Below are 144179 nucleotides of genomic sequence, written 5' to 3'. Positions count from 1 at the left end.
AAGAGCCATTTGAATTAAATATTTCTAAGAACTTCTAATTCTTTTTTTTTTTTTTTTTTTGTATCAGGGATTGAACTCAGGGGCATTCAACCACTGAGCCACATCCCCAGCCCTATTTTTATTTAGACATAGGGTCTCACTAAGTTGCTTAGTACCTCGCTGTTGCTGAGGTTGGCTTTGAACTCATGATCTTCCTGTCTCAGTCTCCCGAGCTGCTGGGATTACAGGCATGTGCCACCGCATCTGGCCAAGAACTTCTAATTCTTTAAGCACCAATTATGTCTTAGTCTTGTGCAAAGTCTGCTGCTGTCATATGAGATTCTGAACAGAGCACAGAGCTGCCCTCTTTCTGTCTCTTGCTCTGCCTTTTCTTTTCTCCTAGTATTACAAAGAAACCAAGGCTTGGGAAGTGTTAATAAAGTTAATCAAAGGACTGACAAATATGAGAAAGTGTAAGTAGCATTCCCACCTTGAGGTGGCTCTTTTTTCAGGTCTTACACCTCATTACACACAGGAGAGTTATGCTGTCCTTTGCCACAGACAGACTATTTAGAGACATCAGGGAGGAATATGATGAGTGCAGTTTCCACAGACCACGTGTTTGAGTTGCATTGAAGTAGGTGCAGGAAAACCTGTGACATAATCTCTTATTTTGTGTTTTCTTAAATAATTAAAAAAATGAACCAATTTTTAAATGTAAATTTAGAAATATAAAGGATAAGTTGTAAAGTGAGAGTCATGTTGGGAAGCTTCTCTAAACTGATTTAAACTGGTGTAAATCAAGCACTATTGTGGATATTAATAAAGATAAGCTAAGGATAAGTATCAAAGGTCTTTCTGGTCATTTGGCCCTAAAAACACCTGACACTGCATTCAACATTCTTATTTATACAATTTCACAGAAAATTGTATTTCAACTGACTTAAAATTTTGATTTTTTTTCCCAAAGAAGCCAAGATCTTCAATCTATTATCAAATCAAATGCCAAAACAGAGAAAACCAGCAAAAGGTGAGAACTGTGTCTCTGAGTCTTGGTTGTTTATTCCCAGATTCATTGGTAGTCTTCTCGGTGATGTTGAGAGTTATCTATTGCATCTCTGTGTTTGTCTTCTGTCTTCTGACTCATCTCTGATGCCCTGATCTTCACTTTGAAAAGTCTATAGGATATTCTATGTAAATTCACATTTACACAGAACTCATAAAATCCTAGGGATTAACTATACTATTGTTAAGCAATTTTTATACCAAAAAATCAATTTAATATCAATGTAATAATTTTCTCCCCAAACGTGAATAAACCATCAATAATATGGAATTCATATGTGCACCTATACTATGGGAATATTTGAAAGTGACCTAAATGTTTCTTTTTAAAGAGATGAAGATTTCGAGAATATAATCAAAGTCAATCCCAAAGGAAAGGAAAATGTATCTGGGTAAGACTTATTAATGTATTTTATTTTGATTTCTGTAAGAGATGATAAAATAATTTGATTTTTTAGCTTCATGATAAAGATGGGTCATGACCATCCATTCTTGACCTCCCCCCACATAAAACCGCTATTTTTGAAGAATGTTCCAGAGTGTTCCACAGTTCGATAGCAAGTTGCCTTTTCTCCCGGTTTTGGGTGTTGATTTATTTTTAGTGATGGAAAACCGAGTTGCATTTCTTTTTCTAAAGAATACAGTCTTGACGAAATTTTTGAAGTAGGTTTCCAAAATGACAAAGATAACCAGGAGAAAGTCTTGGTTAAAATGCTCACCATTCACCTTCTCTCAGGAGAAGGCAGCTAGGGAGAGGCTGGCAATCCTTACTTTGCACAGGGAGTAAGGGCTCACCACCACTGTCTGCTGTTTGGAGCTGTCAATGTGGCAGCCATACCCGTCACAATGCTCTTATTGTCCCCAGCATGTTAACAGTCTCACCACAGTGAAATCAGACAGAAAAAAATGGCATTTTAACAACTGGGGAATATGAAGGATCAGCTTTTATATTCTCTAATGATTTTCAGTCCTTGATGTATGAAGGTTTTTTTTTTTTTCATGTGCCAATTTGAACCCCTTTTGGTAGCACTTATTTTCATTTTTATTTTTTACTTTTTGGTACCACTTAATGCATTTTAATGGAGGGATGTGTGTTCCCTTGGAAGTGAATCATATTTTTTTGCTCTATGAGGTATTTTCTTTTTCTTTTCTTATTACTCACCACAATTTACTTTGAGGCAAATTATATTTTAAAAGGTTTAGACCGGGACAATGATTAAGTTTATATGAAGGCATGTTTTGTTATGATTATTATTTTTATATTGGTAAAATATTATTTATGTGAACATTTTACTATTATTGAAAAACAGAACAGGCAGTTATATCGAATTTGTTGAGTAAAAATTTAGGTTTGGTATGAATCAGTAAAGAATTTCATCAGTAAAGGTCTGAATCAGTAAAGAATTTTTAAGCTGGATGTGGTGGCGCACACCTGTAATCCCAGCTACTCTAGAGGCTGAGACAGAGAATTGTAAGTTGGAGGACAGCCCAGGAAACTTAGCAAGACCCTGCCTCAAAAAATAAAAAGGGATGGGGATGTAGCTCAGTGGTAGAACATCACTGAGTTTAATTGCCCCAATACCACAAGGAAAAAAAATAATCTAACTTACATTACTTCAGTGCTGTCTATTTTGAGAGTTCTCTGAAGATATATCTGACAGCAAAGTTGATTTTGTTCAATTACAAGTTTCATATACTTAGGAATTCTGGGAGCAAATATATATATTAACAAATAAATATTGTTTCTTACTGATAAATAACCTTATATGTTCTTCAGTAAGAGAATTTCCATTTGCTTTTAGAGCTTCAAATGTTTACATTGTCATAGAGAGCGTTTATATTTAGCACTTCTTAATTTTTCCAACCATTATTCATTTGATTGCTGTTTTATTTATGTCATTCATTAAAACTCATTTTCTTTTTCAAAGAAAACAAGACTTCAATGGGCTTATTAAAGTAAATCCTGAAACAAATAAAAACATCAAGAGGTAAGACATTTAGAATCCTCCCTTTTATGTGGCATTTATAAGCATTATGTTAGAATTCTGAGTGCTTGTATTCAGAACAGTATTTGAAGTTCATTTGTGTGTATAAGTATAAATGTGTGTAAGTAAAAGTGTATGAATGTGTATGTGCAAGTAATGTGTGTACCTGTATATGTGCATGTGTGTATATATCAGTAGTGTGTGTACATGTACATGTGTTGTAAGTTGCGTGTATGAATAAATGTATGTGTGTATAGGGTAAATAATGTATATGTGTGAACTATTGTGGTATATTTGTGTATAGTGTGTGTATGTGTATGCAGTGTGGTGTATATGTGAAGACTGCAAGCTTAGAGCATGCTTGACTAAAAGAGTTCTTCTATTCATGAAATATCAAGTAAGTCTACAGAGATGATGTCCTCTTATTATTCTTTTTAAAGCAGATGGAATATTTTTGAAACTGGGCTTGTTGGCATATTGTTGAAAACAGTGTGCTAAGTAATTCCATGTGGTTTCTCTTGAACTCTTTCCATTCAGTTAACAGTACATGATATTATTTGTTAATTCTAAAATGTGTCATCAATGCCCATAGGCTCCACTGGCAGAGCAAGGGCTCAGCTAGCTAAAAACTGGGGTGCACACTGTCAAGCTGTCCTGCTCTTGGCCATGTGGTGTAGCCAGAGGCACAATCTCACCATCAACAGGATGAGGACAAAACGTGGATTACCTAGGCGACATGGAAGGTTCAGGGTGATAATATGCTATAATTTGAGCAGGGAGCCAGAAAGAACTGGGTTCAAATTCTCTCTCTTGCTAACTGTGTTTCTGCACCTTAATTTACTCATCTACCAAAGATGGATCAGATCACAATACTCTCATGCCTGGCACATAAGAGATACAAGTTGTTACAATAATAAAGATTCAGGTGAATTGTATTGTCTTATTGATTTAGATGGTGTTCAAATATTTAGTTTACCTTGACTTTTGAGAAAAATCTGTTTTCCTTTCCAATTTTTTTAATCTTTCAAATGGTGACCTATATTTCTCAATATATTGGAGTGTGTATGTATATACATGCCTATATGTGCACATGTGTATATACACATACAAATGTTTGTGGGCATGTGTGCATTCACATACATGTATGTGTATGCCTGTGTACATATGGGAGCATGCATACACACAAATGTGTGTATGCTGTACACGTGTGTAATTGCATACCTGTAGACATGCTTTTGTGTTCATGAGTATAAGTAAGTTTAAGTGTGCTTTTGTGTGTATATGAGTGCATATGTACATGGATACATGTGTACTTGCATGTGTGAACTTATGTGCAGTGTGTGTATCTATACTTTTATGTATTTGCTTTCCTGGGCTATTAGGATAGTAGTTGTTAATTCCTTTTACTATACATAAAGAAATTCTGTAGATCTTTAAAAAAAATAAAGTCAGATCATGTTTCTTTCCCTTAAAAAAAAAAAAATGTTTCAACGTTCTCCCGTTTCAGATAGAATAGAATTCTAATGCTTAGCAATGGTCTTTTACTTTCTCGGTAAAGCCCTGCCAGATGGATCTCTCCTATTCCAGGCTCATTCCTGCCTTAAGGCTTGGCAGGTGCTGCTCCTGCTTGCTGAAATGTTCTATGCCCACACTGTCACCTTCTCAGGTCATTTCTGACCACTGAATATAATTAAAGTCACCTCCCTTCCCCCTGTCCCCAGTGCCACAGGCACCAGGCACTCTTTTATTTTTTTAATAGCACATATTGTTATCTGAAATTGCAGCATTCATTTATATACTCAATTGTGTATTTCCTGCCTCTCCCCAAGTTGGAACAGAAGCTTGGTGTGAGCTGGTCATGCGTCTGTTGTGCTCACATCCACCCTAACACTTGAGACAGGGCCTAGCCCATAGTCCACTGGGCTTTCCAACCTGTGTCCTGAAAGAATGCCAAACTACTGAAGATGTGTACACTGTGAGGCATTGCTTCACAGAGTTAAGTCCAAATATTATGTATACTATTACATCAATTAGGTTATACATTAATTAGTTCACTTTTTTGATTGATTTTGATTTTATGAACTAAGAAATTTAAACAACCTTTTACTGTTATATGCCTGATTGAGTGTTTAAAGACATCAAAGTCCAGGCAATATAATGAAAACAGATTCCATAAACAACAAAGGAAGGAATTATAATATTTAACTGCTTGCTTGCTTTTTTTTTTTTTTTTTGAATACTCAGATCTGGAAAGAGAAACATGGGGATTGTTTCTCAGTCCCTGACAATCAAATCCCATATACTTCATTTAGGCAAAAGTCAACAAGGAGTAATCTGGAGTTGAGTAGTTGTTTCTGTGAGGTTAATTGTTTCATTCTCTGCTTGAAAAGGTTCACGTTTTTTGTTCTTTTTTGATCCTCAGACATCTGTATACATGCAAAAAACTTGGATCAACATCTGGTTGCTTCCAAATATCCATATTCACATCTTTTTTTCAAATATTCATATCTTTGATGTTGTGTAGACAAAACTGTTTTGGAAGGGCTCTTAGTAGGGTCCAAAGTGTGGAGAAACGGTGTGAAATACCCTCCTGCTGATGTTCTTATCCCCACACGGTGCCCGCTGGAGGTCAGACAGGCATTTGTTGGCACTGTGTATGTGGAAAACACATGCAGAAGCAACAAGAAAAGCAGAATTCCATTAAGATCAAAAGTAGACATATATCAAAGGGTAACCATGAAATACCAAAGTGTTTTTAGTGATTTTGTACAGTCGATATGTCTTACACCTCAGAACTCTAAAGATTTTAATCTTATTGTCCGTAGCCAAAATGATAGGTCAAAATGGGTCATTGTAACACAGAGTTGTAAGTATCAGAAACACATACCAGTTTACGAATTGTGAATTTTAGCATATCAGTGTATTTGCTTAATACACTTTTGTGACAGACAGTCTGCCAGTGAATGTCAAATTCACAAAGCATGGACTCTTCAAAGCTGGTTTTAAAGTTCCATACATGTTGGAGGTTGATATTAAGAGATTATGCCTTCTGGAATATTCCCTAAGATAAGTACATAGACTGACATAAAACATGTGTACATGCCAAAGACGAACAGCAGAGTATTAAATACACTGAAATAGAGTCTGTTATTTTTCTGTGTTAAGCACTTTTTTTTTCTTGATGCAAAATTTGCTAAAGGCCAAATGTCTCCAAGACTGAAATACTGTCTTGCTGAATCCCAGTAAGTTGCAGAGAGGTAGAAACGCTCCATGCATGCATAGTCACTTTTAATCATTTTCAACTCTGACATGATCTCAGTGCGCACTTATACTGTTTCTGAGATTTAATGAATGACTTCATTCATTTGTGAAAAACTACCATTAAATCAACCTCATCATTTCTTCAATGTTTTAAAGGGGCCAGAGTCTTGAAAATCTGATCAAAGTGACCCCTGAAGCAAACAGAAGGAACCATAGGTGAGGATTATGTTTTATCTCTCTTCCTCTCCCTCCTCATCAATTTGTGTCAGAGGATGAGTTGAATATCCTTTGGATCAGAATCAGAAAGTCCAAACCTCATTACTTACTAGCTGGGTGTCTTTGAGCAAGTCCCTTGAATACCGAATTGTAGCTTCTACCTTCCTCTTTCTTTCTTTTCTTTTTTTGGTACTAGAGAAACTAGAGATGCTTTACTATTGAGCTTTATCCCCAGCCATTTTTATTTTATTTTGATTTAATTTTAGACAGCTCTCACTAAGTTGCTGAGGCTGGCCTCAAACTTGCCATCCTCCTGCCTCAGCCTCCCAAGTCACTAGGATTACAGATGTGCACTACAGTGCCCAGTTTGAGTTGTAGTTTCTTTTCCAGAAAGAGGTCCATAATATTCATTCTGCTTTTGGCACTGGATAGTTGTTAAGAATCAAGTGTAATAATAGATATAAAATACCTTTAAAACAAAAAGGTACTACAGGTGAATTTTACCAACAAAACAGTTTAGTTATAGTGATAACATTAGGTGAAATGCTTATAGAAACTGGGCAAGAGTTTTAGGCAAATTGTTATATTGTGCTCAAATCAATTATTTTTTAGAAAACTCAATCTTGTTCTGATTTTATTGTTTTATTTTGACGATAAATGCAAAACCAAACCAGTATATCAATGATTTGTATAAAGCTCAAAATATTTACTCTTTTAAAGGGAAAAACTAGTATTGATATCTGTTAAAACTGTTGTAAAATTTATCTTGAACACATATATTGCTTTAATCAAAAGAGTCAATGAACATAATTCCATTTTTGTTTATGGTGTGTGTGTTTGTCTGTTTAAAGTTCCAAAGACCTTAATAACCTCGTCAGAGTAAGTCCATCAGCAGGCAGAGGCATGCAAGGGTAAGATTTAATAAGCTCCTCTTTTTCATTTCATCATAACTAAAGCTTAAAAGTACAATTAAATCATCCTTTCAGCTGACTGATGCTGAACCCATGATTGTCAAGAAAACCCTGTGACACTGACTTCCTCAGATTTGAAAAGTTTAAGATCTTAGCCAATTGATTGCTGATTCAGCGAAGGTACATTTGGTCAACGAGGCCCACGGTTGTTTTCCCAGGATGGAGATGACATTTTTATTTGTTGGCTTGATTTCCCCAAGAGAAGGGAAGGCACAGTGGCTGGGAGAGAGAACTAGGCTGGAGTCCTCAGATGGGGGTCAGTCTTGGCTCTGGCCCTTGAACTTGTGTGGTCTGGAACTAGTCACTTCTGTGTGTGCTTCAGTTTTCTCATCCTCAAAGTAAGGAAATGGGGCTGGCTGCTCTCTAGATACTTCCATCACTCATTCAGGTACTCAGTTCCAATACGGTGGTTGGTGTCGTGGTAAAGTCCAAGCTTTCTGGAACTAGATCACCCAGCCATGTGAAAAGATGCCTGTGTCTCAAGTTCTTCTTCTACTGAACTATGATGTTAATACCTCCTGTGTCATAGGATTGGCGTGAGGGTTAAATTTCAGAAATCACAGCAATCATATGAAAAGTGAAAAAAAAAATCCTAAGATATTAGTTATTATCCATTATTCCTATGCAGATATTGATAGAGGATTAATAGATATCACTAAAAACTTCAACCCTTTGAGATGGTCTCTGTTTAAATAACTATTTTATAATAAAACGGATTTCTCAGTTTCAAAAAATATTTGTAACGATTTGATGAAAATCTACCACTGACCTGGTCATTTCTCCCATGTTCTAAAGGGGCCAAAGTCTTGACAACCTCATCAAAGTGGCTCCTGAAACAAACAGGATCAAACCAGGGTAAGGTTTATGAAAGTCTTCTATTTCACCCTGTTTTGTTTGTTGGTTTTTGTATCCAACTTTAAAAATAGGATGGAATGCGCTGCCTCACCATAGAGACAATCAATGATGGGACCCCCAAATAAGCATTTCCTCTGTCACCATCCCAAGGGCTGGTGTTCAAGGCCTTGCTTGGGGGATCCCTGGCTGTGGGTTTTTGCAGGAAAGATAATTCTTTGAAATACCAGAGTGACCCTTGCAGTGTGGGATTTGTATTCCATCTTGGGGTTTTCTAAAAAGAAATGGGGATTCCCCATGGAAAGAAACATCATCCCCAAACAATTTTATGGGCTGGGGCTATAGCTCAGTGTCAGGCACTGGGTTTGATCCTTAGCATCGCATAAAAATAAATAAATAAAATAAAGGTATGCTATCCATCTACAACTACAAAAAATAAGAGAATAATAACAATTTCCTAAAGCTAAGCAACCTAAAGAAAAGTCCTCAGATGATAAAAGTTTCTCCTTCCTTCTTCGTCCACGGTTTATTCCTTCTTCTTATTGTTTACCACCCCAAACTATCCTGAAGTTGAGAGATCATTTTTTAAAATTATATTCAGTTCATCGAAATAATAAAGAATATAAAGAATGACATTTGGTTTTCATATAAAGAGAAATTTCTCTAAGGCACAGCATGTTAAGAAAATAGAGAGACAACAAAACCATGAAGTTATATACATATATTGATATATGAGTTTGAATTTGAGTTAGACATGAAAGATACCGAGATCATACCTTCTTTCTGACAGATTTTCTCTTTTACTTTGCATATAGAAATGTTTTCTATTTTTCTAGTAGGTAGCCATCAAACAGAGCTTATTTTGACTAGATCAGATATCAGAAGCTTTATGTTAAAAGGTTAGGTAGCAAATAGTTCAGTCTCTCCTTTAACTAGTCAGCTCCACCAGTACTGTGAGAGCAGCCATAGAAAATATCTTGCAAATACGAGGACATGGCCATGTTCCAATAAAATGGCTGAGAAAACAAGGCAGAATTTAGCTCGAGGGCCATAATTTGCTGGCCCTTAGAGTAGCTATTGTTTTATTTAGAAGGGAGAGGAGGGTCAACTCTGAATGCATTTGAGGCCACTTGTAAAACACAGCTGGCTGTCCTACCCCACTATTGCATATATAGTTTCATTCATTTTATGATTAAACTGATGATCTCAGAATGGTTGGTGCTCAACCATCTTCAGGGTTTGTTCACCCAGTAGGAAATCAGCTTTATGGTCAGACACTGAATCTGAAGACCAAACAATACATTACAGATGAAGGGAGTAGCTATTGTCTTTTGTCCCTTTCCCAGGATGACTTAGTTTTTAAAGGTGAAGGTGGTCTTTCCTAGAAGCCACATGCTGACACTTATTGCATGATTGTGTATTCATTTCTTCCACTCGACAGTGAGATTTTTGAGTATAGTTGCTAGTTGTGTAGTCATGAACAAATTGCTTAATCTTTCAGCTTCAGTTTCTTTATCAGTAAAACTAGGAGTTAACCCTAGTTACTAGAAAGATTAAGTGTGATCATGCTTATAAAGTACTTTTTGCTCAAATACGTATTTATTAAATATTATCTATTAGTATTATTGGTGCTATTATTTTTCTTCATTTTTGAATCCCCATATCACCACTTGATTCTTAAAGAAGATACTGAAGAAATTATCCTGTTAAGTTAAACATTACAAAAATACTGACATTCAACAATTTCTAACCCACAAATGATAATATGATATAATTTAGCATAATAGAATATAATAACTTATATCAGAGGATAGATACATAATAAAATGAGTTCATAGGTTAGTCCCAAAGATTAGTTAAATGATAAAGTCTTTCTGTTCTCTTTTTTGCTTCATAATATTTAATGCATTGTCTAATAATAAAGTATATCAAATAAGACTTTTTGTTCAGGCTATTTGGTGTTAGGGTTGGTATGAGAGCCCAGTGTTATAACAGTATATCTTTAGAGCTATGATTACCTCAATATTCAAATAGTTTAAAATAAAAACATAAATTATATAGTCTGAAATCTTGCTTGTTATGCTTTGGATGCATGAAGTATGATTCTAAAATGATTTAATTAATATCTTAGAATAGCACAGAATTATATCATATGTGTATATACACACATATAAATAAATACATACATATTACTTACATAATTTAGAACCAGGAAATAATGTTTTAAAAGTCTCAGTTGTTATTATTTGTTTGTGTTTGGGAAGGGGGAGGAAGCAAGGAACATTGAGTAATGATATAGTTTCATATTTTTCTCTTTCTCATTATAACCTCCAAAACTATTCTAAATGCTAATTTGACTACACAAATATAATATGGAAAGTAAGAAGTTTAAAAGTAATTCTGCTTTGTGTTAGACTTGACAGAAACATGAGTAAAATTAAATTCTCACATAGTCAATGGTGCTCATGAAGTAAATTGATAGAAGCTGTGTTTTTGAGTGTTTTTCTACTCTTTTTAAAATATATTATTATTTTATTCTATTTTTTACACAAATGGAACACAACTTTTCATTTATTGTTGTACATGATGTTGAGTTACACCATTTGTTCACTCATACCCATACATAGAGCAATAATATTCGTCTCATTCCACCATCTTCTCTCCCAACATCCCCTCTCATTCCCTCCCTCCCCTCTGCCCAGTTCAAAGTTCCTCCATTTTTCCCTTGTCCCACCTCTCCCTTATCAGAGAAAACATTTGGCCTTTGTTTTGAGGGGATTGGCTTACTTCACTTAGCATCATGTTCTTCAATTTCATCCATTTGCCTGTAAATGCCACAATTTCATTCTTCTTTAAGGCTGAGTAATATTCCATTGTATCTATATAGCACAGTTTCTTTATCCATCCATTCTTCTATAGAAGGGTACCTAGGTTGGTTCCATAGTTTAGCTATTGTGAATTGTGATGCTAAAAACATTGAGGTTGCATCACTGTAGTATGCTGATTTTAAGTCCTTTGGGTAGACCAAGGAGTGAGATAGCTGGGTCAAATGGGGGTTCCATAAACTACATTTTTACAGGGGCTAAAAAGGGAATTCAAGAGATGATGGATTTTTAAGTTAACAGTAGTCACTGATTCAATACTAAGGTTAAAAAGTATAGAAATGATTGATTTTAGTTGACCTGAACTTATTTTTAGGAACCAAGATCTGGACAATCTTATCAAAGTGACCCCCTCAGCAAACAAAAGGTAAGCTTGTTAACATTAATTATTAAAGACTCCTGTACAATTTTTTCAATTTATATTAAAAAAAGGGAGAGAGAAAGAAAGATTATTGACTAAGGGCATTTTGAAAGGGTATATGAAAACAAAGAACACATTGATTATTTTTTTTGAGTGTGTGTTGAGGATTGAACCTAGGGGTGCTTAACCACTGAGCCACATCCCCAGCCCTTTTTGTTTTTTATTTAGAGATAGAGTCTCATTAAGTTTCTTACTTGCTGAGGTTGCCTTTGAACTCAAAATTCTTTTGCCTCCACTTCCAGAGCCACTGGGATTACAGATGGCTCCACTATGCCTGGTACATTGATTTCTTGATGTGTAATAATAGTAGACAAATTTTTCTTTCATTATTAATCATCTTATTCATTATAATATTGTTTAAAATGATAATACTGAAGCCCATTTAGTATAATTACTACTTGAGCAATTCTTTTGATACAGTAATCACACAAATAGATTATAAGTGTAAATTTAAACTAATATAAGTTCATAAAACAGAATAAACCAAAAAATTTGGGCTTTGTACCCTCTCATAGACCCAAGGAATTAATTTTTAATGCCTTTATTTTTATGTGGTGCTGAGGATAGAACCTGGGTCCGCCCGTGCTAGGGGAACACTCTACTGCTGAGCCACAATCCCAGCCCAGGAATTAATTTTTAAATGACTTGGTTGAAAAAAGTGGGAACATAATATTCTTACACTTGAAAAGAATATTTTTGCATGACATTGAATTTCTTCTGTTCTTGAGAAATTAAAACCTGTTACAGTCACATGATTGTAATCCTAGCTGCGCTGGAGGAGGCTGAGACAGGAGGATTAAGAGTTCAAAACCAGCCTCAGCAATTTAGCAAAACTCTGTCTCAAAAAAAAAAAAAAAAAAAAAAAGGCTGATGATTAAATGCCCCTGATTTCAATACCCAGAACAAAAAAAAAAAAAAAAAAAGAGGGAGAGAGAGAGAGAGAGAGATTAAGAAAGAAATTAAGACCTATTACACATTGGAGCAAAAGTTAATAAATGTATAACAGAGAAACTTCAAACCATTTTTTATAAAATTATTTTTAAGATAATGGTGAAAACATTGTGCAAATGGAAGGAATTGCCAGGAATATAAGAGAGGAAGCCTGTTAGGGTGCAGGAGTATGGAGTCTGAGTATGGAGTCTTTGTTACAATTTCAATTTTGGTCACCCTCAACCACTGCTTAGGTATATATATAGTTCCAGGAAGTGTCTTTGTGAAACTCAGTTTCTTCATAGAGTATGATAGTGTCTACCTCAGTGAGTTGCTCTGAGGATTAGAAAACAGCAACTGTGTATTGAAAGTAGAAACTCAATAAACTTATTACTTTTTAGATTTTAGATTCCATTGAATAATTTATAATTGTAAAAAAATTAAAATTAAAATTTTTTTTAAAAACCCACCAGTCATTATATTTGCTGATTTCTTATTGGCTCTGAACTTTATTTTATTTTGTTTTTTAGTGAACAAGGTCTTGATGAACTTATTAATGTAAACCCCAAAGCTGTCCAAAGCACCTCTGGGTAAGAGAAGAATATTATTTGCTTGCTTGGTTTTCCTTCTTTATAACTAAGCACAGTGTAAATATAAATGGCATAATCATTCTATGGGCAAATTAGATATAGATCTTGAAATATCATCACAGTTTTTATATGTCCCTGAAAACCTAGATAGTAACGACAGAATTTGCTAATTGCAAGAAAGAGGCTGCTGATGACAATAAATGGTGGCCCCATCTCTTTCCTCGGCCTCAAGTAGAGCAGTTGAAGGGAATGATTGGAGAAGGGGGTGCTAGGAACAGAGCCAGTCGGAGAGCTGTTTTGTTTTGTTTTTGTGTGGCATTGATATTAATACTTTTGTCTCTAGAATTTAAATTCTTAGTGATAATTAATTTAAAAAATAGACCTATAAACTTCATTAGACTCATTAGTAGTATCATTTACATCCTTTTGCAAGTGTTTTCTGGGTAATACTGGAACTTTGAGGTTCATTGATCTTTAGAGGGTTTGGTGGACCAAAAATTTGGTAATTCTGTAAGTAGTTTCTCTAAGATAATGAAATTTTCTTTTTGTTCCTGGTTATATGAAAATTTTCACATCATTACACCTTACTCTTAGAAATCTTAGAAATGTTTTCATGATTTTTAAGTTTTGCTGTTACCTTTAAAAAGAAGAAGAAAGAAACCTCAGAGAATCCTAGCCTAGTTAATTTGAACAATTTTGAAAACCACTGTTCCAGCTGCAATTGCTCATTTTGTCAAAGAGGAAATTAGGACATGGAAAGGTTAAGTGATTTGACCAGGGTCACAGAGAAAATCAGTGTAAGACTGATAGTAGTTCTGTGATCTCTTAAGCAGTGAATAATTACCGAACACCTACTGGGTTCACAATTTAAGACTAGGTATCATTAGTTGCACATTAGGTATAATTATAGGCTGTGGACACCAGAAAGAGAATTCAGTAGTCATACTCAATCTTATTAACAGCAGGCAATTAACATAGATTAAAGCTAATTATGTACCAGGGGCACAGAGATGTTACTCCAAGACAATAATAGGTTGTCAGTTTAATATATTACATTTCACAGCACTCATGTACTGCTTGCTGAATATAGAATATATTGTCAGTGAATTGCATTTAAAAAGAAAAAAAGAAGCATTAAAAGGGGATATAATAAACACTATAGGGAGTAAAATTCATATTCATGGAGTCCTGGAATAGAAGCCAGTGATGAGCAGAGCCTTAGAGATTATCCAATCCAAGCTCCTCATATAGAAATGAGAATACTGAGGCCAGAGAACAAAAATCCATAGTCTTCTAGGAGGTCTTCTAACTCTCAGCCCAACTCTGGTCTTTACAACCACAGCACAGAGTTTGATCTTGAAGTAAATGAAAGTTAATTAAACACCTCAGGAAATAGTGGAGACAGATAGGATTGCTGCTCTTATTGTGGGACAACCAGGATGTGTCCTCTACCATTTTCACAGTGTCATGTGAAGAATTACTTCATGAATGACAATGGCACAGTATGCAAATGACTGTAAAAACGTCTTACAGCATTTAAACCTTCAGAAGTCATAATACCAGTTCTAATCCATTAGAATGCATTCTTTGCCACACCCTGAAAGCAAAATTAATGAAAGCAGTAACTTGAGTAGGAAAGATGTTACATATTCCCTGGATAAAATTTAGATATTAGATTCCTTTTTTTTTTATCAGGACTCAGGTCAAGAAAAAAAGTCAATATTTTGTTGTTTTCAATTCATTGAGATAAATTGCCTATGCTGTCAACCAAGACAGTTCAGCACTATTACTAAGATCCTGATTTTATGAACACATGGCATTGCCTTTTATTGAAGTAGTAGTAGGACTTAACATCTGTTTTCTTTTTTTTTTTTTTTTTAGGAAGTATAAACTTTTTATTTTATTTTATTTTTTTTTAATTAATTTTTATTGTAGGTTGTTCAAAACATTACATAGTTCTTGATATATCATATTTCACACTTTGATTCAAGTGGGATATGAACTCCCATTTTTACCCCATATACAGATTGCAGAATCACTTCAGTTGCACAACCATTGATTTATATATTGCCATTCTGGAGTCTGTAGTATTCTGCTGCCTTTACTATCCTCTACTATCCCCCCTCCCCCTCCCCTCCCCTCTTCTCTCTCTACCCCCTCTACTGTAATTCATTTCTCCCCCTTATATTTTCCCTCCTTTCCCCTCACTTCCTCTTGTATGTAATTTTGTATACCCCTGAGGGTCTCCTTCCATTTACATGCAATTTCCCTTCTCTCTCCCTTTCCCTCCCACCTCTCATCCCTGTTTAATGTTAATCTTCTTCTCATGGTCTTCTTCCCTACTCTGTTCTTAGTTACTCTCCTTATATCAAAGAAGACATTTGGCATTTGTTTTTAAGGGATTGGCTAGCTTCACTTAGCATAATCTGCTCTAATGCCATCCATTTCCCTCCAAATTCTATGATTTTGTCATTTCTTAATGCAGAGTAATACTCCATTGTGTATAAATGCCACATTTTTTTTATCCATTCGTCTATTGAAGGGCATCTAGGTTGGTTCCACAGTCTTGCTATTGTGAATTGTGCTGCTATGAACATGGATGTAGCAGTGTCCCTATAGTGTGCTCTTTTTAGGTCTTTAGGGAATAGACCGAGTAGTGGAATAGCTGGATCAAATGGTGGTTCCATTCCGAGCTTTCCAAGAAATCTCCATACTGCTTTCCAAATTGGCCGCACCTATTTGCAGTCCCACCAGCAATGTACAAGAGTACCCTTTTCCCCACATCCTCGCCAGCACTTGTTGCTGTTTGACTTCCTAATGGCTGCCAATCTTACTGGAGTGAGATGGTATCTTAGGGTGGTTTTGATTTGCATTTCTCTGACTGCTAGAGATGGTGAGCATTTTTTCATATACTTGTTGATTGATTGTATGTCCTCTTCTGAGAAATTTCTGTTCAGGTCCTTGGCCCATTTGTTGATTGGGTTATTCGTTATCTCATTGTCTAATTTTTTTAGTTCTTTGTATATTCTGGATATTAGGGCTCTGTCTGAAGTGTGAGGAGTAAAGATTTGTTCCCAGGACGTAGGCTCCCTATTTACCTCTCTTATTGTTTCTTTTGCTGAGAAAAAACTTTTTAGTTTGAGTAAGTCCCATTTGTTGATTCTAGTTATTAACTGTTGTGCTATGGGTGTCCTATTGAGGAATTTGGAGCCCGACCCCACAGTATGTAGATCATAGCCAACTTTTTCTTCTATCAGACGCCATGTCTCTGATTTGATATCAAGTTCCTTGATCCACTTTGAGTTAACTTTTGTGCATGGCGAGAGAAAGGGATTCAGTTTCATTTTGTTGCATATGGATTTCCAGTTTTCCCAACACCATTTGTTGAAGATGCTATCCTTCTTCCATTTCATGCTTTTAGCCCCTTTATCAAATATAAGATAGTTGTAGTTTTGTGGATTGGTTTCTGTGTCCTCTATTCTGTACCATTGGTCCACCTGCCTGTTTTGGTACCAGTACCATGCTGTTTTTGTTACTATTGCTCTGTAGTATAGTTTGAAGTCTGGTATAGCTATACCGCCTGATTCACATTTCCTGCTTAGAATTGTTTTTGTTATTCTGGGTCTTTTATTTTTCCATATGAATTTCATGATTGCTTTCTCTATTTCTACAAGAAATGCCATTGGGATTTTGATTGGCATTGCATTAAACCTATAGAGAACTTTTGGTAATATCGCCATTTTGATGATGTTACTTCTACCTATCCATGAACAGGGTATATTTTTCCATCTTCTAAGATCTTCTTCTATTTCTCTCTTTAGGGTTCTGTAGTTTTCATTGTATAAGTCTTTCACCTCTTTTGTTAGGTTGATTCCCAAGTATTTTATTTTCTTTGAGGATATTGTGAATGGGGTGGTTGTCCTCATTTCCATTTCAGAGGATTTGTTGCTGATATACAGGAATGCCTTTGATTTATGCGTGTTGATTTTATAGCCTGCCACTTTGCTGAATTCATTTATTAGCTCTAATAGTTTCTTTGTAGACCCTTTTGGGTCTGCTAGGTATAGAATCATGTCATCTGCAAATAGTGATAATTTGAGTTCTTCTTTTCCTATTTTTATGCCTTTAATTTCTTTCGTCTGTCTAATTGCTCTGGCCAGTGATTCGAGAACTATGTTGAACAGAAGTGGTGAGAGAGGGCATCCCTGTCTTGTTCCAGATTTTAGAGGGAATGCCTTCAGTTTTTCTGCATTCAGAATGATGCTAGCCTGAGGCTTAGCATAGATTGCTTTTACAATGTTGAGGTATGTTCCTGTTATCCCTAGTTTTTCTAGAGTTTTGAACATAAAGGGATGCTGTACTTTGTCGAATGCTTTTTCCGCATCTATCGAGATGACCATATGGTTCTTATTTTTAAGCCTGTTGATGTGGTGAATAACATTTATTGATTTCCGTATATTGAACCAACCTTGCATCCCAGGGATAAATCCTACCTGATCATGGTGCACAATTTTTTTGATATGTTTTTGTATCCGGTTTGCCAGAAGTTTATTGAGGATTTTTGCATCTAGGTTCATTAGAGATATTGGTCTGTAGTTTTCTTTCTTTGAAGTGTCTTTGTCTGGTTTAGGAATCAGGGTGATGTTGGCCTCATAGAATGAATTTGGAAGTTCTCCCTCTTTTTCTATTTCCTGAAATAGCTTGAAAAGTATTGGTGTTAATTCCTCTTTAAAGGTTTTGAAAAACTCTGCTGTATACCCATCCGGTCCTGGGCTTTTCTTAGTTGGTAGTCTTTTGATGGTATCTTCTATTTCCTCAATTGATATTGGTCTGTTTAGGTTGTCAATATCCTCCTGACTCAATCTGGGCAAATCATATGACTTAAGAAATTTATCGATGCCTTCACTATCTTCTATTTTATTGGAGTATAAGGATTCAAAATAATTTCTGATAATCTTCTGTATTTCTGAAGTGTCTGTTGTGATATTGCCTTTTTCATCCCGTATGCTGGTAATTTGAGTTCTCTCTCTTCTTCTCTTTGTTAGTGTGGCTAAGGGTCTGTTGATTTTATTTATTTTTTCAAAGAACCAACTTTTAGTTTTGTCAATTTTTTCAATTGTTTCTTTCGTTTCGATTTCATTAATTTCAGCTCTGATTTTAATTATTTCTTGTCTTCTACTTCTTTTGCTGTTGTTTTGCTCTTCTTTTTCTAGGATTTTGAGTTGAAGTATTAGATCATTTATTTGTTGGTTTTTTCTTTTTTTAAGGAATGAACTCCAAGCAATAAATTTTCCTCTTAGAACTGCTTTCAATGTGTCCCATAGATTCCGATATGTTGTGTCTGTGTTTTCATTTATCTCTAAGAATTTTTTAATTTCCTCCTTGATGTCTTCTATAACCCATTGATCATTCAGTAACCTGTTGTTCATTCTCCAAGTGATGCATGATTTTTCCTTACTTCTTTTATCGTTGATTTTCAATTTCATTCCATTATGATCAGATAATATGCATGGTATTATCTCTACTCCTTTATATTGTCTAATAGTTGCCCTGTGACATAATATATGATCTATTTTTGAGAAGGATCCATGTGCTGCTGAGAAAAAAGTGTAACTGCTTGATGTTGGGTGGTATATTCTATATATGTCAATTAAGTCTAGGTTATTAATTGTGTTATTGAGCTCTATAGTTTCCTTATTCAACTTTTGTTTGGAAGATCTGTCCAGTGGTGAGAGAGGTGTGTTGAAGTCTCCCATGATTATTGTATGGTGGTCTATTAGACTCTTGAACTTGAGAAGAGTTTGTTTGATGAACATAGCTGCACCATTGTTTGGGGCATATATATTTATGATTGTTATGTCTTGTTGGTGTATGGTTCCCTTGAGAAGTATGTAGTGTCCCTCTTCATCCCTTTTGATTAACTTTGGCTTGAAATCTATTTTATTTGAAATGAGTATGGACACTCCTGCTTGTTTCCGAAGTCCATATGAGTGATATGATTTTTCCCAACCTTTCACCTTCAGTCTATGTATGTCTTTTCCTATCAAATGCGTCTCCTGAAGGCAGCATATTGTTGGGTCTTGTTTAGTGATCCATTCTGCTAGCCTGTGTCTCTTAATTGGTGAGTTTAAGCCATTAACATTTAGAGTTATTATTGAGATATGGGTTGTTCTTCCAGCCATATTTGTTTATTTATGTTACTAAACATGGTTTGTTTTCCTCTTTGATTATTCCCCCCCACCTTTACTGTACTACCTCCCGCTGTTGGTTTTCATTGATATTTTCCATTTCCTCTTCCTGTAATATTTTGCCGAGGATGTTTTGAAGAGCTGGTTTTCTAGCTGCAAATTCTTTTAACTTTTGTTTATCATGGAAGGTTTTAATTTCATCTTCCATCCTGAAGCTTAATTTCGCGGGATACACAATTCTTGGTTGGAACCCCTTTTCTTTCAGTGTTTGAAATATGTTATTCCAGGATCTTCTAGCTTTCAGAGTCTGTGTTGAAAGATCAGCTGTTATCCTGATTGGTTTACCCCTAAATGTAATCTGCTTCCTTTCTCTTGTAGCTTTTAAAATTCTCTCCTTATTCTGTATGTTGGGCATCTTCATTATAATGTGTCTAGGTGTGGATCTCTTATGATTTTGCACATTCGGCGTCCTGTAGGCTTCTAGGATTTGGGATTCTGTCTCATTCTTCAAGTCTGGGAAGTTTTCTCGTATTATTTCGTTGAATAGATTGCTCATTCCTTTGGTTTGGACCTCAATACCTTCCTGTATCCCCATGACCCTTAAGTTGGGTCTCTTTATGTTATCCCATATTTCTTGAATGTTCTGCTCATGGTTTCTTAACAGCTTTGCTGAGCTGTCTATGTTCTTCTCCAGTTGAAATACTTTGTCTTCATTGTCTGATGTTCTATCTTCTAAGTGTTCTACTCTGCTGGTAGTATTCTCAATTGAGTTTTTAAGTTGGTTTATTGTTTCCTGCATTTCCAGGATTTCTGTTTGTTTGTTTTTTATAACCTCTATCTCCCTGTATAATTGATCTTTTGCTTCTTGGATTTGTTTATGTAATTTATTGTCGAAGTGGTCGAAGTGGTCTTTCATTGTCTGATTTTGCTGTCTAATGTCTTCCTTGAGACTCCAGATCATCTGAAGCATGTATATCCTGAATTCTTTATCTGACATTCCATCTGCTGCAGATATTACCTCTTCTAAAGTTGAGTTGACCTGCATTGCTTGTGGTCCTTTCTTTCCTTGTCTTTTCATACTGATCGCGTTTCTTTCTGCTTGGTGAAACTGTTGTGTTATTGATTTTTCCCCCTATATATTTATATTGCTCTTGTATAGCTGCAAAGTCTCCCTCGCAGGCTTTGGCGGTGGCTCTGCCCCTCCTCTAATTGAGGCAATGTGCCTTCCACGCCAGGAGGCCGCTGTACCTGTACTTTCGATGGGCCTGTTCTTTCGGTGGTCACAGGTCCGCCTACCTTGCAGGCGTGAGCAGCTTCTTTGCCCCTCCGCTGGCCACTAGGCCTGTTCTGTCTGTTGGTTGCAGATCTGTCTACCTAAAAGGCGCTGGTGGCGGCTCTGCCCCTCCCCCGACCGGGGCGATGTATCTGGCGGGCCACTGGGCCTGTTTTGTGGGTGGTCACGGTTCCGCCTACCTTGCACACGCGTGGAGCAGCTGTTTCATTAGTGCCTGGGCACACTCTCCTTGTTTGCCTCCCTCAGGCCCTAAGTTTGTAGAGCTTGGGGCTGAGAACCCCCAGCAAATTTGCTTACCTTCTGGTAGCCACGCCCCCGTATCTGGTGCAAGAGACCTCAGTTGTCAGCACTGGTGGGAGCTGTAGCTGAGAGACCCGCGCCGCGCGGCTCCCGCCGGCTCCTGCGTCAGCGCCGCCTCAGCTCCCGCCAGTTCCCGTGCCGCTGCCGCGGTTCCCGCCAGCTCCGGCCGGCTCCCTCGCCGCTCCTGCTAATTTAGAATCCGCTGGGAAGGAATCTCTTTGGCCGATCTTTGGTGACTTCCCCTCTCTGCTATGGCGGGCCCCTGGCTCCTTGCAGGAGTGACCGAAGGGAGAGGTGGAACTGGCTTGTCTCTGGTCTGACACAATCTCTGGTTTTAGATCCCAGTTCGCTAATTCATAGAGGCTTGGTTAGATTTCCTTCCCATCCTCTCAAGGGGGGGAGCCCTTTCCCGGGTGGGCAGGGCCGTTCGCAGAGCCGGAAGGGCACGTGCCTTCTGTCGGGCCAGGCGGGGACCCTTCTGGCTGCGCTGGGCCGCCGGGGGCGCTCACAGAGCCAGGCAGATGGCGCCCGCGTGGCTAAGAGCCGGGCGGGGTGACCCTTCGCAGAGCGGGTGGGCCGCCAGGAGTGCCGGGATGGTGGGAGCTGTCTGCCGGCCGGCAGGGACCTTTCTCGATGAGCAGGGCCGCTGGGGGCGCTTGTAAAGCCGGGCGGCTGCAGCCTCGTGGCTAAGAACCAGGCGGGCGGGGTGGCTGTTTGCAGAGCAAGAGCGGAATGGCGGGAGCTGTCTGCCGGCAGGGCGGGGACCCTTCTCGCAGAGCAGGGCCGCCGGGGGCGCTTGTAAAGCCGGGTGGCTGCAGCCGCGTGGCTAAGACCCAGGCGGGCGGGGTGGCTGTTTGCAGGGCAAGAGCGGGACCGCCAGGGTAGCCGGGATGGCGGAAACTGTCTGTTGGCCGGGCAGGGACCCTTCTCACTGAGCAGGGCCGCCGGGGGCGCTTGTAAAGCCGGGCGGCTGCAGCCTCGTGGCTAAGAACCAGGCGGGCGGGGTGGCTGTTTGCAGAGCAAGAGCGGAATGGCGGGAGCTGTCTGCCGGCAGGGCGGGGACCCTTCTCGCCGAGCAGGGCCGCCGGGGGCGCTTGCAAAGCCAGGTGGCTGCAGCCACGTGGCTAAGACCCAGGCGGGCGGGGTGGCTGTTTGCAGGGCGAGAGCGGGGCCGCCAAGGTAGCCGGGATGGTGGAAACTGTCTGTCGGCCAGGCAGGGACTCTTCTCGACGAGCAGGGCCGCCGGGGCGCTTGTAAAGCCGGGCGGCTGTTGCCTCGTGGCTAAGAACCAGGCGGGCGGGGTGGCTGTTTGCAGAGCAAGAGCGGGATGGCTGGAGCTGTCTGCCGGCCTGGCGGGGACCCTTCTCGCCGAGCAGGGCCGCCGGGGGCGCTTGTAAAGCCGGGTGGCTGCAGCCGCGTGGCTAAGACCCAGGCGGGCGGGGTGGCTGTTTGCAGGGCAAGAGCGGGACCGCCAGGGTAGCCGGGATGGCGGAAGCTGTCTGTCGGCCGGGCAGGGACCCTTCTCGCCGAGCAGGGTCGCCGGGGGCGCTTGTAAAGCCGGGCGGCTGCAGCCTCGTGGCTAAGAACCAGGCAGGCGGGGTGGCTGTTTGCAGAACAAGAGCGGAATGGCGGGAGCTGTCTGCCGGCAGGGCGGGGACCCTTCTCGCCGAGCAGGGCCGCCGGGGGTGCTTGTAAAGCCGGGTGGCTGCAGCAGCGTGGCTAAGAACCAAGCGGGCGGGGTGGCTGTTTGCAGAACAAGAGTGGAATGGCGGGAGCTGTCTGCCGGCCGGGCGGGGACCCTTCTCGCCGAGCAGGGCCGCCGGGGGTGCTTGTAAAGCCGGGTGACTGCAGCCGCGTGGCTAAGAACCAGCCGGGTGGGGTGGCTGTTCGCCGAGCGAAAGCAGGGCCGCCAGGGTAGCCGGGATGGCGGGAGCTGTCTGCTGGCTGGGCGGGGACCCTTCTGCCGCGCTGCTCTGGGCCGCCTGCCGCTTGCAGAAGCGGCGGGTGGCCGCGGGATTGGACTCTGAGCCCGCGCTGCCGGTCAAGTTTCACTTGTCTGGGGCAAACTGTCACGTCTAATAAACTTACTAATTCTCGGCAGGTCTCCTTTCAACGGAATTTTGCTAGAAGATCCTCAGTAGGTAGAATGTAGCTGTTTTAATTGGTGTTTCTGATCCCGTTAATGTGGAGATATTGAAAGTGCAGCTTCCTCGCCGGCCGCCATGTTGGATCCCCTTTAACATCTGTTTTCTAAGCTAGAGTTTCTCAAATCATGGGTCACCATCCATTCAAGGATGTTGTAGTTATTTTAGTGAGTAATAATCAGCCTCACCTCTTCAATTGAATAAGCTTAATCAAATAGAAAATGTGAGAATTCTAATCGAGTAGGGTATTATTTTGTGTAATTCACATATTTTCCATATGTGATTCTGTTCATGTCTGTCTGGAAAAGAGAGAGTATTGGGCTGTAATATAAATACAGCCAATAAGGAAATAAGAAATAAGACCAATAAGAAAATGCATTTCTTATTGGTCTTTACAAAATATTAATCTATAAAACATTAATTGGTAATATTAATGTAAATATTATTCATATAAATATAAATACTATTTATATGCACATAAATATTAATATAAAATATTAATTAAATATTTCTTATCTAGAATGATAGATGATCAAATCTTCTGTGCTCAGCAGAACAAGTGTAAATGGAAGCCCCGGTGTCTGTTTTTGCATTTTCTGTGCTCCCTGTTCTTAATTATGCTAAAGAGTATTATATGTAGTTATACTAAAATATATTGGGATTAATTTTATATGTATAAAAAGGCTTTTGAACATACTATCCCCTTTAAAAAGTTTTATTCCTTGTTAGTTTTTTCTTTTACATTTTGAAGTTAACCGAATTTTAAGTGTTGTTTTTATGGCACAGTTTTGTTTTATGACACTTTTTTTTAACCTTTACTAGCTCACTTAATCCTCACGGTACTTTTTATAACATATTTTTCTATCAGTTTATATGAGGAAATTATGTTTGGGCTAGTTCTCATTTGGCAATCATTCTTTTAATGGTGTTTGCAGATACCAATAGATAATCTTTAATTTTGTATATTATATAGAGGCTAATTCAAAAGTGTGAAAGTCCAGATAGGGACTTTCCATCCACTGTGGAGATGTGAGAACCAGAAGAGATCCCCAGAATGAAGTCATGAGCTGAGAAGCACATTCCATGGAAAGATTGAGACTGGGGGAGGGGAATGTAGACCTAGGCCTTTTTAAGGATTCATCTCTAAATGACGCACTTTCAGTTTGTAACCTTGCACCAGTTTTTTTATACCTTTATTCATTTATTTATTTTTATTTAGTGCTGAGGATTGAACCCAGTGCCTTGCACGTGCTAGGGGAGCCCTCTACCATTGAGCCACAACACCAGCGCTGCTCCCCACCCCATCAATCTTTTTGTTGAGTAAAATGCATTTTGTTTTTACATAAGATAAAAGGATTGCAGGGTATGGGTACAGACTGGTTGCTGTCTCAGATGGAAGGGGATGCAGGAGTTATCAGCCTTGTGCAATCTGTTGCCAGGCATTTGCTGTGCATTTCTCTGAATATATATTTAAAAAGGGTTTAGAGGGACACTGAAAATAATCACCACTTTGTAGCCCTTAAAATTAGAGTTATATCAAGGCAGTGGCTGGGAACAGACCAAAGGGAGGACATGCTATTCTCTTGCTGAAAAAAAAAAAATTGGTAGGATGGGGAGTGGCCAACTTTCAGAGGATGTATCTAATTTAACTATGAATAATTAAGTTCAATTCAGGTTTTTAGTCATCACAGAGGAAAGAAAAGGGCTGGAAGCGTACTGTACTACGGTGGTAGAATACTTGCCTAGCATGCTAAAGATCCTCACTTCCATCCTCAGCACTAAATAATAATGATAATAGTAATAATAATAAAATAAAATAGAAGGAAAAAAGTTATGTTAAGAATAAGGAATAAAACCTGTTTTAGACCTTATTGTTTCAAAGAATTGATACCCTTAGTTACAATATAATTTAAGAAATGGCAAAGGCATTAGAATCAGTTCTTATCTTAATATTGTTGAACTCTTCTGGAGTGACAAATTGTCAACCACTGGGTGTTGGCTGTGGAGTACCTCACCTGCATGTCCTTGTAGATAGATGTGCTTCTGCAGCAAAGTGTGTGAAGTCAGAGTAAGTTTCCTTCTCATACAGCATAATTCTTCCTCCTCTGGATGGGTTAGAAAACGCATTGCATGGCGGTTCTACACCAAAAGACCATGTCTCACGCTGTCATCCTCTCCTCCATTCACAATGACCTGAAATCCTATTATCTCTAACCCAAGCTGCTTCATCTTTTTTTTCCCCTTAAAGAAATCAAGATCTTGATAAGCTCATCAAAGTGAATCCTGAAATTCTCACAAACAACCAAAGGTAATAGAACACATTTTTATTTTAAATGTACTTTGGTCAAGAGTATTTTGTTTTATTATAATTTCAAGCAGATTTATAACCTTAACAGTTTTACCAAAAAAAAACTCCATATCACTTTGATTTGTAACATTTTGTCATGTTTGATTTTAAATAATTTAATCTGAGTTGTTATGTATGATAGCATCTGCTTGTGTCCTTCTTGGTCAGTCATTTAATTGCTTAAAATGGTAAAGTAATAATAATAACACACAAAAAGTCATACTAAAAACTAACAATCACCGAATTTCACCTAATATTTAAGTTTCTAATTGCATGTATCATAACTATATTTTAAAGTTCACTTAAATACAAATAATTTTCACACATTGTTATTTTCTGATGTTTCTTTGATTTACTTATCTTTTAATATGATGAAGCACATTATTTACATTATTCTGTGTAATTAAAATGCACTAATAGGGGCTGAGGTTGTAGCTCAGTGGTAGAGTTCTTGCCTAGCATGTATGAGGCACTGGCTTTGATCCTCAGCACCATATAAAAATAAATAAACAAAGTAAAGGTATTGTATCCATCTACAAACTAAAAACAATTTTTTAAATGCACTAATAAAATATATTTTAATTGTTGGAAAAAATAACTTTATCACTAAATGCTCTCTTTACCTTTTTTTTCATTTAAAGAAACCAAGATCTGGATAACTTCATCAAAGTGAATCCTGTAGTAATCAGAAACAATCAGAGGTACTCAAATAAAAGCAGCTAATCCCATTTTGATCTCTCTGTTATCCCTGGATGATGTGGATTTGTATCATGGCTTTATTGATTTCAACCTGCAAAACATTTCACTAACCTGAATTTTTCTTTGTCTCTTTTAAATAGCCAAGACCTGGATCATCTTATTAATGTGAAACCTTCAGCTCTGGAGAACTCTAATCGGTAAATGGCCTTGCCTGATTATTTTGACATATTCCCAAGGTTCTATCTAGGGTAGGGATTTTCTTTCTTTTTTGAAGAAGACTTTTAGTTTTCTTTAGTGTTACAAATGAGGATGCATTTGTAGCCCACGTGCATCCTGTCTACAAGGAAATACTGCACTCTTCTGGAATCAATTGAACTACTTTAGAATCAGTTCCAGGCTTCTTCTTTACACTAACAACTTAATATTTGTTGTCTACAGGAAGCAGGGTTTCAAGACTGAAATGAAAAGTGAATAAAATTAAATAAAAGAAAAATATTTTTGAAGTTGAGCCAATTTGGAAAAGAAATTTAGGGTCTTTAGAAGCTTAGATCTACAATTTGTCTAGGCTTGCCAAACATCATAGCAGATTTTAATCTTGAACTTCCACCTTGAGTTTGCTATTTTTATATCATGTCTTCCACTCAAGGTGCTTTATTAGTATATAATAAAGAATAGATGATTCACCTGTGTATACTGTATTGAAAGTTCAAATCATTCTGCTGACTTGATATTTTATAATAATAAATAATAGCTGGGAATCATAGCCCAACATTCTGAGATGAAGACAATAAATTTTTTATGAAAAAGTACTTTGAATCCAGCCAGAGAAAAGGGCAATGTAACACACTAATTGGCCTCTTAAGCTTTTCTACGTCAGTGCTTCATTTTTCTCTTTCTGTTTCTGTGTTTTTATCACTGGGGTCTTGGGTCTTGGAAGGCAGAAGGCAGCTGAAGAGCAATTGCTACTTAGAGTGCTTGCTGAGCCCCTATGACTTGCGATTTATATACATTTAGTCCTTACAACAACACCCCATGAGAAATATTCTAGTATTTTGTGGAAGAGGATACTAGAACTCAAAGATACTTAGTAGCCCTCTCAAGAAAGAAAACACCTCCATCTAACTGTGTCTGATGTCACTACCTAGAGGGAGAACAGAAGATCGGTGTTTAAATGCCCACCGACTCTCTTCTTTCAACCTTTCATATTCTCTATTCCCCTGTTTTCCCTACATATAGTTAAAGGGCTTTTTAAATTTTTTAAATTTTATAATTTTTATGAATCTGGGGGTTTGAACCCAGGGCCTGAGCATGCTAGGTGAGCACTCTCTCACTCAGTTACATCCCTAGTCCTTGAATGGAAATGTTTTAATGGGTGAAATAACAAGAAACTTGTGATTTAGATCTTGCCACTGATAATTATATGGAAATAACTTATTTAAGTAGAACCATTTCTTCATAGTGCTATTTGTTAGGGTAGACTTTTCTTTACATTAGAAATAGTCCTAGAAGGTTTCCAATCATGTTGGAAATAGTTAGATTTAATAATCATATTGTACAATAATTAAAAATGGAAAATGTTTTTTTCCCTCTCTCTATTTCTCTCTGCCCCCCACTCCCACCCCCCTTTCTCTTTTCTCTGCTGCTCTCCTCTCCTCTGCCTCTGCCTCTCTGGCAAGTGTGCTACATTGACAATAGCAACATAGCATTTGCTTTTCGTTTACTTGCAAGAGACTAATTTTACAAAAAGTTGTATTTCAACAACTCCTAAACAAACATACATGGAAACAGGACGTTTCCCTCCCACAAGTATGATTACTACAAAAAGGAAATTGAAAAATTCATTATTATGATCTTTTAAGATGGCATCTTGGTCCACAAGAAGGACTTGTGCCTGATTATTCTTTGGTCGCACACCAGATTTGATGATGATCAGCCAGGAATTCCAAGAATTGTTACAGAGCAGATAAATGGGAAATACTGAACTCTTTGAAAAGAGTGACTTCATTCAGTCGATACAGCCACCTGTATCTATCTATATTGCAGCCATGCTACCCTCTTGATTTTAATGCAGGTAGAGAAAAAAGGGTATTTTAAAGCACCTCCTGGTAGGAAGAACAGCCACAAGGCACTTTTACATCAATTCAGTGAGACACAAGCACTGATTATTTAATAGTATAACAGCAGTGAATCAGAATCCTTTTATGTGACTTTGCTGACATCTCCTGCAGCTGTATATTTAATTCACAGTTAGGGGCTGAATAAACTTCAATCATCTATCAGAATGTAAGCAGGCATCCCTGAACTGCTTCTTAGAACACAACAACCAGAACAAATGCAGATGTGCACAGAATTTTTATTTATTCAGTGAGAAATTGCCTGACTTTTAGCAGCAACATGAACCAACATTTGAGAGATTTTTAGTTATCTGTAGCCTATATACTGTTAGACTAATTATTAAAACTGAATTTTTGCTCCCGAATGAATATAGAAAAGCACACCTGTTCATCTAAGGCTTCCCAGTGAGAAAAGGCATCACTCACGTAAAGCAGAAAATAAAAAATAAGTTCTATTTGTGATTTTATACTTTCATCCTTTTAAGGGCTATTTGTTAACATGTACCTTCTAGCAACAGAAAAGTTCCTTCCTGTCTTCCTACTGGTTATTTCTCCGATTTCAGTTCAAGACATAAACCTGGGGAAATCCTCGACTCTTGCTTCAGTTCCCATCATCAATCAATCAATCACTTTGGTGCTTCTCCTCATCATTTCAGGAAATGACCCCAGTACTGGTGTCATCCAGACTGCTGTTGGGTCTCCTAAGGGTTCCTCTGCTGCCAGTCTTACTTATGTCCTTCAATCACTGTAGGTGATCCTCTTAAAACCCAAATCTGATCCTGTTATTCTAATTAAAATCCTTCAGCGACTTCCCGTTGCCAATAGATCATGACCCTGCTACTTAACCTGGTTTTCAAAGCCCATCTTGATCTGACCTCTGCAGGCTTTCCCACCCCAACTCCTATTCCTTCCCACTTACAAGTAAACTCTGTCCACCAGCCTCTCACTGGACTACTCTTCACTCCTCCTTCCATGTTATTGCCTGGATAACTTCTACTTGCCCTTGAGGTACCAGTGTAGGTGTCTCTCACTCAGGTTCTGGAGAGCCCTACCCACCAGGTGTGCATCATCCTCTAGATGTTCTCAAGCTCTGTCCTTCCTGTCCCCTAACATTTGTCTCTTAGAGAGAATTATTATTTAATCCTCTCTCTCTGCCTATGAGCTCATTAGTGTCAAGGACTGGATCCATCCTGTTTATTCTTTATACTGCTTAGCACAGTGGCACAGTATCTGGCACATACGAGGTTAAATATTCTGTGCATTAATGACTAAACCTCAAATTAATCAGTGCTTTATGATAGTCCAACTAGATAAAACCTTTTGAGACAGGACCTCACTAAATTGCTGAGGTTGGCCTTGAATTTGAAATTCTCCCACCTTGTGCCCCTGCCCGCCCCGCCAGGTATCTGGGATTATAGTTGTGCACTAAAACGCCCAGTTGTTCACAATAATCTCAGTGAATGTTGGTGAACAAGAGCCACTGAATTTAGAAATTATATCTTATATTTAAAATACCTAAGTTGTCCAACTTCTCTATAGACCTCTTAATTTCTTTAATAAGACATCTTTGTTGAAAAAAAATGTAAAAACATGTGAAGCTGGGCTCATTTTACTATGTCAATAAATTGAGAATTATACTAGTTACTTCTTTGTATTCTATATTCCTTTCAGGGAGACAAAAATTCCTTTTAAACTATAATCCAATGCCTAAGATTTAGTTCCTGGCATAAAAGAAATACCATAGTAAAAGTTTTATATGGAGACTCTTAATTTTTTAAGTGTGTATGATACTCTGCAAAAGCAAATTAAGTTAGCTCTATAGAGAGAAGCATATTGCCACCTATTAATAAATACCTCCTACACTCACACGAGAGGAGAAGAACAGTTAGAAGTGAAGTAATAATTTTATCACATCAAAACTTATCCTAGGAAATGTCTATAGCAAGAGACATGATTTCTTGGTCCCCAGAATCTCCATTACCCCTGCTCAGTAACTATACTACTTAATGTGGCAGAGGAAAATAAATCACCTGAGGCTTTGCCCCATAGATAACTCTTATTTTCTCCCCAATGTTTGAAATCCACATTTAAAAAATTATTACTGGTTGCAATGATTAATAATTTGTTCTTTAGCAATTCTATGAATCTATAAAGAATCAATGATATCCTTGAAATTAATTTAACTGCTTGTAAACTATAAGGTCTTCCTTTTGCTACAATCACAACGGGAAGCGTTTGGAATCCCTTTGCCGCTCAAGCCTGCAGCATTTGGCTTGAACTTCTATAATATCTATTTTTCACGCTTTGACTCACAGTTCTTCATCTTTCACTGTATTAAGTTAGTAAAAGACGTCATGCAATAGATGTGGTGTTAATTAAAAAACCAAAAATTATTTTCACATCCTTTGACTTGGGAAGTGTATGGGTAATCTGAACTTTATTAGATCTTCTGATTTAGCTCATGATACCAAGAGAGTGAATAAGCAAGGCAAATCTACATTTTGTGCTTTGTGTGTATGTGTGGAGAGGACTGGGGATTTACCAACTGAGCTACACCTCCAGCCCTTTTTATTTGGAGACAGGGTCTTGCTAAGCCTTAAACATGTGATCCTCCCTCCCCTGCCTCCCAAGTTGCTGGGACTCAGGTGTGTGTTACCATGCTGGCTCATTTGGTGCTTTCCATCATCAGAAATAAATGTTTGCTTTAAATATTAGTATAGCTCATTCAGCTTAAAATTTTATAGCCCACTCAACCAAACTTGATATGTAGTATTTAATGAAACAAGAAAAAAGAAAAATTCTATGAAGCCACTAACCATGTGGTTTGTTGATTCACACCACTTTGGGAGTATGCTTCTTCGAAGGCTTACGTGGGCTCCAGTTTTTGTGTAGTTTAGTTGTTGGATTTGTAAGATTCTGGCTTCCCCTTCTTCCTGAAGTTCAAATTCATTTTTTTCTCCCTCTTAAAAGAAGCTATGGTCCGAAAGAGTTGAGTGAGAGGTGTACACAGAGCAAAGGTGCAGTATCTGCAGCAATCTTGAGTGGAAAGTGCCAGAAGAGCTGAGAAGCTAGAAGTAATCACCCTGTGAGGGAGAAGAAGTCTGAATTCATTTGTTAGGATGGCATTTACAAAGGACCACAGACTGGATGGCTGAAAGATAGAAATTTACTTTGTCTGGCTTTGGAGGCTAGAAGTCTGAGATGAAGCTGTCAGCAGGGTAGGTCCTGCTTAGGCCAAGAGGGAAGAATCTGTTCCAGGCCTCTCTCTTTGGCTTGTAGATGGCCATCTTTACCTTACGTCTTCACATATTTATGAAGCAGCTACTCTGTGTAAGATCATGTTAGACCTACCCTCAAGTTGTAATAAAAGTGATCAGCTGCCTTAAATGTAGTGCAAAGTTCTTCCAATGTTGGCAGTAGAGGGAGAATTTCTTTTCAGGACAAAATTCTGATTTTCCAAGATTCATGTGTCCTGGTGACTTTTCCTGTGTATTGCTGCCATTCATCCCAGTTTGTTGTTATAGGAAACTGGATTATGGATACTCCATTTAATTTTATTCCTTCATTCCCAAGTATTTAGTGAAGTATTATTCGAAACATTAAGGGAAGGATCACTTAATGTCTAAGACCATTAATGTGGTACAGCAGCCCCTGATACCAAGAAGGAAGCTCCAGAAATTGATGAAGACTATGGTGGGGGTAGGAAAACCCAAAGCCTTCTGTCTTCATTTCTAAATTTTCAGGAGGTGAGCTGGGAGATTACCTTACACAGGTTTAGCTGTCAAGTTGAGAAGTTCAACTTAGAATTTTTTTTTCATTTTTTAAATTTGTTCTTTTTAGATGACCATAGAATACATTTTGACATATTATTCATACAAGAAGTATAACTTCCCATTCTTGTGTTTGTACATGATGTAGAGTTATACTGATAGTGTATTCATATATGGACTTGGAAAGTTATATCTGATTCTTTCTATTGTCTTTCAACAGAAATTCAGTTTAGAATTTGATATCATTCAGATCAAAAAACCTAGTGATTTTGATACTGTCTGGGCTGCCTCTGAACTATTATACTTTTTACGTACACAAATTGGAATATTTCTACTGTAATTCACATTAAAAAGTAATTTACCCTAAATTTTTGCATTTTCAAAAGCATGCAGCTAGTATTTTAAAAGTAAGGTTTAAGTGTGGCTATTTAATAGTGCCTAATTTCCATCGTCTATCAATTACTGATGACTTGGATGTTATGTAAAAAGTATTAAATCTCACTGCACATAAAGATGAGAATGTTTATAGTCTTCTTTGTCCTTATCAATATTAATTTTGTGAGTACAAGTCTATGTATTTATTCCATATATTGCAACTTTAGTTAAACTCAGGGCATGGCAAGGACAATTTTAAGAACTGGAATTAATTCCAAAGATGTGAAAATTTAGGATACAAATAATAATAAAATGTAGTCCCTCAAAACTGAATCAGTAGTGCTCTTGCATATCTATACTTCCATTAGTTCTGATTTATGTAAGCCTATTCAATTCACCCACAAGTGTGCTCACTGTGCCCTAAGTTTTATTTTTTTTCATCATGACTTGAAAGATTGGATATTAGTAACTTCCTTTACAAAATGAAGCTTAAAAAGTTGACTAATTTGCCCAGGGAAGAAAGGGAAGAGATGCACCTTCTTGATCTGACTCCTTAACAATGCTCCTGCTCAGTAGAGTTCATGACAGACAAAGCCTTTTCCAAACTCATGAACACACACACATCCCAGGAATTTTCAATGTTATAAATATATAAATGGCTGGCATGCAACTAACATATCAGAGGACATCGTATCTCATGAAAACTTGTGAAATCATTAATGGAGCCCCAGGTTTAAGAATCCAATCATACCATTTATCCTTCTCATCATAAATTATTGACTAAAATTTTGGGTTAATGTCTTATGTTTTGATTATTCCAGAAGTCTGAATGAAGACTCCAATAAAAATTCAAGAGTCGATTTTAGGTGGGCAGATGATATGGCCTTAAATCTTGACTTTTCCATAAATTAGTTTATTGGTCTTGGAAAATTCAGTCTTTCTGAGTCCTAGATGCTTTCCTATATGGTTTTGTGAGATCTGAAAGAGATCATGTAAAAATACACAGTTAGAACTTTGTGATACAAACTTAGTGCTCATTAAATGTTAGCTGACTGTGAATATAAATCAATGGTGTCTTTTCCGACAAGACTTCCCAAACCTTCCAAAAAACATATATATATATATATATATATATATATATATATATATATATATATATATATATTTTTTTTTTTTTTTTTTACTTTTCTCTCACAATGTAATTCACACTTTCTTTTCTTTTTCCTTTCTTGCTTGCTTTCTCTTTCAGTCCTGGGGTTGAACCCAGATACTCTGCCTGCAAACAAGCACTCTACCATGGGGTTCCACCCAATCTGTGCTTTCATATTTGATCCACTAGTAGTTGGGCCAAATAGCTCAACATCCAATTTCTGATCTTCCATATACTTTATAGACCATAAATCACTGTGTCTAACATTATGTATTAAGGTTTAATTTTTTTAACTCTAATATGTGCTTATTTTCCAAAATTATGTTGTAACTAGAGACCAGGACAAAGAAAATTTAATTGAAGAAAATTCTCATGTGTCTGAAAAAAAGAATGGAAGGTAAGGTTCATTATAATTTACTTTTTTTATTATGAGTTTGCCCCTGTATAAAGTGTGTAATCTTAGAAGATTTTCTGGGGACTTGATTGTATTATTGTTTTTAAAAATAAAGACTATCTAAATAAAAAAAAATTATGGTACCAGTTGCTTAATAGCTGATACAAAAAAATTAATAAAATTCTAATTCTGTTAGACTTTCTGACGTAGGCCTGCTGTTCCATTGCTGAGTGTAAAAGGCGTCATGGAAATTCAAAGCTCTTTATGTGGTCTGTGAAGATTTATTTTTACTTACTGTTGCTTGGTAGGTCTTCAGAGATGCAGAGCACACTCTGAAAATCTTTTCCTTGGATACCTTGTGCTAAAAAATGCACAAATTGCTCACAGCCACAAAACAGGACCTAATTTTGAAATTTCTTTACACCACAAAGTATAAGGGCTTTAAAACTGTAATGCTTCATTTGCCACTATAAGAAAAATTAGGATAGAAGCAGTATTTCATTGTTATTATCAGTGTTTAAAATTGGAAAGGAATTAATAAATTTTCATGTTTAGCAGTTTTTTTCCCTAAATGTGAAAAAAGCCTAAAAATACAATATATTACTTTTTTTTAAAATTTACCTTCCTATGGCATTTTTTACTTTCTTGGTGTGGTGGTGGTGGTGGTGTGTGTGTGTGACAATTTAATAATTGTCATTCAAATATTAAGAAATAATATTTTCTGCAGACAGTGGAAAAGCTTGGGAAAAAGCTGACTCACTTTTTTCCCCCCATAATGTCTACAAAAGGCTCTTGAATCTAACAGACAGTTTCTTTCTCTTCCCTTAATTGTCCAAATCATCTTCTGCCATCTTTTATGATGATCCTAAGAAAGTCTTTGATAGAATGAGGCAGGATGATTTTTCAGTAGGATCTGCTTATTCTGGAAACCCATTCACTATTTTGGGAACAGGAGTGACTTACAATTAACCAAGCTCATTCAAATATTATTTGAAAGTGATTGTGGTTTGAAATAAAAAAAGTAAATAATTCTTAATAGCTGCCATTCTGACTGGAATGAGATGAAATCTTAGAGTAGTTTTGATTTTCATTTCTCTAATTGCTAGAGATGTTGAACATTTTTTCACATATTTGTTGATTGATTTTATATCTTCTTTTTTTTTAAAGAGAGAGAGAGAGAGAGAGAGAGAGAGAGAACTTTTTAATATTTATTTTTTTTAGTTATCGGCGGACACAACATCTTTTGTCTGTATGTGGTGCTGAGGATCGAACCCAGGCCGCACGCATGCCTGGCGAGCGCGCTACCGCTTGAGCCACATCCCCAGCCCTGATTTTATATCTTCTTTGGAGAAGTGTCTGTTCAGGTCCTTGGCCTATTTATTAATTGGGTTATTTATTTTTTTGGTGTTAAGATTTTTGAGTTTTTTATTCAAGAAATTAGTGCTCTATCTGACATGCGTATGGTAAGAATTTGTTTCCAATTAGTAGGCTCTCTATTCACCTCACTGATTGTTTCTTTTGCTGAGAAGAAGCTTTTTAGTTTGAATCCATCCCATTTATTGATTCTTGATATTAATTCTTGTGCTATAGGAGTCTTATTAAGGAAGTTGGGGACTAATCTGACAGGATAGAGATTTGGACCTACTTTTTCTTCTAATAGATGCAGTGTCTCTGGTCTAATTCCTAGGTCCTTGATCCACTTTGAGTTGAGTTTTGTGTATGGTGGGAGATAGAGGATGTAAGGGAAAAGGCACACTCATACATTACTGGTGGGACTGCAAATTGGTGCAGCCAAACTGGAAAGCAGTATGGAGAATTCTTGGAAAACTGGGAATGGAACCACCATTTGACCCAGCTATCCCACTCCTCAGTCTATACCCAAAGGACTTAAAAACAGCATACTACAGGGACACAGCCACATCAATGTTTTCAGCAGCACAATTCAAAATACCTAAATTATGGAACCAACCTAGATACCCTTCAGTAGATGAGTGGATAAAGAAAATGTGGTATATATACACAATGGAATATCATTCAGCATTAAAAGAGAATAAAAACTTGGCATTTGCAGGTAAATGGATGAAGCTGGAGAATATAATGCAATACCAAAAAACCAAATGCCAAATGATTTCTCTGATTTAAGAATGCTGATTCATAATATGCTGTGGGGGGGTAGGATGGAAGGATTAAATGAACTCTAGATAGGGCAAAGGGAAAAAGGGGAGGGAGGGAAAGTAAGGGAGGATAGGGGTAGGAAAGACAGTGGAATGCGATGGTCATCATGACCCTAAGTACATCTATGAAGATATGAAGGATGTGACTCTACCTTGTGTACAACCAAAGATAAGAAAACAATGTGCTCTATATTTGTAATAGGAATTGTAATACATAAAAATACCATTTATCACAATTGTTAACTCTATAAAACCTGCTTTCATGTGCCTTTAGAACAAAACAAAAAGCCAGCATCTTCTCCATGACTTCCACTTAGAAAAACACTGATGTTATGTAACAAGTGTCTTAACAATAAAAAATTCTACTCAGAAAAAAAAGTAAATAATTAAGTATAATTAGGGAACTTCCTATTTAATATGATTTGAAAGGTGTACCAATTTCATTTGGGCTTGTTTATGAAATGAGGTTTCATTAGAAAAATTAATGAAGAGCTAACACAGTCACATTGAGGGTTAGGGCTTCAATATATGAATTGGAGGGACTACAATAGTCCATAATAGTACTATTTTCAAAGCCTTTCCCTCTTCTGTTTGTGGATTTTGCAAACTGTTTATTTTTTTATTTTATGTTGCTGAGGACAACGCAGACATATTTCAATCTCACTGATAATCTTTGTTCTTTGAAGCTATCAATTTTTTGTAAGTGGGTTTTTTATTGTGTGTCATATGATTTGAATATTTTTAAACAGTTCCAAGTTAGGCTTACTATTCCTGGAGTGACATATTGTAATAATCATGTTAAAAACCTAATACTATTAATTCTACCTTTTCGCTACTTAGTATCATTTGAACTTAGTCATATGTTCATGAAACAGCTGCCTTAAAACCAGAGGTGATTTTCTGTATGTCAGAGATGATATGTGAACAAATGTTCTCCTCTTCTTTAAGAGCTTTCTGGAAATGGAAAGAACAGCCTGTTTGAGAATGATAAGGCTTGATTAAGATCTGAACTCTCCTGTAGGTTTTCAAGTCTCTCCTGTGTCAGAGTTTGCTAACATGGAGGTAGAGAAAGAGCTAAAATGTTCACTATTCTTGCATTAAGAATTTCTTCTGTTCCATAGGAAAAAGCAAATGTGTCTCCACTCTATGAAACGTGGTGACATTTTTAGATTAGCAGATATCTAGGTCAGAGTTCTTCTGCAATCTTCAAAGTGTTGCCTTTCATTAAAAGCAAAATGGAAACTGGAATGTCTCAGAGCAACCCCTGGATCATTTTCATTAAGTTGATAAATTCTCAGATATGTTGTACCATGGGAAGCTTTATAAAATGACACTGCTGGTGTGAAAATGTTGCAGGAATCTATTTCTGATGGTTTCAAGCCTTGATAAAAAGGCATTCTGTCCTAGCGGCAGACAATGTGGCATGTGCTTGTGGATATTCTTAAAAGTTAAAGGCTGGTTTCTGTGGAGGGAGAGAAATAATGAGTGTACTCTATGTATATCTGTGCAGACATCGGACAGTCATAGGTAAAGTAATGTTAATTGTAGGTAAAGTAATATTAATTGAACAGAAGTTTAATAAAGCAAAAAACTTTTTTAAGTGACTGATTTTAAGTGCCAATTGCACTCTGTTTACTCTCTCAGGCTAGGTGGCCAAGTCAATGGATCCACCAAAACTTTGCACAATGAGTCTACGAGAAGCACTTCCTATTCCTATGAAACCAAGGACAGCTTCAGGTATTTAATTGATTGTACAATAAGCAACAGGACTGTTCTTGTTTGTTTGTTTATTCTGGTACTGGAATTGAACCCAGGGGTGATTTGTCATTGAGCTACATCCCCAGCCCTTTTCACTGTTTATTTTGAGATGGGGTCTTGCTAAGTTACTGAGGTTAGAAGACATTTCTAATTTTATCTGGGGTTATATGTATATAACATTACATGGAAGTGTTATTAGCAACTTGGTTTTTTATTGGAACATCTGGATAGGAACTGTAAAATGCATTTTTTCCTTAAGAAGTCTATAATTACAAAAAGCATGAAATTGTGATATTAGTGGGTTTTGTTGTTTTGTTTTGTTTTACAGTATTGGGGATTGAACTCAAGGCTTTGGGGTGCTAAGCAAGCTCTCTGCCACTGAGCTACCTGTCCAGCCTTAATGTTGGTATTCTTTAGATAGATCTAGATACTTCATTAAATCAGATGCTGTTATGATAGTTAAATTATGATTCATTTTTATTTGAGGTTTATGGGGAGAATTGTGGGTAGGAAATATGAATGGGACATCAGGGAAAGAGACACTAAAACACATTACACAGATATTGAAAATAATCTTCACGCTCTGAGCAGATTTACTGAATGACTGATTTTCATGCTAATACTCTGAAAGTAGGTCAGCACAGTGGAAGTTAAGAACAAAATAGGAGAAATAATAAAATTTTGCAGAATTTAATTAATAGCACTTTAACATGATTTCTACAATTATAGTCTAGAAGAAAGACACACAACATTATTTTTTGCATTGAATTGGATAATAGCCTTGTTGTTTTTATTATTCTCATACATACACTTTCAACATGAAGTAAAATGGTTTGTATTGCAGTTCCAATGCTGAGACCAGGCACACAAGACCAAAGGACACTGTTGTGTACACAAGGACCTACGTGGAAAACAGGTATTAGAAATATAATTAAAATATCTTTCTTTGTTTTATAATTTTGAAATGGTCTATGTTTAGCAAAAGAAGACCACCTAGAAATGTATTAAGGTCTAGGCATATAGTACTGCATTTTCCGATATTAAGTACTTGATAAATAATCATAGTCACTGGATGAGCTAAGTGATAGTTTAATATAATACATGTGTACATAATAGGATTATCATTTGAAAGCTCTCACATAGACATATGTGACCATATGGTTTAACAAGATTTGTAAACTACACAAATATCCCAATACTAATTTGAAGTCCCACTTTAATTAAATGGCTTTGTCTATTGTTTATCTCCAATCTGAAATAAGGGGTATAACTTTGAGCAGATATATTTTGACCCAAATTACAAAGAATGGATGTCCCATGAAATCTGCTGATTGGCATGATGGATTTTGAGGAAAATGTCAAGTAAGGTCACAAATTCACAGCCCATTTGGTTTTCAAGGAGTATGAAAACAAGCATTGCTGTAATTGTTGTGTAATCTAATGGTTGGGCACACCCATGCAGATACATGTGACATGTAAGAGGCCTTAGAGCAGAAGTAGCCCTGGTGAATCTTCTAGGTGCAGGGTACCTTCAGGAGCTCCAACAAACTTCATATATGAGGGAAAGTGAGCAATTTTCCAAAAAAGGTTCTTCAAACCCACGCATAATTTATCCTTTAAAATATAACTTCCAATTTGATTTTTGTCTTAATCTACGTTGTACTCTATGGTATGTTGAGACAATGATTTCTGCCCTCTTTTAAATAACTTACATATAAAATATTTCAAAATAATTTTTTCACATATAATTTTATGTTGACATTTTCAAAGAAAACAGAAAATATCATAAAATAATACAAAACCAAAATTGGCTCCAATTTTATTAAATATGAGGCATGTGCTGCTGCCAGCCTGGAACACAGGAAGTAATGCTACCCCCACATCTGTGGTACCTTTCAACCTGCGTCACAGTAAATTTTAAAATAACAAGTAGTTGAAAAACATTGGTAAGTAGATAAATAGTATCAAAAAATATTACAATGAAGGCAAGACTCCAAATACTGTAAAATATAATTAGAAAATAACAGGCATTTCTTCCATATTTATATAATAATCTCTCTTACACATCATCAGCTCTAAGGGATATTACACCAATATGTTTTGATTTCTAAAGAAATGTCTTTCATGCCAATAACTGCAGTATTGATTTTCAGGAAATGATGATTTTTCTAGAATTATGTATATTCTATAAAACATCTAACTTTAGACATTTTGATATAGTGTGGACTCTGGGCTAGCATCACCGCAGAACTTGCTAGAGATGAAAATTCTTTGGCCTCCCTCTAGACCTGCCAGATCAAAAGTTTTGCAAGTGGAACCCAGAAATCTCATTTTAACAAACTTGTCATGTGTTTCTGATACACATTTAGGTTTGAGACAAATCACTATAAAAGATAATAGATAGCATTTTTGCATGCCAGGCCAAGTGTTTACAGGGCAGAGCATTCTGGAAAGATTGATTTTCCCCTCCTTTAACTTAACAAAGTGGTGATGCAACCCCAAACACCCCTAACTTCCCTAAAATCTCCATTGACAGACGGTGCATCGTAGTGTAGAGTCTCTAGAATCAGATTTGGGTTGAGTCTTTGTTTGCCATTTATTAACCATGTAGTCTTGGCAAAGTTATTCTGCAGTTCTCAGTTTCCTCATCAATAAAATAAAAGTAATGATATATGCATCATGAACAAATATGTGCAAACTCTTATTTGGCATTGAGGGGTAATGTGCTCCATGAAGTAGATTTTAGTTCTGACAGCAGTCTGTCTATGGACTGTTTGGATGGAGAGAGAGATTTCTCATTAAAAAATCTCATGTGAGGGATGTAGAATTATCACTTGCTTGAAATAGTAGCAACATGTTGAGTTGAATCCTAATATATTCCCAGGTAGCATAAGTTTTGGGGAAGCAATTATGAGGAGCCAACTGTTAGCTCACAAGAGATTCATTGGTCTCCAGAAGAAGTGACGTTTAGAAGCTGGGACAATCTACAAAATGAAAAAGAGAGGACTTTTAAAATTGCACTTAAAATTTTGCTTTCATTCTAAATTACTCCTTCTTGCATGTTTTCAAGTAAAAATAAAAATTTCTAGAGCTTTCTTTAAAAGCTCATGTGTCTCCATTGTTCCTTGGGAATGGTGTATGTGTATTTTCCTGCCTTAATTGGGCCTCTGTGTTACCTTTATTTTATATTAGACTGCAAATAGTTTTAGTGAACAAGTGAGGTGAAAGTATACATTTTATGAAAAAATGTTGACTTATTTACTTACTCACACTTGTTCCTATATTCCTTACCCTATTCTATATTTACTTTGATGATATATCAACTTGGAGGCATTATGTGCATCAATACTTCTACAGATTAAAAGATAAGTGTCAAAGCATTATCCTGACTTGCAGGATAACAAAAAACAATAATAATAAGGCTGCATGTGTGTGTTTTCTTACAATCCATCAGTGTATGGATATGACATTGATACTAGAGAAAACAGATAGACTCTCATATGTTCATGTATGTTTGTTTCTAGTAAATCACCAAAAGATGGATATCAGGAGAATACTTCTGGAAAATATATACAAACTGTTTATTCAACTTCAGATCGGTAAGCATGTCTATATTTCCAAACATAAAAGTATACATTAGTGCGCGCGCACACACACACACACACACACAAAACCCATATACACATACATATATATTCTCATTATCATTTGTTCTCGAGATAGCTCTCCTAATGATAATTGTTATGTATGTACAAGAAGAGAATACAACTCTGCATCCAAGAATTTGCCTCTTGGTCTCCTGCTGTTGCTGATCTCTAATTTTGATGCACGTTATTCCAAAAATCCTTTCCATTCTTTGCAGCAGCCTTCCAGGCCAGCCCTTCTGCTGTTGATGATTCCCAGGAGTCCCCAATTCCACATTATTAGCATCTAGGCTTCATTGTACTACTAGACTACCCTCAGCCCTCCCTCCTTGTGGTTTTTCAAAGCCATCTCACTTTACAAGCAGCTGCATGGATATACTTACTGCTAAGACCTACCCTGGACCTAAGTGCAGTTCCCAGGGGGAGAGTTATGATGAGTATTGATTTAGTGCTGGTGAACTGACCCCACTCCAGGCTTTTGCTATTAGTGATCTTCTCCAGGCTTTTGCTATTAGTTTAATGTTCAGTGGGGCCCAATGTTCACTCCTAGATGACATGTAGGAGTGTGTGGCCTGCAGATTTGCAGTGGAGTAAATGAAAATAATTAGCATTTCAACCCAATCACTGCAAATAAACTTTAATGCAAATATCTGATATTCTACCAGTTTCTCTATAGCAAGGGCTAGAAATATGACTCATTGAGAGCAAGGGTATATCTTGTTTTTATGCATAGCTTCAGCTTCTAATGAAGTGTTTGGTGTCTAACAGGTACTCAGTAAATGTTTTCTGAGCACATGAACCTATGTCCCATTCACAAAGGAGAATATGGGTGAACCAAGCATCACAATTTTATCTGTTTCTCTGATGGAAGGAAAGTGAATTAGTATGACCATTATGGAAAACAATATAGAGGTTCCTCAATAAACTAAAATGGAACTTCCGTAGACCCAGCAATTCCACTACTGGGTACATATCCAAAGGAAAGGTAATCAGAAACATCTTTACCCCTGGTTCATCGCAGCAATATTCATAATAACCAAGATATGGAATCAATCTAGATGTCCAATGATAGATTCATGGAAAAAGAAAAGTTTGGATATATACATACAATGGAATAGTATTCAGTCATAAAAAGAATGAAATCCTGTTATTTGTGGCAATGCAGATGAGCCCAGAGAACATTATGTTAAGTAAAATAAGCCAGGCACAGAAAGACAAGTACCACATTTTGTCACTCCTATGTGGAAGCTAAAAAAAGTTGATCTCATAGGAGTCGAGAGTAAAATGGTCCAGGTTGTGGAGGGCAGGATAGAGAGAGGATAGATAACAGATATCAAAATACAGTCAAACAGGAGAATTACTTCTAGAGTTCTATAGCACAGTAGGGTGAACATAACTAACAACAATGTATGGTTTATTTCAAATTAACTAGAAGAAAGGATTTTGAGTGTTCCTAATATAAACAAATAATAAATATTTGAGACAGAAATGTTAATTACTTTGATTTGGTCGTTATAAATTTTATGAATATATCAAAATATCACATCATGTCTGATAAAAATGTATAATTATTATGTGCCAATAAAAAATAAAAATATAGCCCCTTTATGATAATCTTCCAAGATTGTTCCCATTATCAATGCTCTGCTGGGTGTCCTGCCTTTATGTTATGCTTCTCTGAGGAGTAAAGTAATCTATACAAACATTGGAATTATAAACACTATGTAGGTAACAACAACAACAAAAACCAAACCAAAGGAAGATTTTTCATAATCCTTTGTAAATGTCTATGACTAATTGTATAATCCTTAATTTTAAGGACAACACCAATATCAGAATTCTACCTGCACTCATATTTTTATTGTTAATGTAATGAAGGGAAATATGCTTCATTAAAGTCTTTCTGTTAATATGAAGAATTAGAGAATTAGCCTGAGGCAGTTCATGAACTTTTTTTTAGTTGTAAGTTCTCTGTAAGCCCAGTAGGCCAAGCAACTCTTGCTGTTGGTTAGTGTGTGAAATTGGCTATGTCCCCACAGTTCTTATCCAAGCATATCAATCCCATTAAAAGTGGTTGCATACATTATAAAACAAAGACCAATTTTCTTCACACATTCTTTATGGGCTTTTAGAATCTGCTCCTGCTGAACATTGGCAGATGGTCAATCACTGCAAATGCCCTCAGGGAGGAGCAGCTCCATCTATCTTGTTCACTATGCTTGGTTCCTCCATCATGAACCCCATGAGCCCACCTTGAGAGCTCCTTCATCTTCAAGCCTAACCATATGCACTTTTTGGACAAGCCTTTCCTGACTCCTCCCAGCATTGGTTGCTTCCTCAGTGGACGCTCCTCTTCCCTCATGTCCATGTCATGCTGTCATCACTGAGTCACATGTCTGGCTTCCCCAGGGGAAACAGCTTCTCACAGGAGGACACCATCTAGCCATTCTTTGTACTCCCAGTTCCTAGCTCAGTGCCTGTGGAATGGACAGCAGATATAAAGCACATACTTTCTGCTCTTAAAGTGCTTATAGTCACAAATGGGAAATTTTGGTGTGTATGCACATACATCTGTATATAAATGGGTAATTCATACAGAAATATTTGCCTGGTATCTATAAGTGAGTAGTTAGAGAATGAAGTGAAGGGGAAAATATTTACTTATGCACATAGGCATGAGCAAGAAATTGCTAGAATAACTAAAAGTATAAAACCAGAAAGGGTTTATCTACTTTAATTCCTTTCTTCTCTGGTTTTCTCTTCCTCCTGTTTTCCCTCTTCTCTGCTTCACTCATGGGCTTGATGACACCATACTGGCTTCTGGGCATGACTAGCTCTTGTCAACACAGGGAACCCAGTAGACCTCAAAGCCACTCACTGGCTGCATGACAGCAGCAATATACTGACCTTTCTCTGCCCCAGTTTCCCTTTCTAGAAAGTGATGCTAAAAATAACAATACTGAGTTCTCAGTAATGTTGTGAAGGGTAGCTGAATTTTTATACGCAGGCTTAGGGAAATTCACTGCACATGTTAAGCACTATACAAGTATTGGCTATTTTTATTTCACTATCCATGAAGTACCCTACTCTGGAAATATCGGGCGGGTGTGCTAAAGCCTCAAATCCAATAAATACTACTTGGTGTGATTCAAGACACTCCTGAGACCTTACAAAAGGAAAAGAATCCTTTCCTAATGCTCTGGTATGATCTAAATTTTTCTGGATTCTGTTGATTGCATCTATAACTCATTTACATTAGTTTCACAAAACTAATCAAATTTTATATCTTCCTGTTGAATATAAACTTTGTCATGATGGGTATCCCTAAATCTGACTCTTACCCTGGGTGGTGACTCTAGACCTCAGAGTCCTTGAGCACCATAGACCCGTCATTTGTGAGTCTATAAACACACCCTTGAATGGATTTCTATTTGGGGCCTATTGAATATTTCAAGTGTAAAACCTTTACATTAATCTGTAACATACTTTCCCCATGTGATCTGTAAACTGATAGAGGTAAATTAATAATTAAAAAAACCCTCTTCCAGCTTCAAGAGGTCCTTATAACCTACTTTAGCAGGGAAACTGAACATCTCTGTCCTGCTCATATGCATTCTTGATTGCTAATGGTTTAACAATCTGAGACTTTCCCTCATGTTAATTCTTTGACATCATCTTAGGGGTAACAAGAAAATCAATTCTATTACTAGATTAAGAAAACTCTGCACTTTTTTTTTATTTTACTGTAGTTTCCTATATGAGGATGCTGACTCATAATGGTGATGTTTGAGGGGAGCATGGGAGGAATGGAGGAACTTCAGATAGGGCAAAGGGGAGGGAGGGAAGCGGGGGGCAAAGGGGAATGAATGACGGTGGAATGAGTTAGACATCATTACCCTAAGTACATGCATGAAGACACAAATGGTGTGATAATACTTTGTGTACCATTAGTGTCTTGAAAAATTGTGCTCTCTATGTGTAATGTGAAATGAATTGCACTCTGCCATTGTGTATAACAAATTAGAATAAATAAATAATTTAATATTAAAAAGTAACATACTATTTCTACATGACTTCTGTCTTTTATATGATAGCAAATTTCTTTTTAATTTCTAATTGCTTATATCTCTACAGGTCAGTCATCGAAAGAGATATGTGTACTTATTGTCGAAAACCCTTAGGTTTACAAACGAAAATGATTTTAGATGAATTACAGATTTGCTGCCATTCCACTTGCTTTAAGGTAAACATGTGTTTATTACACTTAACTAAATGTAAAATGGCATAATGACTGGAATTAAAATAATTATTTATTAAAATTCATGGAATGAAATGAAAGCATTCAGAAACTCTATAATTCACATTAATAATGCACGACTTACATATTTCTCAGAGCTCTGTAGCCTAAACCTCAAAGGCTTAAACTTACTATCTTGGTTTTAGGCTTAGAGTTGAGTACTGACACATTTATTCATTCTTACCCAAGAGATTTAAGTCTGTGAAAAAGATAAACACTTGTTCTTTTCATAAAGTTTCTGCAGCATTTTGATGATTCACATATTGCATAAAAATATATAATGAAATCAAAAGAGGAGAATAAACTTAAGAAAGCGAGCAACTCTTTCATCATGAAATTAGGCCTGATGGGTTTAACAATTGTTAAAACTCAATCTGTTTTTGAGCCTATGATTAATTGCAATTAATTGTGGTTTAATAAATAATAGTAGACGTTCATTAGCATAGTATTTCAGGGTTTGGTTTCTATCAGCTATTTTTTTTCTCAGCAATGACATTGGGTGGGTCAACGTGACAACTCTGAGTGTAATTGCATGAGCAAACACTGAGCTGAGAATCTGAAGACCTGACTTCTGGTTCTGCCTCTGCCACTAGTTATGACTGAGTGACTTTGGAAACCACCTAGATTGCCTTGGACTATTTCCTTACCTGTTAAAAAAAAAAAAAAGAGAAAAAAAAAAAAAAAAAAAAAAAAAAAAAAAAAAAAAAAAAAAAAAAAAAAAAGAAAAAAAAAAAAAAAAAAAAAAATCACGTGCTCACTGTGTGATAATTTGGGGCATTAGTACTTTGAAAACTCCTTAGATAGAACTAATATGCAGCCAATTGAGAGCCACTTATCCAAATCTATGGGTAGTTATAGCTCGGGCATTCTATGATTGATACAAATTATCTAATCGAAATAGATGTAATACTTAGTGAATTGAATGTTTCTCCTCCATTTACCTGCAGATAGTAACATAAAGCAATCAGAAATTTGGTGCATTATTTTGAACAAAGAAAAACTCACCCAATAGAGGATTATAAAAATATATTATGAAGATTGAATAATTATTTGATTATAAGAATATGCAATCGCTTCCTATTATTAAATATATTCAATTAAATAAAAGTATATAACTCTTTCTTTCAAATTATTATGAATAAAACTTTATAAATGAGAGAAAATTCTCCTGATTATTGTTTTTGGTAAATAGGAACAATTTTCACTTATTATATTTTAAATGATTTGACACCATTTCCAATGTCATTATAAAACAAAGCTGAGAATAAAAAGGTTCTCCACACTTGTAGAAAAAGATAGTTTGTTTTGTAGCCATGGTAATAGAGAGCCATCTGAACTGGTCTAAACATGTCAAAGTAATCAATGACAATTCACTTTAGTGAACCCACTTCTGAGAACAATTAGTGCCCCTGCCTCATGCTTGGGACTCAGCCAATCAGTAGTGGAAGGGTCTAAAAGAGAAGCCAGATCTTTCCGGATTCTGTCACCCAACATAACTCAGAATAAATTTTCCCCCTAAACCTTATTAAGAAAACCATAAATGCTACCTTGTATTTTTGTTTGAGATATTGGGTGAACATCCTGTCCTTGGCACAACCAATATAAAAACTACTGTATCTGCTCCCTTGGGAGTTAAGTAGATAACTTCAGTGGTAGATAGTTCCTGAAATAGACCAGCATGATAGAAAGAGGATATGAGAGTCCATTTGAAAAGTTTTCCACATGGATTATAGGACCAGGATACTCTCAAATTTCCTGTGGTGTTTTTTGAGGCTGCATTGGAGTGAGGCTATGGAAGGTGGTCTTGAATGAACTGAAAAGGCTTCTCTACCTTGTCCCTCCAAGAATCTAGACTTAATCTATGATGTAAACTTTATATTTATGCTTTTCTCCTTTAGTGTGAAATATGCAAACAGCCTTTGGAAAATCTACAAGCAGGTGACAGTATTTGGATTTATAGACAGACAATACACTGTGAACCTTGCTACTCCAAGGTCCTGGGTAAGTGTCAGGATCTGTAAGGAACAATCACTTTTATTACTAATGTACATTGAGTATTGTTGAAAATGATGTATTGAAATAAAGTAAGATATTTTATTAATTAATTATATTTAGTTAACAATTTAGCAGCATATAGTTATACTATGATAATATTTGTTACTGGTATAAAATCAGTCAATATTTATATTATCTTCTGATATTACATAGGACATAGATACAACTAAGAAAGAAGTAATTTATTTTTAAAAATTTCCCATTTTTTTCAAACAAAAATAGATCTTTGCTGATAAATTGAAGTCCATTTCTGTGAGTGACCTTTTACATTTACACTTGAATATATTTTTTTTAGATAATTTTGTCAGTACAGTAAATGCCTTTTTTCGTTTTGTTTGTTTGTTTTTTGTACTAGGAATTGAACCCAGGTCCTTTACCACTGAACTACATTCCCAGCACTTTTTACTTGTTATTTTGAAGACAGGATCTTGCTAAATAGCTTAGGTTCCTTCTAAGTTGCTGAAGCTAGCCTTGAACCTGCAATCCTCCTGCCTCAGCCTCTCAAGTAACTGGGATTACAAGTGTGCACCACTGTGCCTGATAATAAATCCTTTTTTAATTTCAAATATTTTTAGTTATAGATGGACACAATACCTTTATTTCATTTATTTATTTATTTTTATGTGGTGCTGAGGATTGAACCCAGTGCCTCACGTACTAGGCAAGCTCTCTACCACTGAGCCACAACCCCAGCCCTTAATGTTACTTTTAAGTGAAAAAAAAATAGAGTTGATTCTTTATTAAATATAACATTTAAATGTTTTTAACAATATAGATCAAATATTAGTATAATTTATACTCATAATTAACATTGATAATGTGAGGAGAAACCATTAAGGATATGTATCTTTAATGAACATTTTCTATAAACTAAGTGAGAAAGGTATAAAAGCTGACTGAAAAGATGAACAGAGGACATAAGTTAGCAAAATAAAGTCCTTTGACATTTGATCAACTTTTACAAGACAGTATCTACATTTTATTTTTAGGTTTAATAATAAGTAGATAAAATAACCAAAATGAGATTGAAGAGAACGTGAACAACACTTTTTTCCTTGTCTTGTTGACACAGTGAATGAAAAGAAGAACATTTGGGATTCCTACATGGGATCCAAAGTACGGAGCTTGGTGACAAATGTGTGAGCTTAATGAGCTATTGGGAGGCTACATCTGGAAAATGCTCTGAAAAATATTCAGAAACCCACGTTCCATCAGGCTGCAGAATCAATTACAAGAATAAACCTAATTATATTCATACTTCTTCTATTTTCTGCTTCCCCAAGACAGCTCTCATATTTGGTTTTCTTTCTAATTTAGCAGCCGTATAGTGAGCCAACATTATATCATAGGTCTTGATATGCATGGTGGTAGCTCTAGAACTTTGTCTCCCGGGGAATCCATGACACTTTAGGGGGTGTGGTTACACAAGGACTGAGACTTTGTGCCTTCCCCCTGCCCATGTGCACTTCATAGGCACTGCATTTTTTATAGGACATATAAGTTGTCAAGATGACTCTCAAGCACTTTATGAATATGCATATCTGATATCTGGTACTTCACATGTGGCCCAAAGGGACATCAGTGAATTCAGGAGTGGAAGGAAAAGTGGAATGCCTAATCCACCACTCTCCCCTAGATGAAAGATTGTTTTTTAAAATCTTAATTGTAGACTTATTTTTTGTGCTGAATTTGTATATCTAACTTTTTTTCACTTTTTTTCCAGCAAAATGGATTCAGTGATGATGGCACACGGAAATCAAGATGAAAAACATTAAGAAATTAAAAGTTACGAGTTTTATTTTGAGAGTATGTAATCTAGAAAAGCTTTTACACTGAAGATTAATTCTTGTATAAAATCAACAAGTCTGCTATTGCATAAATAATCTAATTCCCTTCAGTAAGGTCAAATACATAAAACAACCACCTTGTATCTGGTTAGATTTATTGATTTAAAAAAATTGGGGGGCTGGGGTTGTGACTCAGTGATAGAACACGTGCCTAGCATGTGTGAGGCACTGAGTTCGATCCACAGCACCACATAAAAATATATAAATAAAATAAAGGTATTGTGTCCATCTAGAACACACACACACACACACACACACACACACACACACACACACACACATATATATATATATATATATATATATATATATATATATTTAATTCGGGTGGTTATAGTAACCAATGTCAAAAGTCCATCCCTGCTTTATATTTCTCTGTGCATTATGGTTTTGATTGTTACCAAATTTCTCATTTATTCACTTTTATTCCACTGAGAATTTGGATTCACAGTCATTATTGAAATCTTGACAAATATTCTACAGAAAGTAACATATGCTTTTTTTATCTGCAAAAGAAATGCTGATAGAAATTTTCTTATAAAGTTTTGCACAAAGATGTCAACAGAAAAGGTTACATGAACCTTAGAAAATCACTTAAACTTTCTAGATCTCTGTGACATTATTTGTAACATGAAGGGCATAGGACAAAATGATTTCTAAGGTCCCTTTTTGCTACTCTGGTTCTGATTCTAGAATTTGGGTTTGCTTGTTAGAAATATGTCAGTATGTGTGTTTGTTAAGTTTATTGAACTACATGGGACATATGAGCAATTTGACCTTAACATCATCCTTCAATTTATCAGAAGAATAGTTTTTATAGACTATTTTTTAAAAGGAAATAGATTTATAGGTAATAGGTAAAATCATATAACATGTATAATTAACATGCTATAATTTGTTAAATTTTCTTTGCATGCATTTCAAAGTCTGGGTGTACAAATAATCTATGAGAAGTAATTGTTATGGATTACAAACACATTCTACATGTAGCACTTTGTATTTACAGAAAGCTTATAAAAATAAAATGAACTATCAAGTATGCAGAATTTTTTGTGGTGTGTCTATAAATGTTATTCACTAACATATGTTTTATCAATTATACTTAGCACAATGTCTTACATTCTATGAGGTGCTGTTATTTTTCAATTGTTCAAGCGATAGCTTCTGTTTTTAAAGAACATTTTCTGAAGGAATTGAAAACTCAATAAATATGTGAGAATACTAGTCTTAGTGAGAAATTGAATTTATAAACTATTTTGTAGACACATAGCAACTGTATCTTGAAGGGAGTTTAATTGAGGTGCAGGTAGAATTCTAGGGAGGTTTGAAGCAGTTTTGAGAAACTGATACAAACTGGGGAGGTTAAAAGATGACCATGTATAATGCAAATGGTGATAAATTCAAAGAATGATTGACTTGTGTTATAATTTCATGCATCTGTCCCTCTTAGAGTCTGTTCCACAAAGTGTTAAACACAAAGTGCTTATCAAAATACAGCAATGTATAATTGTCCTATGGAGAAGGAGCCAGAAAAAACAATTAATAATAATTTGATATTCATTAATTCATGCTTGATGAGAAGCAGTGGTAATTGAGCCATATGTTTTATTGTTCTTTTATTACATGCTATCAGAGTGGATCAAAAGAAATAATTTTCTTAGAGTTGAAATTCACTGCAGAAAAAGGATGGATGAAATAGCATCCCTGCCTTTTCTACAAAGTGTATTAACATCTCAATGCTTTTGTAGTAATTAAAAATCATCTGAATACCATTTTAAAGTATAAAAACCTAAAGGGAACACATTTCTCACTCTTCTAAAGCTGTTTTATGGATGCTTTCTTCTGCAATAATGTGTTAAATCAAACCCAAAGCTGTTGTAAAAATGAAATAAAAATGAAGTGAAGAGAGAAGGGTTTCCGATTCATCAAGACCACTTCATTATGTCTGAGTTTATTGTCACAATAGAAATGATGGACTCCTAAAACAACTTGGAAGATCTTTTTTTTTGGCAGCCAATTAATTATGTTATGATTTACATACTTGTCCTGGACATAAGTACCTAAATCTAGGGATACCAAGTCCTGAATTCTATTGCTAATTAAAATATGTCTCTGAAAGAGAAATAATAGTTTCATCATGAGAGTATCTTTTTAAGAGAACTAAAGAAAAGAAATACAACAATTTCAGAATTTTGTTCTGAATTTCTTAAAATAGCATGCACTTTTAAAACAAGGCCAAGAAATAAGAATTCACTCAAGAATCTGTACATCTTTACTTGTTTGATTGCAATCACTCAGCTAGCTGGTTGGGAGTGACGAGGTGGTCTGGCTGTCATTGCTGGTGGTGACTCGTTTACTATGGAAGACAATCATGAATGTTTGGAACATTTTCCTGCTCAACTTGATTCAGAGCTTTATCAAAACAAGTGACAGATCTATGTCATGGCAAAATAACAATATAGTGTTTTTTTGTTTTTTTTTTTAACTGTGGAATGGTTATTTTGGTATAATGTAAATAAAGTGCTTTTAGAATCCCACCTATTCCACAGCAATTTTCCCTATTAGTCTTATTCCCTTTTGTTTAAAATTTGGGGCTCTCTAATGCGCCCTCAGCTCAAACATCACATGGGTCTATAAATCTGTTTCTGGTGCTCACCCAATTTTGTAAAAATTTTTTAGTTTTATTTTTTAGTGGTTGATAGACCTTTATTTATATATGGTGCTGAGAATCAAACACAGTGCCTCACATATGCCAGGCAAGTGCAGTATTGCTGAGCCCCAGCCCCAGCTCCATCACCCTATTTTTATATGATCTCTTTGTTAGATGTCTAAGGGTCTTGAAATGTTTTATGTATACTTGAGAATTTTATTTGAATTTATTATAATACCAAAATTTGACACCATTCTGTCCCCTTTTTCCTAGACCTTTTACCTGGCATTTGAGAAGCATGGCTTCTGAGAGATATTATTGAAATATTCAAAATGTATAAATTAGGTAATGATTTTAGCTTTCTTCACGGTAAGAGGAAACTGGACACCATCATTGCTTTATAAATGCCATCTGGGAAAGACCTTTTAGCTTCATTGGTTTCTACATTCCTTTTGATGTATTTTTCTTATTAATACATTTAAACACCTATTGTTTTAGGTTCTCTGGAGGAAAAGATGCACAGCTTATAATCTATCATTTTTCATTCATTCATTCATTCATTCTGTTACACTAACTAACTTCAACTTTTTCTTTTGAGAACTTTGTTCATTCCAAGACCTAGTGGTGAAAAAAACAGCTTAAGTCCTTGCTGTCATAAACTACAGTCTAAAGCAGGAAGGCAAGTAGAAGAGCAGTTTGAAAGACAGAAAGAAAATAAATATTATAATTCTGATATTAATAAGACCCACACAGGAAATGGAATACAGTGACTGTATGAATGGAGTAATTTTAAAAATGAGGTGGCGAGATGAAGAGGAGATACTTAAATAAGAACCAGCCAGGAGAAGAGTTTTCTAGGAGGTTATATCTTAGATTTGACAGACATCAGACCATTTTTCTGGGCTAAACCTGACCTTGCTTGCTTCTTTTAAACATAATGAGATGGAAAATTCAAGTGCCAGTAGACAGACTAGTCCAAGTATTTTGAAGGCTCCTCTATTCCCCTTGCAAAACAGTATTGACCTGTTACTCAGACTATTTTCAACTCTCTGCCAAGGGTGAGTTACACCAAAGGGCTGCTTAGTCCTGGATGTTGAAGTTGCTCACCTGAGCCAAAGGAGCCCACAGACACACTTCAGTGACTGAGGTGGGACCAGTGAGTGGGTATGAAGTAAGCCCACTCCTGGAGTGGAAGCAAGGGATGGTGGGTAATGTTTCCTCATCTCATTGGGGGCACTAAGTGTCAGATCCCTTTTGATTTTCAGACAGAAACACTGAACAGTAGGGTAGGTAGTGTTACTTCTGATCTAGAAGAGACATCTCACGGGAATTTTATAAATTTTTCCATGTTCTCTTCCCTTGTTGAAACACGAATAAATGTGTCTGGTGGAAAAGAACATCACGATCTTGGTATATCTTTCTTAACAGTTACAATTTGCTAATTGCACCTCCTTCCCCAAGTGAAAAGGGAAGGCTCTTGAATGTTAGACCTCCCTGAGGCCCCTACACACAAATTGGACTGAAAATCGCCCACAGGAAATTGTCTAGGCTCCTGTTGCCTAAGTCCTGTGTGACCTTGGTGTGATTCAGGAATAGAAAGACTGGCTGGAAGCTGGAGTTAGTGAACATGAGAAGATGTTGAAGAAGAAGGCAGGTCATGGTAGTTTTATAATTGATTGTTAAATATAATTATCAATAAGTAAAGATTATATGTTTATATATGTTATGTTAAATAAAATTCACAAGAGACAATTGCTTTGGACTGAGCTTTCTGCACTGGATCACACCAAAAAGGAATTGTTCTTGCTGAGGCTCCAAATCAACAAGCTGAAACTAAGTTATTTATTTGAACTTCTGAGAAAACAGAAGAGAGATAATAGCCAAATCCCATAATAGGCCAATTTTAGGCAGCATCATTAGGAAGTCTTTTCTGATTGAACCTTTACAACCAAAGTAACTTTGAAACAACCAATTCACAAGTTTATTCTGTTTCTTCTCTTAGCCCTTTTCTGTCCAAAAACTTAACTTCTTCTGCTCAGGTGCTGGGAAACTACTCATTCTGTTCTATCTTATAGAATGAGATATTGTCTGATTCTAGAATCACAAAAGCCAACTGAGATCTTTCAGTCTGTTGTAGTTTTGTCTTTTGATAATTTACACTTGGTAGAATTCATTTATGTCTTTTATATTTTTGTCATTAAAATATTATTGGATGTTATTTATTTTATGGACAGGTTTTAAAATAATATTGAGACAAATATACCTGATTAATTTTTACTTGACACGTTTCATGAAGATTCAAAGATTGACTCAAAATGGAACACAGATCTAAATGTAAAACTGCAAAACTATAAAACTTCTAGAAAAAAGAAGAGAGTTCAACATTTCCTTAAGCTTGACAAAGAGTTTTTAGATATGGCACAAAAATCATGATCTGTAGAAGAAAATTTGATAAGTTAAAATATATTAAAATGAAAAACATAGGCTGTGTTAAAGGCACTATTAAGAGAATGAAATGATAAGCCACAGACCGGAAGAAAATATTTTGTCAACACTTGTCTTATCAGGAACTTATCCCAGAATGTACAATTAGTTCTTGAAACTCAACAATAAAAAAAAAAAAACTTAATTAAAAAATGGACAAAAAGATCTGAGTAGACACTTTACCAAAAAAGATATATAGATGGCAAATACGTGCATGAAAGATGCCCAACATTTGTTACTAGGGAAATGCAAATTAAAATAACAATGAAACATCTCTACATGCTTATTAGAAAGGCTGAAGTCTAAAAATTATTATTAATATTCAATATTAATATGTATATTTGCTATAATTAATGAAACTATTATAAACTAATGTCCACATTTTATTCAGATTTTCTTAGTACTTAATGTCTTTTTCTATTACAGGATCCATCCAGGGTACCACATTACCTTTTAGCTATCATGTCTCCCTGGGTTCTTCTTACATGTGATGGTTTCTCAGACTCTGTTTTTACTGGTGACCTTATTACTTGAAGATTTTTCTAATTTTTTTTTATCATGATTAGATTGGAGGAAACCACAGAGGATAGTGCCATTCTTCTTTTTTTGTTTGTTTGTTTTTTTGTTTTTTGGTATTGGGATTAAACCCAGGGATACTTAACCACTGAGCCACATCCACAGCCCTTTTATATTTTAGTTTGAGACAGGGTCTCCCTAAGTTACTTAGGACCCCTTCAAGTTGCTGAGGCTGGCCTTGAACTTGCAAACCTCCTGCCTCAGCCTCCTGAACTGCTGGGAGTACAGGAGTGTTCTGCTATGCCCTACAGGATTGTGCCATAGGGAGGGAATGGGCTAGTAATCTGATTTGTTGCTGTTCATGTTGATCTTGACCACCTGGCTGAGGTAGTGTTTGCCAGATGTCTCTATTAGAAAGTCACTATTTTCCCCCACCTTTTCCCTACTGTGCTCTTTGGAAGGAAGTTACTATGCACCACCCATACTTGAAGAAAGGAGAGCTTTGCTCCATCTCCTTAAGGATGGAGTAACTACATAATTTTTTTTTTTGGCATTCTTATGAATGGGGGAGCTATATCTTCTTTCTTTCTTTCTTTTCTTCTTTCTTTCTTTTTAATTTGTTTACACCAGCATGAACACATAGCTATTTATTTAGTGTTTGGGGTTACGATTCCATAGTACATTATTTATTTTCCTGTTCAAATTGTTCCAGCTTTTCCAATTTCCTTCAGCATATCCACATTATTTTGTGTGTTTGTGTGTTGCATGCACTGTGCATTTGACTATTTCCTTATTCTCAACACTAGAAGATGCTTTGGGCTTGTTTTATATATATTTCCCCCCCTCAAATAAATCTTTTCTCTTTATAAATTGACTTATCTCAGATATTTGTAACAGTGACAGAAAGCTAACACAATGACCTTTGCTGATGAGGTTATTCCATTGTCTGAGGAAGAGCATTTCATGGAAGGTCCTGGTTCAGCTTCTGAGAAACAAACATGTCTCTTGTTTTTTTGTCATAAAGCTGCAGTTAGCTTATCTAATTTGATTACTCTCCAAATCACTGGACTCTCAGTCAAGGAGTAGCCAGCATATTCTGGGTTTTTCCATTCTCTTTTCCTAGCATGGGCTCCACAGATGCCAAAGTACATGAGAATATGGCCAAATGTTTTATTATGGCATAATAAGAGTTACCAGATTTCCAACCTGCATTTTTTTATTGCCCACCACATCAGTAACAAGCCAATGACATGTGTCTTAGACTCTTGTTTGACAGCACCTGATTTCTAGTACTACTTTCCATATAAGTTAGAGCACAACCAAGTGTAACAAAGAGCCTCTAAACTAGAGTAGTTCAAACATGAGTTTTTCACAGCAAAACAAGAAATTGTCCAGAGCATATTGTTGCACTGCCATCCTCCAGTGTCTCGGGTCAAAGCTGGCTCACCAGCTCCATACTAGGTCTCTAAGAGAAAAGGTACAGCTGTGATGAAGAAGCTGCCCCATTCCTTTCATGTCCAAGTGGCCATTCATATTGGTCCTACCTATATCCAAGGAAGGTTGTGAAATGTAGCTTCTAGCTGTGCACCAGCTAATATGTGCTGAGGGTTTCATTACTCAAGAAAGACAGATGATGGATGATGGGAGCCCAGGGCCTAATCCTAACCCTATGACTGGTTACTTGCTGGTGGGTGGTAATCCAGAGATAGACTCCTGGGACTAATTTCTTTATATACAAAAATACTGTCATTAGATCTTTCTAACTCATTTAATTTTTTTTTTTTTTTTTTAGTTTTAGATGGACACAATACCTTTATTTTATTTATTTATTTTTATGTCGTGCTGAGGATTGAACCCAGTGCCTCACGTGTGCCAGGCAAGAGCTCTAGCACTGAGCCACAACCCCAGGTCCCCCTAACTCATTTTTAATCATGTCTTTCCCTGTTGAATAAAAGAGTTTAGATTTATATGGTCATTTGAATAGGATCCTGATCTGATGCCCCCAATTTATAGGATCTGGATATTAGAGAGTTAGGGGCCTATGATCACCATCAGTTCTACTTTACAGCCAGTTTGCTAGTGGCAAAACTAAGATCGGAACTTGGCAAACTGAAGACTCTTTCACTGCATATGGGGTTTAAATGAATACAATAATCTAAAAATTATCTTACTAGAATAGAATGCTGTGACAGTCTAAGTCTTACATGCTGTTCTTTTATTTGGATACTGTAGTATTTTATTAACTTTTAGAATTAGAATGACACACTGCTAACTCCTACTTAATTGTGGTTTTCATTTGTCTAGATCAATTTTATGCCATACATTTTTTAAAAAATATTTATTTATTTATTTAGTTGTAGTTGGACACAATACCTTTACCTTATTGATTTATTTTTATGTGGTGCTGAGGCTTGAACCCAGGGTCTCGCATGTGCTAGGAGAGCACTCCACTGCTGAGCCACAATCCCAGCCCTTATGCCATACATTTGCAAACTAAATTCCATCCTAGCTTGAATGTGTATAGATTTCTTCTTTCACAAGTTACTTTTTGTCCTCTGTATGTGTCACTGTCGAATTAGTTAATTTTGCAATTCTTTCAGAGCTTTTTAAAGCAGGAAATACTTTAAAACATCAAATCCTGGGGCCAAATAAAAACTTTACCAAAGTAACATGTATCATGCATTTTTGCCTCCCATTTACTAGATTTATCACTATTGTAAAAAATACTTTAAATTAGAATTTATTCCTTTAAAGTTCATATTATTTTCCATATTTTGCTATTTTGACCATGATTTCTGATATTTCCTCTGGAAATATGCACTTGTAGACTTATTTCCTCCTAAATGATGGGCTCCCTTTTCCACTTCTATCCTTTTCTAAAAAAAAAAAAAAAATACTTTGACCTTACATGAGTGTGTAAAAATACTTTTTCACAGTACACTTTTGCAAAGCTCCAAGACCCCTTCACTTCTGATACAACCACAAATCGGAGAGATCCCCAAGGCCACTGTCAATTTAGATCCTTCACTAAAAGGACTCACAGTACTTGGAAGAGCTGTTATACTCATACTGAAGCTTATTACAGTAAACGGATACAGATGAATATCAGCCAAGGGAAGGGGAGCATAAGGGCAGTGTCCAGGAGACACTAAAAGCTGAGCATTGATTGTTCTCCCCCAGGGCAGTTCCATGGACAGCAACCATTCCCCCAGCAAAGATATGTAAAGATACATATCTCTGAGTAGACTCAACCAGAGAAGTTCACTTAAGCCTTGGTGTCCAGAGTTTCTATTGTGTTTTAGTCATATAGACATGGCTTGTCCAATTCCATGGCTGACTTTAATTTCCAGCCCATCCAGAGGTAGAGCTGATTCTGTGTGGCCCCAAGTCCCCTCTGTAAATTACCTTGTTAGTATACAGTATCTGGGATGGTCCAAGACCCCAGGTAAATGCAGACATACATCCTGGGGGGCAGGACATTCCAAAGGCTCAGAAGTTTCCTCCTAGGAGTCTGTGACAAAAAAACAATCTCTCTTTGTGCCAGGTTAATCCTCTTCTACACAACTTTAAACCAATAAGTAAGCCTTGTCAATCCAGAGATGCTCAAGTTGCAGTACCATAATAGTGCTAAATTCAGAAAGGGGAATTCAACCTTCTTGAATTTAAAAAGAATTCCATCTTCTACTAGTGCTTCTCAAAAGACATTGGAAAGGATCCAAATAATATTCCATGTCCACTTTTCCTCTTCTGCTTTCCTCATCCCCAGCCCAGCCCACCCCCACCCCCACCCCCCACAATACCTCTTAAACCCCAGCCTCTTTATCTGGCCCTCCTCCTCTTTGCTCTTCTCTCGGATCACATTGTTCAGTAGACGGATTCAGGTGGAAACTCAGCACAAAATTATCTTTTCCCTTTAAAAGAGGAGAAGAGGTGTCCATTAGGAAAATGGGATAATAAAGCCCATACGCATGTTGATAACTTTTTGACATAATAACAACTTTTACTCACTGGGTACCAATTGTGCCCCAGGTATTTTACATAAATGTGTTTCAGGATATATCTCACCTTTTCAGAGATGTCACATCCTGGGAAATTTTTTAAAAATTCTTAAGTGGATGCAGTATCATTCAAGAATTCTATCATATCATAGAAATAGTCAAACTGTTTAATTCCATGGTACTTTATATGGAAAAGGAAATACGTGCCACAGGAAGGAAAATTATAATGTGTAAGCATGAAAATATTCAGTCTCATAGATTTCTTTTTTTTTCTTTGTTATTTCTTATTCATATGATTGTCTTCCAACTCCATCCTGAATGGTTAATTGATGAAGAAAAAGAAGAAAAAATCCCTAAAGGTTCTAACAAATTTTAACAAACTCAAAACTTTAAAATACAGGCAGGCATATGGATATATATTTAACTCTTTCGTAAGGTATTGAGACTTCCGTCAATATGTGAAGATGCTTAAATCCATTGTGAAGTTTCAGTAAACTTTCTTTAGTCAAGAAAAATTAGCTAGAGAAAAAGGAACTTTTCCCACTATCTAGAAGCCTTTATAACTCACCCATTCATTTTTTAAAAAACTGATTTTATGCATGCTTCTTGGATGCATTGAAACAAAATTTGAAATACCCTTTACTTTTCTGGCAAAACGAAGCAACAAATCTTCCTTCCTTACACCATCAACGCTAATCTCTTCTATCCCTAACCCTACTCCCACTTAATTCCATTCTTAGGACACTGAGGCAATGTTAGTTAATATGGTACACTTGCTACATTTACCATGTTTTGAGTTTTAGAACATAATGGTATCATTGATATGTCTTCCAAATCAGCTGTAATTCCTTAATCTCATATGTCCAGGTAATGCTCACATTTTCCAAATTATGCTACAAATGTTCTCTTTGTATTTAAGTTTGAATTATGGACCAAACAATTGCTATATATTGCATTTGGTTAATATGCTCTTGTTTCTTTTAGTATGCAATGCCATAGTTTGGATCTGAAATGTTCATTAAAGGCCCAGGTGTTAAAGATTTGGTCTCTAGCTTGGTACTATTGGAAATTGATGAAAACTTTAAGAAGTGGGGCCTGGTGGGAGATCTTCTGGTCACCTAGGACAACCATTTAAAGAAGACAGGAGACACTAATCCCTTTCTTTGCCTCTTTTTTTTTTTTTTTTTTTTTTTTTTTTGCTTCCATGAGGTGAGGGGTTTCATTCTGAGGCATTCTCCCACCATGATGGGTCTCTGCAGACCCAAAAGCAACAGGGCCAAATGATCATGAACCGAATGGCAACAGCAGCAGCTTCTGGGTCACTTGCAGAGAACTTATGCTGTGTGTACTTTTATTTTGTTTTGTTTCATACATGTTTTTCAGCCCCTGTATTTCTATGTCTTGGGAATATTGCAAGATCAATCTATATAGTTAATATTTGTATTGATTCTAAAATTGTCCCATCTTTCCACAGTGAGAGCTTATTCAGAATCATCCTGAATCCTTTTGACACAAATTCTACTGTTTTGGGGAAGAATATTCAGGGTTATCTCATACATTTCCTACCTTAGGTCTAAGATCAACTTTTTTTTTTTAAAGAATTCTGTATTTTTTAGTGAAACATTGTATTTAAAGACTAGCTAGGCAATAGCGTTACTTATTGCTGTTGGGTTGGTCAATATCTCTATGCTTTTTCAGTGGATTGTGCTAAGATTAATTTTTTTTCTTTTACAAAGAAAGATGAATGGATTCACACTGATATTCTAATTCAGTTCAATTCAATTCAGGACCCTAAAGTTAAACTCATCCCTCTTAGTGCGTATCTTTCTCTTGTCCTGGTAATACCAGCTCTCAGTGACACAAACAGAGCCCTCATTTGTTTCATCGAACAGTGCACACATCCCAGCCTCAAATAACCATATCAACAACACTATCTACAATGTGTTTCTGGTGATTTCTTCAATTCAAAAGTATCTCCAAGGAATAATGAAATCTGAAAATTGGCAGTGATGTGTGTCATTCTTTCTGAAACAAAGAATAATTGCATATCTTAAACATAATTGCTTAGTGTTATATGGGATTTGTATAAAAATATTAAAATACTGTATTATGTGTTGAAGTTTAGCCAGGAGGATGGAAAAATTTTCTTCTTAGAATTAGCACCTTATATAATTCAAATGACTTATGAGAAGGTCTATAGCTAATTCTTATCTGTTCTGTGCATTAACCAGAAGGCTAATGTATTTGCAAAGAAACTCTTAATGTGACAAGACTCACAATGAGTATGTCTCCCTCCATGAGAAAGGCACAGTAGGGGTCAAACCATACCAGATTATGAGTTGGTTCTGTCTGGCATCCTTGAAAAGTTACCATAGCCACTTTGAAGTACTGAAGTAACAGATGGTAAATTTAAAAGAACAGCTTTTTAAAATTTAAAACAAGTTTAAATGTAAACCTCCCTCATCTTCTCCATTTCATTCTTTGCCAAGAAAGCGAGAAAGAGAAACATCACAAGTATGACTCTGAACTGCTTATTTTAAAATTATCATTTATCCTAGGTTTCAAAATCCATTGCAACTAGTATTAAACAGTGTTTTTTTTTTTTTTGGTTTGGTTTGGTGTTTTGTAAGCTGGTACCTCATTTTTATCAGCTTTCCCAAGAGATGGTGAGATGTGGAGACAAGAGTCCTGACATAACTTCTAGGAGGCAGTGCAGACAGGAGAATGGCAACCTTGGCCCAGTTCATCTTTCCAAACCGATACAGGACATCAAACCAATGAATGCAAAAATATCATATTTCTTTTTATGCGAAAACTGTTTTCTGTCATTTATTTTTTGTTTTTATACAAGAGGGAGTTGCTTAAGACCACTGCAGCTTCTTCTCATTCTTTGAGCAGGCAGGTGTGCAGATGTGCCAAGTTACGGCGCACTGGAGGCTGGTGTTGGGCTGGAGCTGTGACATCCAGAGAGAGCATGGTGTGGGCTGGTGATGCACTATTCCGTTTTTTAAAGCAGATAATAAAAGAGTATAGGCTTCTTATCAAAATGGCATTCAAGCTTCATACTTTGAGCCACCCATAGACCCCATGACCAAATAGAAAACCATAAAAAAATACAATGAAATAAATTAAATTTGAGTAGTCCTCTTTATGGACCAGGAACTGAAGGGGAGGGTGGGATTGAAGCCCCAGGCTGTCATTCTTAGTAGCAAAAGTGGAAAAGGCATTGAGGACACCAGGGCCAGGGAGAGGTGAATGAGTTAGGGAACAAGTCACTCACCTCCCTCCTTTCTTTTCCTTCCACCCTGAGGAAAGGAAGGGAAAGAAGGTACTGCCAGTTGCTGCCCAGAGCTATAGCGTATGAGGCTGAGGGTCAAGGAAGACATCAGGACAAGCAAAACCTTCATGACCACGCTTGGCAAAAAAATCATCTAATCCTAAACTAGTCTCAATATTCTGATCCAATGAGAGGCCTGAGCCATCCAAGGAGGATCTGGGTTCAGGCTGGGAGTCCTAGGGACTGGGCTAAGCAATCATAAAACCTCTAAATAGGTAGGAGGAAGAGAGAGAAAGGAAAAGCCACACCAAGTCAAACCAAAATTGTAAAACATATGAAAAAAATTAACACTGAGAAGGATCACGAGTAGGATAATTAACAGTGGTTCTCTGCCATCCATGGTTTCACCTGCCAATGTTTCAGTTACCTGTGGTCAATCATAACCTGAAAATATTGAATGGAAAGTTCTAGAAATAAATAATAAGTAAGTTTTAAATTGTGTGTCTTCCTGAATAGTGTGATAAAAACTCATTCCATCCTGCTTTCACATGCCAGGGACACAACCATTCCTTTGTTCAATGTATCCATGCTGTGTACGCTACCTACCCATTAGTGACTTAATTGATGGCTTGGTTATCAGATCGACTGTCCTAGTTTTGCAGTGTCTGTGTTCCTTTTTAGCTTAATGATGACCTCTAAAATGTAAGAATAGAGATGTTAACAAATCAGATATGACAAAGAAAAGTCATAAAGTGCTTCCTTTAAGTGAAAAGGTGAAAGTTCTCAACTTTATATATATATATATAAAATGTATGTTGAGATTGCTAAGCTCTATAGTACCAAAAGACATTTTGTGAGAGAAAGAGCACATTCATATAACTTAAAGTATACTGTTAAATTGCTTTATTTTATTTTTAGTTTTTTGTTACTCTATTACTGTGCCTAATTTATAAGTTAAACCTAATCATAGGTACATATGTATAGGAAAAAATATGGTGTGTATAGGAATAATAGAGCTCCATGGTTTCAGTCATCCAGTGGGGAACTTGGAACATATTCTCTGTGAATAAAAAGGCATTACTGAATTGAAAGATAAATAATTTTAGACAAGATGAAACTAAAAGGGGCTGGGTTTGTAGCTCAGTGATAGAGCACTCATCTTACATATGTGAGGCACTGGGTTCAATCCCCAGCACCACATTAAAAAAACAAAATAAAGGCATTATGTCCATCTACAACTAAAAAAATTTTTAAAAACAATGAAAATAAAAATGATATTTAAAAAGAATTTTAGAGTAGATATGTTTCAAGTTATCAAAGAGATATGTAAAAAATAGTATTATTACAGAGAAATAAGAAATTATATAAAATAAATTTAGGCTCAGTAGGCTAGATAAACTATAAACTGAAATAATCAAAAGACTATGAATGCATTATAGGTGATACTAGGGAATTCACCCAGAATATTGCAGAGTGCTAAAGAGAAAAATATTTGAAGTATCAGGTAGGAGATATGGAGATATTGATATGGAGATATTGATATGGAGATGAGTATGAAAGAAAAAGTGAATGAATCCCAGAAGAATAGAGGAAAAGTCAGAAGTAATAAGCAGAGAGTGGAAAAAATGAGAATTTTTAGAATTGATGAAAGACATTGACTATCAGATTGAAAATATACTCCAGATAAATAGAGCTAAAATGCACAGGGCTGTGGTTGTGGCTCAGTGGTAGAGTGCTCACCTAGCATGTGTGAGGTGGGCACTGGGTTCAAGCCTCAGTACCACGTAAAAATAAATCAATAAAATAAAGGTATTGTGTCCAACTACAACTAAAAAAATTTTTTAAAAAGACACTAAAGAAATTTTTAAAAAACACAGCAAAACAGCAAAACACATACACTATGGAGAAAAGATAATTTACAAGTGGATTTATTATCATTAAATGCCAGAAGAAATAAAATTGTATCATGAAAATCCTTAGGGAGAAATCATCTATCTAAAATTTTATATTTTGCTGAAGCTCATTCAGGGGTTTCACACAGAACCTTAATGAAAATGAACAAATGAGGGAAAAAAAAATAAAAGAAGCAAACAAATGCTGGGCATGGTAGTACATTCTGTAATTCTAGTTGCTTGAGAGGCTGAGGCAGGAGGATCACTAGTTCAAAGCCAGCCTCAGCAAAAGTGAGGCGCTAAGCAACTCAGTGAGACCCTGTCTCTAAATAAAATACAAAATAGGTCTGGGGATGTGGCTCAGTGGACCAGTGCCCCTGAGTTCAATCTCTAGTACCCCGCCCCAAAAAAGACCCAGAGGCATCAAAGAAAAAAATTGAAAGTATAAATTGATTTTTTAAAAAATTAATAAGGATATTGAGGAAGAAATGCCCAGTGAATTCTAAAGTGCCCCTGTTCTACACATACAAGGAAATAAATTAAAAGTTCATTAGGAAAATTTATAGTCAAACATTAATCTTAAAAGCTAAAGGGTAACTTCAAATAACAGAAATAAAATCCAATTCTTTCAGACCAGCAGAAGAAAAAAATGAAATACGTAAATTTAAAAATCCAAGAAAGGAGGCAAAACAGGGAAAAAATAGTCTGGTGAACAGAAAACAAAGTATTATGACATAAAGAAACCCAGAAACATCAAGAATCATAACATTTACAAGGAGACTGAATTCACCTGATAAGTAACAGAGAGCATCAGAGAAGATGAAAACAAAATCCAGCTATGTGGACCTTATGCAAATTGCTTCTAAAACAAACCAACATTAAAAGATCAGAAGATTAAAAATAATCCCTGAAAGAAAGCCAGATTAGCAATATTAATATGTTACTATTAGGTGGAATATATTTTAAGGGAAAATTATTCAAAGATGAAGTTAAAATTACAAAAGAATAAATAGAACCCTCTATAGACAAGATAGACATCTTGGACATGTATGCAAAAGGATATAATACAACGAACATATGTAATTACCATAATAGGACATTTAAATACTTCTCTTTCAGAGCTGACAAGAAAATCTGGGTATCATAAACAATTAATCTCAAACAAATATACACAAGTTAAATACCTATATAAATACTATGATTAGATGAATGTTATATATTTATGTATATTACATATATGTGCATACACTCTTCACCTAACAAATATATATACATTTATATAAAATACTGAAGTATGAACAGAATATTTCTATATATTGACAGCATACTAAATCACAAAGAAAGATCTTCCAAATGTAACATACACATCATGATTTTTTTATTCAGAGCACAAATAAAGAATTAGAAATTAAAAAAAACACATATATACACATGCAAAAAGTTGTATTCTTAAGTTACACATGAGTCAAAGACATAATTACAATAAATTTACAAACAACCAGAAAAACAGGAGATTCCAAAATTCATGGGAAGCAACCAAAATATTCAAGGCGAATCTTAGCCTTATGTTTTTACCAGTAACAGAAAATATTTATGTAAGGGACTATTGCAATGGGCAGTGTTACTATTCCTAGCCCTTCTACAGCATGATTGCTGTTCCTTGAAGTTATGTGTTGCCATGTGACTTGTTTTGGTTGATGAATGTGGTTGGAATGAATTTTCATCACTTTGAGGCAGGACCTGTATGAGCTAAAACACAGTTGACCCATATCCCTTTTCCTTTCCTTGGCAATTATAGAAGCCTGGAGATGGTGTGAGTCCCCCTTGGCTAATTTACCTGAGCAGGGATGCCAGTTCTTCTGAGGCCCACATCCCACTTCCTCTGATTTTTGTCCACTTGCATAGTGCAACAGCATCAAAGGAACTTATGGCCACCATTGCTTTTCTAAGTTAAGCTTCCACAGTTATTTTCAGAACTTCTGTCTTCTACATGCTGAATTATTTTGGTTTTTCTTCTTTGGAATTGCATTTGCCATCTGTTGGCCTAATCCCTTAATGAGTCTGATCTTTTAAAAGTGTGTTTTATTGTTGTTGTTTTCTCTGTCTCTAGTTTTCTAGTAGCATCTGGGAGCTTTCATACACTGTTGTCCGTGTATGAATAAAACTTGCTTCCGAATACCATCAAATTAAGTTCAGAGTCTGAAAACAGAGACTTTACACTGGTTATAAAGCTGGAAAATTGTCCTAATAATTAATTCTCCCCTATTTCACACATGGGAGCATCATTTAGTTAGCAGTCATTAATCTTTGAGGTTAAAATGCATTCTGATTTGGTGAGGACAACCAAAGCTTTCATAAAGCATTTGTTGATGATTGAGGGACACATCTTTCTTTCTGAAGGTAAACTATTTCTGAAGATAAAAAATAAGAATATGCAGTCATGTATCACTTAGCAATGGGGACACATTGTGAGAAATGGGTTGTTAGATGAGAGTATCCTTACACAAATGAAGATGGCTATGATGTTGCCAGAGGACATAATCTTATGGGACCACCATTAAATATGTGGTCCATTGTTGGCTGAACCAACTCCTTGTGGTGCATGACTGCACATGTCATCATGATGACAGGATTATGATCATAGTCTCTGTGAGGATCTAGGATGATCCTAGATTGTGGTTGAAACACAGGTTATCCCATTATTGTTACCGCTGTTGACCTTGAGGAGTCCTTGCTTCCCCAATGTTGAAGAATAACACCAGAGAAGCATGCCCAGGCAAGGTCAGAGTAGAAATTAGAAGTTTATTAAAGGACAGCAGAAAAGACTTCTCCGGGAGGAAGAAGGGGACCCAAGAGATGGAATCCATGGAAGTGCAGTTGTTTCCCCTTTTTATAGTTTTCGGTGATGGAATGTAGGTGGGAAGGCCCGAGGGGTGGGACACAGGTGGGCCAAGGAAGTAATCTGGGCAGGAAGGACTCCTGAGGCAGCATCTTCAAGTTTGCTGTTCATTAACATTTCTTTGGGATGGGCTATCTTCAAATCTGCTGGGGGCTGTTTTCCTGGACTTCATTAACATTTCAAGAGTTGCTCAACTTTTCTGGAAATTCATTCTTGTGGCCTCCGTTTTAGATTTCACTCAATATTAGACCCGATTTACCTAACTACACTGACTTCCTAACTTTAAATCTGGCTTCATTATGACATAATTATTATTCTTTTCTGAAAATTAATTATGTGTACAGACCACACACAATCATTGAAAGGTTTGTGTTGAACAAACTTTTTGGAAACTTCGAGAGTGACTTACAACTTCTAGAATGTGATGATGTGGCAGAGACTGGCATGCTGTCCTCTGGGTATTGCTTTCCACTGCGATTTACTAAGAGTCACCTCCTTGCACTGTACCTGGGCTGTGAAGGGACCTAAAAGATCCACTATATCAGGAAGGCCTGTTTTTTTTTTTTTCCCCCTACCGTATTACCTGGTCACATAAACTTTCAAAAGATTTCTGGCTTTGGTTTTTATCACTTCTGTGTATTTGTGATGCTTTGCAAGGAAGTTTCATAAAAGCTCTGTAAATTACCAAAGAAAACTAACTTTTTTGAATTAAAGAAAGCTAGATCTATCACATTGCATTTTATGGTGAGAGAAACATTTTGAAGAAGGCAAGAAAATAAATTGTTCTAAATACATATACTTCAAAAGCTCTAGGCATCCAGTGTGATGGTAGTCTAAATGACAAGTTTGGTTTTTTTTCCTAGCAAATCTCAAATTATATCAGATTTATTTTTTCTCTTCTAAAGTTAAAAAAGAAAAACATTAAAGGAGTTTTAAATATGATCTTACTCTTCAAGACTTCAGCAGTGTTAGGTACTCGCTTTCAAAACAAGCAAAACTTGTCCAGAAAGTCTATTTGTTTTAATTTTTTTTTTAAAAGACTTTGGCTTTGTAAAAAGTTTCTGAATTTATTTATTTTACAATTTAAAAAATTAAAGCACTTTCCAAACCAAAATTGGATCTGTTCAGGTCTGACATAGACTGTGGCATTATTTCTTTTCAGTGTTTTTAAGAGTGGCATTGGCATTTGAAGAATCCAAATGGCCAAAAATGCAAAATAGCCCAGTGATAATTGTGCTGTTTTTTTTTTTTTTTTTTTTTTTTTTGTCATTGGCTGGGAAATAAGCATTGAATGAAGAGGCATTGTACTGTCAAAAATGTTGTACCAGCACTGGCGACTTTGTTGATCTTGGAAGCTTACTATTTTCTGGTCTGTGCCTGGTGACCTTTAAAGTTCCAGTAATATTTTCTTGTTAATGAATTATACTTTGTTGAAGGCATTCTGGGGTGCTACAGTTGTATTTATCAACGGTTTTTATTTATAAACCAAAATCAAATCAAAACAAAACAAAACGGTACTCTGTTAGGTGCTGCCCTAGTCCTGAAAAGAGATAGTACAGTTCTGGAGGTTGGACTCTCAGGTGGCACTGCCTAGCTTTGAATCCTAACTCTATCACTTACTGGTGGGTAATTAAGGCAGATTGTCCTCTCTATGCCTCAGTTTCCTCGTTTATAAAATAGGAATAATAACTACCTCAAAGGGTTATTTAATGATGAAATATGTTGTTATGTGTAAAGCACTTAGAGTAATTCCTGGAACTTAGTAGGTATCAATACTCTTAAGAAAAACTGTAGAAAGTTTCTTTATGATGGCAACACTAGATGAGTTATTAATAAAAAAAGAAAGAAAGCTAACTCAGAGGTAATAATATTAAGAATTAAAGCTGGGTGCTTTATCCTATTTCTACTGTTGTTTTGATACATCCCATATGAATGAATATCACAATACTTACCCTAATGCCTCACAGATAGATGAGGAGATCCAAATGAAATGTTACTTTGAACATGAAGGCCTTTCCAAATATTTAGCCAAAATTGCTTCTTCTATGTTACCCCCTATGTTGCTGATTTGTCATGATTTTATTTTTTATTTTTTATGATTCTTATCACGCTAAGTCTTGTGTTACAGTTAGTTTACATGCTTCTTTCTGTAATTAGATAAGGTCTTGGTGGAGACACTGTCTTACTTTTTAAAAGTCATATAGCAGTCTGACTTGAACATAATAGACATGTAATAAGTATTTATTTAAAAGGGCTCTTATGAGTATAGCTTGCCAAAAAACAGAATTATTATTATTATTATTATTATTATTATTATTATTGCTATTATAACTACTACTGAATGAAACTTGAAGGGTATAATTACCTGAAAATTATACTCTGTGAAGCTTGAATACAAGGAACAGTGTTGGGTGAGGTTAAAATGATACAACCAACACAGGAATTGGTCCTGTGAGTTCTGGCTTCATGTATTCTTGTTTTCTCTCTATATTATCCCCTTACATTAAAATGCAACACATCAGATATAGCAAATATTTTTCTAGTTTTATTTGGATTAGATATGAAATAGTCAATTATCATGAGGTCTGCAAAAAAACTTCCATATTGCTACCACATGCTTACTGAAGTTTATGGAAATAACTAATTAGGTTTTTGTCTAAATTTCACCTACACCTTGGGGATATATGTATTTATTCCTCTTTTCTTTTAAAAATATTTCACTCATACTTGCTGGTGGGACTGCAAATTGGTACAACCAATCTAGAAAGCAATATGGAGCTTCCTTAGGAAACTTGTAATGGAACCACCATTTGACCCAGCTCTCCCACTCCTTGGTCTATACCCAAAGGACTTAAAATCAGCATACTATAGTAATGCAGCCACATCAATGTTCATAGAAACTCAATTCACAATAGCTAAACTGTGGAACAAACCTAGAAGCCCTTCAATACATGAATGGATAAAGAAACTGTGGTACATATACACAATGGAATATTACTCAGCATTAAAAGAGAATAAAATAATTGCATTTGTTGATAAATGGATGAAGTTGGAGAATATCATGCTAAGAAACGTAAGCCAATCCAAAAAACCAAAGGCCAAATGTTTTCTCTGATAAGTGGATGCTGATCCATAACGGGAGGAGTAGGGCAAGGGAAGAATGGAGGAACCTGGGACTGGGCAGAGGGGAGGGAAGATGGGGAGGGTGCATGGGGACAGGAAAGATGGTGGCATGAGATGGACATCATTACCCTAGGTACATGTATGACTGCACATATGGTGTGACTCTACATCATGTACAACCAGAGAAATGTAAAGTTGTGCTGCAATTGTGTACAGTGAATCAAAATGCATTCTGCAGTCAGATAAACCCAATTAAAATAAATAAATTAATTTAAAAAATATTGCAGGGTTTCTTCGCTATGTGCTAGACATCATGTGGGGCACTGTGGGACCACATGGACCTGAGGACTGAGAGGATTCAACTCTACACTGTATGGATAAACAGGAATCTCTACTAAGAGATGTAAGAGTCACTCAAACTCTGTGGTCTGAATTAACTTGAAAACACAGTTGGGGATCCTTGATCTTAGATTTACACATTGATGATTTCTTATTCCTTGGGGTAATTGGCTTCTATGATCTTAAATTAATGTGGTGCTCATCTAGTGACTGTCAGCTGCATTGACTGAAAAATCTACATTTAAAATATATGGGGATTGCTTCAGAGAAATTTTACTCAAGGCAAAGGGTAAGGAAGAACATGGTGGAACCATTAGAAACTGCTGAGAACTGCTATCATTTTCATGACTAAACTTGGGCAACTAATCCAGCTCATCTATAAAACTAGGAACTATTCTCAGATTTCCTGGGAGAAGTATATCTATATATTTAAGAAGAAACTACGTTACTTTTGCCATTCTGTTGCTAGATCAATGATAAAATTGATAACTAAAATGTGTAGATACTATTAAGAGATAGATGTAAAAAATACAAATTAAGTTTGTTTTATTTCTTAAAATTACCTACAGTGAACTTAGTGTAATTCTAAAGTGTAATGAATAGGGACTACTTGAACAATATGCATTTCTTTCCCTGGTTTTTTATAGATTGCAAATGGGTGTTTCCCATGCCTTGATGGTGTTTCAACTGTATCCTTAAAGCATAAAGTTTCTAAAGAGACATATGTATTCATTTTAATATCTTCTTTATAAATCTCTGAAATCACCTTATTACTTCATTTAAAATAAAAATAAAAATCTTTAAATTGAGCAAATATGCATGCAATTCTTTCAAAGTACACAGCTTAAAATTTGCATCAAAATAAAAAAATCAAGTCTGCTTAATTAAAACTGTAACACCATCAACCTTTTAAATTATGTGTTGGAGGGACTGCATCCTGGAGATACCAGCTTGAAAACAGGGTGCATTTTAAGTGTCTTTGGTATGTATATATACACACCTTTTCAGGTGTGGGGGAAGAGGACTTTGATGGAAAGTAATGATTTAAAATTTCTGCGAACATGAATTATTTCACACTTTCAAAGAAGGAATAGGGCAAGTTTGTCTTTTCAGAAGAATAATGCAGAATAGAAATGTAAAACAGAATATTTCCCCTCTTTTCTATGTTTAAATTTCAATGAGTGCTTTCTTTTAAAATAAGGAAGACATGTATAATAATTGTTAATTAGAAAACGCAGTTCCAAAGCTTGACTTCTGGTTGCTTGGATGTGTCCTATAGACCATACTGGGTAAATGGGGGAGGAGAGGGCTGTTTCTTTCCTTCATTAGAGTGCATAAATTTTGCAGTAAAAATGACTGCTTTTCTTTACATCTTAATTCTTGTTGTCCTCACTATGTGCCTATTCCCAATTTCTTTCACTAATGTGGAACCCAGCAGCTCTTTGTTCTCATTGTGTCTGTCGTCTCTCTTTCTTTGTGTTGCAGGGATACTGCTACCCACATCTGCCACTGAGCATGCGGAAAAAACCTTCAATAGATTCTTTACTTAGGACTTTCAGTAGTATCATTCCGCTTCTCCAGGTTTTAGAAATAACCAATATATCCAAAAGATAGAAGGAAACTTGGAAAGGTGATGGGAGATACAGGTGGTTGGGTGGTAGACTAGCAAGCTAGGACCCCAGGTAGGGAAGATCCGTGGTAGTTACCACACAAGTTAATCTAATTTATTAAAGCTCTCACCAACCAAGTTAAATGCAGAACAGCCACCCTGCACTGACAAAGAAGCTAGAGGTGTAAATTGACATCTAAGAAGACAGACACAAATGTTTCTGAGCAGGAAGTCAGGGAGTCAAATCTAAAGCCAATAGATACAATGTGTTAACAGTTCAAGGCGGATTCAGTACACTGTAACAAAGATTGGTATGTTCAGTCCCTGAGCAAGGACATCCACCAGATAGTTGTATATCATCTGAGGATGAGAATCAGCAATGTGAACTTTTCTCATAATAAAATATCAGTCTTTTCTCTGTGTCACTTAAAATGCTAAGTAAACGTTAACTGAATTAAACTTGATTCAAATACTGCCTTTTGTTGGAAAAAAATAGAGATTTGCCTATGATTTCTGAAAGGTTAAGAGAAGGCTTGCAGGTGAGATTACGAAGTATGAAGTTCTGAGATTTTGTTTTTGACGCAGCAAGTCTGACTTTTATAGCTTGTACGTTATTTAACAGATAGAGTGTTAAACAATGTTGCTCATTTCTCCCGGTAACGATTAACTTCAGCCTGTTATGTTCACTGCTTGTATGACCAGTTCTAAGAACGATGTCTGGTTCAAAGAAAGTGCTCAAAGATATTTTGTCTAATAAATGTATGGATAGAATATGAAAAACCAACTCTCTTTTTATGGTGACAAATATTGGTGGGAATAGTTCAAATTTGACTACTTTAGAATAAGCTCTCGTGATTTTAGTATTTAGCAGCTCATCATTCTCTTAGTGACAGGGATTTCTTCCTTTTTCTCTTCAGCCTCTTTTTTCTCACCATTTTGTTTCTGCATCACCAAAGGCTACATCTACGGGTCTAGTTTTTGGTTCTGGGACGATGTTCCCCAGCCTTTCGATTTTCTACAGCTTTCACCAGATCGTAACTAGTCAATATTGTTATTAAGCCTAACAGTGCTTTCGGAAGAGAACAAACCAGAAGCCCAGCCCGGGATACATTTTTCTAAGGTATGCACCTGCTGCGGCTTTTTAGCACCCCACCCCTGGGTCTGTGATCTGCGTAGTGCGTTTTCGGCTGCAGGGAGGAAGTGCCAGTGGCGGGAAAGTTCAGGTCAAGTCCAATCAGGCACCTGGGAGTAAGTGGCTTGGGTGGGAGTAGTGGCCTTGGGCTCGGGTCAGCGCTGCAGGTCCCGCCCACCTCCCGTGGGCCTCAGCCCCAGACCGCTCCTCCACCCCCGGTCCCGCCCCCCGGCGCCCGCGCCCCGCCTCGGGGCCGCGGCTAAAACCCGGAGCCGCCGCGGCGCCCAAGGGACTGGAAGGACGCACTGAGCATGTGCAGAATAGCTCGGCGGCGGCAGCCTCGGCCCGAGTCAGGGCCCTGGTGCTGATGCGAACTGCCGGGTGGTTCTCAGTCCCAGCGTGCTCGGCTCCCCGGCTTGGGGCAGCGGCACAGGAGCCGTAGTCTCCTCGCAGCCTCCGGAGTCGGCGCGGCAGCACGCACCCGCGGCGGCCGCGGCGCCCTCCGGGCCCACGATGATGGCGGAGCAGGTGAAATGCGCCTCGGCGGGGGGCGGCTCCGGAGCAGGCTCGGGGCCGGTGGTGAACGCGGAGCTGGAGGTGAAGAAGCTGCAGGAGCTGGTGCGCAAACTGGAGAAGCAGAACGAGCAGCTGCGTAGCCGGGCGGCCACTGCGGCCGCCGCCCCGCACCTGCTGCTGCTACCGCCGCCGCCGCCCTCCGCGCCGCCCCCAGCCGGGGCCTGCAGCCCGTTGGGTCCACGGAGCCCCCCGGCCGCTGCGACCTCCACCACTGCCCCGGGGGGTCTAGGGCTTGGGCTGGCGCTGGGCGCCGGGGGCGCCAGCAGTGGCGGCGGCTCCAGCCCTGCGTTCCCGGGAACCTACTGCCTACCCAGCCCTGCGCCCTCCCTGCTCTGCAGCCTGGCACAGCCTTCGGAGGCGCCCTTCGTCTACTTCAAGCCGGCGGCGGGCTTCTTTGGCCCGGGTGGCGGCAGCTCAGAGCCAGGGGGCGCGGGGACGCCACCGGGGGAAGCCTCCGTGCCGCCCTCGCCGCCCCCCACCCTGCTGGACGAGGTGGAGCCGCTAGACCTGGAGAGCATAGCAGCTTGGCGGGACGAGGACGACTACACCTGGTACTGACCACCTGGGCTCTATTCCCCAAGACCCGGGCCTCGGAGGTCCCGGAAACTGAGCGGAAGGGGGCGTGGGAGGAGGGGGGGGGACCTGGCGGATACCAATAACACCTCCTTCTCTGCAGTCCGCGGGCCGAGTGACCTAGCAGGTGTCAAGCTGGGCTATGAAGCTTTTCACGAAGGCAGAAACCTGTTTTCTGATATCTCAGATTGGTCCATCGGGGGATGAACTGGTCTCCTCCATCTGCCTGTGTTCTGGTTTTTGCTGAGTATTGAGTCCCAAGCTCCTCGTTAGGGTTAACAGCAAAATCCCTGTCATCTTGCCGCCCCATTCTAGTGTGTGTATAGTGGGGGATGGCTGCTAGACAGGTGGGAGTGGGTAGGAGTTGGCTTGTGTCTGCGACTGTTACTCTTATTTCCTTCCAAAAGAATGCTGGACAGGATTTGCTTACTGTCCCTCGTGGCATCCGAAGCCGCCTAGTGATGGATCTCTTCCTAGAGATTCGTTCTTGCAGTTAAGTTGTGCAGACTGTGCCCTCTTTCGCTGCATTTTCATTGATGATGATTTTTTTTTTTCTTAGACTGACTTGCTTTTTAAATCTGCTGATGTCACTGGCTTTTCCATCAGGAATGGTGTCAACAATGAAGGCTTTTTTGGGAACAGAGTGAACAGGTTGAAGACACTTTTTACCTAGGAACCAAGGAACTTTAAGAATTAAACTGTAGATAGAAAAAGGTTGCTATTAGAGAAACTTCCTTTTCTTATTTTTGGAAATTTTTATAGTTGGTTATCGGAAAACTTGAGACAGGCAACATTTATTCAGTTGGAATTTGGTTAGTGTGTTTACTTTCCGTGACCTAGTAATTTTTGGAGGAGGAAGTTATGAAATTCCATTATTAGGTGTTTTTCCTGATGCTCGTTCACAAATTGAGTCATTCAATCACTTCATATCTTTTTCTTGGTTCTGTATGCTTTCCTTGACCACTAGACATATAGTGGGATAAGGTGGAGCTTGGGTTCATGCCAGGAAGTAAATAGAGATCTCCTCTGTGTAGCAGTGTCATGAAGAAGAATTGTGGTCCTTTTATCTGGCACCATTCATATTTCTCCAAACTGGATTTTCCTTACTTTGTGTTCCTGTTGCATAATTGTACAAAAAGAAAACTGGAGATAGAGAACCTTGTGATTTTTCTCTTGGGAACCAGTGTTCCTTTTCATTTACACTTTCATGTGACAAAGCACTGTAAAATACATTAGCTAATGGGTTTGATTCAAGGATTAAAACATCTAGAGCTATAATCAGCATGTTCATCATTCTCCTTAATACTTTTTGGCAGCTCTGCAGATAGCTTAAGTTGTAAAAATGAAACAACACTTCTTGGAACTTTTAAGCCATTTTTTAGAATCTGCACTTTATTTTTGTTGCTATAATGCCCAGACTTTATTTATACTAATTGTTTGATTATGGCACTAGAAAATGGTCTCTTGATGGTTCTTAGGTTTTCAATAATGGCTGTAATCCCTTATCCCACTTTTAAATTATTTGAATAATTTAGTCCCTACTTTGTCTTTTTTGATGATAGTATACATAGACAGTGAAAGAAGCCTGTTTGTATTTTTGGTGGCGATATAGGAGAATAATCACATACTTTAAAAATATTATCATGTTTCTAAAATTACATTTAGTAAGAGTATTTGATTAGTAATTTAAACCATATTTAGTTTAGAATATTATATCTAGGCTTTTATTTATTTATTGTTCAAATAGCATTGTAATAACTTTTAAAAAAACTAGTGGGGTTAACATTCTTTAGATGGTTTGAGACAAATATAAATTAAAGTGGGTTCTATGAATTTCAAGTAGTAGGTGAATAAATTCTTTGATGCTTTACAAATGTTTCTATAGTCATGGTACACTATTTATAGATTATCTTCCTCAAAACCAACAGGAATAGATCACAGGTAGAAAAGGATGGGATAATTAATGTATTGGGATGGGCTTAAAAAATTTAAGATTTCATCACACTATTTTAAACATTAAGTGATTTTTGCATTGCAACATTTTGGTGTATTGATGAAAAAGTAATCAATGGGGTTTAATTTTTAAAGTTTAAACCTCTGTTAATTCTTGCAAAGCACTGTAAAGTTCCTTTATTACTGCAAATTTGTACATATTTCAGTTTATCCAGTGGTCTCAATCCAATCAATTGGATTCCCTGATATGTTTGCAGATGGCAATTAAAAAAACAAATCCTCTGCATATTAAGAAACAACTAGAGAGGATATATAGTACCCTGTTACTTGAAAACTATTTTAAACTGGAGGTAGGTATCAAGTCACAAGTAAAAGTTCATTTTTTTCCTCCAGTCCACTATCATGCCTCAGAATTAATCCTGTTAACACTCTGTAGATCCTTCAAGATAAAAAGATAATTATCCAAATCAGTATAAAAATATATGCATACCACATTTTTTACACTTATCTTTTATTTAACATCTGTGCATTTTTGTAAAAGTAGCCCCAGTTCATAACAATTACATCATTGCTAAAGTAATAGTATTATGGAACAAGTTACTATTAGCTGTATCATCTAGTATTCATGCCTTTTTATGAAATCATCTAATGAAGTTAAACATTGGTATTTGATAATTTGTTTAGAATAGTACTTACTGCTAAAATGTCTTCAGGAAAGAGTTTACAAATGTATCGTCATTGAATAAGTATGTCTTTTCTAATAAAACCTTATGATATACTTTTATTGACTACTTGGACAAAATTTGGCTTTAGAATTATGTGTACATGGAATACTGTGAGTCATAGAACCAATTATATCTTTTAACATTTTTTTCTGAACAATTATTTAACCTTTCAGTAGTTATCTTCCAAAAATGTTTAAAGGTGTATGCCCTGCTACATGCTCATAATCCCAGTGACGTGGACTTGAGAGGCTGAGGCAGGAGGATTGCAAGTTGAAGGCTACCATGGCAACTTATTAAGACCTTATCTCAAAATAAAAAGGGCTGGGGATATAGCTCAGATGTAGAGTACTCCTGGGCTTAATTCTTAGTACTGTATACACACACACACACACACACACACACACTTAAGGAGAAATGCATGTTCTACTTCATTTTGAAAAGCTTTTTAACAAAATTTTCATATTTAAATATTTATCTCGATTGAGTTTGAAGTGTTTACTTTTGCTTTAATATAACCTGCTTATCTTAGCACAGTGCTGCTTGAGTTAAATGTCACAGAAAAATAGACAAGAGTTCCAGAACTTTAATTCCTAAGTCCACTTGCTATGACTCTGTAGTAAAAGTGTATGTCTTCCTGTAGTGATTTCTCAGTTATTGTACTACTAATTTAACAGTTCTTCTTTTTAGATGATGGTTGGCTAGAATGTATAAAGGGAAATTCTGAGAGAAGCAAATAAGAAGCTTTTTTAAAAGGACTAAAATCTTGATGCATACATGGGACCTGGATTGACTGGATGGATTTTTTAATCTTTATGAAAGATATGTTAAAGATCTGTGTGTCTGCCTCAGTGTCACAGGATGAGAAATATTTGGATACAAGCAAAGGAAATCAGATTGTTAGGAGGTGGCAATGTGAGCTGTCAGCTACATGGTAGACCTTACTATGGCCTATTGCAGCTCCCTTATTTCAATGCTGAGGGACAGAAGCTGCTAGGTGATGCGATTTACACGAGCTCTTCCAGCTGGTTACTGAAAGAGTTCAGACTGAAAATCAGAGTATGGAACCAGATTGACAAGTGTTTACACCATTGATATTCACCCCTGTCCTCCAAACTAAGTTGTGACCTACTAGTGGGTCATTAGGTCAATTTGGTGTATTTACCAGCATTAAAAAAAAAAAAAAAAAATGAAGTAGAGTGGAATAAAAAGTTATAATTCATTGCATCTTGCAGCACTCAACTTGTGTTGATTAAACATGTTTCAGTTTTACACGTGTCCTGAGTTGTGATATGGTAAAAGTTAGAAACATACCCATTTACACTGTTGAAAAGCACAGTGGATTTGGAGAAATTAGTTAAAAACAAAACAAAACAAAACAAAAAAGCCAGCTCTGTGAAGATAGTGTAGTGCCCTAGTAGAGGTCAAGCCTTTCACACCTCAGTCAAAAAGACATTTTTCTCTCTGAGAAAATGCCAAAATGAAAATATGCTAGCTAATATAAAATACTGCCTTGTAAGGAGACTTTAGTGGAGTGACAATTAGCAGAATATTGAGACTTCTGTGAAGGGGATGTGGCAGGAATTTTGCCCAACTTCAAGGAACAGGAGAAAAGTTGTTAATTATACTAGAGAAAATAGTGATATATACAAATTAATGGAAATTTGATGAATGAGATATTCATCTTCCATGTGTAACATTAAGACCCCAACAGCTGGCTGAAATCATTGCCAGTTCTTCATCAAAGCTGTTAAACACCTTGTACTATACATATGGCACAGCTAAATTAGCCCACCTAAACTGTTTTTTGCATAATTGATTTTTAGTGAAAAGACCAGAGGGTGCTTCACTTTCTGACAATTCTAATTGAAAATGCACAATGTTAGGAACAAATGGACTTGACGGAAATATGAATATGTGTATTTTAAGTGAGTAACTTTGAAACCCTGTAATGAGGCACTGAAATAGAAGTTTAGATCCTTCCCGTGGGATGAGTCAGGGTGGAGGGAAAATTTTCTGTAGAACAGTTCAGCAACTAAAATTTGGACATCATGTGTCCTTTTAAATAGCTAGTTGTATTAGGTTTTTGTAGTGGCTGCCTAGTTTGATTCCATCAGGAGCTAGGGAATCGGTATGTGTTTATGTGAACAAGACTGGTTGTACTCATCAGTGCTGATATTTTAGCTTTCCTTAAAATAAAAGTTGGGGTGATTGAAGGCTCCTAAAACTGTTTGTTGAAAATTATCACGAATCACTTTTTAGTGTTAGGTCTACAAATACATATTTTGCTTCCTGTACTATTGGTTTTATATTATTTGCAGAAGGATAACTTTAGAGCCAAATATATTTTGGGAGTGGGGGAGGATAACTGAGGTTTCTGTTTTGTTTTGTTTTTAATGGCAGTTGCAATGCTTGATTTGAAACATTCATTGTCATTAAAGTAGGTTTACATTAGTTTTGATCTCCCAGTGTCACCACATATATCAAGTTGGGGGTCCAGAATGTGAAATGTGTGTAAAAGAAGGGGATTCTTTGAACAGGATAACACTTTTGACACTTTCTAGGCATGTGCTTTGGAAGTTACTGAAGAAAAGTTAAAGAAAATTACATTGATATTTCAAGTGATAGTTTTCTAATATGTGAAGAGTTCTGAAGTTTTCAAATATTGCTGGATTTCAACTCACCATCAATATCGTTAAGGAAACTGATGTTGCAAAAGTAATTTGTAAGTCTCTAGGAGGTCTGTGCACTAGTAATGGCAAAATAGGATCTTATAAATGTTACTGTTGGTAAAGACAACAAGAAATGTGATTTTTGTGATCTTTTAGAAGGTTAGAATTGTTTAGGAAAGATACAGGAGATACAGATGGCAGCTCTGAGTCTCTCATCTTAAGAACACTTATGCTTCAGCTACATTCCCTATTTAAATCTTTTATCTTTACCTAGGTTTTACATTGCTTTCTCTAATCTTGGAGATACATTCTACTCAAGGAGTTGGTAGCTACAGGATCTCTAATTTTCTGCATTTTTAAAAAATTTATTTAAATCCTGTTCTTAGTCTTGTCATAGAAATAGTAGGCTTTCCTGGATATATTATTTGGAGACTTGACTGTTGGTGATCACTTCTGTCTTCATGCCATACATTTGTGTAATGCTTCTTCAGTTTTATCAAAATGATACATGACATGGTATGTAAGGCCAAACACCTTTTAGCAAGGTTTGTTTCAGAAGGCAGCAGTCCATGTTCCTGTCTACTTCCAAGTCTTCCATACAGGTATCACTTCATCCTATTTTTTTGCTATTTGTTTAGAAATGAACAGAAGTCTTTATCTTTAAGAAATCTTACACATCTGTAGAAATTAATGGAAAATGAAGACTATAGCTCTCTTTCCTTCTCCCTCTAACTGCCCTAGCCTTTCCCCCTCCTCATAAAGACTTTTATAGATTTTCTTTTAATCATAGAATGTCTGGATTACAATAATACCTGTTACTAGTTGAGTCCTGTTAAACATATGCTGCATTTATTTTCTCATATTCTTTTGTCTCCTCTCTCTCCCCTTTACTTTTGAAAATTCTTTGTCATAAATTATTTTCTCAAACATTCCAGTGGAACCATAAAATTCATCAGTAAGGTCCTACACGTTTGTTAATCTCCTAAATGTGTTTTTAGAAATTTATTTTGTAGTGGTATCCCTTCTGAAACTCTTAGTCATGTTTCTTCCATCTTTGGTGTTTGCTCACTAGGCTGGGTGCCTAGTGCTGTTGTCATGGGAATTTCTTCAGTTTCTCGCATATGTTGGGTTCCTTATTTAAATCCTTTATCTTTACCTAAAATAAGTGAAATATGAAAGCTATTGGAATCTGAATAGCTTTCTGAGAAAGCGGACACAGATGACAAGCATATTTTGAGATTCTGCATATTTGAAAATGTCTGCCCTTGCATAAATTTTGTAGTTGGGTTGGGTATGAAAATCTAAGTCAGTCATTTTACTTTTGAAGGCATTTTTTGGCAGTAATTTTTATTGTGTTCTAGCTATTGAAGTCACTGTAATATGAATAGCTTTGTAACTTTTTCTTCAGCTTTGTTTATCCCTAGTATTCTAACATCTTGATATACCTTGTTATGGGTCTTTCTGTTTTTTATACTGGGCATTTGTAGGTGCTTTTGTTCTGGAATCCCATGACCTGCCTTTAACTCTGGGAATTTTCTCCCTTCTTCAACTTGATATTCCAAACTCATTTATTGACACTTTTGCTTCTGCTACATTAGTTTCATTTTCTAAGAATGAACAATCTGTTTATTTTAAAATATTTGTGTGTATGAATGCAATATTTTCTCTTAGATGATATCAGTTATAGTTGTGTTGGTATTTTCATTTGTCCCTTGTGTTTTTTTTTCTCCTATGTTCTTTTTCTTGTTATTTTTTAACCTAAGCACTTTATATAATAGGAGTATTCCATATATTAGGTATCATTGGTTGTCTATTCATAACCAAAGGAGGTATTGAAGTTGATCTAAAGATCCAGGTGGGTGGAGCTCATTGACTGGTACGGTTTATCAGTAATCGAGAGGGTAACCAGAAAAAAAATGTTGTAATATTTGAAACACAGAGGCAAGATGGTTGGTAGAAGATTCCTTGCAACAGAACATATTGACAGGAATCCTGTAGGATGCTGGAGATCATGGGCAGTGGTGCCTTAGACAGTAGTTTCAGGTGGTAACAGAGTGAAACTTGAGAATAAGCAGAGGCTCAGAGACATGCATTGTGTGGGTAATAGGGAGCAAAATTGATTAAGTCTAGAGATAAGGAAGTACACAGTTGATTAATTAGTGGCTCATTTCTGTTAGGACTGTGGTTGCTGCTTCTTTCTCTTTGAGCATATGGTAGATGGCAGCTCTGAGTCTCTCATCTTAAGAATACTGAGGGATGGGAATCAGTTCCCAGTCCTTGTGACCATTTTTTAAATGCTTGACTGAAGTATACTTGGTATACCAACTGCACATATTTAAAATGTACAACTTAACAGTCCTATGAATATACCCATGAAACCTTCACAGTGATCAAGATAGTGAACATACTTCAACACTTAAATTGACTGTGGCTCTTTGTATTCCTTCCTTCCTAATCCTGTTTAACTCTAAGACTAGTTTGTGTTTTCTATCATTTTTATATTGGTGAAATAATACAGCATGTATTCTTCATGGGTTTGTTTTAGTCTGGTTTTAGAAGTTTTGTTCCATGAGTCAGTAGTTTTTTTTCTTTCTTTGTGTGGGAGCTATTATGTTGCCTGGATAGAAACATGGTTTGTTTATCACATGTCTTTTTTTTTTTTTAATATTTTTTAGTTATAGGTGGATGCAATATCTTTATTTTATTTTTATGTGCTGAGGATCGAACCCAGTGCCTCACGCATGGTAGGCGAGCTCTGTACCTCTGAGCCACAATTGCAGCCCCCATCCACCCCATCTTTTGGTGGGTATTGGGTTGTTTTCAATTTTTGGTTGTTAGTAATAAAATTATTGTGCATATTTATGTATAAGTCTAAATTTCTCTTGGGTAAATAAATTCTAATGACTCAAGTGGCTGGAACAGAGAGTGAATGTGTGCAGTAGAAATTTCAGCTGTACCATGTGTTCCTCAGAACTTACTATGGCCAGTCTTTTTAATTTTAACCATTTTAATAGGTGTGTAGTAATATCTTATTATGGTTTTAATTTGCATTTCTCAAATGATTAGAATCTTTTCATATCCTGTTTACTACCAACAGATCTTCTTTGGTGAAACACAGTCAAATCTTTTGCCTTTGATTAAAATTGATTATTGAATTTGCAGATTTTCTTACATATGCTACATACATGTTCTTCATCAGACGCATGATTTGCAATTTTTTTCTTCCCAGTTTGATTTGTCTTTCATTCTCTTAGTGTTTTTCAGAAAGCAAAGTTTTCATTTTTTTACAAGTCCAATTGATAATTTTTTTTTCTTTTATGGATCATGCTTTCAGTGTTAGAATTGTATCTAAAAAATGTTGGTTGGCAAAGCCCACCATATATGGTTTGCCCACCTATGGTTTCTAACAAAAGTGTTTTACAGTTTCAAATTTTACATTTTTGACTCATCTATTTTGAGTTAATTGGATGTTGTGTGAAGTATGGATCAGAGTTTCCTTTAAACTTTTTTTTTTTTTTGTATATGGCCATCCATTATCCATTGTGTTCCAGCACCATTTGTTCAAAATGCTGTCCTTTCTTCTTTGAATTCTCTTGGTACTGTGTTAAAATTCAGTTTTCTATTTATGTCTATCTCTGAATTTTATTCTTTCCCCATTGATCTCTTTATCTTTGTCATACTAATCTGTACTTACGTAGCTTGGTCATAAGACTCAATTACTGACAGCTTTCCAACTTTGTTTTTAAACAATTTGACCATCTTAGAATTTTTTGCCTTTCGTGTAAATTTTAGGTTCAGCTTCTACATAAAAAAAAAAAAAAAAAAAAATTAAAATCCTGCTTAGATTTTCATTAGGATTTAATTATAGATCGATTTAAGGGGAAGAGACACCTGAATGGTATTTAGACTCTCACTCTTAAATTTGGCATATCTGGTTTAACATTTCAAGCATCAGTATAACTTACCATATTAACTAAAATGGAAAAATCATTATAATCTCAGTACTTAGCCAAGAAAAAAACATTTGCATCCATTCTTAATAACAATTCCCAATGAATTGCAGAACAGAAGAAGATGTCCTTAGTCAGATTAAAGGCCCCATTTAAAGAAAAAATCAGCATACTAGATAGTGTGGCAAAGTAAGGATATCGGCTTTCTTCTACTCGGCACTGAGATTCTATCCAGTGAAGTCAGACAACAGATAAAACATTGAGATTGGAAAGAAAAGCAAACCTGGCTTTATTCACAGATGGCTTAACCATGTTAAAAAAATCCAGAGGAATCTACCAAAAACCTTTCATAGATTTAACAAGGAAAATTTTGCCCACAAGCATATCAATTGATTTTCCCTCAGATTTTCTTAGCTGGGATTGTATCCAGGACTGGGGCCTGAACCAGTCACTAGGCAAAGGGCAACAGTGAATTACTGTGATTGGCTTAGCTTGCTTATTAGCTATTCAGATTCTTTGACTCTACTCCAGGTTTACTGAATCAGAAACCTGGGTGCAGGGTATAGCCCAGTGATTTGTGTTTGAAGTATCAAAGTAGATTGAGAACAACTAGCCTGCACTGACTTTTGTTCGAACTAAGGTGCGGTACCCAGTACTGGACAAGTTGGGAGTTCATTAGTGAGGAAGGGTAGCAGGAGTTATAACCTACCTATGTCATAGTAGGGCTGTGGTGGAGCGCAGGAATATGAATTTGTAACTAATTTGTGTACTCTTAATGGAGGTAGGACTGTAGACCACACTAAAAGGAAAATAATACATTGCAATTACCCTTTACTAGATTAAAAGAGAGATATTTTAGAATCTTCACCTGTCAGCAAACTATGTCCTTGGAGGAAATCAAGTCTGTTGCCTATTTTGAATGGCTGGAAATATAGATTTTTGCATTTTAAAATAATGGAGAAAATTTAAAAAATGTAGAATGTGAAAATGATGGCAAGTTTATCTTTATTTGTAAGTGAAGTTTATAGGGACTCAGCCATGTTTATTAGTTTACATATGGTCTAGGATACTTTTGTGCTGGGATGGCAGAGCTGAATAATTACAAGGCGGATTGCGTCCACAAAGCTGGGCATATGAGCTGGCCTTTACAGAGTTTGCCAATCCCTGAGCTACAAATTACTGAAGAATAATATATCCCCCTGCTATCAGTAATTTATGAATTACTCTAAAAGGTAGGAGTTCTGTACAGAGTAGTAAAAGTAAAAGTATTAAAGTACATAATTTCAAGAATATGTGCTCATTAGAATTGTAGTTACTTTGAGGGAGTATTACTTTTATGAGATTTATAATTAGAATAAACTTAAGTTTAGCAAGGTCAATTACTAGAGCCAGCAATTGCAGGGAAGTAACTTTCTCCTCTTTTTTTGAATAACTGTTGGTTATTTAAACTTTTTTATTTAACCTATCACTAAAAATATAAGTTTACCTTAGCATAGTTACGTCAATGAGAGAAAACCTTTATTGTAACTTGTAGTACCTCTGGGTAGTATTAAAAATAATACTACCTGTTACTATATAATGATGTGGATGCTGAAAATAAATTTTGCCCAAAACTTTTAAAGGTATTTCTTTGGTTTTAATGAAGTAGTACATATCAAGTTTAGTGTAGATTTGAGGTGACAGAAATATTTAGAGTTCAGAGAATTAACTGACTTGTGTTTGGACTTATTATTTTTTAAAAACATAACCAAAGTTTGCCTTGTGGCCCATGTCATGTTTACATCCATTAGCCCAGGTTTACATACAATTCTGCTTCAGGAGAATTAGACAACGTTCATTTCTAAATGTGTAAAATGATACTGTAAAATACTCATGGTGCCTGTTCAGTACCCAAAACCCTGATCTCCTACTCTGTGAAACACAGTTAAGGGGAAAATTGCTAGATCTATTTTTGAAATAGTACTCACCAGGCTTTGGAGAGAGTCATTTCTATTTGGGGATATTTGCTTGTTAAAAATGAGTTTTGGTATTGGGAGTATTCAAATGTGAGTTGTGTTCCTATAGAAACTGTTGAATACCTGTTCTTTTCTCCAGAAGAGAGGCACTCTCTGTATACCTGTATCATACCTATAATGTAGATTTCTTTTTTTAAGGTTATACGTTGGCTCTTCAAAGACATTCACCTCATCAGAGAAATCCCTGAATCCTTTGCAGTGGTGTAGACACGTCCTAGATAACCCGACTCCTGAGATGGAAGCAGCCAGACGTTCCCTGTGCTTTAGACTGGAGCAAGGTATTGTGAACATGTGCATTTGCATTCTCCAACTCTTGCCATTCTGAGCTCTGCTTTTGTTGCTGGTTTTGGAATAGACACTTGAGTTGAAAAAAAACTCACCCTGTGGTGCAGGTATTGCATGCAGTTCCCTTCACCAGGATCACACATCAGGGTTTCTCACTGTAGGCTCTAGTTTTGTGCTATTTTTAGCTTGTTTTAGTTTGTATTGTAACATACAAACACATTTTTTTTTTCCTTCTCTTTGCAAATATGCCAATAAGTGAACTGGGTCAGTCTTCATTACATAGTTTTATGGCTGAATTTTAAGATAGAAAACTGGGATTCTGTTGGGGTCTGAGTATGGAACTTACTGAATTACTTCAGTGTTTAGTTGGATGTGTAACTGGAAGTCCTAACCTTCGTAAACTAGGAAAAAATCTTTGTGTATAACATTAGTTAACTTGTGGAGCCCAGAAGAGGTTTAAGTAAAAGAACAATGACAACTGTAAAGGGAAAAAACAGCTTAAGGAATGAGTATTACTTGGCTCCTTATGATTTTGATATAGTCAACCACTTAAAGTTGTGATTGTAAGGTTTTTAGTTTGTCTCTCAACTTCTCCTATGTGTTTCATCATCTAAGAACACTGTTTCTCTGCTGTGGAACACTGTTTCTATTCCATGGACTACCTGTATCCAAATCATAGGGAGCTTGAAAGTACAGGTTCCATCCCTCCAGATTAAAGAATAAGTATCCTGGGGTACTCTTAGGTACACTGAAGTTTGGGAATACTGTCTCTTCAAGGAAAATGAATGTTTATGGACTATTTGAACATGAAACAAAGTGTAGCTAACATTTCTTGAGCTCTTAATTCTGTGATAGTACCTTAAGTTCTTGACTTCCTTCATTCAGTCTTACCATGCTCACCTGAAGTGTAGTAGGTACTATGGTCATCTTTAGAGGTAAGAAGAGTGAAGTTTAGAGACATTCAGAGAATTGCAAGACCAGAGCGACAGTCAGAGTCTGACACCAGAAACTCAGTCCTTAACCATTATGCCCTCCTGCTGGATTGACACAGTTGTAAGTGAATATCAGTAGATCTCTTAAACATTTGGAGGACATGTTTGAAGATTGAAGAGCATGTTTTATTGAATTTTAACAAAATGAAATAATAACAGATAGTCGAAGAGTGGCGGAGGAACAAAGGTGTGCTAGGGTTAAACCTTTGGCCCCAGATGCTTATCTCTTAGAGCAACCATCTCACTGTCAGGATATCCTAGATTTGATTCTGTTCCCACTTACCTCAAATGCTAAGCAAAATTTTAAATTCCACTGGACTTTTCAAGAGTCCTATAGACCTGGCTCTAAGGCTCCTTACTCAAGCAGCCCTTGATTCATGAACTTAGCATATTCACACATGTATATATGAATTTGGCTTAATAATTTGAAGCAATACTCAAATGAAATTCATAATTATAGTCATTTAGCCTACAGGTCAATAAGCTTTTTTTTCTGGAAGAATTCAGACTGTAAACATCTTAGGTTTTGCAGACACACAGTCTCTATATGATTGTTCAACTTGGTTATCACCAGAAAGCAGCCATGGGTGTAAGCATTGACGAGCAAGCCTGTGTTCTAATAAAATATATATATATATATATATATATATATATATATATATATATATATATTTTAAATAAACACCTGAATTTGAATTCCATTTGATAAAATTCATTATTTGATAAATTTCCCCCCATAAGTGTAAAACTCTTCTTGTGTCTGGTAAGTATTAGAAAAACAGTATCAGGCTGGATTTGGGCTACCCCAGGCCAGTTTGGCAACCCCTAATTTAGTTTATTTGCATACATGGTTGATTTTGAAAAAGTAGAGGAGAGGCTTTTGTTAAGTTTAATGTAAATAATAGTAAATGATAAGTGCTTTTGATATTTTAGACTATATGCTGATTATCTAATTTTCCTTTTGTCAGCAAGGAGCTAAAGCAGATTGGACAGGCTGTGGTTTTATGCGTGATTTATTTAAACTTCAGATTAAAGATATTTGAGAGCTATTTTTTTGAAACCAAAATTAGCCCTTTACTAAATTTGTATAAATATAGAACCTCTTTTGCTATCAGATTAAATGCTTTTCTTCAAACATTCAGAATCCCATGATTAGCCAAGAAATAATAGGCTAACATAGGTTTACTGTATGAAAAGTCTTTTTTTTTAAAAAAAAACCTTAGATTTTATAAAATAATGACTGCAGTTTATAAAATATTAGTCTTATGAGTATATAAGAAAAGTAGAAGTCTCTTGCCCCCATCCCCCCATACCTGTTTTATTTCCCAGCTATTGGTTTTGATTTTCTGTTTACCTCTTCTAAATTGGATGGCTACTAGTAGAAATTCTCAATTTTAAACATCAACCACTGGTTTTTGACTTTGAATTGTGAAGGTTTAATCTTTTTAACATAATCCTTATACATTATCTCTGCACATCCTCCTGATGTAGCTGTTTACCACTTTTAGAATACATGAGTATTTATGATAGAAACTTCATGCCTTTCAATAATTTTTCATACTTTGTTTTTCCTTTTTTTTTTTTTTTTTAGGTAATTAGAAAAAGACACTTTTTTTTTTTTTCCCTTGGATCTCTTCTCATTAATTTATTGCCAGTCTTTCCAGACAGACCATGTAGATCCAAGGGCTCAGTTTTGTTGCTGTTCCTTCTGTGTCCTCTGTTGTCTTTTTCTCTTGGGAATGGTCTCTTGCTTCCCAACAGCCGTTGTGGGGTGGAGTGTCCTTTTGCTTTTTCCTGGAATTCACCTGACTCCTTCATAGTGTGGTGTCCCCTGATTCTTAGATACAAAGACATCCTTTTCTTTATATTCCCTTCTCCTAGTGGAATGCATTCTTTATATGCTCTTTGTGGGAAGTAGGAAGGGAAAGAAAATATGTGGGAGGTGAGCTTTAAGCACCTTGTCTGTCTGAAAATGTTTTTATTTCCTCCTCACCCTTACACCTGATTGTTCTTTGGGCTAGGCTTAGATTTCTTCGTTAAAAGCTACTTTCTACAGAATTTACAAAGTAATATTCCATCTTTTTTTTTTTTTTTTTTTTAGTTTCAGGTTTGTCATTGGAGTCAGTCCAGTGCCATTCTTGTTTGTGATTCTTTGTAATCTTTCTACCTAAATCAAGATGAGTGTTTTAGAATCTTGTCTTTATTCCTGGTATTTTGAAATGATAAATTTCTTTCACTTTCTCTTTTTGTTAGGCATTTAGTGTTACTTTCAACTTGGAAACATTATTACTTTGTTTCTTTATAAGACCCCTGTGCTACCCTGTTTTCTCCTTTCTAGATATTTCTGTTGGTCAGGTATTAAATTTCCTGGATCGACCTCCTTGTTTTTTATATTTTTCTCTCTTGCTTTCTGTTGTTGATTTTCTTTGATGTCCTACTTTCTTGGAAATTATAATAACTCATCATCTGAGCTTTTGCTGCATGTTTATTAGCTACCTTCTTTGTGCCGGGTGCCATTGTAGGTAATGGGGATATAACAGTGAACAGCTCAGATGTTGTGTCCTGCTCTCACTGGGCTCACTCCTAGTATGCAGGTTTTCACTGAGTCTTCCTGTTATTTTATTAGGTGTTTTTTTTTTTTGAAAGGTATGCTTATTTGTGTTTTATAGCCTTAAAATCTAATGGCTTTCTGTTTCAGTTCATTCAGGTACATAAACCTGTCTTTGTTATAAGAAAGGACAGTTGCTTGGGCAGGGGATGGAGCTGGAGGATTTAAGTATTTTCCTATAGATTATTCAGTCTTCCTGATTTTTTTTTTTTTTCCTTCACCATAGAACTCATGTGGTACCTTGCATCTGTATTGGTTTCCCTCACTGTTGGCCCTTAGAGAATGCTAAAGCCCACATCTCTAACTTAATGTTTATTTTTTCCTTTAAGGTATTGTGACCCTCCTTAATCTGATATTGTCTTCTCTCCTATTCAGTTTTCCTTGTGGATATAAGACTTGGCATTAAGTGTCACTATAGTATGGTTTCAGAAGAAAACAGGGAGAAATTTGTATTTAGTCTTTCATATTGAAGAATTATTAGCTTCCAATTAAGAGAGTTCTTTGTCAATGATAGTTGATCAATAGAAATAACACTTAGGCTCAGTGGTGAATTCCTGTAATCCTCGCTACTTGCGGGGCTGAGGCGTGAGTATTGCAAGTTTGAGGCCAGCCCAGGAAACATGGTGAAACTGTTTTTTTGTTTGTTTGTTTAAAGATGTACTACATAAATAAGAAATTATGATTTTAACTTTATTCATAATATAGTTTACTTAGTTGGAATAATGTGAGTATTCCATATTTTAGAAGTTTCAATAATTCTCTAACAAGCATTTTCTTCTTTTAGACTTGCAGTAATCTCTGGGACAATCAGCAATTTCAAATAAGAGGTATTACTGATCATTTTTTTTTTTTTTTTTGAGACTAGGGTGGTTTTTCTTTATTTGAATACAGATTACCCAAGGGCAGGGACACTTTGTGGATCACCAGCTCCATAACACCTACAAGGGATCCTGACCCACAGACACTGTTGCTGAAGTAAATGAATGTGTAGTTCTTTTACAATTAACCACTGTTTTAATTTCAGTTTTGATTTTCAGTATTGTAAGATGGTGGTGGTGGAGGGTGGTTCTTGCAACATTTCCTTACTTGCCATCTCTTAGCTTTAGAGGAAAGCCTAGACTGTTCACTAAGAAATCCACTGCCACAACTAGGAGCCATTAGATGGGGAGGAAGTGACACTTATCCTGTTTCATTCTCTTCCCCCAGTCCTCTGCCTGTCTCTTAGGCTTTTTACTCTCATCAGCATATAGGAGTTTTATCTTTTTTAATTTTTAAATTTTTATTGGTACATTATAATTATACATAATAGCAGGTGATGCCATATTTGTTCATGCACTTTAAAACATAATTTGATCAGTCTTATTCCCCAGTACTTTCCCTTCTCTTCTTCTTAACCTTTTCCAATTTTCTTTTTATTATTTTAATTAGTTGATGATAATTATATATTCAGGGTTGATTGTGGTGTATTCCTACATGGACACAGCATGATTTGGTAGTTTTTATTCCCTATTATTTCCCCATGCCTTCCTTCCTCTCGATTCCCTTCCTCAACCCTATTGATCTTCCTAGAAGAGAGTATTTAAAAGGTTCTTACCACAAAGAAATGGTAAAGGTTTGAGGTGATGGATATGCTAAATCTCAATTTGATCTCATCACACTCTACCCTTAAATATATACAATTATTGTGCCAATTAAAAAACAAACTTTTCTCTTTTTTTGCTCTTTAATGTTAGTAGGGATCTTCAGATAAGATGGCGATTATTAGAAAGCAAAGATTTTAGATATTTGGTTCTTACTTTGGACCCTGATGTTTTTGAAAAGAAAATTACTCAAAAATTCAAAGATTAATTCTATCAGAACATGTTGGGGGATCCAGATATCTCTGGTGGGTAGATCTGGTTATACATCCCTTTCTTTCTTTCTTTTTTCTTTTCTTTTTTTTTTTGCCCTAGGCTGTGCTGATTTCTTGGCTGCAAATTAGGTGTAGGGGTAAGTTAGCTGTCTACTTGAGTCAGCGACCAAAAGACCTGACAAGAACAATGTAGAGAAAAAGAGTTCATTTGGGACTCATGGTTTCGGAGTTGGTTGAACTCATGGTTCAGGGTTGGCTGACTCTATAGCTCAGGGTATGGCAATCAGGGCCTGAGCATGCTAGGCAAATGCTTTAACGCTGGGCCCCACACCAGCCTTCCAAACTTGCCCTTCTGGAGAAGGTTTTTTTTTTTTTTTTGCCTCTTGGAAAAAATTGAGAAAAGAAGGATGTTTTGTAAGACTTATTTTTTTTTAGGGAGATAGCACCCACATTATGACTGTTTTAAGAAATATTTTGTCTTCATAGCTATAGATAGTTTTGCAGATTGGTTAAATATTGGTTATTTTTTTAAGGTACAATAGGATAATTATTTTTGGTGTAAAATATATTCTTAGAGAAAACTAATTGTACCTTATACTCTTAAATTCTTCTGTGGAATATTAATTGACTTGAATCTAAGAAACTTTTTATAAAATTATATATCCCAAAACTTACTTTTTTCCAAACTGACTTTTATTTAAATTTTATAATTAATAAATTCTTATGTATCAGGTAATCAGCATAGGCAAGTTACTTAAGTGTTCTCAGCCTCTTCTCCATTCATACTTATTTGTAGATTTGTTGTAAGGGATTAAATAAATAGTAATAAAATAAATTTGTTGACATTAAAGACTTAAATATTGGTTTCATCCTATTATATTTGAATGGCATAAGTGGCTTTTTAAAAAAAATACTTTCAACATTTCAAGCAATGTTGAAAGTAAATCACTGGAATCTCCAAACCTACAATCTAATTGTATAAAATTAACAACAGACAGCACAGAATAATATTTTCTTTTTTTCTGAGCACTGATTGGACTATGCAGTCTTAACCAAAGCTGAGAATCTTGGTTGGTTTTCATCTTTTAAAGATGGTCCTAAAAATGTTTGTTTTCCACTTGAAGGCACTCTGTTCTGTTAACTTCTCTTATTTAATTTTTAACATTTATTGTCTTTTCCCCAGTGATTCAGAATCTGGTGATAGAGGCCTATATCTCAATTTTCTTTTGAATTGCAATGCTTAATACAATTTTTAAACATGTTCCAAGCACGGAATGTTTGGTTTTTGTAATTGACTGATTTGAGTTCATTTAAATTTCCTAGATGTATAAAGGAACCAATTCTTATTGAACATTTGGTATTGTAAATGGTATCCTACTAATCAAACAACAACAAAAAATCATGTTTATTAAAATGTTAGTTCTGAGGGTGGGGACTTAAGTTTGTTTTGTTATCTGCTGTAACCCTTTCCTGTATTGGAATAGTTCCTGTTACATTGTAGATGTTAAATGCTAGTCATTGAATGTATATGGTGCAAAGAATTTTAATGAAGTAGTTAGATTTAGTGTCTATAGTGTCTCAGCACTACTTAACTCCGTGATTGGAAACAAGAGGCCTGCTCTCAATGTCTTACCATTTATCTGTTAAATGTAAGGAGGGACATTTAATAGATTCCACAGGGCTTTTGGCATTTATTTTTTGGGGGGGGCGGTAGGATGGGGAAGAGGGTAAGTTTGTTTTTGTTACCTATAGATAAAAAAATACTTGTTAGAGTTAGGGATCTTAAACTGAACAGTTTTAGAAAGGTTGTTTACTGAACAATAGTAAAAAATTGAAAATAACTTTCTTCGTTTGCTCCCTTTCTTCCGATTGTGCTTAGACCTACATGTATAAGTTGAGCATCCCTAATCTGAATCTGAAATGCTCCAAAATCTGCAACTTTCTGAGCACCAACATGAAACCACAAGTGGAAAATTTCATACCATGAAGTTTTATTTCATGCATAAAATTATTTAAAACCCTGTATAAAGTTACCTTCAGGCTATATGTATAAGGTGTATATGAAATACATGGATTTTGTATTTTGAGTTGGATCACATCCCCAAGATATCTCATTATGTTTATGGAACTATTCCAAAATTTGAGAAGGTTTAGAATCTGAAACACTTAGGTCCCAAGCATTTCAGATAAAGGCTGCTTGACCCATTTTTCATTCATCACATGCCCATTTTCAGTTTCCCCTGCTGTCACCTTTTACATAGGAAAATATCCACCCCATAGGGCTTAACTCACATGATATCCTAAATTGGAATAAGGCTAAGCTAGAGATTTTGGTAAATCCAAGTCACGAGGCTGGGACATTCACCAAATAATGATCAAGAAGCTTATCTAAGTAATTTGAAACACCCAATATGTGGCTCAGTTAATTTGGGGTCAGTTAATAAAAGCTTATCTTGACTTAAGATACTTGAATGTCCATAACAGTTGAATCAGGACAGGTCACATTTGAGGATTGTGGGTATAGTTTTCACAAAGAGCATAGTCTTGCACAGTTACTATGTTGGGTCATATGTCACATTGACCATCTCTCATTTCCTCTAGGGTTATTTGCTCAAGAAATGTGAATGGATACCACGCCTTCATTGAGTTTTTCTTTTGTCTTCATGTGATACCTGTTCCCATTCTTGTTTCAGTTGTTATGATGGGGTGTTTATTTCTAAATTTAGTCAATGAAAAAGAAAGCTGAGGACTCAACTAGTTTTCTAAAGGTAGGCTTTTCCTTTGTAAAAGCCACACAGATTGAACTGAGACATTAGAAAGCTTATCAAATGCCTGTCTCCTGGAACCTGTCCAGTCTCTCCTTGCATGGTCCAAGATGCTATCCCTACTAGCTCATGTTTCCAGTCTTGAGGTGCTCCCTCACTTTTGAAACACAAAATTAAAACTTAGCCCATACGGTTCATTTTAGGTAAGCTTTGCAAAGATTCCATTTTTCATTGGCAAAAACAATTTGGAATCATGTTAATTTTTTTGTGCTGAGACAGAGTCTCCTAACATTGGATGTTATTCTTGTGTGCTGGAAATTGAAAATATGTTGTCATAGCTGTGAGTTCTATCACATCTTTGCTATTAATTTCTAAATAACCTCAATGCATTAGTTTCAGTTTTGGCAGTGATTTAGTGCAGTTAGTTAGAAATAACTCTATGAAATTTGCAGTTTCCATCTATTACATCCAGCTATCTGAATATGTTTGTCAATTATCCTTAAACAATCCTTTGTCACTTGTGCATGTATTTCAATGTGGTTTTTTTTTTTTTTTTTTTTGTCTTTTCAACCATAATTAGAGAGGTGTTTATTAAAGTAACCAATAACTTATGACAGTCTGTAATGGTTGTTGCAGTAAGTTTATAATTGACATGCTATTTTGTTACTCCCACAAAGGAAAGTAAATAATAGAGGTGGGTGTGGTGGTATACCCTTGCTGACGCAAGGAAGATTGCAAGTTCCAGGCCAGTTTTGAAAACTTAGTGAGAACCTATCTCAAAATAAAAAGGGCTAGACATAAGTACTGTGAAAAAAGAAAAAAAAGTAAAATACTATAGAGTTTCTCCTAAAGGAGTTTTTCTTGGGGGTGTGTGCTGGATACTGAGCCCAGGGCTTCACAGATGCAAGTGTGTGCTGTACCATAGAGTTATACTTCTGTTTGCCCCCAGAGTAGTTTTTACTGCTTTTAAACTACTATAATGGTTGATTTAATTTGACTATATGGCAGTGGAATTGGTTTTATTTTGATAGATGTTTATGCCTGTTTCTTGGGACCTCTAAAGAGTACAGTCAAGCAAGAATTCTAGACTTTTTCTGAAAATCTGGGGCTTAATCAGAAATGATTAGAAATCTAAGTTGTGAAGAATCAAGTACTTGCTAGCTGCAGGCCCAGCACTAAGTATGGAGGCTAGCAGGACAAGCCTAGTGCCTGGCCTTGGAGTGGACTGTCTGATGTAAGAAACAGATGACACATGTAGTAACTCTTGTTCTGTTTCTTCCTCAGCCTTAAAATAGGTGTGATGATTCTAACAGGCGACCTAACGGAATCTGAGGGTTGTGCTGGAGAAATAACTTCCCTGAGGATGTGATGTGTCAGCAAAGATTTGAGAATCAGTGGGAGAAGATAGTTAGCCCGCAACTCTGGTGGGTGGGTCAGGGAGCAAGAGTGTCTTAGGTCATAGGAACAGTGCTTGGAAAGGCCTTGCAGTAAGAGGAGGTGAGTGACCTGAGAGGGACTGGCAGGCCATAGTGGTGAGGCTGGAATGGCAGGAAATAGAAATCTTGAGGCTAGTGGCACTAAATGGAACTAGAGATTGATGTACAGGTTTTCAGGGCTGTTAAGGATTCTGGACTTTATCCTTAGAGGTCTGGGAAACCTTTAATAGTTTTAAGCAAAGGAGCAATGAAACCCTGAACAGGAAAGTTACAAAGTATTGTCTGAATTGTCTTAGAAAACAGGGTTTCTTTTGAAATCTGACAAGTTGTGTTGAATAAAGTAGTGATTTTAGAAACTCTTTGGATTGTGGGTAAGGTTAGGCTTTAGAATTTTGAAAGGGTGATTTTTTTTTTTTTTAGCTTACATAAGTAGAAGAAAGCATTTCCAAGTTTTTCTCATTAATGTTGAATTTCTTTATGACTTCATGTGAGAAGTAGTAGTTGAAAATGTGGTCAAACTCTACACAACGATTTACTTTGAAAAGATAAGTCTTTGATTTGTTGATATCCTAAATTATTTATAATGTGTGAGAACTTTAAAATTTGTATAGTAATGCTGTATGTATTTAAACTTTTTTTGGTACTGGGGATTGAACTCAGGGGCACTCTACCACTAAGCCACATCTCCAGCCCTTTTTTGTATTTTATTTAGAGACAGGGTCTCAATGAGTTATTTAGTGCCTCATTGTTGCTGGGCTGGCTTTGAACTTGTGATCCTCCTGCGTCAGCCTCCCAAACTGCTGGTATTTCAGGTGTGCACCATCACGCCCAACTGTATATTTGAGTTTTGATGCACTTGCCAGTTTTTGTGAGTTTAATTTTTCGCCACTGTCGTAGTTATAGTCTCCATTGTTGTAGTTATAAGATTGCGTTTCGAGGAGTGGTGTGTGTGTGTGTTTATGTGTCTGTATGTATGTGTGTTCAGTTTTATCTTCCATTTTTGTAGTGGTTTCAGATGAGTAAGGTTGGATGAATGGATGAATAAAAGGATATTATAGCACTGGGAATTGCTAGGACATGAGTAGTGCTAAAGATGATGACTAAAGGTGGGCAGTCTTCAGGGAAGACTCAGGAAATCAGGATATATATTCTTAGGGAAGGTAGCGTGATCTAAGCATGGGATCTCTGCCTGATTGAGAAGAACAACTGGGGGTAATTTCAGATGCCCAGGTTTGACTGAGCAGAGGGTAGGAGGCAGATTAAATGAAATTCTAAAGCATTCTTCCCCCTTCCATTGCTCTGTTGGGGTCTGCAGCCACCCTGATGCTGCCTGTCCAGGGGTCCATGGGAAACCTGCTTGTGGAATAATCCACCATAGATGTAGTGCCTGTTGTTGGTTTTTTCAAGGTAGAGGCAATCTCTGCACCAATGTAGAACCTTACACTAATTTCCTGTTTAGCTTAACTTTATTGTTATTCATAAAAGCAAACCAATAACCAAGTCTTACTTGATTTCTTTTTTAAAATCAGTAGCATGAACAAAATAGAAAACTCAATTAGATTTGCAGGAAAATAGTATCTGAGGGCATAAAGAATTTTTTGGACTGAGATTTGATAGTAATGTACCTTTAAAAGAAAGCTAAACTGTAAAAAAAAAAATGCAGTCAAATTGTCATTACTTTAAAAATGGATTCTACTGTCATATATAACTAAAAAGAACAAATAAAAAGAAAAGAAAAAGATTAAGTTGGGCGTTGTGACACATGCCTGTAATCCCAGCATCTGGGGAAGCTGAGGCAGAAGGATTGGGAGTTCAAAGCCAGCTTCAGCAACTCAGCAAGATTCTGTCTCTAAATAAAATGCCAAAAGATAAAAAAAAAAAAAAAAAGAGCTGGGGATGTGGCTCAGTAGTTAAGCGCTCCTGGGTTCCATCGCTGGTACCTAAATAAATAAGCTTCATAGTTATTTTTAACTTTTTGGAAATGAAATAAAATGGCCAGGGCCAAGAACCAAACTACTTACGTGAATCAAGTCAAAGTTATCTCCCAGAAAGAGAGATGGCAGCATGAGAAGAGTTAGGGGCTCAGAGCTTCTAATATTTAGTGAGGGCTCTTTTAGAGAATAGACAGTTGAGAAGAGAAAATACCATAAATAATAGAAGAAAATTTCCTGGAGCTGAAGAAAGAGAAGTCCTCAGGATGAACTAGGACCTGAAAAACCTCCACCTAGATCTAGTTGATTTTCAAACATTAAAGAGACAGTCCTAAAAATGTTTAAAGAAGTAGATGGTTGACAGTGCGACAGACGTCAGAGATCTCACAAGTCATATTGATGCTAGATGGAAAATGAATATGTAAAGTTTTGAGTGAAAGTTATTTTCAAACTATAATTTTGTACCCAAGAATATAAACCAAATGTGGGGATAAAAGGAAAAGACTTTAGGTTTTGTAAGAATTTAGAAGGTTTTACTCCCTTAATGATGGAAATGTTACAAGGATAAAGATGTGACATCTGGAAAATAGTGGCCAAGGAGATGACTTGGGAAAGCCGAGAGAGATGAACTAAGAGAGGGAGCTACTCCCAGTTCTACGACGTTCTTTCCCTGGTGGTTAGGGTCTAGTGTCAACACTTAATTTCCTTTAGTCCTTTCACATCTAATGATCACCTTATAGCTGTATTAACCACAACTATAAAAGAGTTGAAAATAAGTCTTGGAAGTATAAACAGAGTATCCACCAGACATAGAGATGGACAGTAAGGGAGAGCAAGTGTACTAAAGGTTTGCCGGAAGTCAGATACCAATAAGGTGGTACTTGGTCTGCCTACTTAATGGTGTATGCTAATTGTGTAATTTTCTTCAGATTTCAAAAGTGGTTCTAGGCTGGGAAAGGAAAGAAACTCTCCTGTTTTAGACTCTTTTGTAAATTTTAATGTTCTTCTGTGTGAGTAATATCACGAATGGCTTCACTTAGGTCTAAGAAATAGTTTTTCCCTTGACCAAAACTCTGTTTATATATTTGCTTTCTACCACCTTTCAAGGTGAGTGGGTCAGAGGCCCCTGGAATATAAGCCATGTGTTTTGTGCCCCTAACTGGAAGAGTATTTTAGCCCAGGAGACCTTGGAATTTTGACCTCATCACTCTTCTATGGGGGAACTCAGAGGTGCTGTCTAATGGTGGGCTGAACTTGGCTTTCCCACTACATTGAACACTGATAGGCAGGAAGACTTGATTAGTGATCACTAGACTTACTTTCTACTGTTTTCAGGTAGGAGATTATTTTTCCTATTTCTTCAGAGAACTAATTCTGTGACATCTCAATGATTTCATTTAGGATGTAGAAGCTACTCTAGCTGGTGGTCATGGCTTGCATTGTGGCTGTAGTCTCAATCGAAAGAGGCTGTCTATAATCTGTATGCCAGAATCACGTCAGGGACAGATTATAAGGCCATTCTTTTCCCTGGGTTCTGGATTAAGCTATTTTCACGGAGGCCCTCACTCATGTTCTGTGGGCACTTTCACTGTCCTGAAGTTTGACTTAAGCTATAGCAGGCAGGCCTCAGGGGAAAATTACTTCCATAAAAGGGAATTTTAAACATGCCTTTGAAGTGCAGTTTCTATTAAAATTAGATTTTCATCTCCCTTATTAACAGCAGCTGAGAAGTCTGATGATGACTTATGAAATGAGAGACCACACTATAAGGATAACACTGATTTGATCTGGGTGGGATTAAAGATGCCAAATTATCTTCAATTTTGACAAGTCATTAAGTGCAACAAGTTGACATTCCAAGTTGACCTTCCCCTTCCAGAACCTCATTTTTTAGCTCTCTCTTTAGATCATTTTGGTTAGAGAAGTCCTACAAAAGGATCCACTAATCAGAAATGGCAGTGAAGGAAGGGTGAAGTGTGTGGTCGAAGCAGAAAAGGTCTGATTTTTTAAAATTCTGATGAATAGATACTATAACTATTAAGAAACCCTTAATACTTAGGATGCATTTGAACTACCAAAATCCAGTATCAAAAGTGAAATTCTGATCCATATGGAATAAATATTATCAATAATATACTAAGTAGAATGGAATTTTGAAACTTTCATTAAACAAATATTTATTAAACATTTACCTGTCGATCATCAGGGATATATATTATCCCTTAATTGCTTTCAAACCAACTGTATTTTAAAATCTTAAAAATATAGTGTTGAGGTGACTTCCTTGATTAACTCTAGATATTAGTTATGTAGATAAATGAACTTTTGTTAGCTGTTTCTTAAAGGTCATATGTAAGTCATGCTTTTGTGGATTTTTACATTTTTAATTTAACTAGAAATTTAAATATTAAACATTTACAGTGACCTGGAATCATAGGGTGTGTGTGTGTGTGTGTGTGTGTGTGTGTGTGTGTGTATCTTAGCTACTGATTTTAAATTGTTGCATTTGTCCCCATGGGTTGAATGAATGGAAGCTATAGGAAAAGATTCAAGTTAACCTAGTAGGTTTGTCTAGTTGTAATTTGAAGATTGAGAAGTTTGGGCACAATGACTGACTTAACCTTTTAAAATGGTTCCCAAGATGCCAATTAGGGGCATGTTCTGGCTTTTTAGCCCTTCTCTTTACCTGAAATTGATAATATACATTGTAGCTAAATTTTCTTTATTTTGTGTATGTCAAGCAAATTGCACTATAAACATCTGTTTCAAAGTAGGAGTACTATTTTCTAGCCCCCATATGCTTATTTATTAGGTCCTGGAGCATTTTGGAGAAATTAATGCTACTCAAGTTTACGCAGTAGAAAGTAGTGGATCAGTAAGCTGCACACCATATGTTCCTGATCTCAGGGCTTGCTCCGCTTGGCACCAAGTCAGCAGTGCTTACTTACATACTGTGGCTAATTTTTGTCTCAGTCTAGGCAGATTATAGCTAGCGTGAAATAGTAGTGTACCATCTTTATCTTGGTTTTTAAATTCTCCTGTTGAAATCTGTCCAGATATTTGAGTGCATCTCTGTGTCGGGCATTTCTGTAGGCTCATAGTACGTAAAGGTCTGGCATGATGGACCTGGGGAGTTTGCACTGAGAGAATGGTTTATGGAACCAAAAGCCTTCCTGCCTTGGAGTTTTCTGGCATAAATCAAAATGCTGTTGTCCAGATAAAACTTCCTGCTGATTTATTAATAGGAGAATAAAAAATACTGAAGTTTTCTTGTAACTTCACTGATTTTAGACCACTCTGTAACTGATATTAGTAAAGGGCTCTGCATTTGAATTCCTCTGTGTGGCTTGGAACTGAGGCCTGCATACCTATTGCATAAAGAAGGAATACAGCAGATGATTTAAAGTCTGGTAACCGGGCCTGCCTTCCTTTCCCTTCCTTTCCAGGAATCTGGTAATTTATAGGACTTTTGGAACATGTGGTTTGGGAAGAAACCATATTTCTTAAAAGTATGACACCTGGGATGTTTATTTCCATTGAGGTGGTCTTTGGACAAATAAGAGAACTCTCAGATGTTCTGATCAAACTGTTGAAGGTTCGTGCTGCATTACTTAGCTTCTGAGTTGGTAGCATTTGAGGAACCATGAAGTCTATGAAATTGTCTAAATAAGATAAAGAGCATGCCCATCATTCAAGAAGACTAGGTTAAACTTCCTAAAAATCAGGAAAGGTGAAAAGTGGAAAATTTCTCGAGATGCTCTTTTCTACTCCCTAACTTTTAGAGCATTTTCCCCCTCAGATTGTGTTTTTGCTACAATATGGTAGAAATGTTCATTTTAAAAACACTGTATGGTTTGCAAATGCATGTTGCAAACTTTCATCTTGTACTCACTTGTAGTCCTGCTTATTGCCCTCCCACAAACTACCTTTTTTTTTTTTCCATCTGAGAACAGTGTAACATTAAGATGTTGTATGATTTATTCCAAATATCAAAACTACCCATGGCAGGATGGAGACAGGGGCTCAGGTAAGTAGATTCTTACTCCAGTGTCCTTTTTAGTCTTTGGTTGAGTTTTATGACACTGTAATGTGGGAAATTACAGTAAAGAAGTGTTCCATCAGCCTCCACTGTTATGTCTGGATACCTGACATACCCCTGCAGTATAGTTCTAGCGGCGTGCATTTTTCCAAGTGAATTATCACAAAACTGGTATGTATGTTAGCTCAGGTTGACGAACTATGGCCTATTGGGCTTTTTGCCTGTTATCATAGTGCTCATCAGCTGGGAATGCCTTTCATGTTTTTAAAAGTTGAAAAAAACGAAAAGAATAATTTCATGACCCCGTGGAAATTTTATTAAATTCAACTCAGTGTGTATAAAGTTTTATTAACACACAATTATGTTAAAGCATTTGCATGTCTTCTGTGACATTCAAGCTGTGATGTCAGAGTTGAGTAGTTATGAGTGTGATCTCTGTGGCCAGCAAAGCCTAAAATATCTGTTAGCCAACTCTGTACAGAAAACATTTACTAACTACTGTTCTAGCCTACTGTTGTCATCTCTGACATGGAATGCATGTCTTGTAGATCCCATCTAGACTCCTCTTACCAAGATCTTTTACCCCATCATCTCTAGAATTCACAGTGACTGGTTACCTTCACTCCCTAGGATTTGTTGGTTTGTTCTAATTGTGATTTTCAGTCCTTGGATGTCACCACACATGACTATCCTTGTCAGCTCTTCTGCATAAGACAAGGATCCTTTACAGAATCATAAAGCAGACACTTAACAATGTTTCCAAATGTTTTATTGACGTTTACATGTTGAGATTAGTTTTGTTCCAGAGATATGCTATCCAGACTCATCTGGCAGTGACTTGCTTCTCCATGGTTAGCTTTTCTTGTCTCCAGTGGTAGCCATTCCTACGTGAGGCTGTGTTTTCCAGCATCTGTCTTCTCGCCATAATCATTGATTTCTAGTTTATACAAAAAAGGGGGCCTTAAAACCCATCTTCATCCTCTGTGTTCTCTGTTCTGACTTTTCTGAGGAAGAGAGGAGACCCCACCCCCCTTCCAAGGCTGCTCCCTGCAGGTCATCTCTGTCCCATTCCTTGGGTCTCCAGGGTCTTCCTTCAGTGCCTGCCCTTTTCTTTTTTTCTACTGTGTTTTTCCTCCTCTTCTGTGAATATGCAGGTCTCCTTGATCCTAAAAACCATCTCATTCTCCTTGAGCCTATGTTCCTCAAGCTACAGTTTCATTTTTCTTTGGTTTGGTGGCCAGTTCTCTCTCCAGAGATTTCTACTTCCTCATCTCTGCCTGCTTGACCCTTAACACTCCTCTGTTGACTTCTCTCATTAGGGACCTAGTTGTCCTAGCCAGAAGCCTTTTTCTTTGTCCTCCTCCTACAGGACTTCTCTACAGTGGTTGCTGCTGTTGGCCATAGCTCCCTTGTCAGCTCTTCTGCATTAGTCATTTTGGTTTTTTGAGTTCCATCCATCCTTCAGCTTTCTGAGTTCTCAGTTTCCTTTACTGATCTCTCTTATTAATCATTCCTTCCTTAACTCTTCTCTTTTCCTTCTGAACATTCCCTGTATGTGATTTCCTTCCTGCCTGTGTCCCCGCGTCATCCAACACCTATGTGTAGATGTTCCCTGAATCTCTTTAGCCCTGTTTCCTGAGTTCCAACTCTGGACCAGACTCCAGCCCAGTAGGCATGTCTCGTAACCATCTTAGTTCAACTCATTTTTTTTTTTCCTCCTTGTGTTTCATGTTCTTTATCTTAGTGGGTGGCATCAGTGTCTTGGGGACCATGTCATGGTCTCTCCTTTTCTCCACTGTGTCCATTGGGTTCCTGGATATTTCCACTTTTTCTCAGATGTGGCTTATTGAACTTGTTCTCACCAGATGTTGTACTCATGCTTTAGTTGAAGACCTTGTCTTGTCTCACCAGGTCTGCTAGAGAAGCCTCCCAACAGGTCTCCCAGTCATTAGTCTCGGACCATTTACTTAATCATTTTATGACCATTTATGTCATCATAAAACACATATCTAACCCTGTCTTTTTCCTTCTCAAAGTCAAAATACTAATTGTATATTAGTGTGTATGCTGTGTGTAAGACAGGGCAGAAACCAATCCTGCCAATCTGTCCAGGCCTAGCTCTTCTTTCATATGCCCTGTTCCTGAATATTGACCATTCCTTGACTGTACAGTACCTTTCATGCCTCTGTCAGTTCGCATGTGCTATTTCTAGCCAAAACAGCATTGTATTCCCATAAATGCTTCAATCTTCAAGGGTCATTTTAAACTTATGTCTTCTAGTGGAGACTTGAATTATTGTCGTCACTTTGTTCTGAGTGCTTTTACTGCTCTTCCTGTAGCAAGGTAGAGAATTCTCCAGCTCACTTGGTTGTCTTCTGCAATAGCTGTTCTTTAGAAGTTGGAGTGGGAAGGAGTGGAAAGCAGTCAACATATTTTATTCAACTCAGTATCTCTGGCATATGGTATTGTACAGCCAAGATAGAGAGTGCCTACTTAATTGAAGAGAGAAACCAGTTTGTAAAAGCAGGTGAGAGCATGGACGCCAGGCAGATTTCCCAGACTGACTGTGGACAGGGAACTGCAATGTAGTGTTTTCTATGAAAGCCATTTAGGTAACCTCTGGAGATTCACCTTTAATGTTTTTTTGGTATCTCTTGGTAAATGTTGATGACTCTGGATGTGGCCTCTAACATTGCATGTCAGAATCAACTCGTGGTACTCCCCCCCCACCCCCTCTTTTGCTCAGGGCTACATAGGACTTAAATGATGGTGGTCAGCTCCTTAAGGCAAATACATGGATGATTAGTCAATGGTGAAAGAGAATATAAATTTGGCTAGCTGAGAAGAGAGGTGTGAACAAGGAGATAGAAAATCATGACTTAATTAGAGAACGGCCTATAAATTTTAATAAAACAGATGTAAATTTTGCTGTTAATGAGTTTTTATCAGAACCGTTAAAAGCTAGGAAAGAAAACACAGGGCTGCTTTAGACCTGTTTTTTCTTTTTTTAAATATTTTTATTTTTTATTTGTAGTTGGACACAACATCTTTCTTTCTTTTTTATGTGGTGTTGGGGACCGATCCCAGGGCTTCGCCCATGCTAGGCGAGCGCTCTACCGCTGAGCCACAACCCCAGCCCTAGACCTATTTTTCTGCACTGCCAAGATGGCCCATCCTCGAGGAGGGATGGTGGTTTTAGACCCCCTGCTGTGATTCAAGAGACAGCTAATAGAACATGGCACATTAGAGTTTTGCCTTTTAGGATCTTATTCTTTGATAAGAAATGGGGAAAAAAGAGAGAGAGAATATCAGGTTTGCTTTTCTAGAATAACTAATGGAGCCTACTGTGAGAAGCCACTAGAAGAAATAAGAGTACTGCCCTCCAGGGCTTTCCATTGAACCAGGCAGCTGAGATGCATATGATATTGATGGCAGAGTGTGTAGAACTTCTGCTAACCATGATCATCATTGCAAACTATTTCTTCGATTTAAAAAAAAAAAAAAACCAGTGGCATTTCAAGATTTTAAGGAAGCTTCATTGCTTTCTTTGTTACCCTCTTGCATGATTAATTGTCAGCTGATGGGTTTGGCATAATCCTTCATTTTATTTGTGCAGTGCAGCATCGTGGGAACCAGCTTATCCTAGACACTGACTCCTGTTTAATTTTGATGGGTCGGTTACCCTAGTCTCAGGTACTTGCCATTAGTGATGTAAAATCATTTAGTGTTGGAGGTCATAAGACTGAGATTGATAAAGTTCAACAATTTAGTAGTTACTTAGAAGTTTTAAGGAACTGTTCTCATAGGTTGATAATCTTCACTAAGCTTCTCAGCTGGATTGAAATGTCCAGACTAACGTCTGTGTTCAGATATTATAGTAAATTATGGTTACTTTAAGCAGCTGGATTCAAGGTAGGAGTGGTAGGATGGTTTGAAGTAAGGAGTTAACTTGCCAAAGTTTTGAGAATGCACAGTGTCAAGATGTGTTAGATACTGAATTGTCTTTGTAATGAGGAAAAAGTGTGAAAATGGTTCGTCTACAGAACATATTAAAATATTGCTTTATTTTTTAACTTTTTTCAGTTTAATATAGTACTGATCTTTTGCGGGTTATTGTGAAATTTTAATTAGATCAATTAATGTTTTTTATATGAATTAAGTCAAATCACTTTAATTTGATTTTGATTATGTGCAGATACATATATTCAACAAAATTTGAATAGTTTCTTTCTTTGCAGGGGATAGGTAGTGAGGGGTTGGGCACTTTTCCACTTAATTACATCTGTAGTTCTAGTTCTTTTATTTTTATGTTTTAGATTTTGAGACAGGATCTTGCTATGTTGCTGCGGTTAGCCTCAAACTAAAAAAAAAAAAAATCAAAAAAATCTTCCTGCCTCAGCCTTGCTGGGATTGCAGGTGTGTGCCACTCCTCCTGCTATTTCTTGTATTTATTATTAATTTAGGCTCAAAGATGATCAAGGATTGGTAGAAATGTATAGTTCCTGGGAACTTCTTTGTTGTCACAGAATAATTTTTGGTGGGGGTAATTAAAGAACTGTAGGTTCTTAAACCTGTCCTGTCCCCTCTGTTCTTAATACTTTCTTCATGTTATCATTTGTCAAATCTGGGATTTTTCATAGTTTAGTGATATACAATGATGAATAAAAATATACAGGTGTTGTAATTTAAGTTAGGCAACTCTGAAGATATATAGAAAGTTAATAAGTGGATCATTAAGCACTTTGAATCTCTCTCTCTTTTTTTTTTTTTTTTTTGCATAAAGATGATTTATCAGCCTGCAACTTAATCCCGTACTACATTCATTTTAGTGGAAAATGCTTACCAGGCAAGGAGACAGTAGAAAGTCTAACCAGTAAGAGTAGTGTTTTTTGTTTCTGTTGTTTTTCAGTATGGTAGCACCAGAGCCTCATGCATGCTAGGCAAGTGCTCTATCACTTAGTGGGCAAGCAACATTCCCAGCCCAAGAGTGTATTTTTAATATGGTAGTTTCAGGAAAACTGTAAAGGTAGATATGAAGTGCATAGCAGTGGATAAGGGCAATAGTGAGATGATGTGAAGTACTGTTAAGATCTTAGGAGAAATGAGAAGCCACTGCATAATTGAATGGGTGAGAGCAACACAGTTAAAGTGATGACTGACAACTTTGGTGGTGGGCTCACTCAGGCTGGCTGAGGACAGCTTTGTTGCCTGTGTTGGTGCAGTTTGTTGAAGAGCAGGCAGTGGTAATATGGAGAGAGGTGGGGAGTGGCTTAAGGAAATTGCAGTAGAACTTGGAACATGCAGTTGTTCAGTGTGCTGGGAGGCAGTTTAAGTTTGGGAAAGAAAACTTTGCCAAGTATGATACCTTTACTCAGTGCATTATAATTTTAGGGCCCAACTGTGTATAATTCTGGGGACTGGAAAAATTAAATGAAAAAAAAATCCATGCCATTTCCAATTTTTCTTATAAATAGATCTTTGGAGGAATGTAGAAAAATTTCATTGCTATTGTTCAGTAGTTTATTTCCTCCTTTGGCAAAATTGTCTCTTTCTATGGTCATTTTGATCATCTTTGTTTCTCTCAAATAATTTAACATCTTTATATGAAAAAATAGTTAAATTAATTGAATGTAAAAGATAAAACTAACCTTTTTAAGCGTTCTTTCATATTTTTCTTTATAAAAGCAATTTCTGTTGTGATTCTTTAGCTACATAGTGAAGAGTGAGGAGGATGTGCATGCTTCCGCCCCTCTCCCCCTCTCCTCCTCCACTACAAGCTTGGGGGCACTAATAGAGCATTGTTGTTTTGTGAGCTTGCCTCTACAATAACTCTCCTCCCTCTTCTTTAAACCTCAATGCTGAAGAACAATGTAGAACATTCTTTCTTGCAATAGATGCTAATTGTGTTCTTAGCCGGGATCTTGCTGTCACAGCCACAATAACTGTGTCATTGTGCAGGGAAGCCGGGTCACAGTAGTTATTGTGCAGAATAATGAATGCTGTTTATTTGTGATGTGTCGTTCACTGCATCTGTGGGTGAGAACACACAGTCACTGTAATTTGCCTGGCCAGCAATCAAACTGATGTAAAATAACATCATCAGTTAAGCAAGTTAGCAGCCACAAAGAACTATTGACCTTTTTTAAATATAGAATATTTAATGAGAGATTTTGAATAATGGAAATGGAGGATGCAAGAACAACTACCTAGTGTGTGTTGCATGTTAACCCCTATTTTGCAGTATATTTCCTGGTCAAGTTGATCTATACAGAAGCAAGGGACTGGGAGTGCATGTCTGCTGTGGCTCAGAGTGGGAAGAGTTGCTTAAGCACAATAAATTATGGATGGATATGTGACATAAATGTCTGGAGTCAATTGAGAACCAGGCTTCGTGGCCGTATCTCCTTAATGAAATGTGGATTCTGAAAGCATCCCTGCCGGCTTCTTTCACCTACATAAGGAAAAGATAATTGGAATGTGATGGTGCTTACCTTAAGAGTTCTCGCTAAAGTAAAAGGAAATGTTCTGCTGTTTTAAGTAACGTCGATGGGATTTTACAAGGATCTCAAGAGGTTGAGTTTGGCAGCTGATTATTTTCTTGACTCTCCACATCCTACAATTTCTCCCCATCCCACTGCCCATTTTCAAGTACTTCTCAGCTGTAGGACTGCTCCTTAATGTTGCTCATTAGAAGGGACTTGGGGAATGATTTTCAAAGCAGTTCATTTTATGCTTGTTTCTTCCAAGTTTTGTCAAATTTCTAATAAATATAAACCAAGTTATTCCTTAAAGCGAAGTTTAACCTAATTTATATGTACCTTTATTGTATTCCCTGCTGTCCTGCATAGTAGATGTCTAAATGATTCCTTTTCAGAAAAATTCTAACACAGTGATTTATACCATGTGAAGAAGAGACAGTAAATGATGTCCAGTGTCATAAGATTTTACAATTTCAGATCTTTTTTGTGGTCCTGGAATTTAGAGATTATAAGGGGATGCTATCTTGGGAGGGAGAAATAAACTAGGACAGATGAGGTAATTTAACAGTTATCTTACCTGCCCATTTTATAAGTATAATTCCTTTTTAAAATTTTAATTCAATATCAAAATAGTATTAAAGTAATACCATAGATAATCCCACTTTTTTTGTTAAGTTTATATATTTTTATGTGGTGCAGAGGATTGAACCCAGTGCCTCACACATGTGAAGCAAGAACTCAACCGCTGAGCCACAACCTCAGCCCTGAGAATCCCACTTTTAAAATTTAAATAATATATATTCCATGCAGAAAACTTGGAAAATATATATATTTATATATTTTTAACTTTAAGCAATCACCAATCACCTCCATATTGCCATGTAAAACGGCTGTCATAATGTTTTGGTGTAGAGGCCCTTCTGCTAGTGTGTTTGTCATTTTTCCATTAATCTTATTTTCAGGTCAAGGTCATTTGGATGTACAAGTCATTTAGAGTTTCTCCCAAGTACAAATTGGCATAAAAGATTTTTTATTCAACATGTTGTGGTGTTTATTGAAAATTAACCTAAAAAATATAGGACTGTGAATGGTTAATATTAGAACATTTTTGTACAGTTTCTTAAGTCTTCAAGTTTTTTTATTTAGTTTTTCTTTGGACACTGAACTTTTTTATTTTATAGTACTTAAACCTTTATTCAGAAATGGGAAATGTTTCTAATTTAGAAATTCAAATACATTTTATTTCATGAAGGCATTGACTTTAATCCAAGTAAGAATAATTTGCTTTCTCTTAGTGGATGTTTAAATGGGACCCTAATTCTCAAATTGGTTATTTTTACATATTTTTCCCTTAGATAAATGAAAACCAATTAAGATATTCTTATGAAAAGTTGATTTGTTTTTCTTTTAAAAAATTCTCTTCCCTTTTTCCTTTTGACAAATGGACATCTGCTTGCATATAGCTAACTACTACTATTTTTTGCTTCTGTGACAGCTAGCCGATGGCGGAGTCTCTTCTCTTCAACGGCCTCACTGGCTTTTCCTTATAGTCCAGTTGCAAGACTCAGCCCTTATAGCAATGGCATTAATACTCCCAGCTTCTCTAAAACCTCAAATAAAGCAATACTAACACCTGAAAGAACAGGTAATATTTCAACTTCTTGACTAGTTGCTTGCTTTGCAATTCAGTCACTAAACTCAAACGTTCATCTTTCATTGAAAAGTTTGAGGGTAATCTTGATATAATGAAGAGTTTTGCTGCATCCTTATTTCAATATCGAAAGGCCTAGCATTAACATGTACTCTAACAGCACTGATCTCAATTGTGTGTAGGAGACTGTCTTCCCCTTTTACAAAAGCACACATATTGTTGTGTGTTTCCAAATGCCTGATGTGCTTATATAGTCAGTGGGTCAAACAACTTGTTTTTATAATGATTCAATTTTCCAAGATTGCAAGTCTTTATATCTTGTTTTTTTGTTTTTTGTTGTTGTTGTTGTTTTGTTTTTAATTTTTTTCTGGGAGTTTTTTTTTAATTAAACTGGGTCTAGGTGGAAAAAATAGCCATAGGTCTCACCATTTCCTTGTTTGTCTCAGCACTGGTGTGTTCCATTCCTACAGCTTTCTTCTATTTGGGTCCTTTCTTCTTTGGTTCTTGTATCTGAAGTCATTGCTTTTTTCACTTTTGTGGGCGGCTCCAAGTCTCCCTTGACTACTCACTGGTGTATATTATGAGGGTTTTTTATGTTTCTTTTTATGAATGTGTGCCTTTAACATGTGATAGTTTCCATTTTTGATACTACTGTATGTACCCATTAAAGAATGGGCCGGATTAAATTATAATTAAAAATCATATAAACCCTTATAGCAGTACAGAAACATGTATGTATGATTAACTGAAAGTGTCCATAAATATGTATTTTCATACAATACCTTTAGATGTTTGTGTCAGTGAGTTTTTTATTGTGATTAAAAACATGACAGTCTGGTTGTGTGGCTCAGTGGGAGAGCACTTGCCAGCATGTGCAAGTCCCTGGGCTTGCTCCCCAGTGCCACCCACACACAAAAATGACATGAAATTTATCATCTTAAAATTTTTTTAGTAGGCAGTGCTGAGTGATTTTGTTTTTTAATTTTAAAACATGAATTTAAGGAACAGTAGTCACATGGTTTTATTAGATATGAGTATGTGAAGATGTGTTTACTGTCTATCAAATTGTGATGTGTTGGTCATTTTTTTGTGATGTTATGGAAACAGGAAGATATTGCTACTGTATATTAACTGTAAAGCATACATGGATATCAGTTCTTTAAATGACAAGCATATTTCCTTTGTTTTAGGTTACAACTCCAGGGGCTCCCCTCTCAGTCCCCAGTCATCTATTGATAGTGAGCTGAGTACTTCGGAACTGGAAGATGATTCTATCTCCATGGGATATAAATTACAGGACCTCACTGATGTTCAGATCATGGCTCGTCTGCAAGAAGAAAGTATGTTCTTTTTAAATTAGGAAAGTAAGGTTTCCACTTGAAATACAAGTGGTGGGGGAAGATCAGGCACTTCTCCCAGGTAATGGGCAAGAAATTTGGATCTTTCTCATGTGTCTTCCTTCAGTATAGGTGAAGCTGTTTTGTGCTTCTTCCATTCATAAGAGCACCGTGGGAGTTAGGCATACTTGTACTAAAAATACACTAATATATGGATGTTGCTGGTATGGCCTCTATGGAAACAGGTTGGCAGTTACCTAAGAAACAAAACATGCAGTTTTCTTGGCTCAGTAGCCTGTTCTCTTGAGCATTTATCCCAGAGCATTGGAAATTTATGTTTATGTAAAATCCTGCAAATAAGTATTCTTATCAGTTTTATTTGCAATAGCTTCAAACTCTGAAATTCATATAGATGCTCTTCAGTAGGTGAATGCTTAAACAAATTGTGGTATATCCATAACATGGAGTACTACTTGGCCATAAAAAGTTACCATTGATGCTACATCTTAGATGAGCTTCAGGGAATCATGCTGAGCGAAGAAAGATGTTTTTTCAAGAGATGGAATATTGTATAATTCCATTTATATGACATTCTGAAATGGCAGAATTTTAGAAATAAGGACAGATTAGTTACTGAGGATGAAAATGGGGTGTGGGATCTCAGAAAGGAGGAGAAAATGTAATTATAACAAGATAAAAAAAGGGATTTTTGTGATATTGGAACTGTTCATTATTTTGACGGGTAGTAGATATACAAAGCTATAGGTAATAAAACTGTAAGAACCTAATGCATACATACATACATGAATAAACTGGGAAAATATTGAATAAGATGGGCAGAGTATAATCACTGTTGATACCCTGGTTATCAAGGGTATCAAGCAAGATTATGCTTCCACTTCAGTAATTTTGCAAAATGTTACCATTGGGGAAAACTGGGTAATGTGTATAATTATTATTTCCTGCCAGTATATGTGATTCTAAAGTTATCTTTTTTTTTTTAATTTCAAAGTTTTTTTATTCTTAACGAGAATTCATTTTGACATAAGTATGAAAGCATTTGCTCTAATTCAGTCCCCAATACTTGTCCTTCTCCTCTCCTCATCACTTTCCCCTCTTCTCTATTCTATTGGTCTTTTTCTACATTATCTTAAACATACAATTAAAAATGCATTGATACACCTCAGGGTAAATAATTGTCAAAGAATAATAGATCACTGGACATGGGACCATTTATCACTAGTTCTGCAATAAAATTATAACAATTGGTGTGAACCACTTCAAAGGCATTAACCCTGTCAAAGGGCACAATAAGATCTAGATCACACAAATGGGCTAAACTTGTTTTGGGATTGTGTTTTCAGGTTAACAGAAACTTGGCTAAGTGTCATTTAAGCATATCAGTTTCCTGCTCTCAGAATTAGTCATGGCTATTATAGGAAACATGGTAATGCTTTTGCAAGATTTAATAAGATACATTTTGAGGGGAAAAGTAATTATTTTATATAATTATTAGCAATAAATTTAAATTCTCATTTAAAAAAAATTAAGGCTAAAAGATTGGATGTCAGTTTCAGAAGTTAAGTAGTTGGGGATAGACTGCTTTAAAAAAAAGGTTCAAGTTAAATCATGAACAACTCACGGTTTGAGAATTTCTAGATTGTTATCATGCAGGATGACCTAAAACTGAAGTATTGAAGCATCAGTGGGCTTTGAAAGAGATAATATTAGTAACTAAAAAGAATAAAAGAGAGATGACCTTGTTAGAAAATATTTGTGCCTTGGGTTTTAAACTTTTCCTTCAACTTTGAAAGTTGACTATAGAGATTTCTTTCTTGAGCAGAGTTTTGACTATTTCAGTTCTTCTAACTTATAGAAAACTAAGGATGAATATTTTTTTCCTGAATTTTATTACTTAAATATCTCCAGATTTGAAAGGGAGTCATTTAGGGAAATTGATAGATATGTATTGATAGAGCCATAGCAGGTATATTTAATCTTTACTGGAATTGGGGCAGTCTTTTTTGCAACACTGAATTACCTAATATTAGATATCTGTTTGGTAAGTAAGTGTATTTGTGTTTGGGGGTATTTTGTTAACTAAGAAAAAGATAAGGAGTCTGTATTTGAATAATTTTTTTTGCACAAATTTTCATCATATATTTCATCATTGTAATTTATTAGCGAGATTGAAATTATAAGATAACAGCATTTGTTGTTGTATTATAGGTCTCAGGCAAGATTATGCTTCCACTTCAGCATCTGTGTCGAGACATAGTTCCAGTGTGTCACTGAGTTCAGGAAAAAAAGGGACATGTAGCGATCAAGAGTATGATCGATACAGTGTGGAGGATGAAGAAGAATTTGATCATTTGCCACCACCTCAGCCCCGTCTTCCAAGATGTTCACCTTTCCAAAGAGGCATTCCCCACTCACAGACTTTCTCCAGCATTCGGGATTGTAGGAAGAGCCCCAGTTCCCAGTATTTTCCTTCAAATAATTACCAGCAACAACAGTATTATTCATCTCAAGCCCAAACTCCAGATCAGCAACCAAATAGGACCAATGGAGGTAGGTTGTGCTTTATGGGTCAAGTGAATAAGTGGCCAGTGTTTCACAGATTTAATTTCATCTTCAAGACCTTATCAGTTTGGTGTAAATGTGCATTTCCAGTTGACCAGCTTTTCTGATTGTGTTTCCCAGATTCATAGATTGATGGCTTCATAAAAACCACCCTGATGTTGCTGGCCCTGGATGAGTTATAAACGTGGAGAATCTTTATGTTGTTGCTCATCCACCTGTAGGACAGGCAGGGCATGTGGTGTGAGGTCCTGAGCTGCTTTGTTCTTCACCCTTCATCCATCCTCCAGTGTCTGTCTATTCCTAGCATCGAGTAATGGTGAATGTGTGGATGATGATCTCAGAGCGGACTCTGTTTTTGCATCCAGATTTAGGGGAAGTTTGGGATGTGTTTTGATTTCCTAACATCTGAAATTAAGATGTTTGTAGCAGTAGAATTATGGAGGTTGATATTTTTGTGGTAGTTGGAGGTTGACCTGTTCTAATCTCAAACATGGTGGGTTTGGAGTATGTGTTATTCTTTCATTGTTGAGAGCCACAGTTTAGTCAGAATGACATCTGGCATTTTGCTAGAGGGAATGGTTGAAAGGTGACCCTGCTCTGGGATTAGGGTGGCTCCAGGATTAGGCTGGATCCTCTGGGAATAGGGCGGCTCCGGGATTAGGGCAGATCCTGCTGCCTGCTACTCTGGAGTTCCCATTGAGTTCTCTCGGGGTTCTGAGAGAATTGGCGCGGAGCCCGGTGGAGGGAGTGTGTTCCCAGGAAGTGTGTGTAGAGGGCCGCTGAGAGTTCGGGAATAAAGAGTTGCTGTTTGAACCTACAAGGCTTTTGAACAACCAATAATAAAAATTAAAAAAAAAAATATGGCTTAGATATGAACCTTCATTTATTATCAGATATCATTTCAACCAAATTATGTTATAAGGATAGTAACTTTAAAACTGATATATCCAATGGTTTTCTAAATTACTAAAATAATATTGATAGAAGATAATTATTAGCATTTCAATAAATTGAAAATAAGGTAGAAATATATCTTTATATTTACTGCTTCTATAGCTCCTATATAGTTCTTGGTATGTTTCTCTAAGTCATAGAATTAAAAGTAGCATATTTGGAATGGTTTGTTGGATATCAAAAATAACTAACCCTTGCAGGTTCATTGACAACGTTCTGTCCTTTGAGGTATAGCAGGGGTCATTAGTGGTGTGATGTGGTCATTGGTGGTGCAGCCACTTCCCCTGTCCCCTGTGTTGACTAGAAGGCTGGGGCTGGCTGCTTGGTGGGTAACTAAGTCTCTCCTCAAATCCTGAAGATTCCCCAAGTCTTTGTTCCACGGAGTGGTGAGTCTACTACCCCTTGGCTCTGAGCAAACTTATTTGCATTCTTTCTTTGGTCTGTTCCTTCAATTTCCTGTTGCGTCTCAGTCCTTGAAGATTAAATTCTTGATTTCTTGGGAAGATAAAAACCAGAGCATTGCTTTTGATTCCTTGAACTTTAAAGTGTGTGTAGTTATTAATACAGTCTAAGTTGTTTGACAGGGAAGTGAACCTCATTTTCAAATGCTCAGGCAAAGCCTGGATCTCACATCTTCGCTACAAGAGGCATGGTGTCCTAATCTTTATATTGGAAGCCTTTATTTTTAAGGGCATATTTCAGGATTACAGATTCGAAAAACTGAGTTGGTACTTAAGTGTGTGTAAAGATTGGTTTTGAAGACTGCATCTGGATTAAGATTGGAGACATAACAAAGAATAATGCGTGAACTTTATTGATTAGATAGTGGTTTTGGGGGAAATTTTAAGGGAAGACTTTCTTGAGATGTTTGGAAATTTTTGTGTATGGGTTTTGATGTTATTTTGCTTGTATGTGATGAAAATATTGTGGTTCTATAGAATTATTCCTAGGAAATTCATATGCATTCAAAGTGTCAAGATGCCTGCAGCTTTATATCGTTTAACTAAAGCAAACAAATGTTTTCGCTTTGCCATATTTAATTCATCTTCACATATACAATCAGTAGATCTAGCTAGAAAATATACAACTGTTTGTTATCATACTATTTCAATATTTCCAAATATTTGAAAACTTTTATGGTAGATGGAGAGAAATTTTAAAAGAATTATAAATTTAAGAATTAGAATCTCAGTTTTCTAATTAATGGCATATAATTATTTCCCTCTTTGTCCTTGCTGTTTAAAAATATGGAGTAACTTAGTAACTTAGTCTCATTTGAAGCTTACTTCATGGCCACATTTGAGAATGGGAGTCAGAGGGATTTGAATCTAGGTATTTTCAAAATACCTAGATATAGATGATAAGAATTTATCCCTTTTAAGTCCTCATTTCCACCACATACCTTCTACTTGCACATGCATGCATAATACTTGCTGAATGTATTAAATGTCTGCTGAATGGGGCTAGGAGCTTTAATAGGAATATGAGGGTATTAGATATATGATTATTAAAAATAGACCTTAGGGATGGCTGAAGATGTAGCTCAGTGGTAGAACACTTTCCTTGCATGCACCAGGCCCTGGGTTCAATCTCCAGCATCACAAAAACATTTTTTTTTTAGTGAAAAATCAAGCCTCAAGGAAATCTTGTCCCCCCGGCCCCCATTAAGACTTAGCTTTTTGTAGTTTGATTTATTCACAGTCAGCTGTGGTCAGAAAATACCAAATGGAAACTCTCAGAATTAAATAATTTATAAATTTTAAGTGATGTTCTTAAGTTATTGTTCTTAAGTTGTTAATCCTTCTTTACATAATTTTTATATTAAACTTTATCATAGGTGTACGTGTACAGGAGAAAGAAGTTTGGTATTTATGTGTTTTGGTACTGTGGTCTAGTTTGGACATCAACTTGGGGTCTTGGGATGACCCCTAGTTGGGAGGGATTCCTGAGGATATAAGAAAAAAATACTATAATAAGGAAAATTGCCAAGAAATTAGCAGTCAACAGCAGTATCTGAGTGTTATTTAGAAATGAGCATGGAAAGTAAGGGAATGTGTAAGTCATGGATACCTCAGCTAGAAGGTGTCTGAGTTCCTGTGAGGGGGGATAATTATGCTAATTATTTAAGTATTTGTGAGAGTTAGCAAATTGAGTAAAACATTTTTTATGGTTTTCTGTCATAGCACTAAATTTTTTATTATACTTTATTATACTTGTGGTATGAGAATGCTTATAATACTTGTCTGTTCCCTACACTACCCCACGGGGGTGAAAGTTACTGGACAAAGTCAGAGTTGATGAGTCTAAGTAATTTAGAGGGAGCAGGGTGTGCAGCGGGAGGAAGAGGAGATGAGTCTGGCTTGTCCTTGAACACATTTGGTTTAGGATTCAAGCTTATCATTGGTTTTCTGATTTATTTAGCTTGAAAGAAAATGACCCTAAGCTTGGATGTCCTGATATGTGCACTTAAGTATTTTGGGATATTTATTAATAAAGATATCTTGTAGAATTTAAGTAAGGAAAAAAAAAAAAGGTATTACAATGGTTTGTGATCTTCCAAAAGTTTAACTCTTTCTAAATGTTATCTGTTTAATATTTAATTTATTTCAATTGGAAGAAACTAAGGTTAAATTTAAATTTCAATTTAATTTAGGTTTTGTTTTTTCCTCCTTAGCATCAATAATGGAAAAAACGCTGAGGAAAATCCAGTTTAGACTACAAACTCGATGAGAATTGGGGCCTGTGTCTGTTTTATGTATTGTGGTATCCCAAACATCTTCGAAGGCCTTGCATTTAGTATGTGCACAAAAAATATTCCTTCCCTTGTTTGTTCCTTCTTTCCACAGAATGGGGAAGGGTGGAGTGGAGGGACCATCATGCTCACACTACCAGAGTGCCCTCCTGTGGTTGGGAGCTGGCTGAGTGATTGGTTGGGGTCACTGGATGGGCTGATGATATACAGAGAGCCTCTACCTTGATGGCCTTCTGCAAAAGGCCATGCTCAGGAGCCAGAGATCTCAGGTGGAAGTGAAAAAGGAATGGAAGTCAGAGGAATTTGAATTAGGGGCAGAGCCAGGTGTGTGCTTGTGTTACAGAAGAGTGGAACTGGCTACAGACTGGGGGAACAAGGCGAGGGGCAGGGAGACCAATTAAGAGGACTTTATGAAAATGTAGATGATAAATGGTGTGATAAATGAGCCACTGGCATTGGAAGAGTTCACTAAATGTTAGGCATAATTAACAGGACTTGGAGTCTAGGGTGGAAAGGGAAGATGCATTTTGGGAAACTCAGTAATGTGGAAGAAAATATATGATGGGAAGAAAGAAATGAATCTAGTTCTGTACTTGAACAGGGTTTGGCTTAGAGTTCGTATATACTGTTTGTTTTGTGAGCTTGAGTGACCTGATACAGGCACTGTAGTCTTGGGCAGTGGGGTTGTATATTAATAAAGAAAAAACTGCCTTCTAAATTGGTGCTACCGCTTATTTCAAACTGAACCAGGTTGAGATCTGTGTGTGACTCTGCTGCCTCCTAGTGGCCAAAGGCACACATGGCAAGGAGAAAGAGATCCAAGCTTTCTCTTGGTCTTTGCATTCGTTTGTTGGTGCACTAAAGAGAGTTAGCATTCTCAGAAGTTCACATGGTCCTGTTTGTGCGATGAGTGTTGAAATTTCACTAATTTGTTCCATTTTGATATGTTGGCAAAAAATTTGGCAAGTGTTAGTTTTGACTCTCCCAGCTCCTAGGTTTTAAAATAAGTTTGTAATGTCTGCTTTTTTTTTTTAAATTAAATAGCTGTAAAATTGTTTTCAAACATTATTTGACATAATTTCATCCACTTATTGAGTAGGAACAAACAGGTAGTATCTGATTAGATAGATGCCATCTCTTTTTATAGGACACATACTTTCTTTTAATTACAAGCGATTAGGTGAAACTCTTCTGGTTGGAGAGTATGTTTTCCGATAGAAGAGGTTAATTCTCTGTTAACTTGTTCATTATGCACATGATACTTTTTGTTGTTGAGCAAATATGTTTTTATTTACTTTTGAAAACAAGTGTTTTAGTTGGCATGGAATTTGTTATTTTTAAAAAATTTTGTTTTGTAGTTGTAGATGAACAGAATGACTTTATTTTATTTTTATATGGTGCTAAGGATCAAATCCAGTGCCTTACACATGCTAGGTAAGTGCTCTGCCACTGAGCTACAGCTACAGCCCTGAAATTTTGTTATTTTAAAATTAGTAAAATTCTTTTCTCTTCCAGATAAGCTCCGAAGAAGTATGCCTAATCTAGCCCGGATGCCAAGTACTACTGCTATTAGTAGCAATGTTAGTTCTCCAGTCACCGTGCGGAACAGTCAGAGTTTTGACTCAAGCTTGCATGGAGCTGGAAATGGAATTTCAAGAATACAATCTTGTAGTAAGTTTAATAAATTTTAATTTTATTACAATTTTTAACTAGTTGTAACACCATTAAGGAAAACAACTTACTATTCCAATTCTTCTTTTTAGAACTTTTGTCCTTGTCTTGTAACTTTTCTGCATTTTGCCACTACAGTTGAGTTGTATTTTCATTAGTGCCTATGTTCCCAAGTAATAACACTCAATTACATACAGGCCTTTAATATCCAATGCTAGCAGACATATTAAATGGTCATTAATTTATCCATACAGTATGAAAATAACCTCTTTTTTCTTTGTAGAATCTCCTTTTTCTAGCTGTCAGCCTGATACTTTTACTTTGAATAAACACGTTAATTTTGTCTAGCTATTGCTTTGGTCTTGTTCACCATTCTGTAGCATTTCTATAGAAGTGTGTGGACAATAGTTTTTTATTTGCTACATTTCAGTACATCTCTATCTGTTCTACCCATCAGTGAGCAGTGCAGTAACCATTAAACGTGGTGCTCTAGTTTGTGTGAGGATTTGGTGGTTCTAGGGTTTTTTCCCTGTTCCTACACATGTTCTTTCTATAGGTTGTTGGGGTTAAATTTTAGACAGGTGAAGTGACAATTTGCCTGAGGCCAGGCAGATGGAAGAACATAGATTTCAAACAGGTCTGATTACTCTGGGAGTTTGTTTTTAACTACTATGATGTTCTGACTCCAAATTCTGTTCTTCACTGCCTGACATTCTTCTCCCTCCCTTTTCATTCAGTTTACTTCTATTTACTTTCAAAATACAACACAAATGCCAGCCCTTTGGAAAATCTTCATTTCTTCCTGATGACCCTAACACATTCTCCTAAATATCACCCAAATAAGTGTAGAATAGGTAGATTTTTGGTGCTTATTTCTATTATTCATTATACAGGTTGAGCATCCCTAATCCAGAAGTCCACAATCTGAAATGCTTCAGAATCTGAAAAACTTAAATGCTGACATGATGCCACAAGTGCATTATATACCTTGGGACTTTGTTTCTTACACAAAATGATTCCCAGATATATATTCCCAAACCTGGAAAAATACAAAATCCAAAACGCTTTGAGTAAAGGCTATTCAACCCGCATCATGCTTTGTCAGTATGTTTGTCTTCCTTACCAGATAAGCTTCCTCTGGGCATGAGAGGTAGTGTATTTGACTTTCTCTTCCCAGCGACTGGAATGTTGCTTTAACATAATGAACTCAGTGAATGCTTGCATGAATGCTTGCCATGGAGTTATATCTTAGGGTTTGACCTGTTGAATATTTGAATTCGTGATTTATATAAAGACACAGAGACAATCTGTGACTTTGCTAGTGTCTTGAAACTGAAATGACTGTGAAATTTATGTCATGAGCTTAATCAGTGGACCAAATGTATCATGAAGAAATTTAAAAGGAATGTACAGTTCTGTATTCGAGTTACAGAAACCAACAATACAAGTATAGGACAGGAGGAATGTGACTTTGACAATAATAAGTATGATGCCAATGAGGAATTTTTATTGAGTCCAACTCAGTGTGGTTAATAGCATATTTGAGTGCCAGGAAAACCTGTAACCCAAAATAGAATAGAATGTGTAAGAAGAAGAGTGTCCAGCTTCGGGCTGGGCTTGTGGCTCAGTGGTCGAGCACTTGCCTGGCACACGTGAGGCACTGGGTTTGATCCTTAGCACCACATAAAAATAAATAAATAAAATAAAGGTATTGTGTCCATGTACAACTAAAAACATAAAAAAGAAACAAAAAGAGTGTCCAGCTTTGAGTAAAGTGGTCAAGAAATAAAAAATATCAAAAGAACATAGGAACCGGTTTGAAGACATTCGCAGTGACCAAGTCTAGGACAATTTGAGCCACAGAATAAATGATTATATAATAATAAATTGAAAGAATGAAATATAAATCCATGAGTTCATACTGAAGTAAATAAATACATGGAAAAGAGGGGAAGTTCTTTACAGTAGAATTCCAATTAGCATATCTAAAAGAAATGAAGAAAATAGAAAAATTATTATTTGTAAGTCAAGCATAATGCTTAGGAAATCCCCAAGAAGTTGTGTCATTGTGTAACAGAAGGTCAGTCATAACTTTTGGTTTCCAGCCTTGGGTTGCTGCTCTAGCATCCCTGCCCACTCCAAGCCTTGCTCTTTTTCCATGCTTTCTGAGTTTCTGTCATGAAAACTTCTGGTTCTGGGCCATTTTGCTTTCAGAAAGGAGCTGAGGTTAGGTAGAGAAAGTTGGAAAGGCAGTGTGGTATGGAAAGACATAGTTGTAGTTGAGACCTGAGTTTGGGTCTTTTCGTAATCATAAACTGTGGGCAAGTTATATTCTGTTTAATTCTTGATTTCTCATTTACAAATAGGATTATGCCTATTAATTTTAACCAGTTTTTCTTATCAATTCTTTATTTTTTATCAATGGCAGTTATCTGTCTTGTATGTATGAGAAATAACACTGCTGAGAATCTATTTCTGAAGAGTTCTAAAGTTTTATTTAAGATGAAATTGATTGGAATTTCACTGAATTTTGTGAGAATAACAATAGCAGGTGTAACCTGGAATGGCCAGTCCTTTGTTGATTTAGGTCTTCTTTAATGTGTCTCAACAATGTTTTGAAGCTTGTTATGTAGAGATTCTATATATAAACCTAAAATTATTTCTAAATATTTGGCTTTTTTCCAAAATTTTTTTTTTTAGTTGTAGAGGGACACAATACCGCCCATTTATTTATTTATTTATTCATTCATTTTTATGTGGTGCTGAGAATTGAACCCAGTGCCTCACGCATGATAGGCAAGTGCCCTACCACTGAGCTATAACCCCAACCTCTTTTTTTTTATATTTTTATAAATATTATTTTTTAAATTTTAGTTTTTCCTTATTTGCCAATATTTAGAATACAATTAATATTTATGTTTTGATATTGTATCCAATAGGCTTGGTAATTAAATTCATTTTTCCTAATGTGATGGAATTTGATATTTTCCCAACATAACATGCATATGATCACTAAAACATGTTCAGAGGGTTTTAATAAAACCTTATATGAAAGGTTTTATTTTTCTCAACTGTCCATCATCAGGAGAGAGTGTGACATTTATACAGTGGAATACTACATAGCAATGCATCAGCATAAATGACTGAGACACAAGAGAGAGTGTATCATGTAATTCCATTCATGATGAAGTTCAGGGCAGGAATAGCCAGTCTGTGATGATCAAAGTGGGAACAAGTTACCTCTGGGGAGTATTGCTTCCAGGACTACTGACAGAACCCCTGAGGCTCGTGATACTGTGTATCTCAGGATGGGGAGTGGCTACAAAAATGTCTTTGCTTTGAAGAATCACTGAGCCATAGACTTAATATTTACATAATTTTTCTTTTTTATGCGTCAAAAGAAACTGAACCAAATTCATATACAAACTTTATTTTAATTAAGACTTTATTTTTTGAATATAGGTAACATTTTCTACAAGGTTTGATTCATTTTATTCTTTGGAGAAACATATTACAACATTTTAAAATTTTCTGTCTAACAGTTTATTGCTTTTTAATGTGAAACAATTATATAATGTTGGGAGAGTGAAGATATGAAGTTTTTATGAATAGCTATCCATAGAGATCTCTTCATGTGAGATTTTGCTGCTAATATAAAGGTAATATAATAGCTTGTACTCGTTAATTGAGTGCTTACTAAGTGCCAGGCATTCTTCTAAGACTTTAAGTATATTAATTTATTTAATCTTTAGAATGACCTTATGAGACAAGAAAATGTCATAATAAATATTCTTTAAAGAATATGTTTGTAGGACTGGAGTTGTGGCTCAGCGGTAGAGCGCTCGCCTTGTACGTGTAAGACCCTGGGTTCAATCCTCAGCACAACATACAAATAAATGAATAAAATAAAGGTATAAAAAAAGACAAAAAAAGCTTTTTTTTTTTTTTTTTAAAGAATTTGTTTGTAGTAAGCTATTTGTACCTACAGATATCATTTCTGTCTTCCTTTCTCTAATTATAACTCTTAGATTGTCTCCTTGTTTTATTTCCATTAAACCATCCCCAGGGCAACCCTCAAGAAATCTTAATGTTTTCCAGGCAACCAAGGAAACATTTTTCTAGTAAGAACTCAGATTATGAAATTCATTGAAGGAAAGAAGGCTGTGCTTAGAACTGGCTTTATATATACAGTTGACCTTTGAACGATATCAGTTTGAACCATATGGGTCCACTTATGCATGAAATTTCTTTTTTCTTTTCTTTCTTTCTTTCTTTTTTTGAGATTTGTGGAAAGTATGAAAGAAATTTGCAGAATAATCATATAGTTTAGAAATATAAAAAAAAATTAAGCAAAAGGTATGTGAGTGCATAAAATGATGTAGATAAGTCCATTTTTATCACTACCATAAAATATAAATGTCTCTTATACAAAGTTAAAATTTACCTTTTTCCTCACATCCTCACCAATATTTATTGTTATTTGTATTCAATAGCTGCCATTCTGACTGGAGTGAGATGAAATCTCAGTGTAGTTTTGATTTGCATTTCTCTAATTACTAGCAATGATGAACATTTTTTTTCATGTATTTGTTGATTGATTGTATATCATCTTCTGAGAAGTATCCATGTTCTTGGCCCATTTATTGATTGGGTTATTTGTTGTTTTGGTGATTAGTTTTTTGAGTTCTTTATATTCCCTAGAGATTAGTGCTCTATCTGATTTGTGAGGGGTAAAGATTTGCTCCCAAGATGTAAACTCTCTGTTCACCTCACAGATTGTTTCTTTTGCAGAGAAGAACTTTCAGTTTGAGTCCATCCCATTTATTGAGTCTTGATTTATTTTTTTATTTTTTATTTTATTTTTATTTTAATTCTTGCACCAAAGGAAGAAGTTAAGGAAGTTGGGGCCTAATCCTACATGATGGAGATTGGGGCTTACTTTTTCTTCTACTAGATGCAGGGTCTCTAGTTTTATTTCTAGGTCCTTGATCCATTTGAGTTTGGTGAGAGGGGTTTAATTTCATTTTGTTGCATATGGATTTCTAGTTTTCCCAGCACCATTTGTTGAAGAGGTTTTTGGTGCCTTTGTCTAATATAAGATAATTGTAATTTTGTGGGTTAGTCTCTGTGTCCTCTATTCTGTACCATTGGTGTACCAGTCTGTTTTGGTGCCAATACCATGATGAAGCCAATATAGAAAGCAGTACGGAGATTTCTTGAAAAATTGGGAATGGAACCATCATTTGACCCAGCTATCCCTCTCCTCAGTCTATACCCAAAGGACTTAAAAACAGCGTACTACAGGGACACAGCCACATCAATGTTTATAGCAGCACAATTCAATAGATGAATGGATTAAAAAAATGTGGCATATATACACAATGGAATATTACTCAGCAATAAAAGAAAATGAAATCATGGCATTTGCAGGTAAATGGATGGGATTATAGAAGATAATGCTAAGTGAAGTTAGCCAATCCCAAAAAACCAAATGCTGAATGTTTTCTCTGATATAAGGAGGCTGATTCATAGTGGGTTAGGGACGGGGAGAATGGGAGGAATAGATGAACTCTAGATAGGGCAGAGGAGTTGGAGGGGAAGGGAGGGGGCAGGGGGTTAGAAATGATGGTGGAATGTGATGCACATTATTATGTATAAAGACACAAATTGGTGTGAATATTCTTTGTATACAACCAGAGATATGAAAAATTGTGCTCTATATGTGTAATAAGAATTGTAATGCATTCTGCTGTCAAATATAAGTAAAAAAACAATTAATTAAAAAAGTTAAAATTTATCAAAATTTACCAACATAACATCAACACTTATAGACCACACCCAGTCTCATTCAGTAGAAAGAAGTGTAAATGAACATAAAGATGTAGTATTAAATCATAGCCTCATAAAAGTATCTGTTGTGCATCACTGTATTACTGTGATCATTTACTGACCTCCTCCTGTGGCTGTAGTGGTGAGCTCAGGTTGTTAGTAGTATTCTTGTAAAATGCCCTGGGACACTGATCATCTCCACTTGAGCAGTTCCTCTCTCCAGTAAATTGTGCATCTTGTAAAAAGTAATCCCTTGTGGGTTTCAAATAGTTTTTACTGGGTATATAATACATATCACATACAAAATAGTTATGAATGACTGTTATTGGTAAGATTTCATGTAGGTCAAGTGCAGCTACTAGTTAAGTTTGGGGGAGATCAGAAGTCATACTTGGATTTTCAACTGCATGGGGATCGGTTTGTGCACATGCACACACTGTCCATGCATCGGCTCTAATTAGGTATTTCACAGTGTTGGCTATTGATAGGAGGCTCTCGTCGAGGGTTAGGATTTCCTAATGCTAAATGTTATCTGGAACCTGCATGTCATTTATCTCCTTTTAGACAATATAGGCTCCTCTGAATATAGTACATATTTCCTGAGTTGGATGGCAGCAGAGGTTTTCTTATATGAGTATTGTTTTCTCTTCTAGTTCCATCACCAGGACAGATTCAACATAGAGTCCACAGCGTGGGACATTTCCCAGTGTCTGTCCGGCAGCCTCTTAAAGCCACAGCCTACGTGAGTCCAACTGTTCAAGGCAGCAGTAACATGCCTTTATCCAACGGCTTACAGTTGTATTCCAGCACAGGAATCCCTACTCCAAACAAAGCTGCAGCTTCTGGGATCATGGGCCGCAGCGCACTTCCAAGACCTTCATTGGCAATAAATGGGAGTAACCTGCCTCGGAGCAAAATTGCACAACCTGTTAGAAGGTAGGCCTGTTGGTTTATATAACTTCATTTGCAGTTTAAGTTTGAAACTGCTCCAGGAACCACCTGACTTGCTTTGACTCAGTTTAACTCAGCAGGTCACTGCCCTGTATGGCCGCACCTGTGTCCTCCTCTCTCTGGAGGACATACCTTGTGTGGCCAGGTCCTCTTCTCTGATCTCATCTTATTCTGTAACTCCATCCTCTTTTTCACTTTTAAGACACTACTTGCTTTAGCTTGAATTTACCAGGTAAGGCCTATTTCCTGAGCTTTGGTAGTCTCTTCCCACTCTGAGTTACCTGCGTGGCTTGCTTCCTGTCTCCTTCAGGTCCTTGCTCACATGACACCACTGTCCAAAATTGTAAGCTCCATGAAGGTGGAGGGTAATTGATTCTTTGGTTCACTGTCACATACTCCCAGTGCCCAGCACAGGGTAGGATCTCAAGTATGTATTAATTGAATCAATCATTTTTATATCGAAATGTGGAAACATTTTGTATGCATATGCATATTCTCTCCCCACACTTACAATTTAAAAATCATCTTAATGATACTCAGTATGGGCTTTATCAGCTTATATTGGTAAGTTTGATATGTTCTAGGTAGAGTGGTCTTTTTTCCCTTCAAAATTCCAGATTACCTGCAGAAGTCATGTTAGACAAGCTCATGGTCATGTTGTACCCTTCTTGACATTCCAGAATGTCTTATGGCCAAAAAAACAAAAACAAAAACAAAAAAATGTTGAGAGATTGATGATGAGAAAATGAATACAAACAACTCTTAAGAGAAATGAGGATACGAAAGAAGAGAGGGAAGGAACCATAGTGAAAGTTTGAAAGGGATGTTGGAACAGTAATTTTTTTTTCTTTATGCATTTTTATAAGCTTTTTATTTTCTGATTAGAAGTAAGCATTACTCAGAACATAAACAATTCAGAAACTATTGCAAAACAGAAGAGAAAATAAAGACTGACCCATAATCTTACTACCCAGGCAGAAATCGTCTGGGTATATGTTTGTTCAATAAATTCTGGCTTATTTCCCTTAGTAAATGCAGAGCTGTGTCTTGTTCGTCCTTGAAAAGAATTACATAATTTGACCTATATAGGTTATTGTGGACCATCCATTTATCCTTGTATATGTCTCCAAACTGAAGCCCTGGAAAAGTTGCCAGATTATGAGAGTCTGTTTTTCCAAACTTAAGCAAACACCTCATATTATCTTTCTTTGCAATGTGATAGGCAAATCTTTGATTATTAATAAGGTTGAAATTTTCTTTATGTTCGTGTGCTATTTATATTCAGTGAAATTGTCATTTATGTTTTTTAGGCCATTTTTCTATTGAAGAGTTTATCTGTTTCTTTCTGATTGAAAAAAAAAAAAAACAACAATTTATACATTGCATAGCAGATTTACTTGTATACATATGACACATGCTGTGAAGGCCCAGAAATGTGAAAGGTACATTTGGGACTGCTCTGCCAGTAGCTTGTCATTACTGAAGGAAGAGCATTGATGGGAGAGATGATCAAAGCAAGTGATGTCACTCGTGGGATTATTAACAGTCTGTTTCCTCTTTTCAACCCCTTATAGTTTCCTGCAGCCTCCAAAGCCTCTGTCTTCACTCAGCACACTGAGGGATGGAAACTGGAGAGATGGTTGCTACTGATGCAGTTTTATGTACCCTTGAAGAATGGGAAAGAAGTGAAAAATGAGGGTTGTGTTACCTAGCTGGCTGGGTAACGGCGGACGTTGGGATATTCTTTCCCTTTTGCATTTTAACATATGTCCTGCGTTGTTTTTCAATGGACCAATCACCAGAGACTAATTATTGCACTTAAATATTTGCCTGAGATACTGCAACATTCTCAAACCCGTGGTTGCAGTATTGTGACACTTAGATCTAGGAAGTTTTTGTAGAACTGCTCTGTACCTGAATACTTTTTGAGAGAATTGAAATGTATCAATAATGCTTTGCCATATGAGGTTTTTTTTTTTTTTTTAAAGTAACTTGTTCAATTTACTTAAGTGTTCTAAACATCTTTCCATTACATGTTATGTATTTTAATACATTGCATATTTACAACTAGGTTCTATAACATATGCTTTGAATTTTACTTTTTTATAGTTTACAGGAATTTTATTTTTTGTGCCTATTTCTTTTTACACCTATGTGAACCACTATGGAACAACTTAAATTTTGTGCCATAAAAATATTTTTGTGGTAAGGTACTATTTTTTTAGCTCTAGGAATATATCAGCAAAAATACATCATACAATTTGGGACACAATTTTATGTTGAATGAGCACAACATGATCTGAAGTGTTGCAAAAAGATAGCCAGACAGCAGAGTTAAACCGTCTTGTCTTTTTCATTGTTAATTTATTGTCGTCCATGGATTTCATATTTATAATGGCATCACAAGCTCATTGCACTTAATACCTGCAATGTTTGCTACTATACCACAATTGATTTTTCAATACTTTATTACAAAAGATGAAACTGTAATGTTTTATTAACAATGCTTCTGGAAATGAATGCATTTTAAAGCAAATAAACCCTTTTGATAGACCTTTTACAAAACCCATTTGCACTAATGAATGCTTTCTTATGGTATATGACTTAATATTTGTTACTGTGTACACTGCTGTTTTGGAATGTTCAGAAATAAAGACTCTATTTCAGCAAATCAGGTCATGCATGAATGTGCATCACAAACACGAAGAATACCATGCTTATTGTGGTTCATTACAGTTGTGACAATGATTATCATGGCCATATAGGTTATCTTGGACCAGGACATTTATATTTTAAGTAGGTAGATTTAGAATAATGACATTTTGTATTTTCTCTAAAATACTTCTGATAAGAAATGTGAGGTTTTAGTTTTGTAAGGTTTGGTTATCATTTAGAAAGGACCAAAAATGCATTTATGAATGAACACTGTCAGTGGAGATTTTAATATTTTATGCGAGTTCAATTTGGAATGCTTTCTCAGTAAAATTGCAAAGTGGTGGCATTATTCTGCATTATATTTTACATGAGTTGGGAAACATCACCTGAAAGCATTATGGAAAGTTTAGGCAAAGTTGTTTTTGTTTTTTCCCAAAGGCATAGACAGAGGTTTATTTAGGAACGTAGATACTTATTCAAGTGAGAATGGGAGCAATCTAGAGAGTTGTCTTTGAGGTAAAACAAAGAACATTCATTTAAGGGAGAATGTGGGCCACTTTGGGAAGAGAGATAGGCAAAGGTTTTTGTTAGGTTTTAAGATAGAATTCCACCAATAGTCATTAGAGGTTTTCATTAAAAAAAAATATATATGCCTTTGCATATAATTCTATCTAGAACTGAAAGGACCATTAACAAAATTGAAATGTGAGCAAGAGGAGGTGAGATATGAAAGAGGAGATAGTAGTTGCTAAACATTTCTCTAGTGACGAGAACTGGGCAAGGTATTTTCTATACATTTGTCTAATTCTGTTCTATCACCTGTTATCAGCCTTTTTAAAGGTGATGAATTCCACAAAAGTGCCATCATCCTTTGGAAGACATTTAGCTAGCAAATAGTCAAGCTGATTTTGGAATCCTAGTTCTTCTGTATCAAAAGGGTTTTAATGCCTACTACTAATAATTACGTGTAATCGCACGTAATTATTACTATTATTTTTTGTAGTACTTGAGATTGAACCCAAGACCTCAAATATGTTTGGCAAGTGCTATACCACGGAGCTACAAACACAGCCCCAAGTTATATTTTTAAAAATAAGTTTACATTTGAGGAAGTGAAAGGATTCAATTCATTTTCAGTTCAAATATTTTATATATTTTTTAAAAAGTCTACTTATTTCTTGGGATAAAAAAAATCGTGGATTTGATATTTTTCATGGGCAGAGAAAGTAAAGCCAAGAACAAGTAAGTTGATGACATCATGTTAGGTGGAGAATGCTATGGAGGAAAAAAAATCAAGGAAGGAGAGCTGGGGAAATTGGGGCAGGGAGGGATCACACTGAAAAGGATCATCTGAGTAGGTATCATTAAGGATCTGACATTGAGCAAAGACCTTGAAGGTGGTGAGAGTTAGTCCTGGAGATATTTCATAATAATTTTTACCTGGAGTTCTACAGAACACAAAATAGGGGTGATTTTCACTGTGCATGCTAGGAGAGTGCATGACCATTATCATTCCAGCTGTGCAGGAGAGAATTCAATACATTGTGCACCATAGATACTGGAGGACTGTGCACAACTTTCAAATTGGGGTCCCTACATCAGCAGCCACAGTCTTTTGGGGACTTGTCAGGAATGCATATTCTTAGCCCCCACACCCATCTATTGGATTAGTCCTCTAGTTGAATTGCAGAGTGCTCTTGAGAGAGGCCACTGAAAAGGAGGGAATGCCTGTGTGGAGGCTGTGGACAGAGCATTCCTGTGTGCGGAGGAAGAGCAAGGAGGAAAGTAGTAGGGAGGTCAGAAAGGTGACAGGTAAGGCCAGGTGGGTATGGGGGACCTCAGTAACTTTAATTTTACTCTGTAATGGGAAGCTTTTGCATGATTTTGAGCAGCAGAGTATGATTTGACATTTTTACTTTTTTTCTGTTTTTTTTTTTTCTTTTTTCTTTTTACGATTTTGGGGATTGAACTTGGGACCTTGTACTTGCTATGCAAGCACTCCACCAATAAGCTCCATACCCATCCTGATTTGGCACTTTTTAAAATGTTTCTCTGGAATTTGATGAAAATGGGCTGTTGGAGGGCAAGTGTGGATGCTGGCAAAATGACAATCAAGGTCTTTTAAATCTCATTTCTGAAGTGACATCTGAATGTAAACACAAGGAGGCAAGAATCCTTGAGGCCACCTTAGAAGCTGCTCTTAGAACATTGTCTTTAGCTTTACTAGATAGGTGCCAATCTAATTTCCAAATTGGTTGTGCCAGTTTACATTTTTAAAGCAAAATATGAAAATTCCAGTTGTTGCACGTCTTTGGTGGTGTTAGCTTTTAACCTTAATTTAATCTATAGGTATGTGGGTCGTGTCTCAATGTGGTTTTAGTTTGCATTTCCCTGGTTGCTAGTGAAACTGAATACCTTTCCCTTTTCATTTATTGAACATTTTCACATCCTCTTTTATAGATTCCTGTCCAGTACTTTCGGCCTATTTTTCTGTTGGGGTTTTTTTACTGATTTGTAGTGGTTCTTTATACCTTCTGCTGTGAAACCTCTTGTCAGTTATATGCATCATAAACCTAGCTGCACACTCTGTAGCTTGCCTTTTAATTCTTTCAATGGGGCATTTTGATGAATAGAATTATTCACTTTAACATTGAACCAATTTGTCTTGATTTTTAAAGGTTAGTCCTTTTGTATGTTGCCTAAGGAATACGTATGTCCTTAACCACTGGGATCATGAATATTTATTGTGTTCTAGAAGTTTTATTATTTTGCTTTTCTCTTAGGTTTATAATACATCTTGATTTGGCTTTGTGGACTATGCAAGGTAGAGTTACAGTTGTATTTTCTAGTATCTAGTGTCCTGTTAACACTTACTAAAACACAGCAGGTGTCTGTGCATGTGCACGTGTTTCCAACCTATCGCCTCTTACACCAGAACCATGCTGTTTGAATCACTGCAGCCCTATGATAAATTTTCCTAAGTAGCAGAGAAGTCCTGTTACCTTACTTTCTCTTCAGTAGTGTCTTGGCTATGCTGTCCCTTTCCTCTCCGTATATGCTGTTGGAATTTTGGTCAGGAATGTGTTCAGTTAGGGGAAAATTGAAGCTGAACCATTTTGAGTCTCATACTCCGTGAACCTGGTCTGCCCCTTCTCTTGTTGATTCTAATATTCTTTAATTTCTCACTAAATGAGGTCTAGTGGGCATGGTGGCACATGCCTGTAATCCCAGTGGCTCAGGAGGCTGAGCCAGGAGGATGGCGAGTTCAAAGTCAGCCTCAGCGACAGCAGGTACCAAGTAACTCAGTGAGACCTGTTAAATAGGATGTGGCTCTGTGGTCGAGTGCCCCAATATTTTTAAAAATTTCATTTTCACTGGCTTGTTTTGAATGCTTTATTCAACAATCTTAAATATAGATATGTTAGAATCTTTACACATAGTTAGATATATAGATGTTAGATTTTTTTCCTTTCCTGTCCTTATAATTTTCTCTTATTTGCCTATGATTTTTAATGCAATATCATTTAAATAATAATAGGTATCTTTCTCTGCTAATTTCAGAAGGAAAGCTTTCTATTTTTTATACTTGAGTTTCAAGCTTGCTAATAATCTATTCTTATAAGAGTATGAGTTTTAACAGTTTTTCTGCATCTATTAAAGTACTATTTTGTTTAATCGATCAACAGATTAAGATTGTATTTTACTTAAATGAATTTTTCTAATGTTGCATCAAACTTGAAGTATTCAGATTAATCCAACTCAGTTATGCTGGGTTAGTCTCTTTAAGTATGGATTTGATTTACTAATATTTCTATTTTTATTCAGTGTTATAAAGTCACAATGTTACACAGACTGTTTTAGATAAGCAAAGACAACAGGTCTCCCAACTGATTTTCTGAGGTGAACACTATCTGGAAATACTTGTGTTATACTAAAGTTATTTCTCCCTTAAATATGTGATAAGCCCTGGCAGTATAGCCATCAGGGCTGAGAGTCCAGGTCAAGTCATGCTTTCAAAATGTGATGTTATGTCCACTTACTCTAAGTAAGAGCATGATGATTTAAACTTTCCTATGATGGATGTTTCTATTTTTCCCCATAGTTGTGTCAAATTTTGCTTTCTGTCTTTTTAAGCCATATGACTTTGGTATGTACATGTTTAGCACATTTTGTCTTCCTGTGCATATGCAATTCAGATTTCAGCCAGGAAATGAGAAGGAGAGACCCCACGTAGATTCTGGGGTTCTTTGAAATTCAGAGAAAACAGCCGTGCGAATAAACCATGCAACATTTATGGAGAGAAAGGAAGGATTATAGTGATGGTACCAAGGTTGTGACCAGCTTTCAGGGTAGCCTGAGTGTAATTGTTCTATCCTGAGTCCCGGAGTTTATTCACTTAACAGATATTTACTGAGAGGACACTACTTGCTGTTTTTTGATTTTTTTGTTTTGTTGTTTTTTTGTTTGTGATGTGGAGGACAAATGTTTAGCATGGGAGTTACATTCTTAATTCTGGTGAGAAAGATTCAAAGCAAGTAAATACAATAAAATTTTTCCTTTCAGAAAGGAGTAAACAGGGGGCTAAGAGATAGAATGGTAGTGGGTGGAGGGAAGGGGACAAGGATGATTTGCCTAGAGCCCTCCAGGAAGTCCTGAGCAGAAGACATAGAAGCTGAAGATGTAGGAGTTTGAGAAGGGGCAGAGATGGGAAAGAATTTGGAGTGTTTGAAAGACTAGGGGAAGGCTTCTCTGGCTGGACCTTAGTGTGCTAATGGCAGGACCAGTGATGTGATTTGTGGGGCCCAATAGAAAATGAAAGTGTGGAACCCCTTGCTGAAAGCATATTAAGAATTTGAGGATGTTTATAGTAGAGCATCAAACCAAGCATGAGGCCCTCTGAGCACGGGACCCTGTGCCACACTGTACATGACCATGAAGCCAACCCTGAGGGGTGGGGACGAGGCAGATCCATAGAGCTGCTAGTCTATATTAAGGACTTTGGATTTTATTCCAAGTTTAATGGGGATCATAATATTAACATTCTTATATTATTCCTATGTGCCACACAATAATGTAATCTCTACACAGCCTTATGAAGTGAAATACTATTATTACTCCCATTTTATATATGAAGAAACCAGGGTACAGAAAGGTTGAAAAACTTGCCCAGGGTCACAGAATGAATAAGTGGCAGAGCCTGGATTCAAAGCCAGACTTTTCAGCAAAATTCATCTTCTAGAATGAGAAGGGATTAAAGCGCTCAGATGGGAACAGGCACAAAGCAGGCAGGCATTCCTTGTTGAGAGACCCGAACATACAAGAGAACAGTATACAAGGAACTATGGTCTAATTGCTGGGTGAAGCTGGTGCTTTAATTTAGCTGCATCATAGCGGGTGGCGAAGTGCTGTAAGAAACTAAGCTGAAGGCATGGGCAGGAGCTCTTAGGGAGAGCTTGCAAGGTAGGAGTGGGACCTGGGTCTCTCTAAGGGAAAATGTAAGGGCAAGAGGGGGCTCCAATCCTGGGAGCCAGGGCTCAGTGCAAGAATCACAAACTATTTTAAAACAGAACTCCCCCCACCCCCCGCCATTATTTCTTTATTGGTAAAGTCATCATGTGTGCTATTTCTCAGAGCTGATTCCTTAACTAATTTTGTCCCTGTGGACAAACATCTCCCTTCTCCTTAGCCCCAATCTATCCCACTTCTGGTAACCACATTCTCTCTCCAATGAGTTTGACTTTGAGACTCCACCAGTAAATGAGATCATCTGGTATTTGTGTCTCTGTGCCAGCAATCCACCTCTTTGGGTATATACCTCAAGGTATTGGAATTAGTATTGCAAATGAGGTCCCATGTTCATTGCAACATTATTTATAATATTCAACAAAGGGAAACGACCCAAACGTCCATCAGTAGTACAAAGGATTTTAAGAAGCATCATATCCACCATGGGATGGTCATTTGTCTCATAGAGATGGATGGACTAGAAGGAAAAATTAGGAAGAGATGTGGAGATGGTAGCAGAAGGCTTGATGAAAGACTTTGGTTTCAGTAGAGTACTGGTTTGTACTTGGCAGATTTTTGGTGCACATCATATCCAGGGATTAGAGGTAAGTGAGGGTGTGGTCTGTTCTCCCACAACCTTGCAGGTCAAGATGTTGTGCTTTACCAAATGGCTTGCCATGGCATAGGTGGTCGGCCTTTTTTCTACTCCAATACCATCTTCCTAATCGTGTCCTGCTTGAGTGCTAAGCCGTGACAGGCCTTTTTTATTTCACCAGAGCAGCACTTCAGGTCCCGCGCTTTGTGTTACTGAAGACTGATGTATTAGCTGGGTTTTCTCCCAGAGCGGATCCTGAGACAGGTGGTTAAGTTGGAGGTACAGGAAATGTACAGGTGAGGGGGGAATTGAGAGATGACTGGGAAGGAAGCAAAGGGTTATATAGTTTACCCCAGTGGGCAACTGCCAATTACGCCCACAAGGAACTTCTGAGAAATGGTATGCACACCTCAGAACTGTCCCATTCAGGAGTGGAGGTATTTGTACACCACTTCCCGTAAGGGAATGGCTGAGGGATGCCCCTGATGGGGAGTTCCCCAGAGCTCCTGTTGGATGGCAAAGCTGCCTTCCCCAAAGCTGCCTTTCCTCGGGAGAAAGCTCTCAGCTGGCTGACAGAATCTTCTATAGCTATCTAGGTCAGGGTGGGCAAACTATGGCACATGGTTCAAAACCCACCCACCTCTTGGTACAAGCTAAGAATGGTTCTAATTTTTATAGTTGTTTTAAAAAAATCATGTGGAGGAGGGGCAAGATGGCAGATGGGCGTCAGGCAGCATTTCTCCTGGCTTGGCTACCCAGAACTCAAACAGCAGGAATGCCACATCTCCCCAAGGCTAACAGTGATAAATCCTGAGACTAGAGGGGCAGTCTGCTCCAGCCAAACCAGGGACAGTTTGACTCATTAGTTGGGTATTAAAAAAACAAACAAACAAAAAAACCAAAAAACAAACTCTCCCAGAGTTTATAGCCGATCTGGGAGCCATCTTGGGACAGCAGCATGGCAGAGCCATGGAAACCTGTGGAAAATCAGAAACTGGGAGCATTTCCCCCCAGGGAACACAAGTTTGAGGGGCTGGAGAGCCCAGCTCCCTGAGTCTTGTAGCACTCAGGGACTGTTGGGAGGGCTATAGCAGGTCAGAGGTTGGAAGACAGGGTGTGACAGTAATTTGCTCTCAGCTCACCCAGCCACTGGTCCAGTACCCACTGGGTTCCCAGGGCCCCCAGGCTGGCATTCAACTGCATCTCAGCACCAGCGTGGTCCTGGACTCCCTCCCCAGTCCAGCATCCACCAGTCCCCGGGACATGCTAGGTCTGGTACCCAATAGGGCCCTCCAGCTCCCCAGTCCCCAATCTCCCAACCCTGCCCTGGCCCCCAATCCAACCCATTGCTCTAAAGACTAGGCCCACAGCTAGCACCAGCCCATAGCCCTGCATGCCAGGCCACTGCTTCCCCGCCAGTCCCACCTAGTCTAGCACACAGCTTCATCGGCTGGCCTGCCAGACTGGTGCCCAGGCTTGAGCCACCTGGCACAGAAGATCCAGGCCCCCAACATGGTCAGGGCCCATCTTGCCCCACACACCACTTAACCACCAGACCTGCCCAGCCCAGCACATAGCCTTGCTGTTGGTCCCCAGGATCCAGTGCCAGGCCCTGAATCACCTGCCCCCTGAGACATGGTCAACTGCTTTGCTGCCCACCCGCAACCCAGCTTCTCATGCACGACACTTCACCTCCAGACCTGCAGCCCGGCCTGCCCACATTACTCTTCCAAGAAGTGAAATTAGGAAGTCATAAACCCCAACCTTCAACATAGTGAACAGCACACTATAAGGAAGGACGCACAACCTACTGTCCATACTTCCAAGCTTAGATCTTACCTCAACAAGAAAACCAGATGGGCAGTCAGTGAATACATATATTCACTTACTATTTTGTCCACCATAGTGGATATGGCTCCTTAATTTCTTAACATTTAACCAAGATTTTTCTTTCTTTTCTTTTCTTTTTTTTTTTTTTTTTGTTGTTGTTGTTGCTTGTTTGTTATGGTAGTAGTTCTGTTTTGCTTTTTGATTTTGGGTTTCCATATTGGATTTTTGTTTTATTTGAATGTGTACTGCCTGATTCAAGGACTCCTACATGTATTCATATTTGTGTCTCTCTTCATTTCTAGCCTTGTTTTTCTTTTTTCTATTTTCCTTCTTTCTTTTGTTTCATTTTTTAAATTTTTGTAGTTCATTTGTTTTTTTCAAAGGTGTTATTTTCTCATATTCTGTATTTTGGAGGTTTAGGGCTTATGGTTACCTTATTTTGTATCATCTTTATCACTACTATATCTCCATTATCTTCCTCTCTCTCGTTTCTCTGTTCCTGAAATCCAAATTCCATTCTCTCTCTCCTCCTTTATATTCTTCTGTTTTTTCAGCCCCTTTCAAATTAACAACAGATCCTAAGTTACCACTGCATCTGCCCTATTCACTCTTTGAAATTGCAAACACTTTTCTATCCTCCTATCTCTTCTTTACACATACTCAACTCTGTCCTTAACTTCTTAATACTAACTGAGGTATAAAATGTCTACCCCTACCACCAATGTCACAGTGATAATTAATACAGCAGAAGGCATAAACACCTCTTGAATGATTTTAATCCAGATATAATAAATGATTATGTACTATTTTTACTGACGACAATTGCTTATCCCACTATCCCTACATATCATACAAATTAACCCTAGATATCAAAATAGGAACTAAGGACCTAGTCTACTGCTACACATTGTTTGCCTACATTGTTGCTATCATGGGCTCCCCACCATCCATGAGGTACTAGTAACATAGAGGGATGCTATAGACCCATAAAGTGGAAACTCTACAGCATTAGGTCCATCCAGATAGATGGGTTTTTCCTTGAAAAATCAAGGAAACAAACCATCCCAAATAACCCAGATTACCTCAATAGTAAACTCCTTTGACATCACAGTGGAGGAAATGTCTGAGACAGAATTCATTTAATCATGGTTAAACTGATCTAGGAGGTAAAAGATGACATAAGAAAAAATCAGAGAGAAAATACAAGAAGTGAAAGATCATTTAAACAAAGAGATGGAGATCCTGAAGAAGAATCAGTCAGAAATTGTCTGAATGAAGGAATTAATAAACCAAATTAAAATTTTAATTGAAAGCATCACCAATAGACTAGACCATTTGGAAGACAGTTTTAGACAATGAAGATAAAACATATAATTATTAGAAAGTAAAGTTGACCATGGGGAAAAGATATTAAGAGGCCATGAACAGAATGTGCAAGAAATATGGGATAACATGAAAAGACCAAACTTAAGATTTATCAGAATAGATGAAGTCTCAGAGATACAAACCAAAGGAATGCACAAATTTTTCAATGAAATGATATCAAAAAATTTCCCAAACCTTAAGACCAAAATGGAAAATCCAATACAGGATTGCCGGGTGAGGTGTCACACGCCTGTAATCCCAGCAGCTCAGGAGGCTGAAGCAGGAAGATCATGAGTTCAGAGCCCAGCCTCAGCAATGGTAAGGCACTAGGCAACTCAGTGAGACCCTGCTTATAAATAAAATACAAAATAGGGCTGAGGATGTGGCTAAGTGGTTGAGTGCCCAGTACCCAGTACCACACACACACACAAAAGAAAATACAGCAGGCTTGCAGAACCCCATGTATACAAAATTACAACAGACCCACACCAAGTAACATTATTATGAAAAGGGCTAACATACAGAAAAAGGATAGAATTTTAAAGGCTTCTAGGGAGGTAACATTGAGAGGGAAACCAACCTGATCTCAGTTAATTTCTCAACCCAGACCCTCAAAGCTAGGAGGTCTTGGAATAATATATGCCAATCTCCAAAAGAAAATGGATGGCAACCAACAATACTATACCCATCAAAATTAAGCTTCAGAGTTTAAGATGAAATAAAATCCTTCCATGATAAACAAAAGTTAAAAGAATTCACAACTAGAAACACTGCATTATAAAACAAACTCCATAAAATATTTCATGAAGGCCAGGAGCTTGGATTGGAAACCCACGTGCCCCGTCTCACCCAGAGCTAGGAATCCCTGCACCCACATGGAGAGGAACCCCACACCTACACAGAGAGAAACACTGCACTGCGGTTCCCTATCCACCGACATGTGGCTGCATCCAAACCACCACCGTCTTGGGACACTGCAACCACTGCCATAGCCCTTCCCACATGGTAATCTCCACCATGGGACAACAGATAGGGCCAGGTGGCAGCTGCCTATTGCAGCACCACATGCCGCAGTGTGCCATCACCGAACAGGCTGCCCAACACAATCACACAGCCCATCCTTCTAGCCCATCTCTAAAAGCAGTTGGGACACCTCCACCACCATCTTGGGTGACCTTTGCTGCCACCTCCACCACTTTTAGTTGGGGCAGATTCCATCTTGGGACACTGACTGAGGCCTGGAAGCCCAACAGCAAGGTCCCTGCAGGCTTGATGCTACTGCTGCCACCAACTAGGGATGTGGCTTCCATTTAGGGACAACAACTAGGACTTGAAAGACCATCACAAAGGTCCCTGTGGACCCAGTGGCACCAGAGGAATCCCTACTAGGAGTGCTAACAGTCACCATCCTGTTGCAGAGGCAACAGGGAGCCTTACATGGGATCTCTGCTCTCACTTTTTTTCCCTCCTGCTAATAGCCAACTTCTTTTGATTCCCCTTTCACTCATTCTATAATGCAATACCTCTATGTTATCACATCCTACCCCCCTCTTCTCTCTCTGTCCACCACTAGAAACTGTAAACCTTTAGGCAAACCTACTGGTTATATGGTAGAAGACAGCTGTACTCATCATTTCTATTTATAGCAGCAAAATTGTAAGTGTCTAAATAGAAGCTAATTGATTTATGGCTGCATATTAGTTGCATTGGATACTGCAAACATTGACCCCTCCCCTCTTGAAGTATACCTAACCTGCAAGGACACCACAAGATTTTAGGGTAGAAACTAAAATACCTCATATCTGCACTGCAAGAGAGGAAGACACGTAGACAATAGGGAAAAAAAAAGTAAGGGAAGAAAATGCCCCAAACAAACCAAGATACTATAATAATAGAATCCATCGACAGTGCAGTAGATGAAATGTCAGAGAAGGAGTTCAGTATGTACATAATTAAAATGATCTGTGAATTAAAGAATGACCTAAAAGAGCAAATACAGGCAAAAATTAATCACTCCAGCAAAGAGATAAGAGAGCAAATACAGGTAGCAAAAGATTACTTCAAGAAAGAGAGATTTTGAAAAAACAAACAAAAAATCCAAGAATTATGGGATAACATCAAAAGACCAAATCTAAGATTTATCAGGATAGAAGAAGGCACAGAGTTTCAAACCAAAGGAATGCACAATCTCTTCAATGAAATAATATCATAAAATTTCCCAAACATGAAGAATGAACTGGAAAATCAAATACAAGAGGCTTACAGGACACCAAATGTAAATCTACACCAAGGCACATTATAATGAAATTCCTTATAAAAAATTATAAGGAATGCACAATCTCTTCAATGAAATAATATCATAAAATTTCCCAAACATGAAGAATGAACTGGAAAATCAAATACAAGAGGCTTACAGGACACCAAATGTAAATCTACACCAAGGCACATTATAATGAAAATGACTAGCATACAGAATAAGGAAAGAACTTTAAATACCACAAGAGGGAAGAATCAGATTACATATATGGAAAGACCAATTCAGATCTCAGCAGATTTCTCAACCCAGACCCTCAAGGCCAGGAGATCCTGGAACAACATATACCAAGCCATGAAAGAAAATGGATGCCAACCAAGAATTTTATATCCAGCAAAATTAAGCTTCAGGGTTGATGACAAAATAAAAACCTTCCATGATATACCAAAATTAAAAGAATTTACAGCAGGAAAGCCTGCACTACAGGACATTCTTGACAAAATATTCCATGAGGGGGAAACAAAAAAACAACAATGAAAATCTGCAAATGGAGGAACTACACTAAAGGGAAGGCCAGTCAAAGGAGAAATCAAATCAAGTTAAAAACCAGAAATAAACCAAAATGACCAGGAATACAAAACATATTTCAATAAAAACCCTGAATGTGAATGGCCAAAACTCATCAATTAAAAGACATAGACTGGCAGAGCTGGATTACAAAATTAAAGACCCAACAATATACTGCCTCCAAGAGACTCATCTCACAGGAAAAGACATCCACAGACTGAATGTGAAAGGATGGGAAACACATATCACTCACATGGACTGCATAAACAAGCAGGGGATTCCATTCTCATATCAGATAAAGTGGACTTCAAACCAAAGTTAGTGAAAAGAGATAAAGAAGGACATTTCATACTACTCAAGGGAATCATACATCAACAGGACACAACAATCATAAATATCATGCACCAAACAATGGGGCTTCTATGTATATCAAACAAACCCTTCTCAATTTCAAGAGTCAAACAGACGACAACACAATAATATTGGGTGACTCTAATATAGCTCTTTCAATACTGGATAGATCTTTGAAACAAAAACTAAACTATAGACTCAATAAAACAATCAATAATTTAGACTTAACAGACATTTTTAGAATATTCCATCCATCAATGAGCAAATATACTTTTTTTCTCAGTAGCACATGGATCCTTCTCCAAAATAGATCTTATGTTATGCCACAAAGCAAGTCTAAGCAAATACAAAAACATAGAGATACTACCCTGCATTCTATCTGACCATAGCAGAATGAAATTTGATATCCATGATACGATAAAAAATAGAAGATACTCCAATACCAGGAGACTAAATAATATACTGCACATGGATAACAGAAGACATCAGGGAAGAAATAAAAATATTCTTAGAGGTAAATGAGAACTCCAATACAATTTATCAAAATCTCTGGATCACTATGAAGGTAGTGCTAAGAGGAAAGTTCATTGCATGGAGTTCATTCATTAAAAGAAGAAAAAGTCAACAACAACAACAAAAATGACCTGACATTGCAGCTCAGAGCCCTAGAAAAAGAAGAACAAACCAACACTAAAAGTAGTGAAAACAGGAAATAATTAAAATCAGGGCGGAATCAATGAAGTTGAAAAATAAGAAACAATTCAAAAAATTTACAAGACAAAAAGCTGGTTCTTTGAAAATAAATAAATAAAATTGACAAATTCTTAGCCATATTAAGGAAAAGTGAGAGAAATCTCAAATTATTAAAATTTGTGATGAAAAAGGAAATATCACAACAGACGCTATTGAAATACAGAAGATAATTAGAAATTATTTTGAAAATTTATACTCCAGTAAAGTAGAAAACCTCGAAGACACCAACAAATTTCTAGAGGCATATATGATCTACCCAAACTGAACCAGTAGGACATGCACAATTTCAAGCAGGAAGTAGAAGATACTATCAAAAGCCTACCAATCAAGAAAAGCCTGGGACCAGACAGATTCTCAGCCAAGTTCTACAAGACCTACAAAGAAGAATTAATACCAACACTCCTCAAATAATTCCATGAAAGAGAAAAGGAGGGAACCCTTCCAAACTCATTCTATGAGGCTAATATCATCCTAATACCAAAACCAGACAGAGATATATCAAGGAAAGAAAATTTCAGACAAATATCACTGATGAACATTGATGCAAAAATTCTCAATAAAATTTTGACTACTTGCATACAAAAATATATTTTAAAAATCGTGTACTATGATCTAGTGGGATTCATTCCAGGGATGCAAGGTTGGTTCAACATATGGAAATCAATAAATGTAATTCATCAGAATAGACTTAAAGATAAGAATCATATGATTATATCAATTGATTCAGAAAAAACATTTAACAAAATACAGCACCACTTCATGTTCAAAATACTAGAAAAATTAGGGATAGTAGGAACACACCTCAACACTGTAAAAGATATCTGTGCTAAACCCAAGGCCAACATTATTCTAAATGGAGAAAAACTGAAAGCATTCACTCTAAAAACTGGAACAAGACAGGGATGCCCTCTTTCACCATTTCTATTCAACATAGTTCTTGAAACTCTGGTCAGAGCAATTAGACAGATGAAAGAAATTAAAAGGATATGACTAGGAAAAGAAGAACTCAAACTATCACTATTTGCCAATAACATGATTCTACACTTTAGAGGATCCAAAAAATTCCACCAGAAAACTTCTAGAATTAATAAATAAATTCAGCAAAGTATCAGGATATAAAATCAATACCCATAAATCAAATGCACTTCTATACATCAGTGAAGAATGCTCTGAAAGAGAAATTAGAAAAACTACTCCATCACAATAGCCCCCTCCCCCCCCAAAAAAAAAACCCTTGGGAATCAATTTAATGGATGAGGTAAAAGATCTCTACAATGAAAATTACAGAACACTAAAGAAAGAAACTGAAGAAGAACTTAGAAGATGGAGAGATCTCCCATGCTCCTATATAGGCAAAATTAATATTGTCAAAATGACCATACTACCCAAAGCGCTATACAGATTCAATGCAATTCCAATTAAAATCCCAATGTTGTTCCTTATAGATATAGAAAAAGCAATCATGAAATTCATTTGGAAAAATAAGAGATCCAGAATAGCCAAATCCTTAGGAAGAAGAGTGAAGCAGGTGCCATCACAGTACCAGACTTTAAATTATACTACAAAGCTATAGTAACAAAAATGGCATGGTATTGGCACCAAAGTAGACATGTAGACCTATGGTACAGAATAGAAGACACAGAGACAAACCCATATAAATACCATTATCTCATATTAGACAAAGGTGCCAAAAACACACATTGGAGAAAAGATAACCTCTTCAACAAATGGTGCTGGGAAAACTAGAAATCCATATGCAGCAAAATGAAACTAAACCCCTATCTCTCACCATGCACAAAACTCAACTCAAAGTTGATCAAGGACCTAGAAATAAGACCAGAGACCCTATACCTAATAGAAACAAAAGTAGGCCCAAATCTTCATCATGTCAGATTAGGCTCTGACTTCCTTAACAAGACTCCTAAAGCATAAGAAATGAAATAAAAAATCAACAAATGAGATGGATTCAAACTAAAAAGCTTCTTCTCAGCAAAAAAAAAAAAAAAAAAAAAAAAAAAAAAAAGCAATCAATGAGATGAAGAGAGAGCCTACATTTTGGGAGCACATTTTGCCACACGCATGTCAGATAGAGCGCTAATTTCAAGGA

At 36.7% G+C, this 144179-nt stretch overlaps 2 protein-coding genes across 6 annotated transcripts in view; both read left to right on the top strand.

Annotated features, from left to right (window-relative positions):
- Positions 1–49605, top strand: part of Scel (sciellin) — a 170931-nt gene extending 121326 nt beyond the window's left edge. Inside the window, exons 17-34 of the mRNA XM_076872195.1 lie at positions 393–452; positions 950–1009; positions 1377–1436; positions 2973–3032; positions 6447–6506; positions 7358–7417; positions 8273–8332; positions 11528–11578; positions 13093–13152; positions 25327–25386; positions 26067–26126; positions 26265–26321; positions 33868–33930; positions 38704–38775; positions 41384–41458; positions 45638–45746; positions 47699–47801; positions 49579–49605. Of these exons, the coding sequence (XP_076728310.1) occupies positions 393–452; positions 950–1009; positions 1377–1436; positions 2973–3032; positions 6447–6506; positions 7358–7417; positions 8273–8332; positions 11528–11578; positions 13093–13152; positions 25327–25386; positions 26067–26126; positions 26265–26321; positions 33868–33930; positions 38704–38775; positions 41384–41458; positions 45638–45746; positions 47699–47801; positions 49579–49595 (1147 nt within the window). The 3' untranslated portion in view covers positions 49596–49605. The remainder of the gene's footprint in view (positions 1–392; positions 453–949; positions 1010–1376; positions 1437–2972; positions 3033–6446; positions 6507–7357; positions 7418–8272; positions 8333–11527; positions 11579–13092; positions 13153–25326; positions 25387–26066; positions 26127–26264; positions 26322–33867; positions 33931–38703; positions 38776–41383; positions 41459–45637; positions 45747–47698; positions 47802–49578) is intronic.
- A 24529-nt stretch (positions 49606–74134) lies between these two features.
- Slain1 (SLAIN motif family member 1) lies at positions 74135–127907 on the top strand. Of its 5 annotated transcripts, XM_076872500.1 has the most exons (9): positions 74135–74427; positions 74479–74748; positions 86221–86360; positions 109965–110114; positions 111311–111460; positions 113687–114028; positions 119262–119417; positions 125900–126182; positions 127772–127907. In XM_076872500.1, exons 1-9 carry the CDS (start codon positions 74135–74137, stop codon positions 127845–127847), a joined length of 1860 nt encoding a protein of 619 aa, XP_076728615.1. In that variant the 3' UTR covers positions 127848–127907. The 5 variants fall into 5 exon arrangements, with proteins under 5 accessions (XP_076728615.1, XP_076728617.1, XP_076728614.1 ...); XM_076872502.1 differs by lacking the exon at positions 109965–110114; XM_076872499.1 differs by having other exon boundaries at positions 74135–74748.
- The last annotated feature ends 16272 nt before the right edge of the window (positions 127908–144179 follow it).

Source organism: Callospermophilus lateralis, chromosome 12, assembly GCF_048772815.1.
Source record: "Callospermophilus lateralis isolate mCalLat2 chromosome 12, mCalLat2.hap1, whole genome shotgun sequence".
Lineage (NCBI taxonomy): Eukaryota > Metazoa > Chordata > Mammalia > Rodentia > Sciuridae > Callospermophilus > Callospermophilus lateralis.
The sequence above is the reverse complement of the archived record's forward strand: the minus strand, read 5'-3'. Positions and strand labels throughout refer to the sequence as shown.

Excerpts from the sequence above, each read along its gene's own strand:
- Slain1 (XM_076872499.1), top strand. The coding sequence starts at position 74,135 with ATGATGGCGGAGCAGGTGAAATGCGCCTCGGCGGGGGGCGGCTCCGGA. Across the intron at positions 74,749-86,220 it reads GACGAGGACGACTACACCTG|GTTATACGTTGGCTCTTCAA; the intron begins GTACTGACCACC and ends TCTTTTTTTAAG. Across the intron at positions 119,418-125,899 it reads TTCAAGAATACAATCTTGTA|TTCCATCACCAGGACAGATT; the intron begins GTAAGTTTAATA and ends TTTCTCTTCTAG.